Below are 144,179 nucleotides of genomic sequence, written 5' to 3' on the forward strand. Positions count from 1 at the left end.
CCTCACAGGCAGTTAGAAATACCCCATGATGCTCTCCAGGCTCGTACAGCAGGTCCTCAAATACGGTTAAGTTCAGAGCCGTTCTGCTACAATGCCGATGAGGTGCCCGAGGAACGTAGCTATCGTCTGTGCCAATTAGCCTATGGTGACCTGCTTTCCTTACGCATTCCGCTTAGGTTGTAGAACCTATTGATGGTGTTAAGTGAGAACCTACTGTATTTAGGGAGCTTATGTATAAAGAACAAAATTAATCCGCTATGCTTTTTAAACAAGTATTTTAAAGGTAGGAGCAAGAAAATCAGAAGTTAAATAAGTTGAATAAAATTTTGAATTTGCCCTTTTGTTGTAATGAACTGAATGAGAATTCTTACCTTGTGTGCCTAGACCCCGGGCCCTGGGTGGGCATCAGGGGTGCTGTGAACCCGCAGCGCTACTGTTTGGTATTGTTTGTATAAATGTCTATCCAGGGCAAGAGCCCCTTGCTTTCAGCTAATTCTATTACTTCACCTGGATTAGTAGACTTTTCCTGTACTTTAAATTCATATATTTTTGAAAACAAACAAAAAACACAAGTGCTGATGACCGCATATGGCCTCTAGCTTGGACGTTTGTTTGCAAAGATGTCTCTAGAGAAAGCCGCCAAGGCCTGTGTGTGAGGCCACAGCTGCCTAACCCTGGCACAGCCTGCGAGGTAAGCAGAGGCGCAGAGAAGCAAGACGGAGGCCCAGCCCTGGGACGGCGCGCACCGAAGTCCGAGGAAAAGGCAAACCCGGCTGCAGGCGAGGCAGCAACCCAGGCGATGCTCAGGGACCGAGGGGCATGTCGGGTCAGCGCTGGCCTCCTGGCGGCGCTTTCTCTGGAGGCAACGGGCTGAGCTGAGGGAGGGCGGCTGAAAGGACGAGGGGGCTGGGACTACCCATGTCACACGCCTCTCCCCACACCACCTGTGGCTCCGCCTCGCCGTCTCCTCCAGCAGTTTCGACTTCTTGGGCCAACACTGGGAACAGCTGTGTACTGAGGACTGGCTGATTCTGAAGCTCCACTAGGGCTGCACCCAAGCATCCACAGGACCCCGCAGAGTGGGGACACTGCCTCCGTTCAGGACAGAAAGCGGGGCTCAGTGAAGCCACGGCTTCCTGAGCACCTACCACGTGCCGTGCCGGGCCTCTCTCCAACCTCAGGGCCCTGAGGAGGGCAGGGTGCCCCCCGGCTGCGTCTGCCCCGTGGGCCCTCAGCTCTGTCACTGTCACACTCAGCCAACACTTCCCAGCAGGGCGTAACTGCCTTCTAATTGTTTTGTTTGTTGTATTTCTCTGTTGAGACTCTAAGCTTTAAGGTCAAAACTCTGACCTATTTTTTGTAACCCCCTTGTGCTGGACCCAAAGAGTTGTCAGTAAATATGTACAGCTGAGAGAAGAACCCAGACCGCAGCAGGTGGGCAGGCAGACCCCACCTTCTGACTTACCTGGACCCTGGGGTGAGGAATTGGCAGTGACCTCCAACTGTGTGGCAAGTATTTATCCCTGTGCTTTCTGTGTGCCTAGCACTGGGGCATCAAGAGGAGCAGGACCCTCTCCCTGCCTGATGGAGGAAAGACCACCAATAACCAACTCCTCTCGCTGAGCGCTGGAGCAGAGGCACGGGGCCAGCGCTGTGGGCACAGAGGAGGGAGGAGCTGGGGACGCGGGGCCAGGCCTCCGGGTGGGTCTGAGGTTCGTGGGCAGAGGGACAGTGAAGGAGCAGCGGAGCTGGAGGAGGTGCCTGGGTAACAGGTCGGCCACCTGGTTGCCATGGCAGCTGCTATACCTCCAGTCGGATCCCAGCTGTCCAGGGACAGTTCAAGACAGACAGGAGTGAATTCCTGGCATCTTTGGAAGAACCCTGAGAGGTGTGGGTTGTGAAGCGTGGGAGCCGATGGGGAGTTTCCTGGTGGGCAGAAGCCACAGGCCTGCGTACAGGGAAGGAGTAGAGGCTCCGGGTTCCGGGAGCATCTCCTCCATGATCCCCAGGCGCCGCTCGTTCCTGCAGGGCGGCTGTGCAGCCCTCCCCTCAGCAGGTCACACAGCCACCCCAGGAATCCCCTTTTCAGTTTGAAAACAGTCCAAGTCCTGGGCTTCTGCAACTGCAGCCAAGACAGCCCTCGTGCAATTTAATGCAGCCGCCGCCTGACATGCACATCCAGCTTCCTTTTTTTGAACAGCACCATGAAACATACCTCCCGCCACCTCCTCCCTCACTTTGAACAAGCAGTATTCTGCAATTAAGAAATTCAACCTCATAGTGGGGACGCTGGAAGAGCAGTTTGCTCCACAAAGCAGCAACGTGTCCGGGTGGGGAGGGCATGCGTGCGGCTGGTCATGGAGGGGCTGGTGTTAGCCTCGTTCTGCCGAAGCTGGGCCCCCGGACAGGCTCCAGTCTTGCCTAGTCGTGCAGCTAAGTCCTGGGAAATGGAAGGGGTACATCTGGAGTTCTCCCGAACAGCTTTCATAGACCATCCAAGAGTGGTCCTAACTTTTGTTAAAGCTTAAGCAGCAGTGAATGAATGAAAAGCAGCATGATTTTACCACTCTAATAAAAGGCTCTCCTCCCTTCCTTAAAAAAACCTCCCAGGCCCTGGCCAGGTGACTCAGTTGGTTGGAGCACCGTCCTGCACACCCAAGGTCTCCGGTTCCATCGCTGGTCAGGGCATGTGTGGGAGGCAACTGACCAATGTTTTTTCTCTCTCTCTAAAATCAATAAAAACATATCCTTGGGTAAGGATTAAAGAAAAATTCCTAGAAGCGAATCGTCTGGTTGTTTATAACCTTGGTAAAGGTTTGATGACTAAAAATCAAGTAACGAGAGGCACTAACCCAGCAGGGGCACGGCGATCTTCCTGCTCTGTGGCAGCCACAGTGCCTGTCCGGGAGACCGAGGCCTCGTTTAAACGCAGGCTTTGTTATTCAGGTCTGGTGAGGCCTAGGGATCAGTGAAAAGAGGTCCTCACAGTTGAGGGGCCCCCACACTATGCAGGGCCCCACGAGGCAGCACCAGGGAGGTCAGGAGGCAGAGGGAGCAAGTGGAACTCAGGCAAGGGCCTCTCCTGTGGTTCCAGGGACTGGGTGCACCAGGGAGGGCGAGCAGGCCCAGGACTGGCTGGTGTGTCATGTCAGTGGGCTCCGGGCTACAGAGGCTGTCCTAAGTTGTCTGGGATCCGGCCTGGAGGTGATTAGAGCAATTGTATGGTGGCCTGAGTGTGGGAGCCCGACGACAGGGGCAGTGTGGGGTGTGGAGAGTGCATTGGGGGTGTGTTTGTGGAGGCATGTTGGCAGGCCTCCATCCAGGAACCTACCAACCCTGGGCGGGGCACCCCCTCCAGTCAGAAGGCCCCAGCTGTTGAGGCAGAAAACCAGGGTCAACACAAGCCTTCACTCCAGGTTGTGACCTTTGTCTTCTAATTCTAGTAGGATACCTAATTCTACCTACGGTTCCTTTCTTTCTGATATAACAGTAACTTTATTATTTAGTTTAGAAAGCTAATGGCTTGTGTTGAAGGAAAAGTACTAGAGCTTGCACTTCGGTAGTAATTTATATTTTCTGCGAAATGCTAGAGAAAATCCTTTGATAAACTTTTGTTCGGTGCTGAAGTCAGTAGTTTTTACAGCATGGTGTTCAAAGATTACTTTCAATTTTTAGTAATGTGTTTGTTGTGTTTTAACCAAAGGCTTAGAATAGAAAACGTTCTGTAGCCCAGTTCCTCACCAGAGGTGGCAACTGAGACGACTGAGCAAGGACTTCTGTTTGCATGGTTCCTTGCCTGCTAGGTGTGTGGGATGTCTTACAGCCTGTTAGCGGCACTGTACCCCAGTACCTGTAACGGACGGCACACTGACCATTCTTTGTTGCGCCTGAGCTCCTCACTGGCTGTGCCTATCTGACGGCTTTGGGAGAGGTGGACACACTCAATGTGGGGCGTCCTGAACCGAGTCCAGCCTGCATATTCTAACAGACAGGGAAACACTTGGTCTATGGCGAATTTCTCCAACATTCACATCATGCTTTGTTTTTCTGCAGTCAAGTCAATGAACCTAGTGCTACGTGAAGAGGTGAAACATGGATTGACTGCCACTCATTTTCAAGAAAACCACCTCTTTACGCCACTGTTTATGCCTTCCCTCTTCCAAACTCCTGGATCACTGTCTACTTTTGTTTAACCAAATGAGATAGGTCAAGAAGAGATTTTTTGAGAATCAAAACCCATACTTACGGAACACTTCCTGTGGCTGTTGCTCACGTGGACTTTATGGAACACCAGTGTCCTGGGAGAGGCACTGCCCTTCACCCCACTTCACACGAGCAGTCACGATTATACGAGGTCAGCCTGCCCAAGGTCACATGACCTCCAGAGGCTGTGTTCTGAAACCTCCATGTGGTCCGAAGGATGGCCTTTTATCTAACAGCACATAATAAAAATCGTATGTACCACAGGTGGAAGGGATAATGAAGTGGACACTCAGATGAAGACCATTACCAATACCCTTGACCGCCTGCTCCCAGCAGCCCTCTCACTGTAGCATCCTACCAAGACCTGCTCTGTTCCACCTGCTGGATTCAGTGTTGAACACGAAGGCCAGGTTTATTTCCTTAAAAAAAGTAAAAAACTCTCCTATGCCAGTGGTTTTTAAAAAAATACATATATATATCTTTATTGATTTCAGAGAGAGGAAGTGAGAGAAATAGAAACATCAATGATAAGAGAATCATCATTGATCGGCTGCCTCCTGCACGCCCCCGACAAGGAATAGAGCCGGCAACCCGGGCATGTGCGCTGACAGGGAATAGAACCCCAATCTCCTGGATCCTAGGTCGATGCTCAACCACTGAGCCACACCTGGCTGGGCTATGCTAGTGGTTCTTACTATCATAGGGATGGACTCTTGTTGGCACCTGTGAAAGCAACGAATTGACAGATCCCAGAATAACACATATGGAAAACTTTGGAAAGCATTTCAACATTTCACAGATCTCCTAAAGCTACACATGGCCATAACTTACATTCAAACCAGGTCACTGTGGAGTAGCTACACTGAGGCTAGAGGTGGAGGCTGTGGCTAGTGGGTATGCAGGTGTTGTGGTCACCCTATGCTGACCTCATCACTGACCTCACACTGGGCTCTCTCAGCTGCTGACCTCATCACTGGGCTCTCACAGCTGCTGACCTCATCACTGGGCTCTCACAGCTGCTGACCTCATCACTGGGCTCTCACAGCTGCTGACCTCATCACAGGGCTCTCTCAGCTGCTGACCTCATCACTGGGCTCTCTCAGCTGCTGACCTCATCACAGGGCTCTCTCAGCTGCTGACCTCATCGATGACCTCATCACTGGGCTCTCATAACTGCTCCTGCCTCACCCAGAACCTGCTCCTCCAGTCACATGGCCCACAACTGTCTTCATAATGACCCTGTCTCAGTGGCATGGTTCAATGTCTTTTTTCCCAGCCTTACTGAAGGATAATTAACAAATAAAATGGTAATATATTTAAAGTGTACAGCGTGATAATTTGACACATGTATAAATTGTGAAGAGTCCCACCATCAAGTTAATCACACAGCCCTCATTTCATAGTTATCTTTATTTTTTATGAGAACTGTTAAAGATCTACCCTGTTAACAAATTTCAATGATATGATGTATTAACCACAGATCCTCAGAGTTAATTCACCTTACAACTGAAAGTTTGTACCCAACTTGGAGGGTATTATGCTAAGTGAAATAAGACAGAGAAAGACAAAACCTGCATGGTATCAATTATATGTAGAATGTAAAAAACCCCACAAAAAACAAAAAAAAAACCGAGAGGATGGCAGCAGCTGCCAGGGGTGGGGGTGGGGAAACCTGGCCGTGTCTGAATCAGCTTCTCCTCAGCTCAGCCTCTGCAGCTCCCCCGGAGTCCCTGACAAAGGCCCTCAACTTACCTCCTGCTCCTGAAGGAGCGCTCTCCTCTCTCTAGGTGAAAGTGGTGGTAACTGCCAGGTGTGCAAACAACAGAATCAGGAGGAATGAGTTCAGGTCCAGTTCCACCAGAAATTAGCAATGCAGCTTACACTTAGGCTTTGGGGGCTGGGCCTTCCTGTCTACAAAGTGAGGTTACTTGACAGGATTTTGCTCAATGTCCCCTCGGGTCCAGTTGCCAAGATTCTGTGCATTTATGCTTTTAAAACTATCTTATGAAAAAGTTAAAAAAATAAATCAGCAGACTGAAGCTAAACATCATTTTGTTTTATTTTTGTAAGGTAACCTTTGCAAAGTAGCCTTTAAACATAAATCGCCCACTACTCGCGGCTGACGCGGGTCTCAGCGCTTCTTCCAGGTGAACTTGCGGCGCGCTCCCTCCTGGCCCGGCTTCTTGCGCTCGCGGACGCGCGGATCGGCTGTCAGCAGCCCGGCTGCGGGGGAGACACACCTGAGACCAGGCCTCGCGGGCGGCCAGCGGGGGAGGCACCTGAGACCAGGCCTCGCGGGCGGCCAGCGGGGGAGGCACCTGAGACCAGGCCTCGCGGGCGGCCAGCGTTCACTGTCGGGAACGTGCCATCTCTGGGGCAGACGCCTGCGCAACTTATCAGCCGCTTTCCTTACCGCGAGGGCGGGTTCCGCTTTGGTTTCCAACTTAAGACAAAGCTGCTCACGCAAAAGAAGCCCCCTGCCCTCCTCGGGCGCGGGCTCCCTGAGCGCGGGGAAGGGAAGGCCCGCGGGGCCGGCGGCCCGCACGCATTGGTGCAGGTCACTGCGCGCTCGAAATACGCTCACTCAGCGCATCTGAGAAAATCTCACTCTAATTCATGTGATAATATTCTTGGTATTGTGTTTCAGAATCTAAAAAATACGTTTTCGGGCTGTCCCGTCCCCATAAGCGGTTTGTTCCAGGAGTCGTCAGTTCAGGCAGGAGCGCCGGCTCGCTCGGCCCACCGCCAGGGGCCGCTGTGACTGCTCCGCGGCCAGGTTACTCCGAGTGCACGGCCCAGAGAGGCGCCGGTCGTGGCCAGAGTCGGTCTATCAGTCCAGACCACAGGTGTCAAAACTACCAGCGATGAGAAAGCTAGCTCGCAAATCGCTTTTATAAATATGCAAACAGACCACAGTGTTTTTTTAAACTCTTCCAATACTAGCTCGTCCTTTCATTGTACACAGGCTTAAGTATTTTGCCAGGGGTCTTGTTATGGCCACAGAGCAAAGGAAAACAAGTGCTTATTATGTAGCCATAGCTTTCGCAATTTACTTGTACCTAATGGCACAGAATAAAACAATGTTTTGATCAAAATGCAGACACTGTCTAAATTCTACTTTAAGCGATAATAATGCTTTATTACTTTTCAATATGCATACTAGCTCAAACTAGCAGAACTGTTAAGATCTTATCAAATTATTTTAATGATGACATGAACCCCACAAAATGGTGAACTGTTTATAAACGAATGGATTTTTAAGAGTTTTAACAAATTGCCTAGCCTAAGCCATAGATGGCACTAATCTGCAGCACTGCATGGGGACCCAGTGGCTGGGGAAGGGCTGGGGAGTGAGGAGCTGCGCACACAGTGAGACTGGCCCAGGCCACGCAGCACCTGTGGCACTGACTTTTCTTCATAAATAGTGTAAAGAACATCTTTAGCCACACCGCTCTGGTTTATTATAGATGCTGATGCAGCGCCCTAACGAACAAGTCACGCATATTCCTTCTCACACATGTATCCACGACTAGGTCATGGGGTCACATGAAGTGAGAAAACAAAATTCAAACTAACATCACAATGGAAAGTTGGAAATCTCCAATGATTTTGGAAAGAAATACCTTAAGAGCTTCACCATTAAATCAAATAATTATTATAACTTTCCATGATAAAATAAAACCACCAATCTGTCTGTTACACACAACTGAGCAGCATTTGATAAACTGGTATGCCTTGAGATGAAAATAAATGTCCCCTGATGCTGGCAGTGCCTCCCTTTTCTTTTTCTAATTCAAGTTCACTTTGTAGAAACCAGAACTGAAAAACAATGTTACGGTCCTGGAGCATGACAAGAGTAGCCAGCAGGTCGCAATACTGTACAGTGAAAGGAGTGTTTTCTCTCTGAGCTAAGCAGCACAATAAAACACACACCTATCCACAGCATGGGGACAATCAGGCCCCTCCCACAGCCACACGTACCTTGTCTCATCCACTCGACCTCTTCCTCGGTGACAAAACTGCACAAAGCTCTGGCCACTGCCAAGCGCACGGCTCCAGCCTGAGCGGACCTCCCGCCCCCGGAGACTGTGCAGGTCGCGTCGTGTTTTCCCAGTCGGTCCAGGAAGTGAAAAGGGAACATCAACTGTTCTCTAAAGAACATCACCAGAAATGTGGTTATGTTTACTGTAACATACAGGATTTTATAAGCATTTATAAAAGCCATACTGTGCATGCAGTGTTCTTGGTTAATCCACTACGTGAAGAAACACTGATATTTCTTTCTTTTTTAAAAAAAAAAAAAAATTTTATTGATTTTTAGAAAGAGAGGAAAGGAGGGGGAGAGTTAGAGAAACATTGATTTTTTTTTTTATCCTCACCTGAGGATATTTTTTCCACTGATTTTTTTAGAGAGAGTGGAAGGGAGGGAGAAAAACAGTGATTGGTCGCCTCCTGTACGTGCCTTGACTGGGAATCAAATCCACCATCTTTCAGTGTATGGGACAAAAGCTCCAAACAACTGAGCCACCCAGCCAGGGCCACTGGTATTTCTGATATTTAGAATGCTTTGCTGAGAGCAAGGTTTATTTCTCTCTTTCTTGGTTATAGCAATATACGACCTCACTGCTGATTACTTTTATCTTCATAAGGCCTTTGTAAGGCTTGGAAATAGCCTCGTAAAGAAGTCTTAAAGTTGGGAAACTCCATTAATCAAATGAATCTAACTCGCTGGAGTCAATGCTCAGATATCATTAATAGGCTTTCCCACACAGTGTCCAATGCGTCTGGACTCACTAAAGTAAATTATAACGCATTTGTATAATGTATATACTATGCGCATCATGACATGGTTAAAGTTACTAAAACCACATTCAACTTTTTCCCCCCAGTGAAATACATATTGCTATTAATAGTTCTCTAAGCTGCAGGGTTCTGCTCCCTGCCTGATCCCAGGTGACACACTGTACAACCGCAGTCAGGCCTGTGTCCCTCAACAGCAAGTGCCCATGTGGTCCCAGGCAGCACCACAGGATCAGAGACTGGGACACAGATGAGATGTGGCCTGGACCTTCTCTTGCTCTGCGGAACGAGCACCTCTGAACACAGCTTACTTGCAGGTGCAATGTTTACTACCACCTTTGTCAAGTACTCTGACTATTTTGCCTTAATATCTCTGCTGAGTTTTTACTTAGAAAAGTAAATTTATATTGCATTTTGCTTGCTTTGTCTGACACTGTAGCTTTCTAAAGCCCAAACAGAGCTTATTACAACACAGTGCAGCTGAAAGATGGATACAGACAGAACATTCAAGTGTCACCCCTTGGCCTACATTATCAAGACAATCACATCAGGAAGATGTATCAGACAGGACCCTCCAGGGCCCAGTTCCCCGGAACCTGTAGCAATATTGCTTCAATAGGGAGGTTGTTTCAAAAGGGAGGCAACATAAATCTATACTGCTTTTTTGAACAAATGTTTCAAAGCAACCAAGTAAAAAAATAGGAATGTTGTAAAAATAGCAGTTATAAGAGCCATATTACCATAACTAAAGAGAATTTAGAGACTGATAACCTGTCTAATCCCACCATTTCATTTTTCCCAGCAAGGAAACAAGGCCAAGATAAAATCTGTGACCTGCCATATGCACACGTCACAGGGCTTCTGCATGCCTAGCACAGCCAAGTGAGCTCCTGGCACAGTGACTCTACAGAGCAGCTCTAGCCACCACTCGTTTGGGAGTTTAAACATTTACCTGTCCTAATTCCTAAAATTTTAAGATTCCCCAACACGTGCTTATTAAAAGAAATGTAAGACTAAAATTCAGGAAAAAATATTTTATAATTTACTTGAGATATATTACTAGAGCAGTCAAGGTAAGAAAGACCCATTAAGAAGAGTCTAGATGAGAAGGTAATGCACACTGAGGCACAATACTCAATTTATAAACAGATGAAAAAATGCCCCTAAGGTAATAATAAAAAATAATTATATAGCTATCGACTTTAATTAATCTGACTACAAACTGATTCATGCAAAAATAGTTACATGGCTTGAAAATATTTCACATTTCTTCTCTCTCTGCTTGGGGATCCCAGATGAAATCCTGAGTCAAAAGAATCAAATTTATTTTGTTCCTTGTTATATGATAAAAGTTATTTTGAAAAAAATAAACAATTTTCTCATTTCTATCTTCTCTGAACACTATTCCTAGGACACCAATTCTACCAGAATGTAACTTAAAATACATATAATTGCATAGTCTCTTTTATTTTCTATAATTGCTTAAAATGCTGACGCTATCTCCTCCACTATGTGGTTAGTGCCGTGTGAGGAATGAGCTCTCTCAGTGCAGGTGATCAATTAGAGTTGCTTTGTTGGTTGAATGATAGAGCCAAGGCCTTTCAAATTAGAAAGGTTATCAATCTTTTATTCCACAGTACCAGGCACATAGTAATAAATGGTTGTTGTGTAAGTGAATGAATGAACAAAAAATTCCTGAGGATGCTGGGAAGGCAGCAGAGTCAGCACTACCAATAATTTGCTACTGTTTGTTAAAGCAGCCTAAGAAAGGCCCCTGGAAAGCAAGCAGTTCAACTGACTTTAAGGCATCATCTTAGAGACCATCAAGTTTAACTCCCTCCTACCAATTAGAATTGACCTTTAAGACTCTCAGCTAAAGTCATGCAGCTAAAAAACAGAGCTAGAATCAAGATCACCCTCAGAAGTTTTCCTCCTGGTCAGTGCCCCTCACTGCTGAATGTGGAAGCCCCTGAGCTGCTCCTGCAGGAGGAAAGGCAGTCCACACTGGTATGGCCTCCCAAGGCGCCCACAGCTACTTAGAGATGCTGAGACGGTTTAGCCGCCCATTCCCACCTTAGGTTTTCCAATAAGAAAGTGTCTTAATGATAGAAATCAGATCTTAATAGCTGTGATATCTTCACAATATCCAGAAAAGACGCAACTCATAGACAATCCTTGTGAAATGTCTGTTGAATTAAAAATGAGAAGTTCTAAGAATATATTTAATTGTGAGATCAAGCCAAAAATGAATACTTTGTGTTAAATAATCAGTTATATCCGAGAACAAGTGAACAGGCAAGTCTGGGTCAAATGCCGTTCCTCCTAGTAGTCTCCGGGACTGAAGCAATGGGCCTCTCTGGCTTTCATAAGGGCAATAAAAACGTCCTCATCTGCTTCCCCATGAGGATGAGGGCAGAATTAGTTTAATTCACACTAAATGGAGTCAGAGTGGACACAAACACACACACAAATAAACATACGTTACCTGGAGTAATTATTCTGCCCAGGGGCTTACACTACACCAGCAGGCCCCGTCCCATCCCTCACATGGTACTGAGCTTAAAACCACTACACATTCAGGAAGCGGGAGGTGCGAAAGGAGGAACTAGTCATCAGAACTTCTGTTCCTTGTGGAAAAATATAACTGTCTCAAGAACAGACCTGTGCATGAGACTCACAAAGACCTAAGATGAGTGTATATAGAGGATCTGAACGTAACACCCACTAATGATCCATGGGATTCATGTCTGTTTCCCATGGGACACAAAGTTCAAAAATAAAACTGCCATACTCAGCCTGGGAACTAAGCACAGCCTGATGAACTCTTATTTTAAGGCATATGTGGAAGGTTTCTTTGGTTGCTCAATATATATAATTGATTTCCTCTGAACAGGAAAATATCTGAAGTGGAAGAGCAGACTTTTTCTAACATGTATGACGGCCAAGTCTGCTTTTTGTTTTTTTTTACGTTCAACCCTACACTAGGGAAACAGAAAGTGGAAATCTACTGTTCTTACATGTTGGCACAGTCTGCATTTCAGAATGTAAGAGATATCTGAAACACTCAAATTCTAGTAGGAGTTGATGGAAAGGGGAGGAAGATTCAATTAATGAGGAATTTTTAGAAATGCTTTTGAAAAATCTGGAAAACTACATAAAAAAGAGTGATAGCTTCCCTCTAGCTAGTCTGATAAATTGTATTGATAAAGAGAAATAATCATGGGCAAAGGCAAAGACAATCAGAAAGTCACAAGCCTTAATGAACTGATCACGATGTATAATGAAGTATATTTTCTTTAAAAACAAAAAGCAAAAGCAAAACCAGACTCTGACCTGTCCTGTGTCACGGGGAAGTACAGCAGGTAGTCGATTCCATTAACTTCTATCCTTCCACTTCCGTGTTCATAAAGGATGGCCTCTGCTTTCGCACTCTTTCTCTTACCTTTAAAAATACAAACTTTCTATTAGTAAAAATCTGAAAGGCAGGGCTTTGAGGCAATAAAGCTACATTAAAAGTTTCTTCTTCCGAACAACAATATATAGCACTATATACAGAAAGTTCTAGGACTACTACAAGTCAAACAAAAATAAAGCCAGGTAAACTTGCCATCATCAATGTAACAGTCACTGTGAGGTAACTTTGTCAGTTCCACTTGAAGAACATTGCGGTGATTTTAAATTAGTTTTCATAAGTAACAAAGTAATTCATATTTATTTATATTACTTAAAAAAAATCAACCAATTTACATAGTGTTCTTTTATATTCAATAAGACTATATCGAATCATATAATCTTTTAAATATGTGAAAAGTATGATAAAATATAATTGATAAAAATGGCTACATTTCTCTGAAAACATTAGTTAAAAATGACAAAGCAATCAATGATGGTAAATTTTTAAGAGTTGCAGATATATCACTTAATACATTAATTTTTAAAAGTTACACCATGTCAAATGTCTTTGCACAAGGACAAGGAAAACGTGAGGACCTAAAATTTTCACAGTTCATAGTTTTAGCATCTGATATGCAGATTCACGGAGCACTTTCATTTTAGGTAAGAAACCTTTATCATAAATGTTTTATTGTTTCCACTAGTTGAAAATAAAAAGATTTAACATAAGTATGTGAAAATAAAAAGGGTTAATATGATTGTGTAGGAATGTGTTCACATTTTTTCTTGGGACATTATAAGGTCCTGTTTTTTTAAAACTTCAATAGAATCTTTAAAAGGAGGAATTCCAATCGAATGAGTCCTAGAGAGCAAAAGCAAATACAAATAACTGAGGTTCCTGCATCGCCAGAGTTCATTTCTCTGCACGGAATGTCAGTACCTTCGCCTGCGCTGAAGGCCCGGCCCTGCTCGTCGCGCTGCACAGGCTCGATCAGCTGCTTTTCTGACTGGACAGCGACACTCCGGCGGAAGCGCTGCACAAAGTCGTCAGCAGCCCCGCCGCACGGCACCGCCAACAACCGTTCCAGCAGCCGGATGAACTGCGCATACTGCAGACAATAAAGGCTCATTAGCAGATGCAAGTGTAATTGCATTTGCTAAATTTTCTCTATTTTTATAGCCTTGATCTTCCAATGTTGCCTTCGTGATGAATTTTGACAGGATGACACTCGGCACCTCCATGCTGCTTTTAACGCAGCGTGCAGACACAGCACCTGCCTGGAGGTCTTCAGGGCTCAGTCTTTTCTTTCAAGAAACAAAGAGATTTGTCATTCAAAGTCAATTTCTCCATGTTTTGATGACATGAAATTGAGATTTAAATTCATTTTCAAAAAAATATTTAGATGATCTTCAAGAGTAATTTCTACTCTTTTATTAGAACAGTATTTAATGGAGCTTCATAAATAATTTTCAGTAAGTTATGTGTAGTAAAATGGGAAGAGTCTGATTTTGAGAAAATGTACCTCTTAAATTATATTTCATAATACACTTGGCAAATATATCTTTAGCTGTTCAAGCTGTGTTACATTAATGTTTATGATTTCCTTTAAAACCGAACAATCAAGCTATTTAAAAATTCAAGAGATACTTGACTTAAAGGGCAACCTCTTGAAATAAATTATCCTTGCTACTCTGTGCATTTTTTTAAATAGTTCTTAAACATGTGATTAGAAAGTAAACAACTTGGTATTAACCCCTTAAAATTAGAAGCCAGAATAATCATTCTAAAGTGTTTATGCAAAAGGAAACAACTAATACTTGAGATCCTCAGTTATATGAAGTATGAAACAAATTCTGATAATCCTATTTATATTTTGCCAACCCTAAAAGCTACACTCGTCTTTGTTACCATTGTCTTTAGTGTGAAACTCGCCATTAGTAACTTGAAATATATAAAAATCTCACCAGTAAGATTAAAAGAACTGCTTCAATGACTGCTTCCTGTGATGTTACAAGAAGAGAGAAGGCAATTTTCTGAGTAAGGGGAAGTACTCAGCCACCCACGGCACCAGCCTGATAAAGCTCCACTTTTCCCCTGCAGGCCTCGATCCTTTGTCCTCAGCTGTTCTCTCAATTCCACTGCACACAGTGTGACTACCGGTGAACCTACCAAGTCTACCAAGGGGTAACTACAGGTATGACATAGTCGTGCTCATGAACTAAGGAGTTGAAGTCACTGACCACCCTTGCCTCCCTCACCTTGACACCAGACTTCAGGACTTCTGATAGCCACTCCCCAGAAGGACAGAAGACATAGGTATGTACACATATATGCACACCTGCAATAAAGTCTTTGGGAGGTTTTCAAAATGAAAAAAACAAACAAAACCCTGCATTATAAAAATCAAAGCAGCCAGAAACAGAGGCAACATGAAGTGATGTGTTCAATGAGGAAGCAAAGGGAGTCTTTCCAGTTAGATTGAGAGCAGCAGCATCAACTTGGCAGTGAGGACGCCAGAAATTAACTCTAGACCTACCACTCACTCACCAAATGCCCGGCACCCTGGTTAAGCAATTTCCAAATCATTAATTTATCCAATATGTTCAATGAGAAAAAGGGCGATTTCAGTACATGACTTAAACCTATATGGTGGGAAGTTACTAACAATGTTAAGACACTGCCAGGGAAGAAAAACACTCTTGGAACAATTGTGAAGTTAAACTATACGGAAATCTTCCAAAAATAATCTACACTTAGAACATCAAAATATTTTAAACATCAAATTTCCTCTGATGATACTGGCATATATTAGGACATTTAGCAAAATAAGAATCTGATTGAGACCTAAAGCAAGGGGTCACAAACTAGAGGACATAACATTCACCTAGGAGCTTGTTAAAAATACTGATTCCCAAGTGACACCCCTAGAAATTCTCAGCTCTGGCTGAGTATTAGGACTGCAGTTTGTGACTAGCATTGCAAGTGATTCTGAACAGGTGCTTCTCCAGATCCAGGATAAAAACCATGGCCTTGGAGATACTGCACATGGGTAAGCAAAGAGCAGTGAGGTATGTGAAGGTAACCATGTGCTTCATTCCTTTCCTACTTAACCTGAAACAGCTCCTTACACTTACCATTAGCTTATAAAATCAGCTGCCGCTTTAGGCAGGAGATGAAAGCTGACCTCTACCATGCTCCTCTAGAGCGAGTAGCAGAGGACATGAGGGCACTTCCTTAAGTGGGTCTGGAGACAGGCATGTCACCTTCCTACCACAGGTAAGGTCCTCCCATGGCAGAAATCAACTATAAGTGTGTTTTAAAATGGGAAACTGTCTTAGGAACCTCTCAGGAACATCACTACTAGGATCCTAAATACAGCAATTGCCTGCATTGTTAGGGCACAGGTCCCCTTAAACTAAAAAGATCAATTACTCACATCTTGATCTGACAGTTTTTCCACCAACATTTCTTCCAGTTCCTCCTTAATCAGCCATCTGCTGCCAATCAGGTCTCTGTTAAAATATCACCTAGATTACTTTTAAATTAACCATGCAATTAGAGTCGTACCACAAAGGATCCCACATGTAGTAGCAATTCTTGACTGGGAAACAAATTTTGCACTATATAGCTGTAAAATTTCATCCAAGCAAACTATTTTTCAGATGTCATACTTCATCTCCCCAATCTACTCTAGAAAGATACCCAATCTAGCAAGTTTAGTCTGAAGAGTTAACGTGCCATTGTGGAATTCATTTGCTATTAAAAGCCACCAGATTTCTTAAAAATTTCACTTGTTTTTCACTGATTTACTTCAGAGGAGAGGCTATGGGTGCAACATTAATCTGTCAATGGGCTACAGTAGTAACGTCCAAATGAAGGGCTGAGGCAGCACTTACAACTTAAATAAGATGTGCTCAAAGATTTGTCTTTTGGGGGAGAAGAAATATGTGAAATAACCAGGCCGAAATTTAAAACTGGTGGCTCAGGATGAGGGATCTAATCTCTCACTGTTGCTAAACAAAAGCACAAACCTTGCAATACTAAAAAAAATTAAACCATGTAAAAGTTAAATGTGTAGCTATAGACACAAAAATTCTGAGGCCATCATACTCAAATATAGTTATTAAACTCCATTTAGTATATAAATATGGAATGAAGTAACATGAAAACAATAACCTTAGTATTTACTTCCAAACAAAAAAAAAAAATCACTTATTTTTACTTCTAACTTTAAGATTAATGCTGAAATACTGAACTGATTTTTAGGTTTAAGGTATGCTTTAAAAACACCAATGATAAGTTCCATGTTTTTAGTTCAAATTTTCATAGATTTTTGCCTGGCCGGTGTGGCTTAGCAGTTGAGCGTCAACCTATGATCCAGCGGATCACGGTTTGATTCCCGGTCAGGGCACATGCCCGGCTTGCAGGCTCGATCCCCCAGGAGGGGGCATGCAGGAGGCAGCCGATCAGTGACTCTCTCATCATTGATGTTTCCGCCTCTCTCCCTCTCCCTTCCTCTCTCTGAAATCAATAAAGACATATTTAAAAAAAATTTTTTTTCATAGATTTCAATGCAAGAAAAGAACTTACTTGGTTTTATCTTTTTCTGAAAACAGACCTTTGGCTTGCAACTGGTTTTTATGTTTTTCTATATCGAGCAGCTTTCCATATGCGTCCTGTGGCAAATAAAATACACATGCTAAAATAAGAGAGATGGTATGTTACTACTTCACTTTATATTTTCTCTGCGCACCCTTTACTTTAAAAGTGTCCTCCTCAAATAATCTAGCTGCATAGCAAATAATACTGAAAATGCTCTGTAATAATACTATTTCTCATTCAAACTCAAGAATGGGAGAATAATTTCAATGAGAATTTCGTATAATGCATACATGAACTGGTTTTTAAATAACTGATTTTTAAGCAACTCTATAAGAAACTCCAGTGAGGCTGGTAAAAACTAAACAAAGCTACAAACTATTTTCCTTAGAGTTCCACAAACAGGAACAAAAATTTTCCTTAGGGAAAAAAATCTTAATTTATATAGCAATATGCTCTTTAAACTTAAAGAATTAACCAGTAAAAGTTAAGGTATTTACAGCTGAACTACTTATCTAATGTATACTTACATAATATTTAAGCCCTCTCTATGTACTTTGTATCTTAAAACCAGTTTTCTATCCTATTTACTTTTCATTATCTGATTTCTTTTGTTAATTTACTTTCTAACAAAGTCTGCGAATGTATGGCACTTGTTAAAATGTAATGCAAGTAGGGGAAAATCTGCCATTTTGTTATAACTTGGCAATACAAGTTATCAACAAAATACATTTTCCAGGAAATGAGTTTACAACAAACAGGATAATGCAATTGTCTGCCAATATTTGTTTGAGCAAACTTAACCATCTGAAGACTCACACCCAATATGTGAGTCTTCATTTATAACTTACAATACCTAATGAACAAACAGGCATTTTCAAAGAATGAGTTAGACCTGATATAAATGACATTTTTTTCTCGCTAATCATGACACCTCCCAATGTCATTAGCTAATGTCGGAAGACATAACTTGCTACTGACAGGGATGTTCACCTGTATCCCTGACAGTCTTAATTAATCATTTCAAATTTGAGGGCAATTTCTTATGGGCTCTGATTAGACTGCCACATTCCATCACAATGTGGCTAATAAAGAGCTTGTGCTTAAAGAAGTGTCCCTTTGCACTGCCCTTGTATTCACCACTGCTTGCACTTTACTACTATCTTCACTTGGGAACCTCTTTTCAGAAATCCATTACTCTCATGGGGAAAAAAATGCTAAAAAAAAGAAAAGAATGTAAACATGGAGCCTTTGCAGGTGAGACAGCTGAGGCTAACTCCAGAGATCAGGATGTGAAAGTGCACGTCTTGTGACGGGGGGCTCAGGAGTGGGCCTCCGCTTTGTTTCTCAGTAGGGCCAGTGGATGGATAGCTGAGCAGAGACGAAGAAACGAAAAGCAGCAGGAAGCCACCAAACCGGGGCTGCGCTACAGATTCCAATGGTGGAGAGGAGCATTGCACACAAAGTGAAACTACCAGTCCAGGAACTGTAAAGGCATGTTCCCAGGGTGGTGGAGGTGGCAGTGGCGGCAGCAGCAGCACCCAAGCCTAAGACTGCTTGGAAATGTGACTTCGTGGGCCCCACACCAGACTTTTGGGTGGAAGCAGTCACAGCTGCATCTGCACACCAGACATGCGGAGAGCCGAGTTCAATGCGATAGCAAGAGGAAAAAGTAAGGACGCTTCTAGTGTCCTTATCAAGGGTAACTATCTCTACAACTACATCCAAAGTACAAATCCATCAGATGTAGCTGCAGCAGAACATATGTGACAATTTATTTTATTTTTTAAATATATCTTTATTGATTTCAGAGAGAGGAAGGGAGAGGGAGAGAGAGAGAACATCAATGACGAGAGTCCTCACTGACTGGCTACCTCCTGCACGCCCCCTGCTGGGGACCGAGCCCACAACCCAGGCATGTGTCCTGACTGGGAATCGAACCGCGATCTTCTGGATCCTAGGTCGATGCTCAACCACTGAGCCACGCCCAGTCGGGCCATATGTGACAATTTAAAACAAACAACTGTCCACCCTAAAGAAAGCAAAAACTAATGTGAACCATCCACAGATAAAACATGTACCTGCTATTCAACTTAAATAAAATTTTACAACTGTCTCCCTAGAACTGGCAAGCCTCATTTGACTATGGTTGACTCATTTCTAAAGGCTCAGATAGTGGGTTGTGACCCCAACTGAACAGTGTATCAGAAAAACTTCTATGCACCTGTTTTGAGAAAGCAATTCTCAAGTGCTCTGAACAGGTAAAACAAAGGGAAAGACCCTCCTCGACTTGTCTGAAGTGGACAGTGCACACTGCATCTCACTGGACCCCAGCCAGACTGCTACGTCTGGGGATGCTGGTAGAAGGAGGGCACAGTAAGATTCTGAGTGTGTAAGTCAGAAGCATTGTATCTTTCAGATCTAACGAAGGAAATATAAATCCAGAAGAACACCAGGAACAGTAATAGGGTACCCTCCCCTGCTTGCAAGGCTCCATTAAATTTTCGGGAATAACCAAGGCAACTAAAATAAAAATAACTGACCTGCTTCCCAGGTAAGTTTCAAGTCAAAGTCTAGGCTGCTAAATTCATCATTTTCCAGTGACTTCTGAGCAATTTTTAAGTCCATATTTTTCTTACTATTTTCTTTCACCTTGTTATTACCATCCAGTGTTATATTTAGTTCCATAATAATTTATAAATAGTGCAAGTAAAATAATCAGAAAAAAATGCAGAATATGAGAAAACAAACTCATGAAAAGTTCATGTCAAATTTCAAACATGGTAAATTTGTTTATGGCAAATGTTAATACTTTGTTGGTAGTAACCTGTCAAATTACATAATGCTCATTAAATCACTCCTTATACTTCTTTAAATAGGAAAATAATATATGTAAACTGCTCTGCATAGTGCCTGGCCTGTGCTAACGGTCAAGAAATGGCGGCTGGGTGACAGAGGGCACTCAGGAGTCTAATATCCAGAAACAACTGTACTGGTGCGCCGTTTCTATTTTTCTTCCTTTTCTATGTAACAAAACCACTCCTGAGAGTCTATCTTGGTTAGAAACAACAGCTCTCTGGAAAGTAGATCATTCTATAGCTTCAACTCCCTGAAGAGACGTCTACTAATTTACATAAAAGTTCCTTGAGGGTATAAAATATGCCAGGAACTGTCAACATCACAGATTATCACCGGTAGCTTCTGGTATCCTGTTAAATTTCCACTTAATTTTTAAGGGACACTAGAGAATTAGTATGACCCACCCACACTAAGTTTGTATACTGTATTTAATAGTATCATTTTCAAATATGACAGGAATAACCCAGATGTGAAATGCTGAATCATTAATCACAGCTATGATTAATATTTCATAAAATCAAAGCGAGCCTATCCACCCTCATGCCATCAGATTTCCATAATGCATGAGTCAAATTTAGAAGGTGCCTAATTTGAAAATACCAGATGCTCAGGTTGCAGGAAAGAAGTGCTTAAACGAAACCCTCCAAGAGCATGAGCAGTATGATTTTTGGTTTAAAAAACCTGATTTTAGTTTTCTGAAATATGTTTTGGTTGTATTATTAATCATCTAGAAATTCCAAATTTAGGAAGAGTAAACAAATAACATTTCTTGGGAGAGTGGTATAGGAAAATTCAACTGTATTTTGATATACAAATATACAATAACATAATAACAACTATCATCTTAGATACTAGACAAAAACAGAAAAGTAACACACTCAAAATTACATATTTGTGGGTTTTTTTTTATCACAGAAAATCAATTTCCTAAATAACATTTTCAATTTTAAGGCTACTGGCACGTACAAAGTCAAATTAAATAAATATAAATATAACTCATTTATCATAGTTTCTGCTACTGATCTACAGTTTCAAGAGACGTATTTCTAGTGCAGACCCTTGCTCTCACTGTATAAACAATATGCTAACAGTTCACACATCATATAATGCTAGTCACATAAAAAGGGAAGTAGACTCCTATACAGGTCATGCAGAAAAGTACTCTAGCAAAGCACACCCAGGCGTAATTACATAAAAAAAGCTTGTAACTCACATACCACATATTTTTACTATTCAAAGTAACACCACCATATATTATAACAATTATACCATTATACATATATGCATAAACTGATTAAAACCAGAGGAAGTAAGTTGAATCAGTTTTTAAAATTTAATTTTTTAATTGTTACATTTAGTACATGGCAAGATATACAATAGTAATGATTCCAATGTATATTACAGATACTCCTGGAACAGCAGTTTCTACTGCTGAGTTAATCCTGAATTAACTCCTGCTGTCAGGAAAGTCTTAAAGCAGCACGCGGACATGCCAGCGTTGTCTGTGGCTTTCTAAAACTAAGCCCTTTACATAATGTAGTTATTTCACAACACCTCACCCTGAGAAGGCTCACCATTTTCATTCCATTTTTACGGATAAAAGCACTACATCAAGAGTTTTAAATATTCACCACAAGGTTACAAAGATGTGCAGGAAGTGAGGATTCTGTGACTCCACATCGTAGGAGTGGGCTTTAAGAGTCTGGACTCTGCACCTGATGAGCCCCACGCTCCTCCTGGGCTGTGCTTTGGAAGGTTCTGGCACAACCATGGATGGCCCCTTAAGTCATTTAAAACAAACTGGAGAATTTCTAAATAAGCCAGGAGCTTCTTTCAAAAGGCAATGAATCCTGTTCAGTCATACATTATCAGAATTAGAATCACTTGGTTTTGTTTCTCATATATATGTGTGTGTGTGTATTTTTTAATTCAGCAAAGTAGTTTTAGTATATAATGATCTACTTATTCCCTAATTTTATACTTCTTTTGGGGGGTAAAAATTCCACCTGTGAACATGTAATTCCTTCAATTTATAAAAATACTCCACTGCTTACTATAAAACTTGTCCTAAATATCAATGAGATTTCTGTAAGGTGCTAAATTATTCCCACTGCAGTTTTTAGAGCTGACTAATCTTATCCTAAAGATTGGGGAGAAGAGATCATTCATGTAAAATTTCAATAAACGCTTAACGTATTTGACAACTTACAGTGTTTCCAATATGCTACACAGCCCTTCCCAGGTGCTGATTTTAAAAAAGTGCTCTGGGTAGAACGGGTTCCACGATCCAGCATGTGTGAACAGCAACGGGCTAATGCCACAGGTGTCTGTACTGAAGGACTTCACAGTTCTTCATGCTACTAAGAGTTTCCTAGGCCGCAGCCCTCCCTAAGAAACTTAACTTCAGAGGCCCATTCTTGAAGAGTATTTTATAACCTGTGTGCCTCAGAAAGCAGGTTGGGAAGACTGAATTACAGACATGGGGTCTTAATGAACCGTATTTTACAAAAGGGTTCCCACTTCAGAGTGAAACAATCACCCCCTATAATGAGTTTTAAATAATTTTCAATTCATTTTTCATGAGTGAATTTTTAAATTTTCAGAAACGTACGTACTAATAAAATGAGTCAATCTGAATTAACATTTTTCTAAAAATTAAAGGACCTGCACAAACTCAACCATGACTGCCCAGGTCGCCAACACCTTGTTCATGAATGCAGCCCACTCTCCCCTTCACCGCCAGCTGGTGCAACCAAAGACACACCTTCTGGCCTATCCCTTACTGTCCCTCACCTAGACGTAGGCCGCTCACAGCTCAGTTGCTCAGTGGCACAGCACTGTCTTCCTTGCAGACACTCCTCTTTAAAAAGACTTCCCCTTCCTTTATACTTCTGCTCAGCTGTTTCCGAAAACTTCTACTCTTTACTTCTTCATTCTGCTCCTGGAACCCTAAACTGAAATGTTAAATCGTGTCTGAAAAGCATACAAGTTCCACTGGTTAAGTGGCTGTTAAAGAAACGGCCATTTGAGTGGAAAAAGCGAGGCAGCCAGTGCCCTCCAGCACGGAGCTCCCTCTTCACACTCAACCACCATTAGAGAAGCTCAAGTCTGGTTTCGTCCCACTTAAACTACTTTTTATTGCTTAAGAAATCAGCTGTTGGAGCTGTTTTATCCTTTCTCCATCACAGATGGACATCACATTCGCTGTATTGTAAGGGGTCTGTCGTCAGCTTTTCCAGGACGTGAAGAAGTGTATTGCTGTCCAGAGCAACTCCCGCTCTAGCTCACCTCCCAGCAAACCCCAGAATGTCACATGTGTACAAGCCGGGCCCATGATCAGCAGCCCTCTCCCCTCACCACACCCTTTCCTGTCGCGCTTCATTTCTTTGCAGGAACAATAAATTGCTCCTTCCTCTCATCTTCACCATCCCTCAGAAACCTCCCTGCTTCTCCACAAAAATCAGCTGGGCCAATCACAGGCCATCTGGACAGTGCCCACTAAAGCATTTCTTTACCCTAACTGTAAGCTGCATCAGGACTATCATCTGTTAGTTGATTTAATGTAACACATCTGCTTAATACACAAACAGTGACCAAATACTAAAAGGAAGCTAGGCACAGAGGACAGAGGTTAACCGACACCAGAAAGGTCTCCTGGCAGAGCTGCACGTGTGGTCTAGATCTGTGTTTGTGTCAAAAATCTTGGTCGATGACTGCCAGGCCTCAATTCTAGTTGGTCAATGACACTGGGAAAATGGATCTGGCTCAGTGCCTTTTACCCAGTGACATGGGAAGAAATTATGTCAACAAAAAGAAATAGTAACAACAATCACTCAATTCCAAGTATTTAATGCCAGCCAATCTTTGGGGCCAATCCCCTTGCTGCAGTGGGAGGGCAGGAGTGGACTCGTGGTCACACAGAATGGAACAGCAGCCCCTGCCACCTAGAGAAGGCGGAACAAAGGCAAGAGCAAACACATGAAGCAGTTTCCACTTTTATCGTTTTATCTTATGTGCAATGCTTGACTCCACCACAAAACCACGTTATAAGCCCACCAGTGAGTACTGAGTCACATGCTACTTAAAGCAGCAACCAGATCTGGGAGGATATTGGTCTGCGTGGTCTCGGAACTGAGACGGTGTGACTATTCTGTAATTAATAAAGGTACCGCACCCGATGCTCAAGTGATGTGCATACTCTTAGGAAAACATCCTTCCCCATACATACAATTACTTTAAAATTCCATAGAACAGAGTTTTGAATATACAAGTTTTTACTAATTATCTGAATTAAAATTAAAATGCTCAAGTTAACCCCAAATATCTGTAATTCCTATATGTAAACTGTTCTGATGAGCAATAAAACAAACACTAAACCCATACAGTTTGGAGAGTACAAAACATCCAATGAAACAAACTGACCTAAATTACAGAATTTAACTGAAACATAAAAGCCAAAGAACTCTCCTATATGTAATAGGAACCGTATTATTTAAAAAGAAAGTATTTATTGATCAGATATAATCTGACTTTTCAGAGTATGCTAATAATTACCCACTAAGACCAGTTTCTTGAGCGATATCTTTTAAAAGACATAAGCAAACTAAAAATAAAGTTAGGCCTCTCCTACAAAGTGTAATTTCTTCATTATGATGGAATGCAACAAAACATCTTGCCCTTGGGTTTCTCAGTTTCAGCCAAAACAAATGCAAATGGCTTGTGGGATGACAGCTGGTTGATAAGGCGCCTCCACAAGACCTGCATGCTTTCCTTTCCCGTGAAACTTGGGATGAAAGGCAGAAGGCAGGAAGGGAATTAATGTAGCATACAGTCTAAAGGCAATGCTACAGCCGTGATTAAGTAGAAAAGTTAAAAGGCACAGATTTTCCACAGCCTCGCTGCGTGCAACCCATCCGTGTAACAAGTTGACAGGCCTAGCGCGTCAGCTCCATCATCCCCTCCGACAGCTAAAACGCAGCACTGCATCCCTTTTCAGAGGAAATTTGCGTCTGCACCATGAAGCGTTGTACATTATTTCTTAGCACTGCAGGGGGCTTAAGTCCATATGGAACCTTCACAAATATTACCACAGATCAAACCAGTGGCGTCTGCAGGCAGATTTGACATACCTATTTAAATGAACAGCAGGGGTCCCCGGGCAGCCTCGGGCGCTGCGAGACAACCTCAGCAGCGGAAAGCCTGCGCGCAGCTCCATTACTCAGCAAAGACACACTCGACATTTATCATTCATTTCATTTCTGCCAGGGCAAGAAGCTCATTTGCCCAAGGTCAACAAAAAACGAAAAGAAGGTTTTCTTTCCCCCCCCCCCAAGAAATAAATGTACCTGACAAGTGGGGATTTTTGTCCTTTTGGGTTTGTGGAGTGCCAACAAACATCAGTTCTAAGGAGCAGAGGAAATGTGTGCATGGGACTCAAGCAACCTGAAACTGGACTGTGGATGGGAAACCCAGTGAATATTCTAAAAAAATCATACAATGAATAAAGTAAAGCTTGACATGTTCTAAGAATGAAATGGGTTCTGCTGCTTAAACCTGGATATTGGCATCCAGGTTTCCCCATAGTTACTCTGGGGAACCCCCACTTTTGCTCACTACCACATGCAGGCTCTGAAACAGAAGCTTCCAGTCCACTCCAATGCAGGTGGCAAGTCAATGTAATGAAAGCACGTCTTAGGTCTTTTTCTAGACTCACCAGATTCACACACTGCATTAGTCTATGAAAAGCAACAACTGTGTCTGAATAACAAGTACAGTTAACTATCTGAGTCTCTCCCAAGGTGCTTCACAGCCCCTGATGCCAGTGATCCATACAGATTGGCGCCTGCCTGTTTCACGGTTTACCCGGACTGCACATATGCGCACTATGATTGAATTGAGCATCTATCTCCTAACATGATCTCAATCTGTAAGTAAAAGCATTTTAAGGACAAACCATTCTGTTATAAATTCTATAAATGTTTACCTTTAGAAAAATGAAATAAAATCTAAAGCCTTTTAACATACTGTCTTACCTCTAGAAGTCTTATTTTTCCCCATTATGAAACATACTAGGTAAATCATGAAGCTTAGCAAAATCTCTGGTATAATCAGTTACTTAGCTTACAGTCCATATTATTTATCATAAATGTAGTGTACTTACATGCATTAGTGAGTAATATGACTGTTTGCCAGTATAAAAGAGAAAATGAAATGGGCGGCCATCTTCTCCCCACTGGGTTGCTAATAAAAAGCCAGATGAAAACAAATGAGCAAAACTAAAAATATACAGAGAGAGACCAAATAGATGTATTTAATTGCAGTTATGAGACAGGTTAATAATTCTGATTAACTTTTAAAGAAACAAAAATCATTAATATTTGGAGTTTTACTATTTAATACCCATTGACATAAAACAATGTTTGTACTTCAGAACTTATTCCTAAATATCTCACCACAAGAATTTCTATAACTTGTTTTAAATAAACACACACAAATTGGCCAAAATCATCCTGTTAGGGCAAAATAAAAAATTAGGTCTGACTGTAAATACAATGCACTCCCATCTTCTTAAAAACGAAAACTGATATAGTCAATGTAATTCATTCAGAAAATTAGAAACAGGCATAGTACAACAAAGAAAAAAACTAAACGGATTTTTCCACGCCACCCTGTTTCAACTCTGTGATGACATACAGTAGAGTTTAATATGTCTAAAACAGAAGGGGCCCCCAAAAGGTGCTATGTGTAATTCCTTCTGAAGTACAGATGGCCGTTCAGTTCTAGTGAATGCAAGCAAACTGAGAGTAAATAAACCAAACACTAACTCCATGCCCTTTGCCCATGTTTCTATTGTTTCTGTTAATTTGTAGGAAGTCTAATATGTTAAAGATTACACTCCTGTCCATTTACGTAGGTTGTAAACTCTTTTCTCCCAATCTATCACTTGCCTTTTAATTGTGTTCATGGTGTCTTTCAAAATCAAGATGTTTAACATACATGTTTTTCTAGAATCTCACTTGTCCTCTAGTGCAGTGTTTCTCAAATGGTTTTTCATGATCAACCTTATTAAGGAGCCCTTTTAGACTTTTTTTCCTAATTGCCTCCCTCCCCATGTGTGGGGAGCCGGCTGGCTGCCCCTCATGAATAGTCTCCCTGGTAGGGTGCTGCCCTGGAGTCTCTCCAGGGGCTCGCCGACCCTAGCGCCGCCTTAGAGAGAAATCTCTGGCACGTTGACCCGCAGGGTGGGTCGGCAGAGCTAGCACCTCTGCCTCCTGTAGCTTAGTTAAGATTACATAGTATCCTTTGCTTTAGGGAGTAGAAACCCTGCACAAAGACCTTGACTTGGAGACAGAGTGTCTAGACAAACAAGAATGTTTGTGCAGAGCAGGAACTGGGTAAAAGGTCACTGTTTTGGGTATTGTGGTCTGGGTGCACTATAAAAAGCTTGTAATCAATAAACTCGGCGCGCAGCCCGGCTCAGCTCAGCTCAGCTCTGCCTTGGCTGTAGCCCTCCCGATCCCATCCTTTTCTATGAGTCTTTCTTTTCTAATCCTCACCCCCTCAATCAGGTCCTCGTTCGCCTGCCGGCTGGCCCCGGCACCCATGAAATTTTAATACCAGACACACTGCATATTGGTTGATGTATACTGTGGTGGCTCCCTGACTACCCTCTTACTGCCCATGGCATCTGTGGCAGGGTCCTGTCTTTCATTTCTGGTCTTGGTATTGTATCCTCTCTCTCCTTTTTTATTTTTTAGTTAGCCTGGCTAGGGGCTATAGATTTTACTGATCTTTTCAAAGAACCAGCTTCTAGTTTTGTTGATTTTCTCCACTGATTTCCTGTTTTCAATGTCATTGATTTCTGCTCTAATTTTTATTTCTTTTATTCTGCTTACTTTGAATTTAATTTGCTCCTCTTTTTCTAGTTTCCTAAGGTAGAAGCTTCAATGACTGATTTAGATCTCTCTTCTAATATATGCATTCAATGCTATACGTTTCCCTCTAAGGACTGCTTTTGCTCACTCCTCTTATAAAGGTCAAATATTAGAATTCCCTTGCCAGAGGCAAGGCTACAGTTTATTGTTCTAAACTCCTTTGGTGCTCTTACATATGTATATCTACTGAAATATAAAAGATTTTTTATGTTTTTTAAAAACACAAATGGTTTTAACCTGTGTTTACACTATATACTTGTTATAGACAGAATGTTTGTCTTCCCAAAAATTCATATATTGCGGCCTAATCCCCAATGTGTTGGTATTTGGATGTGGGGTCTTGGAGAGGAAATTGGGGCTCTGCCCTCATGAAGAGGATTAGTTTCTCATAAAAGGAATCCCAGAGAGGTCCCCGTTCCCTTCCACCATGTGAGAACACGGGAAGACAGCTATGAACCAGGAAGCAGGCACTCACAAGACACCTAATCCCCAAGTAAGTAGAAGGAAGAAAATAATAAACACTGGAGCGAAAATAAGTGAAACAGAGACAAAAGAAACAATTAAAAAGATCAATGAAACTAAAAGTCGATTCGCTGCAAAAATAAACAAAACCAACAAACCTCTAGCAATACTCATCAAGAAAAAAGAGAGCCCAAATAAATAATATCAGAAATGAAAGAGATTACAGTTGACTCCACAGAAATACAAAAGATCATTAACAAATATGCCAACAAATTGGACAATCTAGAAAAAATGGGTAAATTTCTAGAAACATACAATCTTTCAAGACTAAGCCAAGAAGAAAAAGATAATCTGTATTTCTAAATAGTCTGTAATCTCAATTTTGATTTCCTCTTTAACACAACAGTTTTATAGTTCTGTTGATTTTTATAGTCAGAAAAATCTAATCTATATAATACCTACTTTTTGGACTTTGTTAGTTTTCTCTATGAACTATTACATGGTATTGCTATTAATATTCCATTGACATCTGTATAGCAAATGTATTCTTTGCACTTATATCTGTAGTTATAAAATCATGCTGTGTTATTCAAATTCTTTAGAGACTTAGTTAACAGCTTTTGCTTTAAACATTTCAATGCTAAATGCTTGGTGCAAAAAGGTTCATGGTCGTCAAATCCACTTAATAGATACTAGGTTTTATCAACATAAATTACCATTCTTGTCTCATTGAGCCATTCCCCAATCTCCCTGAATTTGTCTAGTATTAGGTATACTATTCCTTGCTTCTGTATCAATTCGTATATGTCTTTGTTTTTCCCAATATTTTTATCCTTTGCTTTAAACAGTAAAGCAGGATTTTTATGTTAACTTAATTTGGAAAAGACTTCACCTTTTAATCAAGGAAGCAGTAGTACATTACAAGTGTCATAATCTATTCAAATGTCAAATTCACTCACATTTTTTAGCATAAAAAATCATTTTGTCCTATATTCACAAAGTAAAATTGGTACATAGGTAGGTGGCAAAAATATTTTGCTGATTCTAAGGGAGTACTGTTATTTTTTGAATTTCTTTTTCTTTTTTATTGCATTTATTGGGGTGACATTGGTAAATAAAGTTATATAGGTTTTAGGGGTATAATTCTTAATACGTCAACAAAGTAGGTATAGAAGGAACTTACTTCAAAATGACAAAGGCCATATACGACAAGCCCACAGCTAATATCATACTCAATACTAAAAAGGTGAATGCTTTTCCTCTAAGATCAGGAATAAGACAAAGATGCCCATTCTCACCAGTATTATTCGATACAGTACTGGAAATACTAGCCATAGCAACCAGACAAGAAAAAAAAGTAAAAGTCATCCAAATTGGAAAGGGAGAGGCAAAAGTATCACTGTTTGCAGATGACATGATACTACAGAGAGAACCCTAAAGATTCTACCAAAAACTGATTAGAATAAATGAGTTCAGTAAAATCCGGCCACTTTACTGAAATATACAGAAATCCATCATGTTTCTATACACTAATAATAAATGATCATGAGAAATTAAGAAAACAACCCCACTTACATGCATCAAAAAGAATAAAATACCTAGAAATAAATTTAACCAACGAGATAAAAGACTTGTACTCTGAAAACTATAAGACACTGAAGAAGAAACTGAAGACAACAAAAATAAATGGAAGGATATACCATGTTCTTAGACTGGAAGGATTATTTTCATTAAAATGACTATACTATACAGAGTAATCTACAGATTCAATACAATCCCTAGAAAAATACCAATGGCATTCTTCTTAAAAGTAGAAAAATCCTAAAATTTATATGGAATCACAAAGGACCACAAGTAGCCCAAGCAATCTCGAGAAGGAAGAACAAAGTTGAAGGTATCACACTCACTGATTTCAAACTATTCTACAAAACTATAATAATCATAACAGTATGGGATTGGCACAAAAACAGACACACTGATCAATGGAACAGGATAGAGAGTCCAGAAATAAACCCTTGCTTATATGGTCAATTAATGTAAGACAAAAAGGGAAGAATATACAATGGAGAAATGACAGTCTCTTCAGTGGTGTTGGAAAATCTGAACAGATCATGTAGAAAAAATGACACTGAACCACTATCTTACATCACATAAACTCAAAATGAATTAAAGACTTAAATGGAGGACCTGAAACCACAGAAGTCCTAGAAGAAAACATAGGTAATAAACTATTTGACATCAGTCTTAGTAATATCTTTTTGGACATATTTCTCCCATCATACGTAAGTGACTGCTGATATATAAATAATAATACAGAAAAAAGAACTGTTTACTTCATTCTTGAGTAAACTTACCTTTCTGTTTTGGGAAAATCTGTTCAGGATGCTGTAAAAGAAATTAAAAGTACATTAGATAATTATTGTAACAAATATCTAAGTGAAATTTTTAAAAATATTAAGATAATTACCTTCATTATTGGTCTAGCTCGCTTCTCAAACAAACCACTAGGGAAAAGATAAGCAATAGCTCTCTGAAATACACAGAAAGGTTAATTAACAATTGTTATAAAAACCAGTTAATGTTAGGATTAAGTTACTGAGTGCTTACTATGTGCCAGATATCACATTAAGAGTTTCACAGACATTATCTCATTTCAAAATATTTAAATGAAAGAATAAGTTACCACATACACATCCCCCAAAAGAAAAAGAAAAATTGTAACAAAGGCAGTCCCTAGTTCTATGACCCCCAGTGGATGCCTGAAACCGCTGAGTCCCCAACCCCATGTGTGCTGTTTTTTCCTATACATACATACCTATGGTGAAGTTTACAGCTTCTCTTTGGCATATCTGAACTGCCAGCATCACTACTCTTAGGATTTGGGACCACAGTTAAGTAAAACAAGGGTTACTTGAACACAAGCACTGTGATACATCAACAGTGGATTTGATACTAAGTGGATAACGGGCAGAGAGTGACTACAGCTTGGAAACAGAGGACAAAGGATGATTCACATCCTGGGTGAGATGGAGCAGGACAGCGATTTCTGGAATTTTCCATTTAATATTTTTGGACTGAGACAGTCCAAAGGTAACTGACACTGAGGAAAGCAAAATTGCAGATAAGGGGGAAATACCGTATTAAACTAGTTATTAACAATTTACACAAATCACCTCTCCCTTTTACAGGAACACTAGAGCTGTTGCTATACGACTTCTGTGGTCCTGTGCTCAAGAGTGGTCGTTCTAACGCCCAGCTGTTGTGCAAATATCAGACAAAACACTGAACAGAGAGGCCCTAAGTCTCTGCCCACAGTGACACCCACTGATTTTTTTGGCTGCTCTTTGAACTTTTCTTAGAAGTTGTGAGAGGTTTTAAACTACATTTTCCCAAACAAGCTCTCTCATAAATGCCTCTTTCTCTTTCTTTCTTTCTTCTTCCTTCCTCCCCTCCCCTCCCCTCCCCTCTCCTCCCCTCCTTCCTCTTTCTTTCTTTACTTCTTTCTTTCTTTTCTTTCTTTCTTTCTTTCTTTCTTTCTTTCTTTTTCTTTCTTTCTTTCTCTTTCCTTCCTTCCTTCCTTCCTTCCTTCCTTCCTTCCTTCCTTCCTTCCTTCCTTCCTTCCTTCCTTCCTTCCTTCCTTCTTCCCTTCTTTCTTTCCTTCTTTTCCTTCTTTCCTTTTCTATTCTTTCTTTCTTCTTTTCTTTCTCTCCCCTCCCTCCCTCCCTCCCTCCCTCCCTCCCTCCCTCCCTCCCTCCCTCCCTCCCTCCCTCCCTCCCTCCCTCCCTCCCTCCCTCCTTCTTTCTCTCTCTGTCTCTCCCCCCTTTCCACTCTCTCTGAAAAGCAACGGAAAAAAATATTCTCGGTGAGGATTAAAAAAAAGAAAATACATATTGGGATAGGAGAAAAATATACGTAGGTTTCTTTTTTGCAAACATAAACACAGGAAGAACAAAGTGGAAAATAATAAAAATCATTACCTACTCAGGGATGGGTGAGAGGAGCGAGAGAGACAGGGATGAGAGTAAGGCTTCTCTGAGTATACCTTTTCATATACTTAAACTTTGAAGCATCTAGATGTTTTATATATTAAAGACAAAAATTTTCAAAAAAACCTCTAAAACCTAATACAAGCAGAAACAAATAAACCTAATTTCTAAGGACAAAAGTAATTGCAAATAAATCTTCCACTTGGTGGGCTTACTATTTGTAGTAATATTAATATTATAACTGGAATATTTTGTATATATTACAGCATAAAGGAAATAACTATATTAATTTTATAATTACTAATATTTTATTGTAGAAGAGATACAAATATAAAAGAAATATAATGTTAAGTAATGTTAAGTTTGAATTAGACAAATCAATATAAACTCATGATCCTCAAAAAAATTTATTTCCTATATTATTTCTACAGTATTTAAAAGATATTAATTTTTCAGTTCTGTCCCCTGAACGAGCATAGAAGCAAATTCCTTCTTGGTCTCTTCCAAACACCTTTCTGCCCCCTAAAAGGGAGGAGGTGAGAGTGCCATCTATGAGCCACTTCCTTTCAAGCAAAGGTACATACGGAGAGCCTAAATCTATTTCTCTAGCTCCAAACAATGTCCAACTTGAACTGCCTTTAGGATTTTCCCAATTAAGTATTCTAACAGCACATCCAAAGCTATTCCTCAAATAACTTTTGTTGCTTTCTACCAATTCTTCTCTCTCTGATGCCCTGTATATAAATATTCCCACCCCCTGCTATGTAGACTACATTCAAATTAAATGTTATAATAATATTACGGTTTTATAAGAAAATATCCTACCTTTTTAGAGACATATACTCAAGTATTTGGGGGTAAAGCACCATGATGTTTGTAAATTACTTTATACAGTTGAAACAAATATGGCAAAATGTGAAAAGTTATTTAAACTAGGCAGTGGTCATATGGTACGTATTGTACAATTATTTTTCCTTTTTTGTATCATTGAAACTTTCATAAGAAAAAGTATACGAATTAATGTCTAGTGCTATTGTTACTGGCCTACAATATGTTTCTCTCTCAGTTCTGGTTCTTACATATACTATACATAACATTATGTACATATGTATATCATATGGTATTTTGGACTGTTTTGATGAAAGAAAATATAAAAATGAAATTGCAGAGTATTAGTTATACTTCCAAAATGTTCTCTTTCTTTTAAATAACACAGGGTAGCCCGGCCAGGTGTGGCTCAGCGGTTGAGTGTCAACCTAGGACCCAGGAGATCGGGGTTTGATTCCTGGTCAGGGCACATGCCCAGGCTGTGGGATCGATCCCCAGTCGGGGGCGTGCAGGAGGCAGCTGATCAATGACTCTCTCATCATTGATGTTTCTATCTCTCTGTCCCTCTATTTTCCTCTCTCTGAAATCAATAAAGATATATTTTAAAAATAAATAATAAATAAATAAACAAACAAATAACACAGGGCAAAAAATTCAAATTCAACACCGCCCAAAAGAACTTCCTCCAATGATGGAAACTGTCTATAATCTGCGCTGTCCAGTATGACAGCCAGGAAGTAGCCCACATGACTATTGTGCCCTTGACATATAGCTAGTGCAGCTGAGGAACTAAATGTTATCTAATATTAATTAACTTTAATTTAAATACTAACACATAGCTAGTGGCAACCATACAGCAGTAGACTAGTTTAACCAAAGCCTCCATGCAGTACAGCTAGCACCACTGTACTGATACTGCTGATGTGTATTTTGGCAAGGTTTTTAAATTTCATTAAACTGTTACAAAGTCTGTAATTTAATTTTACTGGTCTAAATTAACAAATATATACTGTCACAAGAGTATTAACAGCCAAATAGTCTTTGAGGAGAAGATTTCTACAATGAAGCTGGTCATGACGACCATTTCTAATTGTCTTCTGTGAGGTAAGAGGGTTGGACAGGAGCATTTTGATATTCCTGCTCATGACTGGGTTCCCCGGGGCTTGCATGGGTAACCATATCATGGAAACCATCTGGAACGGTGACTTTTTTGACACCTCTCCTGGCACTATTGAGGCCCTGTGCTACTGACCAGGAGGCCTGAATTTACTGTGTCTGAGGCAAGAGAGTTGGATTAACTATCCCATTTCAGCCTGAGTTTCAAAGCCCGGCAGGAATGGCAAACATTTATATACAGAAAGTGCTAAAAAACAGACAAGCCTACAAACATGCATCTGGGTTTAAGTGAGAGTAACACCACCAAAGTCTCCAGGTCCCCAATGAGGCTTCTTGTAGTTTTATTAACTCAAGGGTCCTTATTGACACAGCTCCTGTTGTCCTCCCCCGCCTTCTGTTCTTTTTGTAATCTTAACCTGCTACTGGAAAAAAAAAAGCTATTTTTCTTTGTGACAAATACTGAAAACTCCTTCTGCATGTTTTTGCAACTCCTTCCTCCTAGAAACAAAGCATTGGGGAAAAACCAACCAAGCACAACAATGACAAAAATGACAAGTGCCCACCTCCTCTTCTGTCCTAGGAAGGCTCACCTGAAGGCACAAGTGGTCCTCTAGCACCCAAGGATAAGGCTTTGTTTGTAATGTGCCCTCCAGGGAGCACCCTCCCCCTCTTCAGTGTGACTTTCCGTCTAGGTCCAGAGTAACTCTTTCCCACCACTATCTTCAAAGCAGGCATGGTAGGGGGAGGAGGCATATCACTTCTCTTTCCAAAGCCTGCTTCTGGTAGTGATGCAGCTACTGGAGAGTATACATGTCTGCACAGCATGAAAATGCATTTCAGCACCAATGTCACCAGCAGCACTTGTGGGTTACTGCAGCCTCTAGTTACTGGAAGCTCTGTATAAGCTATGAGGGCACTGACCCCAACTTACCTCACGATGGGAGGAAGACCCACTAAGGAAGTGCAACACCTTTCCTGCTTTCTTCCTATCAAATTGTCTCCCCACCCCACAAGTCTCAATGTTAAGATTTCATCGTACTTGACAAGGATTATCTGGCCCTAATTTAAGGTCGAGATAGGAGAAATTAGCCCAGTGGCAGGTACAGTCTATGCCCCTACGATTGTCTATTGGGGCACTGTGGCTTGACATTTATTTTAGTAGAAAGGCATTTATTCAAGCTCTTCCAAATATAATTTTAACTCTCCATCTCTACCCTTACCCCCACTAATTTGCCCCTTTGGCTTCCTCAAGCAGCTTCAAAAGCCACAGGCTCACCCAGCTAGTGTGGCTCAATGGCTGATATCAACCTATGAACCTGGAGGTCATGGTTCGATTCCCGGTGAGGGCACATGGCCAGAGTTGTGGGCTTGATCCCCAGTAGCTGGCATGAAGGAGGCAGCTGAGCAATGATTCTCTCTCGTCGATGTTTCTATAGCTCTCTCCCTCTCCCCTCCTCTCTCTGAAATCAATAAAAACATATTAAAAAAAAAAAAAAAAAAGCCACAGGATCAAGAGACGTCCTCAAGCTCTGCTTGCAGATGGCAGACAACTTCACCCTCACTCCTTACACCTGACAGCCTCTGCCCCACACTGGGAAACATTTCATGAAAGATAGAGTTTTCCACTGGCTGATTTCTTGAGTCCTTGGGGCTTCTCAAAATACGCCATAACTAAAATTACAATTTTCCAATTCAACATAAAGCTAAAGAGGGTATTTCAAATAGAATTACAAATAGAGTAAGTAACATGGTTTGGAATAAATGGGTTATTTCACATAAAATTTCAAATAATGTAAAAATTTGATTAGGAAAGATTCAGTACAGCTAGAAAAGAAAATGAGAAATAAAGGCAAAGACAGTGTTAAAATAGCTCAGTTTTTTGGCAGTTTTCTGATACATTATTAAAAAATATCGGTATTAGCACAAAAATGCAGAATTGAAATATTATGATAAGTGAAATTAACCAGAAAACCACTGGAGGAAATACTTAACTCTGAAGATGTTCACCTGTCTGTCAACTGCTATGTGCTGCCATGCCCTAGCTTGTGTGTGGCACCTACCAGGCACCAGGGAAAAAGCACCAGCAGAAAGCAGCGTAGACCTTCAAGTACCTTACTACTTGGCATACTGGCATTTCACATCCGACCTGGGGTTTGGCCCACTTGGACCAAGTTTATCAACCATGACAGAATTAACAGAAATTTCATAATTATCTGAAATAAATACTTTTTCACTTCTGCGCAATCTATCCAATCTATTATTTAAACTTAGAAACCCAATCCTTCCACAAAATCAAAAATAGGTCTATCAGTTGGAACTCAGTCATTTTTCAAGAAGCTTGCACACACTATTACTAGCATATTTTTATTTGTTTGAGTGTTATCATTTGCATTTCAAGAGACCTTTTCTCAGTGTAGGAACCAGGCTTTGGATGTGGCCTGTAGTTAACACACTGGTATTCAAACATCAACATCCATGAACATATACCTGGAATATATACAAAAGCAGTGCCTTACTCTGATTTAAGGTTGTTGATGCCCTAATCTTTCAGATTTAAATTCACTCAGAAGAAAATCTGAGCCACAGGAACAGAAAACAAAGGACATTTTCCTATAGGAAGTTCTACCTTAGTAATTCCTATATTAAGCACTGAATTTGTATGAAATTCAACTTGGCAAAGTTCTTTTAAGCGAATCTCACATTTGAAAAAACTGTTACATACATATATGGCTTTGGTTCAATGGTTGGTTATTACAAAAACAAAAACCGAAAACCCCTGCTTCTACTGGAAAAAAGTGGTATACTTAGATGGTCCCCAACTTAGGATGGTTAGACTTAACAATTTTTCGACTTTACAAAGGTGTAAAGCAATATGAATTCAGTAGAAACTATCCTCTGAATTTTGAATTTTGATCTTTTCCCAGGCTAGCGATATATGGTGGTATGGTACTCTCTCCCCTGATGCTGGGCAGCGGCAACACCCACAGTTCCCAGCCAGCCAAACGATCACAGGGGTAAAACGACCCAACACACTCTACACAGCGTGTCCACTGTGTTAGATAACTCTACCCAACTGTAGGCTAAGGCAAGTGTTCTGAGCACGGTTAAGGTAGGTAGGCTAATAAGCTATGATGTTCGGTAGGTTAGGTGCAGTCAATGTCTTTTTTTTAAAGATTCTATTTCTGACTTATGATATTTTCAGCTTAACAATAGGTTTATTAAGATGTAACACTGTTGTAAGTCGAAAAGCATCTATATACATTTAAGGATTATATAGATAGAATCCTTTAGAAATTTATTAGACTACAGCAAGGTTTACCTGAATCCAAAACAAAAAAAATACTGACAAAAATAAAGAATGCAAATTAAAAAAAAAAATTATCCAAATAAGTAAGGTAATTCTCATGGAGTAAGGTAATTCTCATTCGTAAACATGTTTCTTACTTTTTTAGATTTTAATTAGAATATCGGTAATTGAAGGGTTCCCTGAAATGAAGGCAAAGTATTTACCTATATTCTTAGGTTTATGTCAAAGTATAAAAGGGCTGCAGACTGAACCAAGAGAAGCTTTGGGTCAGGAATGCAATCTCAATTAATTAGGTATCCCAGCTGGGCAGTGGGTTTGCAGCTGTTAACTTGATCAATGACTTACCTAAATGTCATCTCTACTGATTCGCTTATAAATTACCAGCAAGTGAGACTAATGTACAGGTGCTAATTTATTTAAACTGTTCTCTACATTTCTACGCAGCTTTATAAACTGCATCTGGCACCTAATGTTAGCTGTCAGTTGTACTTAGACACGCCTGTCCTAACGACTCTGTTCATTAGAAGTGAGCACAAATTATGAGATATTGTGAAAAATGGTACATCAAATGGAATGGGCACAGCTAACCAATTAGAGAGACTCCATACAGCACGCTCACACTTAGGAGAGTAAAACGCTCTGCCTTCAGAATGAGGTCTGTAATACCAATTAAAAAGTAATTGGTAGACTTCAACAGTGTTATATATCAATTTGCTGGCTTTTTTCCTGAAATTCTGTAGTAATGTAGAACTTAACTTTTAATTCCCAAATAAAGACATTAGTAAGTACAAGTGCAATTCTGCATCCATATTATTTAATGTAACTAAAATGTCTCCAAAATGTTTATAACTGATATTGCCTAATTCAAAAAAGAAAATGCAAGTATCAGTGGCCCTCAACTTTTCGGTGTTTACAGCATGATTTCGAGAAAAATAATTTGTGTCTGTGTGTGTGTTAATCCTCACCTGAGGATATTGTCTCCATTGCTTTTCAGAGAGAGTGGGAGGGAGGGAGGGGGAAAGAGAAAGAGAGAGAAACATCGATGTGAGAGACACTGACTGGCTGCCTCCTGCACGCGCCCCAACTGGGGGCTGGGAGCGAATCTGCAACCCAGATACATGCCCTTGACTGGGAATCAAAACCGCAACACTTTGGTGCTTGGATTGATGCTCTAACCACTAAGCCACACCGGCCAGGGAGAGAAAAATAATTTTTGATGGTATATGTGAAAGGATTAAAAGACTCAATGATACTAAACATATTAGCAATCACTGTAATCCAGTATCTACTTTAGCATAACAAAAGTTATAATGTCTCTAAAATTCTATAGGCACTGACTGCATTATTCACTGACCAACCAGCCTTTAGCCCTGGGTCACTATTTGAGGACAATTGTTTTCTGCCGTGCCTGTTACAGACTATGGGGCTTATTTCTTTCTTTTTTTTTAAATATATCTTTATTGATTTCAAAGAGAGGAAAGGAGAGGGATAGAGAGATAGAAACATCAATGATGAAAGAGTCATTGATCGGCTGCCTCCTGCACTCCCCCGACTGGGGATCGAGCCCGCAACCCGGGCATGTGCCCTGACAGGGAATCGAACCCTGACTGCCTGGATCCTGGGTCGATGCTCAACCGCTGAGCCACGCCCGGCCGGGTGATGGGGCTTATTTCTTTATCTTATTTCTTTATCGTTTCCACACATAAGATCTTCCTTTGACCAAAGTGTAACTGTTTTACATTGAATTACAAAACCCACTCAGCTCAATGTTCAGTTGACAGACTCCCCCTCGCAGTAACATACGCTGTTACAGCCAAACTACTTCTTACATATGTAATGATCAGCATTTGGCAGTCACCAGTGAACGGTTTACGGAACAGGAGTCGAGAACCACCGCATTAAGACCTATTCTCAAAATATTTAGCATGTATTAAGTACTTTCAGCAAGACACCATACACACTACTGATTGCTAGAGGGACCTGTTTTTCCTCTTATTAGATCTTCTGAAGGTTATTGGTAACACCATAGTGGTTCACTGGGAAAGAGCGGTAGGTGGTTCCTTTCTTTCCAATATACTTAAAGCACATGCCCGGGTTGCAGGCTTGATCCCCAGTAGGGGGAGTGCAGGAGGCAACTGATTAATGACTCTCTTATCATTGATGTTTCTATCTCTCTGTCTCCCTCTCCCTTCCTCTAAAATCGATAAAGACATATTAAAAAAAAAAAAAAGTCAGGAAAAGTTAAACTTTTTAAAATGGAGGAAATCTATACCTGTCCATGACTAATGATTAATTTCTTTTTAGTTAATCTGGTATTTTACCAACTATAAATAATTCTTCCATATAAATTTAATATGAAGATTGAGCATTAAATATAGCAAAGGAATTCTAAAAAAAAAAATTCTAGCAGCCATACAATCTGTAGCTTTAATCATTTAAAACCTTCTAAATAATGTAACTTTAAAGTAAATATCAACAGTGACAAGCACAATTATTTTTATTCATAAAATTTTATCTGATTTTTAAAAATTTTATTAGCCCACATCTGAAATCTTTTTAAAGCCTTATTAAACTAAGGATACACTAGCATTTAAGATTAGCTAAGTATAATTTTCACACATAAGTTCTATATGCTGCATTCAGTGAGGACAGAAGCCAGAATTCCATTCAAGTTCAATCTTCTGGAATAAAGCTGTAAACCTAGAAATCAACAACAAAAAAGGCCCGAAGAGCCTTCTGAAGAGCAGAAATAGCTGACATAAATTCGTGATTTTACTTAGTAGGAAGGGCATATAGGTCCTTACGCTGAGTCCAATGGTCCTTAGTTTTAACTCACATGCCTAACAAGTTAGTTATGCCAGAAGGTTGGAAGTCATGAGAGAGAGGCTGGAGGCAGGCACATACACAGGGACACCTTGACAGGAAAGGAGATGGCAGGAATCAGAATAAAGCATAGCCAGGCCATTTAGTACAGGAGCAAACATTCACTATAAGCCACAGTCAGGGTATCACAGTTTAACAACCACACTAAAAAGGGAAATCCTGACACACTGGAAGGTTAAGTTATACTCACTTAACTCTATAACACATGTATAAGGTTGGGGAAACTACAACTTATTTTAGAAAATGTTAGCCAAAACAATAATCTTTGAAAGTGTAAAAAACCAGACTTTGGGTAGAGTAAAGACCTTGTACAGCCTTGGTTTCTTCAACAATAAATACTTACTACCCCATAAGGATTTTATAAACATTAAATGTGATACTCTGCATCAGCTCCGGACAGCATCTTGCACATGTGTAAGAGGTGTTTAGTAAGTAGGGGCATTTTTCATTAGATAGTTAAAAATAGATTTCCCTTATCTAGAAAATTCCCTTTTGTAGAATATCTAATTTCATGATCATATTACAAGGAAAATTATTGTACCCAGTTTTAATTTATATGTCAAAAGCCAAACACGTTATACAAAGCATTATAAATTCTATGTAACAGCAATCACAATGCCCTTCCAAACACTATCTTGAGGCTTAGAATATTTTCCTGATTTTGGATATCAAATCATTTATTTTTGTCTTTAAAATATTTAAGCATTTTGTCAGTATGGAAATGCTAAATAAGACTCATCAGCTAAAATGTCTCTCAAGTTATACACACAGCTGAAACCTCTTAAAAAAATAATAGTTTCAAAAACATAAATGAAAACAGGAACCATAATGGGTGTATAATTTTAACACCTTGATAACAGTTGTCACTGTACTCTTTGCTTATATATCTACTCAGATGCCAAAGGGAGTCCACTAAATTTAATAAAATGCCAAGAATTAATTGATATAATACGTGAGGCTTAGTGAAGCAGATCAATCACTTGAGGAAGGTCTAGCACAGCAGAATTAGGTCACTGGTGTCAGGAAAATGGCAACACTCCCTCCACACAGGCTTTCAGACAGTGAGCGAGGTGAGACAAAACACCAAATACAATGCAGCCTCCAGTTTAAATCACTCAGCGATAAATCAACATACTCAACAGTATTTCAGATTATTTTCCCCAACATTCAGTGTCAGGTAGCATGGAAGATCTGTGTGACAAAGGCAATTAGAAACTTGTAAGTGATTCAAGCTACGGTAGATTTCATTTATTACAGTTACTAGTAATCTCCTGTTCCTATATTCTTAGGTAAGCAAGCAGCTGGAGTTACTATAGAGACCAGAAAATCAAGTGACAGAGTGCTCTGACTTGCTCAACATTACAGTGTTAGTTAGTGACACTGCAAAAAACCTCCTCACAACAGGTTTTGCATCTTCCTACACCACCACTTCAACTACAATGATTAAAAAAAAAAATCCACTTAACCAAGTTCTACATGTTTTGCATCTATAATTCCTCAAAACAATAAATTCAGCTTCATTTTAGAGATTCTATATACTTTTAATAATTGGAGATTTTTTCATATTAATTCATGATTTCATTACTTCTTTTTGCTAAATCTATGGAAGATTTTTAAAAATTATACTCTATTGGCACAATGACACAAAATTACATCAACTTACTTTCACCACACACACATACACTCACAGTTTTAAAAGTACAGAATAGCTGTCACCTCTTACATTTACATAGTGATGTTAAACATATCTTCTCTGAAAAACAATTCTACACTTCAAAATCCAGAACTGGCCCTGGCCTTTATGGTTCAGTGGTTAGAACGTCGGCCTGTGAACTGAAGGGTCTCCGTTTCAATTCCAGTCAAGGGCACATACCTCGGATGCAGGCTCGGTCCCTGGTCCCAGTCGGGCCAGGGCTGTGAGGGAGGCAATCAGTCGATGTGTCTCTCTCACATCGACGTTTCTCTCTCTGTCTCTCGCTCTCCCTTCCACTGTCTCTGAAAAACAATGGAAAAAATATCCTCAGGTGAGGAATAAAAAAAAAACAAAAAACAAAAAACCCAGAATCAAACATACTGTTTCTGACTAGATAGGATCCTTTAAGAGTTCTCTAAATAATATAAAACGGATAATCTAAATGGAGACACCAATGTATGTCTGTTGTAAACACCTTAACAAAAATATTTAAAGATATTTTAATATATAAAAATCGATATTTGAAAAAAATTTATTTTTGTTAATCCTCAACCGAGGATATTTTTTCCATTGCTTTTCAGAGAGAGTGGGAGGCAGGAAGGGGGAGAGAAAAGGAGAGAGAGAAAGAGAAAGAGACAGAGAAACACTGATGTGAGAGAGACACATCGACTGATTACCTCCCACATGCACCCCGACCAGGCTGGGATCGAACCTGCAACCCACGTACGTGCTCTTGACTGGAATCAAACCCTCAACCCTTCAATGGACAGGCTGATGTTCTAACTGATAAGCCACACTGGCCAGGGCAGATATTTTAAATCTTTAGAATATTTACTTAAATGCATTTTCACAGATGGTTTTGGCTATCATTACTTTAGCAACTGGTTAATAAGCAATATAAAAGAAACAGTTTCTAATACATAAAATAATAGATGGTTTAATCTAAATACAATGGCACCTAATTTACCTATGTGAAAATTATACAGTGAGCCTAGAGTTTTAACGAGGTAATTGAATTAAATTATAGGTCATGCCTACTCTGTAGAAATTAAATTCTCATGAAAATAATTTTAACATCTTAAACTAACAGTCCGATTAAACATCCAAGCAATGAACTAACCATTCCAAACAACATAATTCATTTTTACACTTATCTTTTGAAAATGTTTATCCCTTCAGAGAGAATTACAAAACTGTTGACTGATTCTGTTTTCTCAGTGATCTAAATATGCCACAGGTACATCCCAAAAGGTTGTAAAGAGATGTTCAAAAAAGCCTTAGGGCTAAAGTCAGTTGGATAGTGGATCTTCTGGCAGAGAACTCAGGAACACACAGGTCACGGGAGAGGGGAGGACCATTTTAAAAAGCAAACAATAAGCCCCGCGCGTGTGGCTCAATTGACTGGAGCATTGTCCCGTGACCAGGAAGGGTAGAGAATGCAATTCAAGGTCAGTGCACATATCCAGGTTACAGGTTTGATCCACGTCAGGGTGCGTATGGAAGGCAACCGCTGTTTCTCTCTCTCTCCCCCCTCCCTTCATCTCTCTCTAAAAATCAATAAAAACATATCCTTCAGTGAGGATTAAAAAAAAAAAAAGCAAACAGTAATAAAAAAGGTACCTCCCCCAAAAATGACAGGCCCAGATAGTGTCACTGATTAATTCAACCAAATATTTAAAGAATAATTAACACCAATTCGTCACAAACTTCCAAAAATGAAGAGGTGAGATCGTTTCACAACTCATTCTATGAGATCAGTATTACCCTGATGTCAAAATCAGACAAAGACATTAAAAGAAACTACAGATCAGTATCAATTAGAAGCAAAACTCAGCAAAATACTAGCACGCCTAATCCAGAAACATATAAAAAAAAAAATTACCCACAATGACAAAGTGGGATTTATTCCAGGAACACAGTTAAACACACAAATCAATTAATGTAAAACATAAAAAAACAAATAACATGTATCCTTTAAAGCAGCGATTTTCAACTGTTTTCATCTCATGGCACATAAACTAATTACTGAAGTTCTGTGGCATACCAAAAAACACCATATTTTTTGCCAATCTGACCAAAAAATTGGAATAATTTTGATTCATTCACACTGGAAGGCAATTGTTGTGTTGGCTGCTGTCATTTTTTTATTTGACAATCTCGGAATAGAGGTCAGTGCCCCTGACTAATAGTCAGATATCACAAGCTTTAAGAATTCTTGCCACACATGGGTTAAAGGTTGCTGCTTTAAAGTGTTAAGTGTGATACAGGACAAAATCTGATTCTTGTGAATCTTAGTTGACATCCTACACATTGTGTTAGCTCAAGGTCCTATTAAAAGTTTTACTAAGTAACGTTTCATTGAACAATGTTAAAAAACAAAAATCTGCAATTGCTTCTATTATTCCCAGAACAAATCTATAGGTAAAATAAGGCTGTGTTTTATGACTGACTCTGTGATTTGTTATGTCATAAGCTTTTTTTCAGCTTGCTTGTCTCTTTAGTCCTAACAATAATATGAAAGTAGTTGTTATTATTTTAATTTAATAAAGATAAAGAAAATGAAAAAATCAATTAACATGATATACCATATCAATAAAAGAAATGATCACCTCAGTAAAAGCAAAAAAAGCATTGACAATATCCCACACGTCTTTATGATAACAATGTTTAACAAACTAGAGATGGAACTTCCTGTATCTGATAAAAGAGCATCTACAAATAAATCCATGGCTAACATCATTTTTAATGGTGAAAGACTGGAGCTCTCCCCTAAGATCAAGAACAAGATGAGGATGTCCACTCTTACCATGTCTAGTCAACGTTTTTGGAGGTGATAGCCACAGCAATTAGGCAAGAAAAAAAATAAATAAAAGGCAACCAGACTGAAAAGAAAAAAAACTGCAACTATTTCTATTGACAGTTTGAACACATCAAATCCTAAGGAACCCACTAAAAAACTGTAAGAATTAGTAAATGAGTTCAGCAAGGTTGAAGGATTCAACACTCAAAAATTAATTGTATTTCTATCACTTGCAATAAAGAATCCAAAAAGAAAACAATTCTACTTAAAATTTTAAGAAAGAAATTAATGCTTTTAATTTAAGCATCAGAAAAAAATACCAAACATGAATTCTGAAAACCATAAAATATCATTGAAAGAAATTAAAGAAAATCTAAATAAACAGAAAGACATTCCATGTTCACAGATCAGAAGATAATATTAGGATGGCAATACTCCCAAAACTGATCTAGAGATTCAACACAATCTCTATAAAAATACTAGCTGACTCTTTGCAGAAACTGACAAGCTGATTCTAAAATTTTTAAGGAAATTCAAGGGGCACAGAATTGCCAAAATGATCTTGAAACAAGATCAAACTAGGAGTACTTCCCAATTTCAAAATTTATTACAAAGCTATAGTAATCAAGACAGTGTAACACTGGCATAAGGATACATTAAAGATCAATGAAATATAATAGAGTGTCCACAAATAAACCCTCATATTTATAGCCAATTGATTTTCATTAAGGGTGACAAAACAATTCAATGGGGAAACAATAATCTTTTCAACAAATGCCACTGGGACAACTGGACATCCTCATGTAAAAGAATGAAGCTGGAACCCCTATCTCATACCACATATAAAAATTTCTGCAAATGAATCAGACTTAGGTAAGAACTAAAACTATAAACCGCTCAGAAGAAAACATAAGTGTAAATCTTCATGACTTTGGATTAGCAATGGTTTCTTAGGTACATACCCAAGAGAAGTGAAAATGTGACCGTACAAAAACTTTTACATGCATGTTTATAGCAGCACTGTTCCTAACAGCCAAAAATGGAAACAATCCAAATGCCCATCACCTGATGAATGGACTAAAAAGAAATGTAGTATATCCATGCAATGGAAAAGTATTTCGCCATAAAAAGGAATGAACAGCTGACATGATAAAACATAGATAAATGTTGAAAACAATATGCTAAGTGAAGAAGCCAGTCACAAAAGACCAAGTATTGTATGATTCTGTTTATGAATGTCCAGAGCAGGCAAATCTATAAAGACAGGGTAGCCCAGAGCTGAGGGGACGGGGGAGGCGAAGAGTGACAGCTGCTGGGGGTGCAAGGTTCTGTTGCGGAGTGATGAAAATGGTCTGTGGTAGACTGGTGACGGCTGGGCAACTCTGTGGGAAGACTGAAAACCAGGGTATGTGAAGTGTGTCTCAATAAAGCAGCCACCAAATGAAAAAAAGAAAAAAAAACACAGCAAAATAAGTTGTCTCAAGAGAAAAGCCTGAGGGGCACAGAGATACTGAGACTGCGGTTCTCCTTGAAAAACATAAATCTACAGTAGGACTGCTGTGCCTAGATGCTCACCATTCCCTGAGCTTTTTAAAGGGCATGTCACTAAATGTGGAAGAGAAGGTCTTACTTAGCGTGTGGTCCTTTTCTTCAATTCTTCTTTAAAAAAAATAACTTTTTGAGTATTACAAACACTAGTTACTTTTTGTCCTTTTCTTCTTGAAAATCATCATGTTTTGAGTCTGTAGCTAAACGTTATGTAATAATTCTGGATACTGTCAGACGTCCATTACCTACGAAATGAGGCCGATATGAAGAAAGAACACGAGGTTCAAAGTTTAAAGTTTTAGCTCTTTGCCCTCTACCCATACGTATATACTTAAACATGATGCTTATTCTTTTTGTGCCTCAGTTTCCTCTTCTAAAAATGGAGCAATACCTACATGACCTTTGATAAAATTACTGTTATAAAAATACAGGTTTCTTAATATCCCTAAATATTGTCCAGGTTACCAAAAGATTCAAAAACAGGACAGCAGCTATGAGGTCCATCACTCCAGGTCACCTGGACCTATGAGGACAATGGGAAATCCTTCCAGCTTAGCCAAACGTGTTGGTCTGGTGCCTTAGAGACATACTGAAGTACCACTTACAAATAATTAAGAAAGGTAGACAAAAAGATGGGAAGTAAACTAAAAATGCCTAAAAATACAAAATGATTAAAAGAATTATGTATTTGAAATAATATAAAATGTTAAATCTACACAAAGATGTTATTCTTCTGTTAAATATCAATCATCATGGGATGTCATATGTTACTTTTTTTAAAATTAGAACCACCTTCAAAATTGTTAAATTAAGTTCTTTTGCTAGCTATTCTGGCATGTCTAGCAAAAAAGTAATGTTGATATTACAACTTTTATTGGGATTATAATAATTCAAGAATGGTATATGAATAGAATTCTAACCTATCCTCAAATCACTTAGGACATGCCCTATGCCCTCACTTTGAAAATTCAAACATACAGTTAAGTTGATAAAAACACTGGGTTTAGATTTACTTATGGGATTTCCTATGAACTTGACTATATTTCCATTACCATTTGTTTTATCATTTTGTAAGAAAGCAAAATTTAAGACTACACTACAGAATAAATGTTTCCAAATTGTGTATAAGGATTCATAGTGGCTCCTATGCCCTTACATCAAGGAAAGTATTCATTTCCAGTTAAAATCTAAAACTCGCCATACATTATGATGCTTCAAATACAGAGCAGTTATCTTTCTTTGAAACCATCATTTCAACTTGCGAAGTTTTACAGTGCCATATTTCCTTATTCCAACAGTTTGACTAACATGTACACGGAGCTTAAGGGCTCAGGCTGAAGAACAGTGCTTTCAACGCCTAAAACTTCACAGCAATTACTTTTCAGCAGAGTATGCCTGTACTTACATCAATATCCTCTTGCGTAAAGGTTTCTGGATCTTCTCCCATCATGTTGGCTAAATGTCTCTTTCCTATGTTGAACTCCTCAATCTGCTTTTTAATAAAATCCACTGTGTAGGTTTCACGTCTTAAGGCTGCAACATTTTTCTTTGTTGTTACAACTGCGGTATGTCTTAGTCTTAATATCTAGCAGAAAATATAAATGGAAAGAAAAGAAAAAAATTTACATTAAACACTGATGTTGTAAGCCACTGTCTCTAAATAAAACAGGATTTTCAAACAGTTGTCTTTTCATAATAATAGTTGATATAATAATAATAATAGACTCAGTTGGCAGGAGTCTGCAGACAAGTTAAAAGGCCTGTTAAGAAAGCTGCTCAAAAGATTGCTTTTTAAGGCCTGTGCTTACAAAGTAGTTTAAACTACTAGCATTTCAACACATTAAAAACAAAATACTACAAACATACATTATTTGATTCTGATCTGTCAACTTCAGCTTCTTGTGATATTTGACACACATGAAATGAAGGACAACTGCGCCACTTCCTTAAAAAGAGGCAAAGGTACCAGCAGACAATCACTAGCAGGCAGAAGTGGGAGTAAAGGGACAAGTACTTGGAAACAGCACCCTTAGATTACAGGCACTCACCTTGTCTAGGGTACAAATGCAACCTATCTTTAAGTGCCTTAAAATAATAGATTTAGCTTAGTCTGAAACTTTATTCCATGGTCCTTATTTTAAGCTGACTCAGTGAAGAAACTGCTTCACTAAAAAGCAAGGCAATTTCTTTGTATTTGTTTGGTTCCATATTTTATGTAGAAATAAGGGCTTCCACATTTTAAACTATCAGTAATGATATCGCACTTGCTGCTGTGGACCCTTTATGCTGTGGCACTAGGGATTCCCCCCCAAGGCATGAATATTTCATCTGCAATAAAGGAAAAGAACCTGAAAAATGTTTTCAAATGACCATTCGGTCGCACTGAGTAGCTGGAGAGAACCAGAACAGATCTTTCTGGTCCTGGCTCTTCTCAAAATCTTCAGTCTGTGGTTCTCAGCCTGATCCCTGCCTCAACAATTTTAAACACTCTTAAGTAATATTCAGACTTAGTAACTCATTCATTTCCCTTTTCATAAACATAGACGTCTCACACACATAGCGCCACCAGCACCACCCCTCCCTTAGCCATTCCCACCCCTCTGAGAATCAGATTCCAATAAGTCTATGGTATTTTGGCACCACAGTTACACTAGAAAATGGAAGAAAATATACAGGACAAATATGAAAATATCCAATTAACAGTAAAAATTATGTTCTCAAACTCTCACAAATTAAAATAGTGATAAAACAGTTTCTTGCTTTTCTTTGATGAGTAAGAAAGGGCAATTTAAAATTTCATGAAACTTTATAGTTCACTTTTTCTCAGGAAAGCACAGAGGAGTTTCTCTTTGTATTATGAATTATGAATCAACAATTATATTTTCTTATAATGCTCTATAAAGATAGTGTTACTATCAATGAGTAAAAACATGACACAAACTGGCTGATGTATATAGTTAGCCTGCCCTTTTATAGATAGAGCCTGTTTTTACACCCTGTTACCTCTCCCCATAGCTAGGTGACATGGGCACCAATTCCCCACCTCAATAGTTTTTACCATCTTGTTTTCACTTTTTTTCCAGGCTTTTCTTTAGATTCCATGCCTTCTTTGAACAATGGAGAAAACTGCTTCCCATATTCAAAGTGAAAATGCTTTTCTGCCCCAAGAAACATGGTAAAAGTATGAATTTGGGGAATAAAAAGTAACAGTCATGTAGTAGAGGTAATTCTTCCAAATGTTTCATTGCCAAAGCCATGGTTACACTGCTGGCTTTGTAAGTAATATGACAAACATTTTTGTCCATAGCTAAAACAATCCATTCATAATACAGGTAAATCCACTACACTTCCCACCAATCACCAACCACAGCCCTCGAAAGGAGAAATGAGTCTTCCACTGAACATGGCTCCAATCACTGAAGTAATGAATTCTAGAGGAAAAGAAACATTAGGGAGGAAAGTGATGTGTTCCATTTTGGCATGATGCATGTTGAGGTGCCTTACAGGAGTATCAGGAGAGGGGTCTAGGGGGCAGATGGCTGTGTGTGTGTGTGTGTGTGTGTGTGTGTGTGTGTGTGTGTCTCTCTCTCTCTCTCTCTCTCTCTCTCTCTCTCGCACAGGAGAGATCTGAGCTAGAGGTATAGTCTGTTAATAATCACATAGGACACGAAGCAGGGGAAATGGCAGGCATTAGTGTTAGGATGAGAAACATCTCTTCCATGCAAAGAAGCAAAGTCGTTTGTGAGGGAGAGTAGGCAGAGAAGTACGGTTACTTATGTCTTCTGGCCACTATTTTCCTTGTGAAATAGGATATGAGATGGACTGCAGGGTAAGGAGTGACAGGTTTGATGGACTGCAAAGGGTAGATAGAATAATTAAAGGGAAAAAAAATTAGAAAAACATTTTAAAGTGGCTATTTATATTGGATGTGAGCCAAGGCAAAAATACCAAAGAAACACAAATCTACACATCTACACTATCTGTAAATTTTCTTTGTCAATTATCTTTTTGTTCCTACATATTTCCTTCATATGTTTCAGTGGTATACTCAATGCACTATTTGGCTCAGGAGAGTTTTATCTGAAGGCAGACTCTATGCTTCAGCATTATAAAGTATTCCACTGCCATGCAATACTTTTATCCTGAACTCAATGCTGTTGGATCACAATATTACAAACCTTTTAAACTCCCATTTGCACTACCCTGGAATATCATTGCCCATATTTTTTATTTAAATTAAGTCATTTTAGGTTTTGTTCTTTTGACCCAATCTGAATTTTTTTAAATACATGCAACTATTCCATTTAAATAGGCTTTAATAGATACTGTCTTATTTTTAATCTTATTTTATCTTTACATTTTTTATGCTTCCTTCCTATTTTCTTTCTTTCGCTATATGGTCTGTACTTTCAAAATTCATCTTTTGATCTGGCAATTTAGACAGTACACAGTGTTTTTATTTTATGAGTTTTTATCCATGTCTCTGATAAAATATATTTCTCCTACTAACTTCAGCAATACCCACTGACCACTCACCTTATTCTGTTCTCTTTTTCAATCACAGTAATTACCTGACATTCTATCCTCTGTATATATGGTCTCTCTTAGTCTTATTTCTTGTTGCTTTTTTCTGCTTTCTGTATGATTTTTAAGTCTTTACTCCATGGGTTATTTTCCTTTTTCTGCAGTGTCAATTCTGTAGTCACTCTAAGTTTTTAGCTTCTTGTATCATCAGTCCATCTTCAAAATTATATCCTTAACAGTTTCTTTTGATCATATCTATTTCACAGAACTCTCCCTCATCCAACCTTTTTAAAACGCTCTTGATAGCGTGAAGTGGCTAAAATAATTCTTCCATTTTGAGTAAATATTCCTTTGTATTTTCATCTCTCTCTCACACTGCTCCTTTTCTTTTGTTCCTACATTTTAGCATCATCTCTGATAAAAGAATTGATTATTGGCTTGAAAACTCATTTCTTCACTGGATTTAAATTACTTTTTATCTGTCTATATTCTCCAGGGTTTATGACATGAGGTGGCAGCTTTTGTACTTTTAACATAAATGATACTTTAAAAATATCTGTAAAATGTTTATTGTTGTTCATAAAGGGCTTTTTCTTTAACATGTTCCCAATTTGCTATTTTTCAGACAATCTCTTTAAGATATTTAGAATCTTTTCAAAGACATTTGTACATACTGCTGAAGAATATGATATTCTGGAAATTCATAATATTTATTAAAGTTACAAAGCCATCGCAGCATCAGTACCACACTATTGAATATACTTATTAAATGTGAATTATTCGTGCAACGAATTCACACAAAAATATTTACATTCAAGGGCGTCCATCATTCATTAGTACAAGCCATCAAGTAAGATGAGGCTGCAAGTGAAAAGACCAGACCTCAGCTGAGAATCCTGGAGAGAATGTGCTTTGCCACCAAGTACAATTCCCAACAAAATTTTCTACAGGTTCTATTTCAAACTGAGAAGCTACTAACGGAGAATTTCCCTCAGACTTTGTTTTCATGGAATTGTACTGACACAACTTGACAGATATGCTTCTTTTTAAAGATAATCAGGGGGTCAGACAACTGTAATTTCAATTCAGCAGGTTGCCAAAAACGCAGACACATCCTGACAAAGCAGTGATGTCCCAAATGTGGCCAAATGCCAGTGCTACACACTACTTTAATGGTATTAAGGAAGTACTAAGGAGTTTCCTTTTGTTCAATTGGATAAAAATGGAACAAAAAGAATCTGCTGCTAATATGAATAGAAAAGGCAAAAAAATACTTTGAGGAATAAAAGAAAAGGTAAAGACAGATGTCAGATTAGAGAAAATGAGGATAAATATAGGATATTACAACCTTCAGGAGCCCGTGAGATGAGAGATGAGAAAAACAGATACTTAAGACAAAGATAGCAATGTTTCTACAATAAAACCAAAATATGCAAGGGCTAAGACACCAGATATCATCGATCATTCTTTCCTGGTAGACAGTCCAATTCAACAAGAGCATTTTGGCTCAGTAAAAATGGAAAGTTTAAGCGCTGAGAAAGTGCTTAGTAGAAAATAAAAGAGGATATATTATCAAGATTTTGTAGTAATGTTTTTCAAAACAGAAACTGGTCTACTGCTTTTCCTTACTGTAAGTCATAAATATTATAGAAAGGTAAATTAGTATTCCTAATTTATACCGACACATGATTTAAGAATTCATGGGAACAGCATGACTGTAAACTGCTTGTAATATGTATGATAATCTAATGTGCGAGAGATTTAAAAAAAAAATTCAAGTTCCTTAGCATAAGCAAAACAGACGATAACCTGGACACTGCCAAACTTTCCAATTCTGTCTCTCACCATTCTATCAATTATAACTGCTGTAACAAATCATTTGTTGTTACCAGAATCCACTGTACCTATTACATCTTCCTAGAACAGAATACCTCTCTTTTTTCAGGTAATTCCTAATTGCTCCTGAAGACTATTCTCACCTCCTGAGAAGCTGCCCACCACTCCACCCTTTGCAACTCCTTTGAATTAGGCACTGCACTTCTGTATTTACTTCTGTAAATCTCACAGTACACTCTATGTAGATCCCTGGTAGTCATGGGTTTATAATCTGAAAAGTCTGGCCATTCATAAGCAAGATACCCTCCTACACCCAAAATCTGGGACAATGAGATATTTGCAATTATATTTTGGCATTAATATGAAACCAGTGTGCCACATGATTGGTATGCAAGAGGAAATCTGCTAGTAAGGATCCCAATTGAGCACCCAAAAGTCACTGCTTAACAAAACTTGTTTCTTTGTCCTTGTATCAGTGTTTCTCACTGTGACCCACAGTAATATTTATTGTTTATATCACCACCTACTACACACTTACACATATAAACAAAATGCAAAAAATACTTATCCTGTACAAGAAGCACTTTATTGTTGTTATTCTAGCCTCCCTGCTCCCTTCATTAAGTTGTTGGTAACCTCTGAAGGGATTTCATAAGTAATGTGTTACGACCACTCCCCCCTCTCAAAAAAAAAAAAAAAAAGGCATAGTGTTTTAGTCATTCATGAGATGATTAACATTTTTGTTTTATGAAACATGGCCCCTAAAAGGAATATAACTATTAAGGTTGGAGCTAAAAGTAAAGAAATATTAATATTCAAGACAGAGAAGCCATATGTATAAAATCATTAAGGGTCCGATGTGGTCAGTTAAGTCTTTCCATTATATCTGAGCTGTACCTCATGTGGTTAAACATGTGCTGTGGTGGTGTTCAGGAATCTGGGGACTGCTAAGGGTCCATACTGTCTGGAAATTATTTGTTTGACTATGATTTGTTTACTTTGCAGTGTCTGGCTCAAATAAAGTGCTCAGTAAACATTTGCCATGTGGATAAAAAAGGGCTTAATTTCAAGAATAATCAGGGAGATGAAAATCATTGTACCAAAGAGAAACTGTTTTTCACCCATCTTATTGAAAACATAGTAATAGATAATGCAGGTAGAAAAAGGGGCACACTCATACATCAGCGATGAAATGTGAATCACTACACCCTTCCTGGAAAGCTATGTAGGAATATCTATTAAAATTGAAGATGTACACATCCATTGCAGCAGTAACCTCAAAACAGGAACTCTCTCCCACAGAAATTAAAGCATCAGTACCTAAGAACTAGACCAGGATGTTCACTGAATACTTTATTAATGGGAAGAAAATGGAAACAAGCAAATGTCCACCAACTGTTAAATTAATGGTGTGGCCCAGCAGTTGAGCAGTGACCTAGGATCCAGGAGATCGAGGTTCGATTCCCGGTCAGGGAACATGCCCAGGTTGTGGGCTTGATCCCAGCAGGGGGCATGCAGGAGGTAGCTGATCAATGACTCATTATTGATGTTTCTCTCTCTCTCCCTTCCTCTCCCTGTAATCAATAAAGATATATATATTTTTTAAAAATTGTTAAATTAACGTTGATACACTCACACCACAAAATATCAGCAGCTAGATTCATAATAGGTGACTTGCAAGGATTTCTACTATATATGTAAGTTAGAGAAGCAAAAAATGCAGTGGGACCCATTTTTAAAAAAGTATGCATATGCATGTATGTTTGTGTATGACTAAAAGAACAAAGATACAGAAGATGCATAGGTTCAGGAATTCCAGGGAGGTAAAGTTAGCAACCCTCCGCACATGCACACACAGTGTCAACAAATAAAAATATTCTAATATTCTGTATGCTATAGTCCTTTTAATAGATAATTGTGTGTGGATACAGGAAAGACATACTCAAAAGAGAACCAAGAAAAACTAAGTTCCAGAATATTTTCCAATAATAAAAAAAATAAAAGTATAAGAGTGGTTGATTTAGGTTAAACTATTTTTAAAAAGAAAAATGACAAGTTTTAGATCACAGTATTTGACTTCACGGGACTTGGTAACGGTCCTTTCCCTCCGTGAAACATTCTCCTGTGTTCCACGACACCATGCTGTTTCCCCTTCTGCTCATTCTCATCTCCTGGGCGCTCTCCTGCCTCGACGGCCCTCCAGGGCCCTCCCCGCGGCCCTCGGCATTAATGGACAGTGCCCCCTCTGGGCTCCGTCTCCCCGCAGACAACGTTTTGGGGAAATTAAGAAAACAGAAACTGCACAGATTTTTAAAAAGTCACTATCTAGCACCTCCACAATGTGACTTTCTCCACCTAGTGTTCCAGGCCACCTCGCGCGGGAAGGCGGGACCCAGCCCCACGCCCACATGGGGACAGCCAGGCGGGACGGGGGTCGCTCTACTCCCGCCGGCAGATTGACTGCCCCCTCGCTGCACCCTGAGAAACTCAGAAGCGGCCTCCAGAGTGGCCGCTGAAAACCAATACCCACTTCTCCTCTCTCCACCTCAGAATTCTGCTGAGTACCTGAGACCCTAGGGTTCCCGTCTGCGGACACCAGAGACAGCCGGGGAAGGCGACGGCCCTGCACCATAGCCTCGCGCTCCAGGGACCAGCACTCCCATTCCTCCCAGGCCGTACCTGGGGTCCGGAAACTGTCTGCAACTCTGTGGCCGCGGCTTTCCAGGGGACTCGTCTCCGGGCCAGGCTAACCCTTCCCCCGAGAAAGAGCCGGTGGGAAAGGCCGGCGCCGCAGGACGCACAGGAGGCCGCCATCTTGCCTGTGGAAACCCCGGGCAGGAGGGTTGGAAGGGCGGGGCCTGGCGACTGCGCAGGCGCCGGCGGGCCGAGTTCGGAGGTGGGCGGGAGGAAGCTCGCGCGAGAGGCTGGACCAGGGGGCGTGTCCCGCGGCCCGAGGCAGCCGATAGGGTGCGTGAGCCCGAGGGGCGTGTCCGACTCCACCCCCGGCCCGCGCTGACTCGGGCTGGAGCGGTGGCGGCACGTTTGTCTCCGCCGCTTGTCTCCGCCGCTTTCCTTCTCCGCAGCTCTGGAGGTAGGTTGCTCTCGGTGTCTTCTGGGTACTTGACTGATTTGCACGTGACTCGGACCGGCCCGCCCTTCCCTGGCCCACAGCCGCACCTCCTCCGGCTCTGCCCGCGCCGCCCTCTCCGTCCTGCCTTCCGCACGCTGGGCAGCTCCTCTTCCTCACGCAGGCATGGACTCCCGGTCCCGCGCCCCCTCTGCCTTCCCTGCGCGAGTTTTCCCTCCTCCCTCCTCTCCGCAGTTTCCGGCGCCCAGGGTCTCCGCCGCCCTCCAGCAGCTGCCGGAGCGGGGCCTTCACTCCTGCCTCGCGCCCTGACTGCGGGAAGCTCACAGGCCAAACCGAAAGCCGGTGAGGAGACGCCGCCTCCGCTTGTCTTCGCGCGTCCCTCCGCGTGGGGTTAGTACCGAGCCTCCCCTGACACCCGGTCGGAACGAAATAAATAGGTGTTAGGTAGAGACGAGTGCGCTTCGCCTTCCGAGACCCGTGTCCTGCCGGTAGCTCCCCGCTTGCTTTGCCCGGAGCACGTGTTAAAGGCTGTCGCAGCCGGCTCGGAAAGGGCTCCCGAACATTCAGATGTGGAGGGTCGGCAACATTAAAACACAAACATGCGGAGACAACCTGAGGCCGTGCAAAGTGGCCAAGCAAACGAATGCCATCTCCTGTCACCATCATGTCTTCAAACACAACATTTGGACATTAAAAAGGTAGAACGGACATCATCTCGGAATAAAGAACGGTCCTTTAAATGGAATGTATTTCGTTGTGCAAAAAGCTCACTCTTGTTGTTCTTTCTTTTGTCGCCTTTTAGGCTAGTGAAACTTTAATAAGAAGTTGTCAGAGGTCCATTAGCTAGCATTTGGGAACCAGACTTTATAGGTTGTTAAAATATATGTATGTATGTTTTTAATTCAAACATCAGACTTCATGGTCTGAATTTTTAGCTAAAGATTGCTCTCTTTTTCTGGTATATATTTTTATGTTTTTATTGATTTTTAGAGAGAGAGGGATCGAGAGATAGAAACATCATGAATCAGGCTGCAGCCTCCTGCACGCCCCCTACCTGGGATCCTGCAACCCCCGGCTTGTGCCCTGACTGGGAATCCAACTGTGACCTCTTGGTTCCTCCATCCATGCTCAACCACTGAACCACACCGGCCGGGCTGATATATTTTATTTGAATTTATTGGGGTGACATTGGTTCATAAAACCATACACGTTTCAAGGGTACCCAGCTCATCTGCGTACTGCATCATGCACTCATCACCCAAAGTCAAGTCTCTTTCTGTCCCCATTTGTCCCCCTTTGCCCACTTCCACATATCCCCACCCTCTTTCCCTCTGGCTATCACTGTACTGTTCCCCGTGTCTGTATGATATATATGTATATATTTGCTTAATGTCATTACGTTTTTTTCATCAGCTCCCCCAAAATAGATGTTTTTAAACAACACTTCCTATACATTATAAAAGTTTTTAAACTTAATTGTGGAAATTTAACCAAGGAGAAAACAATCAAATAAGCATGTAGAAGCAGAATTTTTTAAATTGGCAACTGGGATTTATTTAAACGATAAGTCAACAGGAACAAGAAGTGGTTCGACAGCCCTAATAACAGATTTCTTGAGTGTGGGATGGATAGGTAGACAAGGCCAGGCCATCACTCAGGAAACTCAGTGTATCAACTCTGGGAAGGTCAGTGGCTGTAGCTTCTGGCTCAGCACGAGCCTTAAGCAGATTAGTACGTGATCTCCTTCAGACTTAGTGCGCTTCCTCCAGCACAGGCAGTATGCTGCATGAGCTGCTCTGGAAGCTGTTTCCTCCATGATTCAAGGGGCTTATTCTGCTGACTTCAGTCCGAGGTAATCTGCTGTACAATTACATCCTACTTGTGACTGATACTCTTTCCCGTCTATTCTACAGGAGCCATTCTTTCGGACACCTAAGGACTTGCAGGTTTCCACCCTCGCCAGGTCACATGGTCACCTCCACAGGTTTTGAGTCATGATCTGTCCAAACCAGTCATCCACGTTCACCCGTTCATAGTTTATGAACGTGGCAGTCCCAGAACTGTTGGCTGCCAGCCTGATTAGGTTTGCAGACTGCTCTGGAGACCAGCACACACTCAGTTACCAGGACTGTTGCAATTGTGTATTTGTGTAACTTTTATTTAGTTTCTCTTCCAGTTCAGGTCAGTCTTGAAGATCTGCTCCAATTATGGCATATCTCTTTGAATCTAACATGTGTCCACCGATTTGAAGTGTGTCCTCTGAATGCTAAAATGGGTTTTGATATTAGAGTCTTGAATTTGATGCTGTGCAGCTTTCTCATGACTATTATCGAAAAGTCAACTTAAATATATTTACTTGGGAGATCTTGATTCTTTAATATTCATAAGGCAATATCCATCCCAGCCCCAAGGTTTATCATTTGACAGTGTCATTCTGTCGTCTATAGAAATGCCTTTGTAAGCTGACCATTGCCAGAGACTCAAGCAAAATAACCTCTGTTAATTTCAGGGGCCTCCCTCTCTTTAGACAGTCTCACAAGATGCTGAATGGAAGGGTTACCCCAGTAGCCAGTGCTTACTGCAAGCCTCTTGCATGTAGACACATCTTCGCAAGGGCTGCACACCCCCTCTTTGTCTGTTTCCATTGAAGAGGAAGGTCAAGAGTTGAAGGTGGGCCGCCTTAGGCTAGTTGCCAAGGGTGTGGAGACTCCAGGGATGCTGTGCCCACCCAGAACATAGAAGCAGATTTGATGGCCACTGTGGGAAGGCTATACCATTTTTTAAATAAGTAAGTTGGAACATATAATAACTATGTAAGTACTGAAATTAGGTTAGGAATTGTGGAGGTTTTATTCTTTATTTTTTTCTCTAAAATTCCTGTTACAGCCTTTTACTGGATTACAGTAAAGCAAATGTAATAGTACATTTCCCACTTCTAGGGGCAACACTTGGACTGCTGCATTAAATTTCCTGTGTAGCCTTTGAATTTGGGAACAAATACACTGTTATAGGTTGACATTGGATACATAATTTGGAGACAGAAGGAACGATTCGAATCAGGATAATGCTGGTAAACATTTAAAATATGAAAAACCTGTAATTTTACCAAACACCTAAAACTTAGATTCATCTCATTTTTCTCTCATATACTGAGCACCTATTATTGGCGTAGGTATTAAGTAAGCATCCTGGGTACCATGATCATCAAGTCCTTAAAGTCCAATATGGTGGAGTCATGTCTAAGACTCCATAAAAGGATGGATAAGAACACCATAGAGAAATGACAATGAATGGACCAGAAATACACAGGAATATGGATGAGTTTCACCAGGAGGGAAAACCACAGTTACATATTCTTACAGAGCATGATCCCATTTACATGACTTTCAAAAACCAGCAAAACCAAGCAAGGTGTTGTTTAAGGGTTTATTGATATGTAGTAAAACAATAAAAAAAAAAAAAGCAAGAGAATGATAAATCCAAACTTCAGGACTGAATATCCAGGGAGGAGGGAGAGGGATGCCATGAGCAAGGCACAGGGGCGGGCGATGACGCTCCTGCCAGTGTTCCTTATTGTTAGATGACTGGTGAATGCACAGGTGTTTGTTTTATGATTATTATTGCGTTTCTAAACAAATGTTATAGATACGCATAACAGGAAGTTGATTTTCATCTCCCATCCTACCCTAACAGTGAAGATGCGGCAGGCTATGGCAGGAGTGGAAATTGGTACAACTGTTATTTCATTTTCCTATGTTTCTCATATCTTATTCTCTTACTGCTCTGTTCTTTATTATCTTTTATTCATCCCCTGCTCTCTCTTTTCATACCCAGTGTGATCACTTAAATATTGAATGATGTAGTCACCATAAGATACGCGCGCGCATGTGCGCACACACATACCCCCCCCCCACACACCCCTTTAAAGGATTCCTAGAAAACATCTATCTGCAGAGCTCTGTGGATCAATATGAAAAACCTTAGCCTAGAAAACACACAAAGGCTTAATGGATTTCACAGATAACAGAACTCCAGACAACTTTTGATCAAAGATGACCAAACACTGTGTGGTTCATGTAAAATGCATAAATGTGAGTTTAAAAAATCAGCATTCTTATCTGAGCCCTGCCACAAACTTACTCTTTGACACTTGCTGGTTCCTTTAGTTGATGGGAAACCTCTATTTCTCAGCAGTGTAATGGAGCTGGCGGGGGGCAGGTGGGGGGAGGTTAGACCAGTGATTCTCAACAGTGTGGACCTCGCAGCAGGGGCATCAGCATTACCTGACTGAACTGTGGGTTGAATTATATGTTAAAGTCCCAAATATGTTAAAGTCCTCCCAGTGTAACCTTATTTGGAAATAAGGTCTTTACAGAAGTAATTGGGTTTAAATGAGGTCATTAGGATGGGTCTCCTAATTCAACATGAGAAGTACATACTTATAAAATATAGATACAGAGACAGACATGTACAGAGGGAAACAATGTGAAGACAGAGAGAGAAGATGGGCATCTACAAGCCATGGACCACCTGAGGCTGCCAGAGCAAGGAAAGAGAGCTGGAATAAATTCTCCCTCAAAGGCCTCAGGAGAAACCAGCTCTACAGATACCTTGAGCTTGAACTTCCAGCCTCTAGAACTTGAGAAAATAAATTTCTGTTGTTGCAGCCATCTAGTTTGTGGGATTTTCTTAAGGAGTCCTAGAAATACACCCAGTATATTGGTTCTGAAATGTCCACAATTTTCTGCTGCTCCTTCCTTCAGTAAGTGGAGCCACTCCCCTTTAGTGTGAGCTGGATTTGATGACCTGCCTCTGAAGAACAGAAAAAATGGCAGTCATGGTGTACAGCTTTGGACACTAGTCACAAAAGGCACTGCGGCTTCCTGCTTGCTGTCTCCTGGAGTGCCCATTCTGGGGGAACTCAGATGTCATGTCAGGGGACAGCGCTCTGGAGAGGTGTGCCCCGGGAGGAACTAACGCCTCTTTCTACTAACCATGGACGTGAGCAGTCCTGGGAGGGGACTCCCAGTGAGTCTTTGTATGACTGCATCTTCCGTCAGCATCTTAACTGCCACCTTATTGGAGATTCTGAGCCAAACTGCTGACCTCAGACCCCTGGACCACAGGAATTAGGAGATAATATGTCGTTTAAGCCACTAAAATGTGGGGGCGTTTGTTACTCTGCAATAGACTAGTGCACCTGGAAATTTGTTAGAAATGCAAATTCTTGGGTCTCAGACTATTACATCTGCAGATGAGGCCCAGTGTAAAGTCCTTTAAATAATTAAGAATTCTCATTTTGTTTGGTTTTATTTGAGTTTACAATCTATTATTTCGTAATAGGTCAGGTTCCATTACATTTAATCCAGGGGCAATGCCCTTTCCCATCTTGACCGTCTGGCAGATTACTACACATCGTTTGTGGGCGAGCATGTGGTTAAAAATACATAATGTAAAATTTACTATAACCTTTTGTAAGTGTAGAGTTCAGCGGCATTAAGAACGTTCACAGTGCTGTGCAACTATCACCACCCTCCACGTCCAGAGCTTGTTCATCTCCCCCAACTAAAACTGAACACATTAAACGAGTCCCATTTTCCCTCCCCCCAGCCCCTGGTAACCACCATTCTACTTTCTGTCTCTGTGAATTTGACTATTATAGGAACCTCATATAAGTGGAATCAGACAGTATTTGTCCCTTTTGTGCTTGGCTTATTTCACTTAGCATAATGTTTTCAAGGTTCATGCACATTATAGCATGTATCAGAATTTCATTTCTTTCTAAAGCAAAATAAATATTTCATTGTATGGATATATCACGTTTTGTTTATCCATCTATCTGTCCATAGACACATGAGCTGTTGCCACCTTTGGGCTGCTGTGAGTAATGCTGCTATGGATGTGGGTGTACAAGTATCTGTTCAAGTCCCTGCATTCAGTTCTTTTGGCTCTATATCTACAAGTGGCATTGCAGAATTCTTGTTTTTAATGTGGCAAGATTTTGAACTTCATCTACACAGGTAGGTACCTACAAAAGGTAACTCAGTTGGAATTTAAATCTTCAACTTGTAAAGTCTTTAATTATCTAGACCACTCCCAGCTAAATAAGCAGTATACATGGTGTATGAAAAAGAATAGTGTAAATTTCACTGGAGTTTGAAAATATTTAGAAGTAATTTTAGTACATAATTGCTGTACATCAAGCTTCCATAACAGGAAAACCTCTCAACCTACAAACTAAATCTACTCTGCCAAGATGCACATATTTTACCATATTAATTGAATTTTAATAAATAACAAGTAGAACAAATATCTTCTTTGTTTTTCCCCCCACTGTGGACCCAATCCACTTTCATATGCTCTTTACCTACGAGCTGTCAGTTATGTTCACTTTGAAAGAGACAGCACTTAAGCTGTCAGTCAACATTGTTATGATGCTTCAAGAATAATTTCTCTGGGCTTCATTATAAAAAAAAAACTTGCATAGAACATAACGGTGGGCTAATCACACCATTCACTGTGTATTGAAAATCACTGCAAATGGGCAGTGTGCTGAGGGCCGATGACTTCCTCACCATGCTTATAACTACTTTGCATAGATTCTGCCATTTTTTAAAAATTGCATGTAGACAGTGAAAGTAATTTCAATAGGGTGGTTGGATTATGAGTGGTTCCCCTATGTGAAATAATAGTGCGTAGAAAATGGTCTGTGATATTTTGGCTATTTCACTCATGCCCTAAGCACGGATTTGGGGTCAATACAGGACCCCCTGTGATGGGAGCTGAGTGGAGATAAAGACCTAGAAAAGGAAACCAAATGGTCGAAATTACAGACTGGACGTAATCAATACACTAGGTCTTTCAGAATGAAAAAATATATATAATTGAAATAAAACTAGGCCCAAAGTGAACTTCTGGAGGCATAGAAGGGACTATTTTAGGACAAACAGAGGAGCTATGACCAACTAAAAAGTGCATTGCTCCTTAGAAGTGGATGCAGCCTGGACATGTAAATAAGAAAAGAAGACTGTGACCCAGACCTGAAAATGAGGGATGTTCTAAAATGTCATTTTCACTCTTACTCCTTTGTGGAAGGAAGTACCGGTAGGAGCAGCATATCTCCAGTGTCTCTGTTAGAGAAAGAGTATGGATTTAGATGGACCATGGGATAACGGTCTAAGAAATACAGAAGAGAATTATGTAAGTTCTACATGCATACTCACATAAATACACAATATAAAACATTAAAAATTGTAAAGGATTATATAGCACTACATGGCATTAATTGAGCACTGTTCTAAGTTTTATCTCATTTACTCATAACAAGACCCCTACGAGAAAAACACTATTATCCTCTTATTAGACAGAAGAAGCTGAGGCATGGAGATGTTAACTAACATATAAGGTCCCACAACTAGGGAGGGATGGAGCCAGGCAGCGGGACCCAGGATCACACACACTTAACACCACTACTTTCTGTCACACCTGGGGCCTACCCAGAACCGCACAGAATCCGAGTTAGTCCAGGGCGACTTAAGAGCCTTCACTTTCGCCTGTATCCATGGCATCTGCTCACTTACCATTCACTTCAGGGACCCAGTGCACTTGTCTTCTTCCTTCAGCACTCAGACCACTGCTCTCACTGTTCTCACCTACCCCATCTCCTGTGTAAGGACAGGAGATTACATCTGTCTAGGTAGCTTTTCAGAGGTCAAAAGCTGACTGTCCTTCGGATATGTTTTCCTTGGCCTGCACAGTGTGTGTGTGTGTGTGTGTGTGTAGTTTAAATCTGAATGCTACACCCTCATTTGTCACATCCCCACCACTCTGGTGCCCTACTTCAGGCTGTTCCCATGCTCATGTTACATCTCAACTCTTACTGGTGCCCCTATGAGAGCTACATATATGCACGTGACGAATGCTTTCTGATACAAACATGAACCCCCAAACCATTCAGAGTTTGCCTACTCAAAGATGGTTAGGGTTGCTGGGGCTCTAGGACCCAAAAGATTCTTCCAGAAAGGCCAAGCAGGAAACGGGGTATTTCATGACTCGGAGACATGGATAAACCTGCCCAGCATCTCTGCTGACTGCTGCCCAGCTAGGAAGTGGAATTTTGATACTTTAGGAATTAAATAAATTAATCTACACAAAAACTCCTTTATCACCCAATATTTATTGATACATACGTTACAAGGCTCTGTAGTAGGAACCACCCAGGTATAAAGATGGTACCTGTCTTTCAGCAGCTTATAAACTTATAGTGGGGAAAGATATTTGCACAAATATGATTATTCTAGAAAGACAGTGATAGAGTCATGAAAGGATTGTAAAGTAATTTGGGAGTTTGAAAAGAAAAACATTACTGCCTGCCAAATGGGCCAAGACTTCCTAAATGTTTTATAGAGCTGCAAATCAAAATAAGGAAACCATCCAACTCATTTCTTTACCATCTCGCAGAACCACTTCCAAACTTGCTCTGAAAGCAATGAACGTACCCCAGCTTATAATACCTACAAAGTAGAATTTTCCACCTTGCTTTATCAAATCATGTGATTGAAAATTATTCTTAAATATCCTTAAATGATTCAAGCATTTGCATTCCACCTTTCCTATTTTCACTGAGGAAACTTTCCTGGTCCATTTTCCAAGTGTTTTCCAAAATCAAGTATCACACCTGATAATTGTGTCCAATTCAACAAGCATATCAGTCTACTGTGTGGTTAAACTATCATCTCTTTATGAATAAAGTTTTGGTGTGATTAAAAGGAATATTTTATCCTGCAAAAACAGATTCCTGAAATAAAAATATCACTTTTCAAGCAAAGCTATAAGAGTTACATTTTTAAGACCTTTGAAGCTTAGATATATTTATGATTATATGGTAAATCCATGACTTCTTATCATTTTATTTATATATCCAGCACTCTTTAGATATAGGTTGCTGACCTCAGGCATACACTTGCCAAATATTCATATTCTTTATAACGTCTTATCTAACCAGAGCCAAGTGTTTCTTTATGTCAGAAGCGAGTGTTCAGTTTAAGAATTCAACAATTCATGCAGTTTATAACAGGGAAGAAAAATTGATAGTATGAGTTAGCATACCTTCCAGATTTTTAAAAATACATTTGGCCCATGTTGGGAAAAGGGAACACAAGGGGAAAAGTGGAAATTTAGTTTGCATCTTTTGTTTTTTGTTACGTAAGCAATCAGAATTGTAGGTTCACACCTTCCTATCAGCAGGCAGGGATTCCTGCTAAACAGTGGGCACAAACACTGGGTTAGTAACACTGTATTCATTTGTGCTCAATTACAGGGGGGATTTTTTATAAAAACCAGGTATTAATTTGCTTAAAAAATGATTGAAAGGGTAGGTGGGTCAAGCTGTAGCTGAACTTGGAGGAACAAGTGGATGCCTCATGCTCTGCCCATCTGTCCCCGCTTAATCCAGTTACAAATCTAAGTCTCACGCGGGTGCCTCTGATTGGCTGAAACAGTCCTAATGGAATTCTAGCTGCAAGGGAGTCTTTAACGTTCCCACTTTAGCAGTCAGGAGGGAAGTAATTTTTTAACCGTTTTGCTTGCTGCTCTAATCCTAACAGCTTTCTAAACACTACCCAGTACCTAGAAGTTAGACCATAAATGTTTATTGAAGGAAAGAAATTAGAAGGGATGTTGAACAAGCTAATCCAAAGTTTTTGCAACAATTTAATGAGGATATTGCTTTAAAGGGGCTCAAGTGTCTAGTAGAAGCTTAGATGAGATAAATTTAAAGTCCTTTTAAAATCCCCTGAGGTCAGGGTCCATGTCTGTACTGTTCATATTGTATCCCCAGCTCGACAGTGCCCTGCACATCCCAGGCAATCAATAATAAATGCTTGTTGGGCGAATGAATGATTACATAGATGTAACTTGTCTTTTCCTCCTGTCTCCAACTTTCCTCAGTGGCCAAGATCCATATACTGATTATTCTCCAGTTTTTTTTTATATCATGTAGCTCTTATATTTGATAATTTTGTCATTTGATTTCCTTTTCCTAAGTTGAGAATGTGTACAAATGAGGCTTTGTGAGTATGTTTGTGTGCACATTCTCTTTTTACTGACAGCTAAGTTTATTTGAATGCTTAGTTAACTCAGTGTAAAGCTGGTCATCACAAGAACAGTGTAGTTGTCTATGGGTCCATTTCGACTTTTCCTGCACAGAAAGTACCATTGAAGAGTTTTATCCCCGCAGAAGATGGCTTCCTTCTTATCACAGAAAATAGTAGCTTAGCTTTTAAATCAAGGCGAATGTAACATGGTTAATCAGAAAATAATGGTCATCATATCAGTTTTCTAAATAGCATGTTCCTGACGTGGCTTTATTTCTGTGATTTAGAACGAAGGACGATAAGGAGAACCGATGGTTGTTCAGCAAATGCCTCCTCTCGTTTCCATATTCAGAATAGGGGTTTTCCTTCTATTTTTGTATTCTTTATTTTTAAAAGCCTGATTTTTTCTTTCCTAAAAAAATTACTGGTGTTTCATTTTCTGTTCTGAATTTGTAGAAACCTCAATTTGATATGCAGACCCAGCTTCTGCATATTTCTATAAATGAATTATTGTAATGATTATTTAATTGAAGTACGGAAAGTTCAGCACCTTTAGGAATTAAAGTTAATTTATTACACATTATGCACAACTCCATATTTTTTTACAAATTTGCACTTTGTAAGACTTGTTTTTTCCAAAATTAGATTTATAAACACATCTAGAAAAAAAAGTATACCTTATATTTATTTAATAATTTATGTTTTCCTAAGCATTTTAAATGTTTTACTTATTTGATTCTCATAACAACCTAATTACATTTTAAACATACTGGAAACTATGTCAAGTTTGGATATACTGGCTTGCATATTTTAAATACTAAAAGCACATACTAACAATGGAACAATGTTATTTTATCTTTAGAAAGAAAAAACCTGTTAATACCATGAAAATAAAATACTTCAAGGGAAAAATAAAACATCTAGGTAGATTGGTTTTGAAAACAGAATAGCCTCTTAAATTTCTTAGCTGTTCCTAATTCCTTCACACACACATGCACACAGACATACACGCCATAAATAAAATTACCCTGAATAATATTTTTAAAAGTCCCTTAATGATTTTTGAAATAACCTCATCACCACAAACACTAATTTGCCCTAAATATTTATGTGCAAGTTTCATGAAATTCTCCTTTGCCTGGGAGCTCAGGGAGTGACTAAAAGAAAGATTTAGAAAAACAATTGGCTAAGATATTCCTTCTATAATTTTCTTTCCATTTCCCTTCATTGATTTTATACTCTCCACATAAACCTTCTCTCACTTAGCTTGATAGTGACGTTCCTTTTTATTCTTATTGCAGTAGAATACACATTGCATGACATTTGTCATCTTAAGTATTTTAAGTCTACAGCTCAGTGGCATTAAGTACATTCATACTGTTGTGTAACCATCACCACCACCTATATCCAGGACTCTTCCCAACTTGCGAAACTGAAACTCTGAAATCACAAAACAATAGCTCTCTATTCCTCTTTCCCCCAAATCCTGACACACACCATTCTATATTCTATATGAATTTGACTACTCAAGGAACCTCATATAAGCAGAATTATGTACTACGTGTCTTTTTTGTGACTGGCTTATTTCACATAGCATAATATCCTCCAGGTTCATTCATCTTGTAGCATATGTCAGAATTTCCTTACTTTTTAAGGCTAAATAATATTCCATTGTGTGAATATAGCACATTTTGCTTATCCACTCACCTGTCAATGGACACTTGGGTTGCTTTCACACTTTAACGATTGTGTATCATACTGGTATGCAGGTACTATTTACATGGGATATCTTTTTCTGTCTTTTTACTTTTAAGATATTTGTGTTTTTGATCTGAAGTGAGTCTCTCTCTTGTAGACAGCATATAGTTGGATCACTTTTAAAATGTTTTTTATTGATTTTAGAGAGAGAGGAAGGGAGAGGGAGAGAGAGAAACATCAATCGGCTGCCCCCTGAGCCTACAACCTGAGCCAACAACCTGGGCGTGTGCCCTGATAGGGAATCGAACCAGCAAGCTCTCAATGCATGGGACCACACTCAATCAACTGAGCTACCCTGGCCAGGGCAGATCATGTTTTTTAATCTATTCTGCCAATATCTGTCTTTTGAGTGGAGGGTTTAATCCATTTATGCTTAATTGCTGATAAATTGAACTTAACCTTTGTCATTTTGCTATTTGTTTTCTATATGCCTTATAGCTTTTTTGTCCCTCATTTCTCATATGACTGTGAGAAATATTTCTCATATTTCTTGTGTTTTGCTGATTTTTTTTTTTGCAGTAAATGTTTAATTGTCTTTACATTTCCTATCGGGTATATTATATAGATGTTTCCTTTGTGGTTACTGTGGGGATTACATTTAACATTCTAAAATTATAACACTCTAATTTGAAATTATAACAGCTTAAGTTCAATAACATAAAAAATCTCTACTCCTATACAGCTCCATCCCACTCCCTTTCAGTTATTGATGTCACAAAATTACATTTTTATACATTGGGTCCCAAAACACAAACTAATAATTTTTATGCATTAGTCTCTTAAATTATGTAGAAAACAAAACGTGAAGTTACAAACCAAAGTTAAGTTCTCAATACTGGCTTTTAGACTAATGATTTTTTTAAAAAAATATCTTTATTGATTTCAGAGAGAGGAAGGGAGAGGGAAAGGGAGAGGGAGAGAGAGAGATAGAAACATCAATGATGAGAGAGTTGCCATTGATTGGCTGCCTCCTGCTCACCTCTGACTGGGAATCAAACTGGGATCTCCTGGATCCTAGGTCGATGCTCAACTGCTGAGCCACGCCTGGCTGGGCTAGACTAATAATTTTTAAGGTATTAGTCTCTTAAATCATGTAGAAAACAAAAAGTAGAGTTACAAACTGAAGTTACAATAGTACTAGCTTTTATAATTGCCCATGTATTTAACTTCACTGAGCTCTATTTCTTCCTATGGCTTTGAGTTACTGTCTACTGTCCTTCATTTAAACTTGTAGGACTCCTTTTAGCATTTCTTGCAGGACAGGTCTAACAACATGACAAACTCCTTCAGCTTTTGTTTATCTAGGAATGTCTTACTTTTCCCCTCACTTTTGAAGGACAGTCCTGCTGAACATAGGATTCTTGATGGGCAGTTTTTTCTTTAAACATTTTTAATATGTCAGCCCACTGCCTTCTGGCTTCAAAATTTCTTTTGTTTTTGAAATATTTTTATTGATTTCAGAGAGAGAGGAAGGGGAAGGGAGAGAGAGAGATAGAAACATCAATGATGAGAGTCATTGATCTGCTGCCGCCTGCACGTCCCCTGCTGGGGATCAAACCCAAAACCCAGGTTTTTGCCCTGACCAGGAATCGAACTGGGATCTCCTGGATCATAGGTCCATGCTCAACCGCTGAGCCACGCCCAGCAGGGCTGACTTCAAAGTTTCTGATGAGAAATCTGCTGGTTATTTTATAGAGAATCATTTTGAAGAGTCATTTCTCTCTTCCTGCTTTCAAGATTGTCTCTTTGTCTTAATTATGTGCCTTGGTGCAAGTTTCTTTGAGATTATTCTGCTTGGAGTTTATTGAACTTCTTGGATATTTATAATTATGTTTTTTATCAAATTTGGGGAATTTTTGACATTATTTTCTCAAGCTGTCTCTCTGTCTCTCTTCTCTTCTCTTTCCAGGACTCCCACAATGCATATGTTGATCTACTTTATGGTGTCCTCTTGTCCCTCAGACTGTCCACTTTTCTTCAATCTGTTTTTCTTTCCTCAGACTTGATATTTTCAACTGCCCCATCTTAAGTTTGTGGATTCTTTCTTCTGTTTGCTCAAACCTGCCTTTAAATCCCTCTAAGTGAAATTTTAATTTTAGTTATTGTACTTTTCAGTTCCAGAATTTTTCTTCCTTTTCTGTTTTTCTATTTCTTCTTTGTTACTTTCATTTTGCTTATATGTCATTTTTTTTATTCTCTACATCTTCCTTCAATTCTTTGAGCATCTTTAAAACAGGCATTTAAAAGTATTTGTTTAGGAGTTCCTCCAAGTGGTCTTTCTCAGGGATAGCTTTGTTGGGTTTATTTTTCCCCCTTTGAATGGGCCATACTTTTCTGTTTCATTGTACACTTGACAAAATTTTTTGTTGTTGAAAACTGGACATTTGAAACTAATAATGGCAACTTTGGAAATCAGATTCTTCCTCTTCCCCAGTTTGCTGATTTTTGTGTTTCTTATTGTTTTTTTTTATTTTTGATTGTTGTAGACTGTCTCTGAGCTGTGGATCAGCCAAAGGTGTAAACTTAAGGTCTTCTCAGGTCTTTTCTGAGCCTGTGCCTTTTCCCAGGCATGCATGATGACTTTCTAAATATGTGTTTGCTTTTGAATGTCCTAGACCTTAAATGCCTGGCTTCTAAAGAGAAAAAAAAGGAAACTGAGAGGAGAAAGAAAACAAAAGAAATTTAAAAAGACACTGGGCCTTTAAACCCTCTGAAAGACATTTCAGTCTGAAGAGGAGAGGCTTATAACAGTGGGGGGAGTGCAGCAATGACTGTGTCACACTCCGTGTCTATGCCTCTATGGTCAGAAGTAGCAATCAGAGGTCAGAGCACAGGTCCCTGATATTTGTAGGCAGGGTACTCATTATCTGCCCTGGCTCACTCAAGCTGTGTGCAACTGCTCCTGAAACGTGCACAGCTGCTTGCTGTGGGGCTAGGGGTGGGAGATGGATAGTTGTAACCATGAAATTGATGGAAATTATGTGCAATTTACCATCCAAGCCTTCCCCTGGAAGTTGCTAGCCTTCAATTGACTCCAAAGTTACAAAATTGTTTTATCAGACAGATTCTGCCAGTGCAATTGCTGTCTAGGTTGGGGAGATAGATTCCTACTGCTTCCAATTTTGGCATCTTTCAAGAATCTCCCTCTTTTTAAAAGATAAAAGGTAGCTTATTATTTCTTGAAATAATCCTCATTGTTTTGTATTCCAAAACAGCACAAAAATTTCCTGTAGATTTCTACAAATCTCTTAATAGCTTGTCTCTACACCAGTTAAACAATTTTTATATAAATGCTAAACAGTATATTAATGGGGAAAAAAGCTGATGTTTTTGTGAAAAGCAAGATATTTTCCCATTAAGATGTTAGTATATTGAGGAGCAGGATGTTTTGTTTACAAACAACATTTTAAGAAAGGCAACCACAACCTTTTGGAGATGCCATCAATATTGGGTTTGTAGTCTATGCCAAAGGTGTGTGTGTGTGTGCGTGTGAATTACTTTTTTTGTCAGTTATTAAAATGATTTTTTTAAAAATTGTTGACAGTATTACAGATGGCCCTCATTTCCTCCCATTTGCCTCCCTCCACCCAGCTCCCACATCACCCCAGGCTGTCACCACACTATTATCTGTGTCCATGGGGTATGCATTTATGCATATATGTTATTTGGTCAATCTCTTCCAATTTACCCCACCCTTCTCCCCTCTGAGCTCTGTCAATCTGTTCCATGCATCCATGTCTCTGGACCTATTTTATTTGTCAGTTTATTTTGTTCATTAGATTTGACATATAAGTGAAATCATGTGATATTTGTCTTTCTCTGACTGGCTCATTTTGCTTAGTATAATAATCTCCAGGTCTCACCATGCTGTCCCAAAGAGTAAGAGAGTCTTCTTTATTTTACAGCCACATATTATTCTATTGTGTAAATGTATCACAGCTTTTTTATCCACTCATTTACCGATGGGCAGTTGTGTTCTTTCCAGAACTTAGCTATTGTAAGTAATGCTGCTATGAACATAGAGGTGCACATATTCATTCTGATTGCTGTTTAGGGATTCTTAGGATATGTTCCCAGAAGTGGAATGGCTGGGTGAAAAAGCAGTTCCATTTTTAATTTTTTGAGGAAACTCCATAGTGTTTTCCACAGTGGCTGCACCAGTCTGCATTCCCACCAGCAGTGTACTATGGTTCCCCTTTCTCCACATCCTCGCCAGCATTTGCTATTTGTTGATTTATGGATGGTAGCCACTCTGGCAGGTGTGAGGTGATACCTCATGGTAGTGTTAATTTGCATTTCTCTGATGATTAGTAACTTTGAGCATTTTCTCATGTCTATTGGCCATCTGTATGTCCTCTTTGGAGAATTGTCTATTCAGGTCCTTTGCCCATTTTTAAATTGGATTGTTTGTCTTCCTGGTGTTGTTTTATATGTTCTTTATATATTTTGAATATTAACCCCTTATCAGATGTATCTTTGGTGAATATGTTCTCCCATACATGGGTTCCCTTTTCATTTTGTTGATGGTTTCTTTTGCTGTGCAGAAGCTTTTTAGTTTGATATAGTCCCATTTGTTTATTTGTTCCTTTGTTTCTCTTGCCCTAGGAGATGTATTGGTGAAAATACTGCTACCTGAGATGTCTGAGATTTTACTTCCTATGTTTTCCTCTAGAACTTTTATGGTTTCATGACTTACATTTAAATCTTTTATCCATTTTGAGTTTAATCTTGTATATGGTGTAAGTTGGTGATCTAGTTTCATTTTTTGCATGTACCTGTCCAATTTTCCTAACATCATTTATTGAAGAGACTGTCTTTACTCCATTGTATGTTCTTGCATCCTTTGTCAAATATCAATTGACTATATTGTCATGGGTTGACTTCTGGGATCTCTTTTCTGTTCCATTGACCTATATGCCTGTTCTTGTGCCAGTACGAGCCTTATGCCAAAGGTTTTTAGCATTGGCTATGGATGTAAAAAGCATGGATGAAAAAGCATGGATGTCTGGTCCCATCCCCCAAAATTCTGGTTGAATGGTAAGAGGTACTGAATGACTTGGGCTTTGGCATTTCTAAATACTCCCCAGGTGATTCCAACGATCACGGGAATCTCTGCTCTATGCCTTCTTTCATGGCAATGAATATGCTATTCAAAATATGACTGCTCAGATATGTTTATACTCTTCTAAGACAGAGCTCATGATTTCTGAACGAGCATTTATCCTAACTTTACAATTCTAGGCATATTGTCTAACATTCCTACATGTGTTGGACTTTGTTGGGGCTTGGCCAGATTCAGGGAGGTTACTTTTATTCTTACACACCCTTCCCTGGCTTCTGTATGCCTCTGCACCACACCTGTGTCTTTCTTTGGAGGTCTGCCCAAGGTCTGCTGAAGCCTCTCTGGGCACAGTACGAAAAGCAGGAAATGCCTAGGAGTTAGGTCTCCTCAGGGAAGCCCTTAGCTAGTGGCTGCATGAAAGCCCAGTTCTCTTGCCTCCAGTTGGGATAAACTGAGGCAAAACTAAATAATCAAATCCCTATGCGAGCTCAGGCTAGTTGTTCTCCCCAGTGGACTTTGCTTGATATCATACTTTGGCCTACCTGTCCCCGTCCCTGTCTTGCTTCCCCTGTTCCTTATTATTTTGCCTTGAGCACTTCTGAATAAGTCCTTTGCACACATATATTTGTCTCAGGATCTATTTCTGGGGAACCCAAACTGGTGCATGACTTCATGGTGGACCCACTGAGTAAGTAACACTAGACGTCAGTAAGTTAAGGGAGGAAAGAGGAAATAAAGAGTGAAACTTTAACTTGAAACAAACAATTTTTAAAAAATTATCTTTAATGTTGAAAGTATTACAGATGTCCCACTTTTTTCCAAATGATCCCCTCCACCGTACATCCTCCCACCCAGGCCTTCCCCACACTATTGTCTGTGTCCATGGGTTATGCATATATGCATGTAAGTTCTTTGGTTACATCTCTCTCCACCCACTCCCCACCCCCACCTTCCCTCTGGGATCCCTCAGTCTGTTCCATGCTTCTATGTCTGTGGATCTATTTTGTTCATCAGTTTATTTTGTTCGTTAGATTCCACATATGAGTGAGATCATGTAAAACTGAATCAAGAAGAATCAGAAAACCTGAATAAGCCAACAAATGATGAAATCAAAGTAACAATAAAAAAAATCCCAGCAAACAAAAGCCCTGGTCCAGATGGCTTCACAGGGGAGCCCTACCAAGCATTCTATTTATGATTACAGCAGGCCCTTTAACATTTCCTGCAGTGCTGGTTTGGTGATGATAAACTCCTTTAGCTTTTTTTGTCTTGGAAGCTCTTTATTTCACCACCTATTTTGAATGATAGCCTTGCTGGAAAGAGTAGTCTTGGCTTCAGATGCTTGCTTTTCATTTCCTTAAATACTTCATGCCATTCTCTTCTGGCCCGTAGTTTCTGATGAGAAATCAGCTGACAGCCTTACGGGAGCTCCTTCGTAAGTAACAAATTGCTTTTCTCTTACTGTCTTTAAGATTCTCCCTTTGTCTTAAATTTTTGGCATTTTAATTATGACGTGTCTGGGTATGGGCCTCTTTGGATTCTTCTTGCTTGGGACTCTGTGCCTCCTGAACTTGTGTGACTATTTCCTTCACCAGGTTAGAAAATTTTCTGCCATTATTTCTTCAAACAAATTCTCTATCCCTTGGTTACTTTCTTCATCTTTTGGTACTCCTATGATGCGAATATTGTTATATTTCATGTTGTCCCACAGCTCCCTTAGACTGTCCTGTTTTTTAATTGGTTTTTCTTTTCGGATCTCTGATTGAGTGATTTTTTCCTACCATCATCTAATTTGCTGATATGATCCTCAGCTTCCACTAATCTGCTGTTTATCCCTTCAAATATATTCTTTACTTCTGCTATGTCATTCTTCATTTTCTTCATACTTTCCACATATTTTCTCATGCTGTTGAGAATTCTTACAATCAGTATTCGGAACTCTACATCTGATAGATTGCTTACCTCCATTTCATTTATTTCTTCTGGAGAATTCTCCTGTTCTTTTATTTGGGGCTTTTTATTTGTCCCCCCATTTTGACTGCCTGTTCAGGCTTGCTTTTATGTATTAGGTAGATCTGCTAAGACTCCCAGTCTTTTGGAGGGCCTCTGGTGCAAGCCAATGTCAGATGCTATTTGTGACTAGCCTTGAGTATCCTGTTTGGAGCTATCAGCGATCCACAGCTTGTGGCTCACTCTGCTGGGGCAGGGTGCATTTGGATAGGACCAAGATGAACACCAAGGTCCAATCCTTGTATCCAGAAGGAGGTTAGGCAAAGACTCAAAGCACCCAGAGATCCACCTCTGCCTGCAGGCTGATTGTTATTCTCAGTCTTTTAATGAGGCTCAGGCTGTAGTCCACAGCAAGGCATAAACTCCACAGGGTGGAGTGAGAGGTTTTCCAATGGGTGGGGCATTTGCTCCCCCACCCCAGGCAAAAGTTGTCCAGATGGTAAAGGTCTGCCTGAGAAAAATGTCCTCTGCAGTATGGGGGAATGACTCAGAACAGGAATCTAGATGTCTACCCTCCAAGCTCTATCCCCAGAGCCAGCATCCCTAGATTTTCCTCACACAGCTCTAGTCCACACTGCCCTCCCTCTGCTGGAAACCAAGGTGAGTGGCTATACACAAAATTATGTGCATTGACCCTTTAAGAGAGTGCCAGCATTACCAGCCATCTCTCTGTAACAGACAGGAACCCTGCTGCTTTTCACAGCCAGTTGTTATATGGGCACCTTTCTTAGTTCTGGTGCTCTGGGCTAGGGGGCCTATCTTGGGGGCTTAGACCCCATAGCTCTCAGTGGGACACCCTCCCTCCCTGACTGAGATATCCCTCTGGAACTTCAGCTGCTGCCTGTGGAATCCCTGCTAACCCTCTCTTGCCTCCACACTTTCTATCAGTATCTATGCAGTTTTCACATTACGTCCTTGGTTATAAGGGTTCTCTCCACCTAGTCTTCAGTTGATTATTCAGGATGGTTTTTCTATATTTTAGTCATAATTCCAGTTTGGCCCTGGGAAAGTGTCAGTGTAGCTTCCACTTAAACTGCTGCCATCTTGGAATCCAACAAACTTTTTAAATCATTTTTTATTTTTCAATTATAGTTGACATACAATATATTATTTTCAGGTGTCCACCCTAGTGATTAGACATTATAAAATGTACTAGGTGATCATCTTGAAAAATCTCGTATCCATCTGACATCATACATAGTTATTAGAATATGTATTTCCTATGCTGTACTATATACTCCCATGACTTTACTATAACTATTAATTTATACTTCTAAATACCTTCACCTTTTTCACCTATCTCCCCAACCAACCTCCCATCTGACAACCATCTAAATTTTCTCTATATCTTAAGTCTCTTTCTGTTCTACTTGTTTGTTTATTTTGATTTTTAGATTCAATTGTTGATAGATATGTATCTTTTGCCATTTTATTATTCATATTTTGATCTTTTTTTCTTCTTATTCCTCTTAAAGAAGACCTTTTAACATTTAATTTAATACTGGTTTGGTGGTAATGAACTCCTTTAGCTTTTTTTTTTTTTTTGTCTGGGAGCTCTTTATATGTCCTTTAATTCTAAATGATAGCTTTGCTGGGTGGAATAATCTTGGTTGTAGGTTCTTGCTTTTCATCACTTTGAATATTTATTGCCACTCCCTTCTGGCCTGCAAAGTTTCTGTTGAGAAATCAGGTGACAGTCTTATAGGAGCTCCCTCGTAGGTAGCTAACTGATTTTCTCTTGCTGCTTTTAAGATTTCTATTTGTCTTTAACCTTTTGCATTTTAATTATAATGTGTCTTGGTGTGGGCCTCTTTGGATTCATTTAGTTTGGGACTCTCTGCTCTTTGTGGACTTGAATGTCTATTTATTTCACCAGGTAAGGGACGTTTTCTGTCATTATTTTTTCAAATAGGTTTTCAATTTCCTGCTCCCCCTCTTATCCTTCTGGCACCCTTATGATGCAAATGTTTGTCCCAGAGGCTCCTAACACTATCTTTGTATTTTTGGATTCTTTCTTCTTTTTGTCATTCTGATTGGGTGTTTTTTGCTTCTTCATATTCCAAATCTCTGATTTGATTCTCAGCGTCTTCTACTCTACTGTTGATTCCCTATAATTAGCCTTCATTTCAGTTAGTGTAGCCTTCATTTCTGACTGGTTCTTTTTTATGGTTACTATATTCTTTTTCATGCTGTTGAAGTTCCCACTAAGTTCCTTGAAGTTCTCATCAAGTTCCTTAAGCATCCTTGTAACCATTGTTTTGAACTCTGTGTCCAGCAGTTTTCTTGTTTCCGTTTCCTTTAATTCTTTTTCTAGAGATTTCTCCTGTTTATCCTTTGTGATGTTTTTTTCGTCTCTGCATTTTGTCTGCTTTCCTGTGTTTGTCTCTCTGTATTATGTAGAGCTGCTATGTCTCCTGGACTTTATAGAGTGGCCATGTGTAGTAGGTGTCCTGTAGGGCCCAGTGGTACAGGCTCCCCAGAGTCCTGAGCTCGGCACTTCAGGTGCACGCTGTGTGGGCTGTGTGGACTGTCCTGTTGCACTTGAGCCTTGACTGCTGTTGGCATCACTGGGAGTGATTGACCCCAAGGCCAGTCAGCTGTGGGGGCCAACTGTGACTATAGGAGTGGAACTGCTGAGCAGGAGTTTACCCTACAGAGCAGGATTTGCTTCAGTGGGGCTTTGGTACTCATTGAATCTGCCCCTTGAGTGTGTAGCTTGAGGAGGTTGTAGGGTTCTAATCTGGCATGGTCTGAAGCTGTCCACCAGGTGCCCTGACTCTGGGGCCTCCCAGGAGATGTAGAGTCAGCCACTGCCTGTACCCTGCATGGGACCACCTGGCATTAGGTACAGAGTGATCTGAAGATGGCTGATTTTTGTGTTGGGCTTGGAGGTGCCCACAAGAAGCCAAACTCTGAACCAAGGTGTGCTGTTGCTAGTGCTGGGTCTGCAGCCACTTAGCTAGAGGGACGGGGCACGCTGAGGCCAGCTTATTTGAGAGATTTCAGGAGAGTCTGAAGCACGAGTCAAGAAAGGCCAGTTGTATGAAAAAGCCACTGGAAATGGCTTGGATGAGGCGGGAGTCTCAGGGAATCACCAGGGTGGGGTGAACAGTGTGAGGCAGGTTGATAGAGACTCCGATATGGTGCTTGCCTGCCAGCTCTGTGGTGGGGGAGGGCTCAGCAACAGAACAATGGCCTCTGCCTACACTTCTGTCTGAAAGAAAGCTGCCCCTCTTAGCTGTTGCCCTGATGCCAATTTAGTTCCTCCCCAAATGTCCCTGGTTCCCTTCAAGCTGCTTCTCCAGTGCTGGAGCTCACAGGGAGTGGGTCCAAATATGTCTGTGTGTAGGTCTTTTTATAGAAACTGCCTGGGACTCCAGCAGCCTCTGTGTCACTCAGTCACAATCTCCACTGGTTTTTACAACCCAGAGTTATGGGGACTTCTCTTACTGGTACTGGAATCTTGGGCTGAAGAGTCTGGTATGGAGCTGGGACCCCTTGCTCCTCAGGGAGGCCCTCCACAGCCAAGATATCCCTCCTGATTAAAAATCAGCCCACTCCATTGCACTGCCCCACCTACCAGTCTCAATGTGGCTGCTTCTTTAATTCCCTAATTGTGGGACTTCCATTCTGCTAAATTTCTGGTGGTTCTGAATGATAACTGTTCTGAGGATTAGTGATATTTTTGAATTGGTTGTGGGAAGATTTGAGTACCATGTTTACCTATGGCAGAATCTTGACTGGAAGCCCAAAACAAACTTATTCAGAAGTCAACAAAGAAAACTTTGTATTTTTAATCTTCATTTGAAAGTTAAAAGATTATTTTTGTGTGCTTTATTTTTTAAAAAAACTTCACTAGAGATAGCATGCCATAGCTACAGATGTTATTAGGGAACAGCTCAGACATCAAAATGTTTTCATATATTTGATTATCAGTATAAAATTTTCAGAGATGAGTACACATATTCTGACAGCACCACTTAACCAGGCAGACTTTCCCAAACTACACACCCTAATTATGTTCTTTGGTTATTGGTGTGGACCCTGAGAAAGAAGGTACCTACTAAGAAGTGCTCCTGATGGCTTAATGGGCTCAAATTTTAAAAAAAGAAAAAAGAAAGAAAAAACCCAGACCCTAGCTGCCATTTCTACACAGAGGCCTCTCATGCAAATGGCACTTTAAGAGGAAGCATGCACAGAACTGCCTGCCTGCACTGTGTTCCTGCCATCTGAGCCAGCCCCTATATCAACATCTTTAGGGACTAATCAGAACAGCTTATTTCTGACCAATCAGGACAGTGCCTTTTGGACCAATCAGATTGTTAGGATTTGGAGTTCTCATTTGCATGAGGATGTACCAATCAGGGACCAGGGATGGGGATTTCTGCCTATATAAGCCAGCTCTACTCTGGCTTCAGGAGTGCACTTTTTCTCAGGACTGAGGAGTGCCTGTCCCAGGACTGAAACACAGGTGATGTCTTGTGGACGACTGGTGTCAGAAGAGAGAGGCCAGCCAGCACAGAGCAGGGCAGTGCTGCCTAGCTGAAGAAGGGCCTCACCCCAGGTAGCCTCATAGCCATACTGTATCACAACTGAGTTGTTCCACAGCCATGCTGTATCACAGTTGATTGAGCTGTTGTGTACTGAATACAGTTTCCTTCTCCAGTGTACCCCAAACTGAAGATTTCTGTTGGCGTCGAATTGGTGCCAACAATCATTGGTTGTCACTGGCATGAGACAAATTATGAGTTGCCCACTCAGGGACAAGGTTTTCCTCTATTCTCACAAAGAAAATATTGGATAATTTTTAAGTAGATCATGGTAGTTCAAGCATCATTTTTGGGCCACTTGCAGATGAAAAGACATAGTGGGTTCAATCTAATATCTGACGGATTAGGATCCTGAAAGCGCTACTATAAGTGTTGCACATTTTACACTTAAGGCTGCAATCTTAGCAAAGAAGCAAATGCTAGATTAAGGTTAGGAGTGACCTGAGCCCTGACTGGTGTGGCTCAGTTGGTTGAGCATGATTCTGTGCATTGAAAGGTTGCCTGTTCGATTCCTGGTCAGGGCACACACTCAAGGTTGTGGGTTTGATCCTCAGTCAGGGCTTGTATGGAAGGCAACCCATAGATGTTTCTCTCTCACATCAATGCTTCTCTCTTTCTCTCTCCCTTTCCCTTCTTCTTTCTCTAAAAATTCAATAAAAACATATTTTAAAAAAGTAACCTGAGCCTTCCCTTAAGAAGTTATCTCTCTAGTGTGGAATTGAGGCTAATAGTAGCATGAAGGCAATTTTTTCCTGAACACACGAATTATAGGCTGAATAAAAGTCTTCATTTTCCAGAACTGTCAGTTTGATGCTTTCTCAACAATTAGGTTTACTAAAGAATTTTATAGAGGAAAAAAAGGAGAGAAATTAAGCAAAATGTCCAGATGTCATCTGTTAAAAATGTTTTATTGAGACAATAAAAAAATAACATCAAGTACTAAAATTTTAATTAAAATATGATTTACAATGTCGCTATTCAGCACTAGAAGCATTCTTATTGATGGGAAATAAGATTTCACTGCTTGTATCCTTAGGACACTTGATCGTCCCATTTGACTTTGTGGCCTTCCCCACCAGTAGTGTGCTCTGATAATGTCTTTTCCATGCCCACGAGCATGAAAATTTTCAACACTTTAAAACACAATGGCAATCTGAAGCATTGCCTTTCATTGCTGGCTACATCACTAAATAGATGTATATTATGCTCTTTTGCCTTCTGCTCAGAAAAATCTCAGTATTGCATTTCTGTCAATTCATTGATTGAAGAGCTTCCCCCTCAGAATGTTGACAGCTGTTTCTGAGGCTTATAAAATAACTTTGATAACAGCTGAAACGGATTGGCTAAAGAAGGTTTGGAACCATGTAATTAGCATTCATCAAATGCACACATTTCCTTTGAAAACCATCTTCAATCCAAAAGTTAACTATCAGGAAGCTGATAATTCTTGTTAAGTCTCAAAACAGACCTTGCTAATGCTTAATTCCCCATTAGCTGATTTAAAATGGAGCATATTATTATAGTTACTATTGAATAAGTTGTTAGTGAATGCTATCTGTAACAAATACTGTTTTAATTTTTTTCTTTATCCATCAGATAGCCATGTGAGAATGGTGGGCCATCTCTTAATGGTACAATGTACTGATAAATCCCTTGTACTTGATGAGATGTAATTCTCAGATATAAAATGGAAATAAACCCACTAACCTAATTAGTTCTCTTTATGGACAAAAAAATATTCTTTGCAAGAAACTACAATATATATGTATTGTAGTCACCACTGTGTTAAGAAGAGCGTTAAAATCCTTGAAGTAAACACCAGAATGTTAACAGTGCTGCTTAGTGTGGTGTGACTGTGGGAGATTTTCCTCCTTCCTGTATATTGTAAACGTTCTAGTTGAACATTTAATTCTTATATAATTGAAACATATAACTTTATATTAAAATGCTTTGAGTACTTAAAGTAAGCTATAAGTACCTTCAGAGCCAACCGGGATCACTAGTCTTCCCTATCTCGAACCCTTCCGTTTACAAAGAACTTCCCTGCCCACATCCTGAGCTTGTTAGACTTCCCTACTCCAGAATTTTGAGAAAATAAATTTCTGTGAACTGACCCAGTCTGCGCTACTTTGTTATGGTGACCCTGGTGAACTGATATGTTCCCCAAAATATGGTGTGAATAGTTTAGTAAGGGCATAAATCTGTGAATAGTTTATATGCATATATCAAGGCAGGCCAGGTGCAAAACAGAGGCAAGCCCTGCAAAAGTAGAAGTCTAGAGCTAAAATCCGCCTTGAGAAATCTTGGAACCGGTGAACACCGGGGAGGAGTTGGACATGCACAGGAAGACCAGGTAATGCTACCCAGACCCTGCCATTCGTAGGCCTTCACTATATTTCATATCCCAGGGGATTGGTCATTGTTTTGCAGGTGCTTGTTTAGGGCAAACTCAGGTTTGTGGTCCAGATCCTTCTCACTGCCTGTTTTTGTAAATAAAATGTTACTGGAACACAGCCACAACTCTTTGTTTACACATTGCTATGGTGCTTTCACACGAAATGCAGAACTGAAGAGTTGCGACAGAGGCCATATGGCCTGTAAGACCTAAAATAGTTGCTAAACTTTACAGAAAAGTTTGAAATGAAGTAATAGTATAATGAAGTGCCCCCCTTTCCAAGCACATGATGGATTTGCAGGCATCTGGTCCCCCGAGTTCAGGGTAATTCATGCATTCTTAAAATGAAACTCTGTGAGTAGTGGTCTCTTAGGTGACCTCCCGAACCAGTGAGCCGGGAAAATGAGAAGAACTGTGCTTGGGGAACTTCAGGAAAATGCTGACTTTTGACAAAAGGAAGGGAATGAAGGCGTGCTAATAAAGATGGAAGGCTGGGACATGGAGGTTAGCTAGGGAAGGCCTGAGGACCCAGAACTGGAGGGAAGGTTTGTCAGGGGATTTCTACAGAGAGACCCCAAGGCACAGGAGCCACCGGGGACGGAGTTCTGTTCTGGGAGTGGAGTACTGCATAGACCAGATTTCAGCTAAAAGGAAGCCTCCCAGGCCCTGCTCATCCAGACAGGCTTGGCTCAACTCTGCCCAAGACCTACCCTCTTTCCCTTCAAGATTTCTAAAAATTCCCGGGACTTACATCTTACATTCTTTCAGTCACCTCTGACCCCAAGCTCCTCATTTAAGTGAGGCTGCCTTATCCATTGCGTATCAATCCAGATATTACCTTCAATCTCTTCCATGAGTTAGTTAGACACACACACACACACACACACACTCACACTCATGGAAAGCATTCAGGAGAGGAATATATTTTAGTATAAGTTTCTGAAGTGAGGGGGTGGGCATTGGAGAGTAGTTTCCGTAGAACAGTGTAAATCACCCTAAGTTGAATCTTGAAAATTGTCGTCTTCAAATACTCTTTGGCTACTCCAGCAATCAGAAAATTTCTTGTGGCTGCATCTCAGGGCATCCCCTGCAGCCTCAGGCTGTCTCGCTTTCCACCACCACCTTCTCTCTCTCCAACTTTCCTCTCTTCTGTTCCTGTCCTTCAGAAGCAAAAAGAAATTCCTTCCTATGTTTTATGCAGACCCACCCAGCTAGGCTCTTTGGATCTCTTTAAAGTCTCACCGCTGTCCTCTTGATGCCAATGATACTGTCGAGAAGTCTGATATATTTCTGTTCTCTGTATGTGATTTGCTTTTTCTATGTAAGTTTTAAGAATTCTCAGTCATTATCAACATTTTCCCATGTGTCTTCCTTCCGTTTGCTCTTCCCTATCCTGGCACTCCCGTTATCCGCATGCTGACCCTTTATTACTTCCTAATGTCTTCTGGGAGGATTTCTTGACCTAATCTGCTCACGAAGCCTTTTTTTTCCAGTGGAATCCACTCTGAGATTCATACCACCCACAGCGTTTTTTATGTCAGCAATTATAGTTTTCAATCATTATTTCCACTTGGTTTCTTATTTTAAATGACTGCCTGTTATTAAATAGAATTTAATATTCCATTTTTTAGAATGAAAGAAATATGAAAGACATCATAGAACGAGAGAGTTGAAAGAGTTCACAGGATGGGTAATAAAATCCTACATCTAAGCACAAGACAGTAAAATTAAAGAATCTCAAAGACAAAGAGAAAATTTATGTACTGTTTCAGCTATACTTATTTTAAGTTCTCATGTTCTATAAATTAATTTGGTAGAGTTGTTTAGTGTATTTTCTTATTTTACTCTGAAATGAGAGTGAGTAATCTGTAGATAGCAATCACCTTTATTCTTTGATGATGATGATATTGGCCGGCTGTTGTTTTAAGTTAGATGTTCTTTATCAAACCTAGGAGATAGCATTCTGTTTTTGGTTTTCTAAGAGTTTTAATTTTTTTCATTATAATTAGATATTAATTTTCAGTCATCTACTTTCTAAAACACGTAAGACCTGCATATAATAGATTATTTGTAAGTACTGCTGGTACCGATTGCTTACCACAAGCGGCTTCTAATTCACACGCTTCAGTTTACTAGGAAATAACGGTCTTGAATTCTCTTGTAGGAAACAGCCAACACTGACCTTTTTCTTTAAGCCTAATTGAGATGTGATAGCTCTCACATTCATTTCTTAAAAGCAATGCAAAGATAAGATTTCTCCGACCCTACTAACCTTAGTCTGACCTGATGTTATGAGCTTTCACATCTTTTAAGCTGGCTTCATGCTTTCCCCTCCCATCTCCCTGTTCTTCCTTCTGTGCATTTCTTCCAGGCAACTCACTCTGTTTTCAGCTCTGTCCATCTGGTCTGCGGCTAAAGGGATCGATTGGATTTTAAATTCCAGGTATTGTATTTTTCACTCCTGAAAAGTTATGCTTGGTTTTATTCAAGATTGTGCTTTTGTCATGTTTTCACACCTCCCTCGAGAAACATCAAACCTATTTACACTACATATTGGGTGTTTTAATTTAATATTTAAAGCAATGGTTTCTGAACTTGGGTGCGCATCAGAATTACCTGAGAACTTGTTAAAACACAGATTGCTGGGCCTCACCTCTGCCGTTTCGGTGGGTCTGGGGTGGACGCCGGGAATTTATGTTTCCCCAAGTTCCCAGGTGACCCTGATGCTCTTACCTTAGGGACTACATTTTGGGGAAAACTGATCTCAAGTATTGGCCGGTGGAATTTTTCTAGCCATTGTTGTCTGTCTCTCTTTCTCTGCTTGTGTTTTGACTGAGTGTTGCTTATTTTACTTGATTTTTTTTTGGGGGGGGGGAGGAAGGAAGGGAAATACTTGGGACCTGGGATAAAGGTGCATTTCTGAAGAAAAGATATGAGTTTGCTTTTGTGGGATTTCTGGGGACTCTACCAGTCCAGGACCATTCTAAATTAAATTCTTGGCTCGAGGCTTTTTGAAACCCCAGCTGAGATGAGTTCAGGCTGTACGGTCACGTTAAGAATGGGTTTAGTTATGCTACTTGACAAACCACTTTCAAGACTGGCAATGTCTTTACAGTTTTATGTGGTAGGGCCAGTGTTAATTTTAGTCTAACTACAGTGAAGGTGTAGCCCTTTGATGTCTCATAGGGTGGGGAGCAGTGTCCTCCTCAGCCCCCGCCTTGGGCCCTTTCTTCTGTGCCTGCTCTGCTGAGCTGTTGGACCCGGGGGCAGCTTCCCCAGTGCATGGCACGCCCCTGCTGAAAGCAGGTCGCGGCGCCCCGCCGCACGCTCTGCGTTCTGGGGGTTGTAACATTCTCTCCTAATCTGTCATTTACTTTGCACTTTGTCCATGGATTTTTCAACATAGAGAAGATTCAATTCTAGTAGTAAAACCTAGGAATTTTGTTCAATTTTCTTTGGCTTCTGGACTTCATGTAGAAACCCATTCTTCAATAAAGATTTTTTTGAAAATTCCGTAAAATTTTCCCTAATAGTTTTGTAAACCAGGACTGTTTCACCTGTATGCATCTCACAGGACACGGCTCTAACTTTAATTTACTCAAAATGGATATTCAGTTGTCCATACCCATATATTGAATAGTCCATTCTCTGCTTACTGATTTGAATGTCACATTTGCCGTATATTAAATGCATATATATTTCTGGATTATACTCTGGTGTAATTAACTATTTGTCTTTCCTGATATAACATACTGCTTTAACTGTAATAGTTTTTAAGGACATTTTAATGAAAAGATACATTATTCCTTCATTATTCTGTTTTCAAACCTTTCTTGACAATTCTTAATTATTGTTCCAGATGAAATTTAGACTCAATTAAGTTCTTCGAAAGTACTTGATATTCTGACTGGAAAAGTGTGATGTTTATATGTTGCTTTTGGGAGAGAGATATTTTTAAGCGCCGCGTCTTCCTACTCAGGGGTCGGTATGTTTCCCACGCAACGCTGACCTCATTTTGTGTTTCTCAGTAAATTTGCTTTGTTTCCTCTATATTTTTATATAGTTTTTCTTTCTTGTTGAATTTTTGGTTAGTTGTCATTTTTGTGAATGAGATTTTATTATTTCATTTCATTTCTAACTAGTTATGGCTAATTGGAAGCAAAGATATTAACTTGTAAATACTTTTTTTTTTAATTGAGATATAATTGACGTACATTATATTAGTTTCAGGTAGCTTTTAAAAGTTATGTCTCTTGGATTTTTCTATGAAAGAATCATATTTTATGTAAATATTGCCTCTTTTTCCACTTCCCCCCACTTTGTTTTCTAGATTTATGCCATTAATAGACTGTCCGAAGTAAGACTGACTGATCAGAGGGTGAGCGCTTGCCTCCCTGCTGCCCTTAGTCAGCATGCCTTTACATTTTCAGAACTGCTTATTAGTGATTTCTGATAAATGCTGTTTAGAATAATCAAGGACATTTTTAAATTTTATTAAACATTTTTAATACATGGATACAGAATGTTATTAACTATTTTGTATCGATTGAAAAAATAAAATCACCACCTGTTATTTAGCTTCTACTTTTGGTTTAGTAATGTAACAGTTTTAGTTTTTAACATGGACGCACCTACCAATTCAAAAATAAACCTGGAGTGGAGGCTCTGTTATGAATGCGGAGCCTGCCGGCCCTGAGGCTGGGGACAGGTCCGGAGGCTGGGGACAGGTCCTGAGGCTGGGGACAGGTCCTGAGGCTGGGGACAGGTCCGGAGGCCGGGGACAGGTCCGGAGGCTGGGGGGAGGTCCGGAGGCTGGGGGGAGGTCCAGAGGCTCCGGGACCCAGGGACGCCGGCTCTTCCTGGCAGAGGCGGCCTTTTCCTGGCCCTGCCTCCCGGGGGACGCCGGCTGGGTTCGCTACAGTGTCACCGGCTGGAAGAGGAGCCCTCCGGGCTCAGCAGGGGGAGCAGGGCCGGCGCGGGCCCAGAGCGGTCCCCGGGCCTGGAGCCCGGGCTGGGGGCGCGCGGGCGCGGGTGGGGTTGGTGCCGTCAGCCTCCCGCCGCCGGGGGTGGGTTGGGGGGGGGAGCTTTAGGAGTTCACAGTACGACAGGCCTTCGAAGTAAAACGCGATCAATATTTGCAGCGATTCCCAAGCACTTCGCACCTGCTGTCGAGTGGGCGGGAGCACCGACATCCACGTGAGAGAGCAGGGCGGGTGGTTCCAGGGCCATGGTCACAGCCGGGGCGGCTCTGGAGGCGCCAGCAGCGCAGGGGCGCGCGGACTTGCCCTGCGGAGGGCGCGCACGGCGGGGTCGCAACCCGCGGGAAGGACGCGGACACGGACGCGGACACGGACACGGACACGTCGGTGCGCTCGCAGGCCTGCGCTGCGCTGTAAAATCCACGCGGGCGGGCGTGCGCGCGCGTATGGGGGGTGGGTGGGAATAAAGGTTTCCCAAATTTAGGAAGACGGGTTAGAAACAATGGCCTGCATACCTTCTCCACAAGGAGAAGATCCCCGGGAATGCCTCTAGGTATGACTATAGCAGTTGAAACCAAGGTCTGCACCGGAAAAATAACTTATAATAATAGCCTGTGATGGGAAGCCTTGGTGACAGACACCTAACCGCAGCAGCACCGCGACGCGCCCAATTGCACGAGTCTCAGCAGCCTCTCCCCTCGGTCTGTGGCCGGCGGGGCCTGGGGGCGGCTCCCGCCCCGCGGACTCCAGGGCTGGGGAAGGCCTGGGCCTGGGCAGGCTGGGGCCCTGGCTGCCAGCGCCTCTGTTGGCACCTGCTCATGGCTTACCTGGTAACCAGCCCCGCCTCTCGTCCTGTGAATTCTGACACTGAGCCAGTTAACCTTTGATAACTTGAAAATGTACAGCTGTGCTAAGAATGACATCATGGGTATAAAGTGTATTATTTTGACATTATCTGACAGTTTGTAGCTCTGTCTCAGTTGTCAAAGTAAAAAATACCTAGTTATCACCTACCTTAACAAGCGTTTTTAACCAGAAAGTTACCTGAGTCTCAAGTCTCAATATTAATTATTTAGTTCCACCTTGCTGATGAAACTGGTAAATTCTTATATACACACCCACCCCCTTTCTGTCCCCCATGAGCTCTTACAGAAAACAGAATGATGGCTGATTGCAATTATTTTTACTAGAGATTTAAAAATTTTAAAGAAAAATAGTATGTCAACATGTCCAAAAGAATAACCTCTGGTTGACTATCAGTTGTGCAATTTTGTTATCACTGCTTAGGTTCTAATCAGCGATCAGGTTTAATAAAGCATATTTGAAATTAAAAAAAAATCTTATTTAGTTATTTTTATATCATAACAAAATTTATTGCTTAACTCCACTTGCTAATATTTTTCTTAGACTTTTGGTTATTTATTTCTATGCTATCGCTTTCTCGTGTGGAACCTGGCACGTATCTGCATAGAACTCACGTCAGCTTCGTTTGGGATTGCTGCTCGCGGTTCAGTGAAATGCGCTCCTCCTGGACCAGTTATCTAGAAAGGTGTCGAGAGCAGGTGGGGTCCTGCTCCAGCCCTGCAAGTGTTCCTGTGACAGAACCTGTGTGACTTCTGCCTGGACCAGGGACATCAACGCTGCAGTCAGTTCATAAGGCCCTTCTTCCCCTCCCACTCACCAATCCTGATCTATGTGATGGTGTGTCCAGCACCACCCTTCCTGCTTCTGGAAGCTTCCCTGCCAACTAAGGCCAAGGCCCTTCCACCAACCAGCCCCCAGGAGTTATTACCTTTGCCGTTCACAGTGTATTACTGGGGTCCAGTGGGCAAACAGAATTCCACCACTTATTTTAACAATGTGAATTTAACATAAGAACTTGATTAAACAGATACTGGAGCATAGAAAATGGAACAAAGGACCATGACTTAACCTAGAGACAGTAACTGCAGGAGGCAGCGGCCACTCCTCGTCCTGGAGGAAGAAAGGGACAGCTTGAGGTTATTTCGATCTGGAAGCTTGGCGGGGTGGGAGACAGACCTTTGAGAAGTGTCAGCCAGCGGCTACTGATGCTTCAGAGGGGATGGGATGAGATGAGGCTGATGTTCTGGGAATGCAGAAGAAACTGGAAACTGGAATCAACTGTTTCTGGAACCAACTGCCACCCCTGGAGGAACTGCGGGCCATGAACTTGTCTTCCTCCTCTTGCGGCTGGTTTCTTCCAGCGCCCCCTCCTGGCAGAATCGCGCCGGAGCATGCGATTTGCAGGGTCCCAGCAGCACGGAGCCTGAGCAGAGCAGCTGCCTTGAGGCTGAGAGGGGCTTGGTAAGCGGCTTGTGCCGCCTGAGTTCTCCCTCTGGGGCCTCCCTTCTGAGCAGGTCTGCGCTTCTGTCTCCCTTCTGAGCAGGTCTGCGCTTCTGTCTCCCTTCTGAGCAGGTCTGCGCTTCTGTCTGACCCCTTTCATTTTTGCCAGCCCTTCCTTGCATGTGGTGGTTCAAGGTTACAGATGTCTTCTCGTTTCATTGAAAGTGGATTTGGCTTCTGTTTCTTGTTCTTTTAATACCCATACCTACCTATTTTCTGAGTACCGGGAGATGATTTTTGAGGAGGGGAAAGTCAGCCGTCCCCCTTTACTCCATCATTTTAAAACTCAAAGTTATAGATGTGCTATTGGCTGTGTAATTTCCTTTAACGCTTTCTTGTCCCTCCCAGCTTTCTTTTTATCTTGGTGTAGCATTTTATTATAATTTTCTTTTTCTGGCGTCATTGAGAACATGGTTGTTTTCACCCTAATAAAGACGCCCAATTGCTACTTAAGCTTTCTTCTGATTTCTGTAGTTAGTCTTTTTTAGAAATAGATTCTAAGTTTTCAGAATGATGTTCTATGTCTCCTGATGAGCTATTGCTAGTATGTCTAGACATATATACACTTCCTCCTGGAATGAGAAAGAACCCATCCAAGAGTTGGCTTCTGCCCATTAACAAGGTGTTTAGATTTCCCTAGGCCCCAGGCACTGATCATTTTTATTTTGCTAGACTTTCATTCTCATATATATTCCAGAGTTTAGATTGAAAGTCATTGCACAGACCAATTCCAAATGTTTGGCAGCTATTAGTTAATGTCACTGGTTGGGAAGGGTAACCTGCTAGTTGGGTGGCCTTTTCTCTAGCTTCCTGCAGGGGCGCCAGAGGTTTTGACCCTTGATTGAACACCCTTTCCAGTACTAACATGGGGGCCTGTTAGAAGAGATCTATAAGAAATCTGAGATATATGAGAGTTGAGCCTAGGTCTGTGTACCAGGACTAGCTCCCATCCTCACTGTTGAGATTACTGAGTAGGGAGTCACCAGTACTGATGAAATGAAGCTGCACTGGAGAGTGACAGCCACACGTCCAACCAGCGGAAGGTTCCCATGAGTTTACACCCATGCAGCCTGACCTCCTGTGACCCATCCTGACAGGCATATGGGAACACGTGCCTGGGGTCATGAGACCTCATCTTTGCTGTTCCTGTGTGTGCTGTATTGCCCATCCTGGATCCTTTTTTGTTTGTTTAATTTAATTTTTTAAAAATTGATTTCTTAGAAAGAGAGGAAAGGAGAGGGAGAGAGAAAGAGAGAAACATTGACATGTGAGTGAAACATCGATGGGCCGCTTCCTGCACATGCCCCAACCGGGGTTCAAATCCGAAACCCGGGCATGTGCCCTGACTGGGAATCAAACCGGTGAGCTTTTGGTGCACGGGATGATGCCCAACCAACTGAGCCACGCTGACCAGGGCTGTTTAAAATTTTTACTTGGAAATAATTTTAGATTCACAGAAAGTTTCAAAAATATGTAGTTGGAGTTCTTGTGTACCCTTTACCCAGTTTCTCTCAATGGAAGCATCTTGGATAACTATAGTACAGTGTCATGCCAGGAACTTGACAGTTTGCAGGGTTTATTGGGATTTACCAGGTCTCCGTGCACTTGTGCGCTTGCGTGTGTGCACGCGCCTGTGTGTGTCTGTGTTAATATCCCAGTTGATGTCCTGTGTCGATTCATGGAACCACTGCCGCAGGCAAGATAAAGACAGTTCCAGAATGGCAAAGCTGTCTCATGCCATCTCCTCAGAGCCTCCCCTCACAATACCGCCCCCAAACCCCCGGCAACCACTAATCAATTCTCTCTCTCTCTGAGTTATTTTAAGGATGTTGTATAAATGAAATGATGTAATATGTAACATTTAAAGATTTTCTTTCTTTATTTAAAAATATATTTTTATTGACTTCAGAGAAGGGAGAGGGAGAGACAGAAACATCAATGATGAGAGAGAATCATGGATCAGTTGCCTCCTGCACGCCCCCTACTGGGGATCCAGCCCAAACCCTGACTGGGAATTGAACTGTGATCCCCTGGTTCATGGGTTACTGCTCAACCACTGAGCCACACTGGCCAGGCTTAAGATTTGATTTTATTTATTTATTTATTTATTTATTTTTATATTTTTTATATATCTTTACTGATTTCAGAGAGAGGAAAGGAGAGGGTGAGAGAGAGAGAGAAATATCAATGATGAGAGAGTCATTGATCGGCTGCCTCCTGCACGCCCCCGACTGGGGATCGAGCCCACAACCCGGGCATGTGCCCTGACCGGGAATCAAACCCCGATCGCCTGGATCCTAGGTGGATGCTCAACCACTAAGCCACGCCTGGCCGGGCAAGATTTTATTTTTACTCAGCATAATTCTCTAGACATTTATTCAAGTCGTCATGGGGATGAAATATTTATTCCTTAGTATTACTGAGTAGCACTCCATGAGGTGGACATACTGCAGGCTGGTTAGCGTCTACCCATGTAAGGCCGTCTGGGTTGTTACCAGTTGTCAGCTATCTTGAATAAAACTGCTAGAACATTTGTGTATAGGTTTTCGTGCAGACATAAATTTTTATTTCTCAGGGATAAATGCTCAGGAGTGTGATTACTTGTTGTATGGTAGTTGCAGGTTTAGTTGTATATGCAACTGACTAACTGTTTTGCAGAGCAGCTGTACCACTTTTCATTCCCACCAACAATGTATGAGTGACCCAGTTTCCCAGGTTCCTCACTGGCACTTGGTGTTAACACAATTTAAAAAAAAATTTAGCCATTCCAATAGATGTGTAATGGAATTTCATTGTAATTGTAATTTGCTTACCCCTGATGACTAATGAAATTGAACGGTTAAAATAAATTTTTTTCATGCTTTTAAAATTGCTTTGAGAGAGAGAAACACTGATGTGAGAGTGAAACATTATTCAGCCGCCTCCCATATATGCCCTGACTGGAGATCAAACCCACAACCCACAAACGTGCTTTGACTGGGAATCGAACCCCCAATCTTTCCTTGTAGGGGACCACGCTCCACCAGCTGAGCCACACCTGCCAGGGCTGAGCAGTTTTTTATGTGCTCATTTGCGGTCTGTATATCCACTTCAGTAAAATGTTTGTTCCTTATATTTCACCCATTTTCTAAAAGGACTTTTTAACGATGAGTTTCGAGACTCCTTTATAAGGAGTCCTTTAGGGGACATAAGTCTTGTCTTCTCTTGCATGTGTGGTTTTCAAATGTTTTCTCCCACAGTGTAGCTCATCTTTTCACCCTCTCCCACGGGGCAAATGTTTTTAATTTTGTTGAGGCCTAATATATTACATTTTTCTTTTGCAGATCACACTTTTGGTGTCAAGTATAAAAAGTTGACTATTTCGTCCTGTTATTTTTTTTCCTCACAGTTTTATAGTTTCACATTTTATATTTAAGTCTGTGATCCATTTGTATCTGTTTTTTAAGGTAAGCGAATTTGGCACTAAGCGAAGTCTATTGTATCTCGTAAGTTACATTATCAGTGCCGGGCCAGGACTATTACTGGAGGTGAAGCGTATTGGGTGTCACTCATATAACTAGCGCCTAGTTCTCTGACACACAGGGCTGGTGTGTGTGAACACATAGACTCCTGGGGACATTTTAGAGATTACGAAATTCAGAAATAACTTGCCATCTCTGAGCCAGCAGATTCTGTGATTCTTTTTAAATTGCAGTTTGAGTGCACCAAAAGCAAAAGTGAGTCAAAGAAAAACACCAGTGTTTCCCTTTGAATGCAATTCCAAAACAGTTTCTTGTTATGGCCCCCACTAACTCTGGCCCATCATATATATATATATATATATATATATATATATATATATGATGGAATGCTACTCAGCCATAAAAAAGGATAACATATTGCCATTTGCAACAACATGGATGGATCCTGAGAGTATCATACTAAGTGAAATAAGACAGAAGACGCTTATAATTTCACTCATATGTGGGATATATGAAAGCAATAACCTAACAAATCAAACTCATAAGCACTACAACAGCATGGTGGTTACCAGAAGGGAAGAAAACTAGACTTTGAGGGGTGAGCACACATGCAATATAAAGATGACGTATTATAGAATTATACACCTGAAACTTATATAATGTTATTAACCAGTGTTACCCCCAATACATTTAATTTAAAAAAAGAAACAACCTCCCTTCAATGGAAAGGAGAGACGAGATGGAACCATAAGAGGGCTGTATGGGGCATATCTGTCTTCCAGAAAGCACTTGTAACAGTTATCTGCTGCTGTGTAACAAACTACCCCAAACTTAGGCAATTTGACCGAGCTCACTGTGGTGCCTTTCTTGTCTGTTCCCAGCTTGGGTTTTCTAGGCTAGGCTCACTCACCTGTCTGGCGCCCCCCTGGGAAGGCTGGGACAGCTGCGATGCTAGGGCCTCTCTCCACGTCATGTTTCAGCAGGCCAGTGTAGGCTTGTCTACGTGGTGGCACAGAGGTTCCCAGCAGCAATACGAGCAGCAGCAGGGCCTCCTGACACCCGGGCTTGGAATGCACACAACCTCACCTTCACTGCATTTTATTGTTCAAAGCAGGTCACAAGCATCCTAAATTTAAGAGGTGGAGAATAGACTCCACTTCTTGACAAGTGAGGCTACAAATAATTTGTGGCTACATTTAGTAATCTACCCCAATGCCTTAATGGAGAATATGACAAGGAACAGTAAATAGGGGACCAGCAGTAGCCGAGCCAGTGATTAGGAGAAGTGACATCACTTCTTTGACCACCTACAGCCATCCTGAGTAAGTGCCCAGCTAAAGGGACAATGCAACTTTGGACCAAGGGAGTAAGAATGGAAAGATGATGCCACTTATATCAATGCCACTCACATCTTTTATTTTTGGTTCATGATATCAAATCAATAAGCCTTTTATTTCCTCGTTAGTACTGTATTCTAAGACTATTTAATTTGGGCTCAGGAGAGTTGAAATAGGCTTTATGTAAATAGCCCAAGCTGTCACCAAGGCCATTTTGCAGTGAAGTTCAGGTTCAGCTCTGATACTGTGTGCAGATGCCGTGAATCCTTCCCATGTGCCTGGCACTCGGCGTGGGCGGAGAAGGTGTACATAGCATGACTACCATCTCCCGGCTGTGTTTTTAAAATTCTTTTGTTGCCATAAATTCACTGCACTTGAGTTTAAGAAAATACTTGAGATTTTCCTGACCTTGCATTTATAGCAAGTGATTTTTTTGAAGGCAAGTTCCAAATGTGCTAAAATGGTCTTAATCCAGTTTTCATGTATACACGCGAAGGTTCAATGCAAAACAAAAGTATTGCAAACATTTCAGCCTGTTAGCCCAACTATGTAGGGCTGTTTACTTTGAAATGTTTTCAAGGTTTCAATAATATAAACATATCTGCTGAAAATGGCACATTTCTACCCATTTCCATCCACCCACTCAGAAAAGCCAGCATAGTTTTATAACTTAAAAAAGTCAGTTAACTTCCCAGACACACGCAGGGTGGAATTTTCAAGGCATTTTCCAACGTTACACCTGCACACTAGAGAACAAAATAAGCTACTTTGTGTCTCAGGAAAACAGAAAACACCAACCACTGAATACCTCTTGGCTCTCGCGCAGGGTCACTATTTAGCATGATATGTATTTAAATTACAGATGCGGACCAGCATTTAGGCACATAGCCAATCAATCCATAATCGCTGACATTAGCACTGAATAGCAGTGTAATGTGGTGTAACACGACTGTGGAAGCTCGACTCGTTCCATCGAGGCCTTGCTACTCTACAGGATATTATCTATGTTTGTTTCTCTGTAGATGACAAAATTGTGCAAATTGTTTTTTAAAAAAAAAAAAAGAAATGGCATGCTTAATTTTTTTGGGTACAACATAGTAACACCTCATAGTTATCTCAGAAGGGGGCTGTTCCAGTACCTACAGGCTTCCCCGCTGAGTTCATCGGGCATTTGAACACGTCCCTTTGTCCGTCACGGTTTCTGGGGCCTTCTGAGCTGTCATACGCTGGAGAAAGGGCAGAACGCACTCAGGGCTGCAGGCCCGTGAGCCACCTGTATTCGTTTTCCTTTCAGCAGCATTATGTTCTCTAGATGCTCAGTTCTTGCGAGTAATGAACAGAGAGCTCCTTATTGCTGTGTGTGGTTTGTAAGGTGCTGAGGTGCGAAGGGGAAAGCGCGGGCTCTGCTGTCAGGCACCGACAGTTTGGCTCGGGATTCACCCCGGCCGCTGTCCAGCTGTTTTGTACAAGCCTCCTTGGACCTCAGTGTCCGCTTCCGTGTGATCAGGACAGTCATCCCGACTGTGCAAGTGGCTGGCGAAAATCAGCAGCAAGGCATCGACATTTCTTGGTGGCGAGGAGTGTGTCAGAGGCGGCGGGCACTATTGTCACTGTGTTGCGTGGGGCTAGCACCTGCCTGCGCTGGTGTTTGCGCTTCATCTCTTGGTTACGTACTTTGAAATTTTCTTTCACAGTAGGAGACCTTTAGCTTATACATTGAAGTAGCTCCCAGTCTGTTGGGGACATTGCTCCTGACACCTGCGCGGACACCTGGGTAGCCCGGGGGCACCGAGCCCTCCTCCCGGCGGGTGTCCGGGGAGCGCTGCCTCCGAGGCAGGACATGCCTACTTTTGTGTTTCATATTAGCTCTAGCTGATGATTTTTACCCTGACTCTCCCACAGAACAGTATATGATAAAATATGACACTTTTCAAAATATTACTTTAAATGTGCTCTTAAATTGTTTTTAAGTTATTTTTAAAATCTTACTTCAAATGGTGCTCTTTGAGCTACCTCACCGAAGTGGGACCATGCAGTATTTGTCTTTCCGTGAGTGGCTTTTTTCCCACTCGCACTGTCCTCAGGTTCGTCGATATTGTCGCGTATGGCAGGGCCTCCTTCCTTTGGGGGCCGAGGAGCTCTGTGTACAGACCCCACTGTCTCGCTCACCAGCTGCTGATGGGCCTTCGGGCTGTTTCCACATCTTGCTTTTGTGAGTAGTGTTGCAGTGACGATGGGATGCTGACATCTCTCTGAGATCCCCGATTTCAACTCTTCGGGACACATACCCAGAAGTCGGATTGCAGGAACATAGAATAATTCTGTTTAATTTTTTTAGAAACCTCCATACTGTTTTCCTTGGTGGCTGCGCCAGTTTGCGTTCTCAGCAACAGTGCACCAGGGTCCCAGTTTCTTCATACCCTCACCAACACTTGTTAGCTTTTGGTTTTTCGATAAGCAGAGTAGAATGGTGGTTGCCAGGGACAGAGGGAGGGGATGGGACGCGGGATGGCGGAGTTAAAGCTTCAGTTACAGGAGATGACCAAGGTGCAGAGCCCCACTGCCCAGCACCGTGCCTGGAGCTAACAACACCCTGCTGCGCTTTTAAACATTTGTTGAGAGGATAGATCTTGTGCTAAGTGTTCTTACACCATAAAAAAGCCATGACGACATTCATTTATTTTAAATTATTTAAAATGTTAGTACATTTGTCAAAAACCCATAGAATGTACGACACCAAGAGCGGACCCTGCTGTAAGCTGTGGCCTTTGGGTGGTGATGAAGTCAGTGTGGGCTCGCCGGCTGTCACAAAGGTGCCACGTGGCCTGAGATGGTAAGAGTGGAGAGGGTGGGCATGCGTGGCCGCAAGGGGTGTGCGGGAAACCCTGTATTTTCTACTCAATTTTGTTGTGTACTTAAAACTGCTCTAAAAAATAAAGTCTATACTTTAAAAATGTTATCAGTACATCAATTCCTCGGTTCCCCCTGTGTGAGAGCACCCTGTTGGACGCTGAGTCCTCAAGGAGACCGAAGGTAGGCGACGCTGTATGTACAACCCCTCCTTGGTACCACCCCCTCTGAGCGACTGTGCCACTTTTCTGTTCTCTTTCATGGTCTGATTTGCCAAGTGCTCTCCTCCTGTCCTGTCTTAAACCCATTCTACCGGCCAGGCCAACAGTGATTTCCACTTGGCTAACTGCAATATTGATTTTTAGTGGCTGTCTTCTGGGCTGCAAGCAGTAGCATCTGTCACGGCTGCTTTGCCCACCCTCGAAACCCCTTCGCTCACTGGCTTCCAGCTCAGCACCGGTGCCTGGATTCCCCCCTTGTCTTGCCAGCTCCCCCTGGTTTCTGTGCTTCTTTACATCTGGGTGCTCAGAGCGCTCGGAGCATAGTCCTGGGGCCCCTGATGATCACCTCCCTTGATAACCTCATGCGGTTTTATGGCTTCACATCTCAAATTTAAATCTCCAGTTCTGAACTCCCCTCTGAAGTAGACTGCTAAACCCACTGCCCACTTGGCTTCTCCACTTGGGCGTCCAGGAGGCATCCCTAACGCCCTACACCTCCAAGTGAGCGATGACCTCTGCCCCTCCCCAGCCCTCTGCCGACCCCACTCTTCCCTGCCTTGCCAGCGTTCAGACCAGAAACCTGGACTCATCCTTGGCTTCTTTACTCATACCCCACACCCAACCTGCCAGGAAATCCTGCTGAAGCTCCCTTAAAATTACAGCCAGAATCCACTCATTTCTTGCCTCTTCCACGGCTCCCAACCCGGTCCAAGCCACTGTCTCATCTGCTTGTGGCAATATCCTCTACGTGACCTTACTTCCACCCCTGCTGTCTTGAAAGGTCAGCAGGATCCTGTCATCTCTTTACTCAGAAACTTCCAATGGCTCCCATCTCACCCGGAGTCAAAGGCAGTCCTCACAGTGACCCACAGGGGCTCTGCAGGCCCTGCTGGGTCCCCCACCCCACCCAGCGCATCGCCCCCCTAACCTCATCTCCCGCTGGGCCCTCCTCGCTCACACTGCTCTAGCCACACTCACTCTGTTTTTGCTATTTCTCAACCGTGCTAAATACGCTCCCAGTAGGGCCTTTCGCCTTGTGTCTCACGCTTGCCCTAGATATTCACGCCTTGTCCCACATTTCCACGTTCTTTCCTCAAGAATGTTCTCAGATGCCTTCCTCTTAACGAGACTCCCTGCCTACATGATCTAAAGTGCGGCCCCCAGCTCTTGGCCCTCTGCTCCACTTCATTGCTTCCAATCACTCGTCTCCTTATTTTACACGTATTCTGGCCCCAGCTAGAATGTGTGGCATGAGGCGTGTAGGTGCACAGCCTCCCTCAGTGTGAAGACCTTAGCGCCTAGACCACACAGTAGGCACTCAGCTGGCATCTGAGTGAGTGCATCGGCGATGAAAGCACACAGCTCCTTTGGCTGAAGCGACCCCCTTCCTTGGCAAATGAGTGGCAAGTCTGTACGTAACTGTGTGCTTGCAAATGTTTCCAACGCTAAAAAATTTTAAGTCAAAAGTTCTAGAATGATCATTGCTGTAAATATAACCAATATATCATGCTACGGCTTGAAATGTAAAGTGAACGTTATTTTCATAAAAAAGAAAGGTAGTTACTTGCATCAAGCTCTTGCTCACCTAGGGCTGAGGGATCATTAAAAGGGCACATGCAACGCGCCTAGGACACGGGAAGGCAAGTCTTACTGAGCCTATGGCTTGATTTTATCAATTTGTCATCTTACTTTTATTACTCACTGGCTAAAAAATGAGCTGAAACATTATTTACAAGAATTTCTTGCATTTAGGAAGTTGTTAAATTTAGTAAGAAACGTGTCTTAATTTTTCAAAGCTCTCCATAAGTGTAGAATGCTTGAATTTCAGTGATGCTGTTAGGGCTGGGGCCACGTGTTCGGTGCGAGGGAACTTTTATTTATGTCGTTCGGTTTTCCTCCCCCTTCTGCCTTTGCCAATAATTTGTTCTGAGATTTCAAGGAACTCCCATCACTTTTCTGTTTTCAGGCTGCAAAACATGAAGAAAAATTACTGCTCTTTTATAAGAATGTTGTCAAGTTTTATAAACTAATGCTGGGAAAGGTAAAAATACTTTAAAATCTAAGGAAGAAATTTACAAGCGCTTGTAAAGTGCTCTCTGCATCCCACATGCGAAGGGAGAGGCATTCGGCAGGGCTAGCAGTGTGAGCACAGCGAGTAAAGGCCTCCGCGGGGAACAGCACCGCAGGGAACAGCACCGCAACCCACCATCTGCGTCCTCACTGAAGCCCATATTTGTTCACTCTGCAAACTTTGTTATGCACATGCGAGGTCTTATGTTATTTTAAAATTAAATTATTCTCTTTACTTTAGAAGAACTCCTTTCATGTACCTGAAGCTTTACGAAGCACTTTCTAATACATTAACCTGTGGTTTGAGAGGAACAAGGGTTTTAATGAATCTAGTGTTCTAAATTTTGTGACAGCACATTGAATTGGGAAATTTACAGATGTGCAAGGTGTTAGTATAAGGCAATGGCACTTTACTCCCATGTTTTATACACAGATCCAGAAGACTGGAATTTGCCCACGGTCACCCAGCGTGTGAGTGAAAGGCCAGCGGTTGCAAGTTGGATCTCTGGCCTCCTTTCCCACTGTATTGCTGTTACTCACGGGGGTGTTTGAGGTGCTGGCAGAGCACATGTTTACATACTACTCATGCTAATACATATTATGCCATTTTTTTTTTCCTATCAGAAATGAAATATTTCAAGAAAATAAACCAAACTGAATTAATATTCACTCGTGGGTGTTCTTGAAAAACCGCCTCTTTAAACCCTTCAAGAGAAATGATCATAGCTCTTATACAAATTGTGCAAATTCCAACTAAAATATTTGAAAATCCCCTCGTGATTGTGAGTGTTAACAGAAAGCATATTTTGCCTACAAGGTCCCTGGGCATCTTCCCATCCAACCGTTGCCTGAGAGGTAAGCGCACTCCATACCGATTTTGAATGGACAGATGAAGAACCGCAGGTATTCCCGCATCCACACCGTATAGACGTACTTGCCACTGTGTTAGCCCACACTGTTAGTTATCCTGCCTTCCTTTCTCTCTGGCAGGGCCACTGTTTCCGATTCCGTCCTGCCATGCAACACCTCCTTCAGTGTCCCCAAACCTTCAGCACGGAATATTACATAAAATAGTTTGGGGTAGTTCAGGAGGAAGGGGGCCCTGTCTGTGAGGAAAGAGGTCCTGGGGGAGCTGCTGAGCCATAGACGGGAGCTAGCGAGAAGCTTGAGGACTGAAACGGGAGTGGGAATTTGGGGTCCTTCCCCCTTCTCCAGAATCCTTGGATGTAGGGGAGGGCACTGGGTGTCCCATAATATATGTGATGGGGCCCCAGTCATTTTATCTACATGCCAGAGGAGAGGGGGCCCTAGGGGCTGGAAGACTCGACACCATCCAGGTTACATGCGGATTACCGCTGATTTCGGCTGATAACCCTTCACAGCAGCCTTACCTGCGCAGCTAGTTCTGTAAACCCTCTGACCGTCACCACGTAGGTGGCGTCCCCCGTCACCTGTCTTCTGAGACATTCTGCTCATTTTCAGAGGAGACAAACCTAAACAACATTTTAGCCAAGGCAAAGGAAACCTAGGTTTGCTCTCATTCCGGCGTGAACGGGAGCGCGGCCGGCGTGGAGCGCTTCTCAAGGCCTCCCGGCTCGCCGGGCGGTCGACTCATCCCGAAAGGCCCGCTTTCAGCCAACGACTGCGGCCGGGAGAGCAAGCACTTTGGCCCTCAAAGTTTCGACCTGTTTTAGAAATAGAAAATGAAATCATCAGTGAAGGAAGCTTACTGACAAGTGTTTCGAAATGACTTTTTAAAAAGTGAGTAGTAAAATGGCTAGTTAACCTGGAGGTTTCTGAGTAATAAAGACATGTTTTATGTTTCACACCAGTGGGCTGCTGTTGTTTTACATCCATTGCCCCCCCGCCTTGATGTACTCTCCTTTTGTTTTCTTTCTGATTTACAGGCTAACCAGAAATAAACTGATGTGAATAAAATTTGCCTCATCTCTTTCCTTGGCCGGTCTGTGTTCTCTCCTGATCAGTGAGTCCTGTGGGTTTGGAGCTGCGAAGCCCCTTGCCGTCGGCATGTCCTAAAATGCTCCACTCTCCTGTGCTTAGGCCAACATGTGGGTATTATTTAAGTTTATATCGGCTGAGGAATAGCTATTATTTCAATTTGAAGGTAAAACAGTTGATTACTTCCTGAAGTACCTCTTTAAATCAAGAAGCCTGCTAATAAAAAAAAATCTTTTAAAAACTCTCTAAAATTACAGAACATGGCGCTAACCAGCTCCACCGCCCAGTCAGGACGCTCCTGGGCTCAGTTTTGAGAGGCCCCTTTCTGCTCCCCAAGGCCCTGGAGCCGGGGAGGGCAGGCACAGTGAAGAATGGTCAGCGTGTTTGCTGAACGGTAAGAGGCCGTGTGGTCCTGCCTCCAACTCGGCTGGTAGCCAGGTGGCCTGGGGAGAACCCTGGTTTTCTCTCTGCCCACATTTCCTACACACTCAACACAACACAAAGAGAGAAAACGCTTGGAGAGGAAGGTGCTGTGGAAGTTCCAAGTATGATTGTCCCATTGGGATTTTATTTTTCTGTTTTAAGCATTTGAGCTAAAAAAAAAAAAAGTCATTACTTACAGTGATCATAGTGAAACTCCCAGGCCCCCCCCTTTTTTTTTCTTTCACCTGAGGATATTTTTTCCATTACTTTTCAGAGAGAGTGAGAGGGAGGGAGAGAGAGAGAGAGAGAGAGAGAGAAAACATCGATGTGAGAGAGACAGATTTATTGGTTACCTCCTGCATGAATCCCCACTGGGGATCGACCTGCAACTCAGGTATGTGCCCTTGAGTAGGACTCAAACCAGAGACACTCTGGTGCTCAGACCGACGTTCTAACCACTGAGCAACACCAGCCAGGGCTCCCAGGCCTTTTTGATAATGCACCAAACATTTCCATTTTACAGGGCTTTAAAGAGAATGGCACATTCCCTCTTTGCTTCAGGCCTGATGAGTTCTGTCATTGTCCTTGCTGCATTTAGGATCCAGGACACAGTGATTCCACCCGCGGGTCTCTCACGGAGGGGCCTGCTCGTGCCACTGTGAGTTCGGAATCGCATCAGACGTTGCAATCGGACTGTAGGCAGCGGAGGAAAGCACGCCTGATTCCCGATGAAGGGGCTATTACCACTTTAGTGTTAGTCACTAGAGAAGCATTCGCTCTGCCTTGGCCATCGTATAGAGTCATCCTGCCAGCTACCCATAGACTAGAGAAATCATTACTGTGGCTGAGGCAACAAGGACTCCTTTGAATATATTTGGTATTTTTCTTTATGCAGATGCACGTGTATCTAATTCTTCATCATCTAGGGTGGTTATTTTCCACAGCACCTATGTTAACTAGAATATTTAAAAAAGAAGTAAAATATTTATGACATGAAGCATAAGGTCCTTAGTTTAAAAATATTTGGGCATATTTTAGGGAATTTCAACAGTGAGGTCCATTCCTTGCAGAAAATTCCAGTTTCCATTTTCACCCAGCACCTGGGAAAAGGAGGCCTCTCCTGATTCCATCATCCACTGGGAGGCGCCCCAGAGGGGCGGCCAGGTCTGTCCCGTTCGCACCAGGACCGGGCCTGGCATTTTGAAGGGTGAACCCCAATTCCACCTCCGCTTGGCTGAGCTCCTCTCAGTTCTGGGATGAAGTCCCTGTCCGTGACCAGCATCCAGCTGACAGAGTCCGGCACCACTCACGGACCATGCATCTTATGGGAAGTAAAATTTTTCATGACTCCGTGAGGTTGCTCTGGAGAGTAAAAAAGAAAAACAGCTTAATAATAATTTTTTAAAATCACTAATTTCCTCTTTACTTACAGAAACGAGTGTTGAGGAGCCCCAGCTAACAGACTCCCCCTGAGTTTAGGGGCTCTCCCAGCGGTGTTAAAAGGCGAAGACCCTTTGAATGAGGACCGCAGGTCTGATGCTTAGTTAGGGTCCTAAGTGCGAGGCTTATCTGGGGCAGAGAATAAATCAGCGCGACTTTGGACATTAGGAGCCAGCGTAGTGAGGAGGGGACAGGAAGCAGGGATGCCCCAGAGGGAAAGGTAGATTGAAAAGCTACCCACAAGTTAGGCCCAAAGGGATACATGTGGCCTTCTCCCTGTCAGGGCTGACAATAGCTTTTGCAGGAACATGTGACTGTACCATTAATTCATTCAGCAATATATACTGCTTACATGTTAGGTACCAGGAATAAAACAATTATTATTATTATTATTATTTTTAAAAAGACCAAATCCTTACCATCCTGGGGCTTAACTTTTAGTAGAGAGCAGGATATCAACACATGCCCTTGGATTATGAGTTACCATCAGGCTCAGGAAGGAAAGGGACGGTGGGGAAAGGGTGGGACAAAGGGACGTTTTTCTGAGGAAGTGACTTCGGGAGCTCAGGATAAAGGCTGACGAAGGACTGAACATGCAAGACGCTGAGGAAAGAGCGTTTCGGAGATGGGAGCACTAGGCACACGGCTGGAGCAGAGAGAAGGAAGGAGAATGGCTCCAAACAGTCACCGGGTGACCAGGGCTGAGACCACGCAGGGCCTTGCAAGTTCCGCGAAAATTTTTTGTATTTTTTAGTCTGAGCAAAATGGACATTTCCGAAAGCTTCAGTAAAGGGAGGGGCGTGGTCCCAGGTGGGTTTCTGAGCGCTCACCCCGGCTGCTTTTACGGTGGAGAATGGAAGGGGCAGGAAGAGGTGATGGGCAGAGATGCGGGCCGGGCTGTGCGATGAGACAGAAGGGGTTCGAGGTACACATACGGGTGCATGGCCGACTGGACGCAGGTGGGAGTAGTCGCCCACGGTCTCCAGCTTCCCGCAGCATCTCCGCTGAGAGCCCGAGGAGCTATGTGGCACACCCGCCACCACCTGCGGATCAGAGGAGGGGCAGCCGCCATCAGGCCGGGCACCTGGCCGGAGAGGAAGCCAACACGGTTTTCTTCCTTCCCGAGGAACCACGCACGGCCCACGGGGTCCCTGCCCTCGCGCCCACGTTGATTTTAGAACAGAGCTTGCCTTCTCTTTGGTTGGCGTTTCCATTCCACCGGGAGCTGTTTGAGCTGCTCCCTGGTCCGCACCTTTTCACGCAACACCTTTTCAGGAGCCGCCCACCTTTTACTACCCTTTTCCAGGCCAGCAGGGGCTGCCTGGTTTCCCCGCAGCGCAGGGCTTGGCCCCCTCCCTCCCCATCACGCAGCAGTGTTTCCTTATCGTGTGGATCCAGAAAAGTTCCCCAAATTCCATGGTAGGAACGTGGAGTTGAAGGCAGGGAGAGAACGGAGAGAGGCCATGAAAATACCGTGCGAGTGGCAGGAGAAATGTAAATGGGAAACACTCACCGAGGGATGCCTTTTATAGCATCTACATGATTATACTAACAGAAGTAAATTGTATTTTGATTGTGGCCAGTTGAAACCACATCCTACATGTATGAGGCATATAATCAGCTTAATCAGTTGCTGATCCCAGGACAATTTCATCCCAGTGTATTGAGAGAGTGCAAATAACATAGAGTTTATTCCATTCTTCTTAGTAATTTAAATGTCACTTTGTTAAATGAACTTGAAGACAGATTTGCATTACTTGAATGCAGGCTTTCCAATAATAACGTAACACTTTCTCCCTTTCAGTACCAAGGCAATGGCTTACTATAAAAAGCAAGTGGGTTCATTCAAAACATGTTCCCAAATGAGTGTCTTTTAATGGTATGATTTTGGCGGCGGGGAGTTCTGATGTGAACTTTATTTTCGAAGTCTTGTTAAATGTGACGATTATTATGCTATTATCTCTTCTCAAGCCCATGTGCGTATTATTTATGGCACCAGGGCTGGGACTCTGCAAAGCATGCGTTGGCTTTGCCAGCTGCTTCCCTGGTCGACTCTGCCAGTAGTGGGTGCTAGAGGGAGGTGAGGTGCTTTGGAGCTGGAAGGGCTGCTGGTTCCTCCCTGTTTGCTTTCTGCTCCTGCAGCGTCCTCCAGCCTCGCCTCTCACTCTCGCAGCAGCAGTTTATTGAAGTAGCAGCAGGTGAGTCTAACTTGCCATTTTCCCAGCGGTTATCTCCCCCGGCAGAGGTGGCAGCCCTATGGAAAGGCCCTGTGCCTGCATGGAGGAGGGGAGGGCCGGGGCCCCAGTGAGCCAGTAAAGCCTTTAGGGGACTCCAACCCTGGCGAGGAACTGATGCAGCTGCGGGAGAAACCCCACTGGGCACAGCAGCTCTGCCCGGCAGAGCCCCGGAGGAGGCTGGAACAACAGGGGCCGTGGGAGTCTGAGGGCCCCGTGTGCTCTCTGGGCGGGCGGCCTACTCTGCGCTTCCTCCAGGCACACAGTCAGCTTCCCAGAGCAAGCAACCTAAGGACAAGAAGTAGAAGCTTCGAGTTCCTTAAGGCTCGGAAACTGGCACAGTGTCACTTCCACCGATTTCTATATCAGTCAAGCAGTCACAGAGCCCAGGTTCGAGGGCAGGGGACGCAGATCTCTCTCGATAGGAGGACCCTTAAAGGACTCTGGGCCACACTTACAAACTGCTGTAAAAAATAATATAAACGAAACCACTTTAAAATGGAGTTGGAGTTGCCATGCTAGAGGAACTGCCTCCAACATCTAAGGCCTCAAACCTTTGAAATGCTAAACAGGGGAAACTCACCTTTGCATGGGGCCTAAATCTATTTTGTGTCCCAAAGAACTGGCTGCAAAGACGACAAGAATGCAGTTAGTATGACTACTGGGCTGATGACTTTTGAGCTGAAAATTAAAGACATTGTTTAGAATTATATCACTCTGTGTTACCTGCACCAACAGAAGCGGTTTCCTTCTGCCGATTGCCATTGTTCCCCTTCCCTTTCTCCTAAATACCCACTGCCTTTGTCATTCCTGGGCTTCCGCCTGAATCAAAGCTTCCCAAATAGCCACTCTTCTTGATCTCAAATAAACGCTTACTGCCTCACTTTGAAAGGTCTTTCATTTTTAGGTTAACGTTGCCACAGTCAGATTCTGGCCACAGATTATTTACGTTTTTCTCATGTGCACTCCCTGCTCCCTTTCTCGCTGTCACTGCCACGGTTGCAGGCACCACACTGTTTTAATTAATTGTTTACAGGCTTGCCTGCCCTCTGAACTTCCTTCAGGACAGATACGGCGTCTAATTCATCTTCGGATCCCTCGTGGCTGCTATTCTTATTACCCAGCATATAATGTATATCCAGTAAATGTTGACCCACCATAAATTACTCTGTGCACAATACAGTAAACAGGTTCTAATCAGCATAAATGGAGAAAGGAGAATATCAGCTAATGGTTAGATTAAATACTGAGTTTCATTACATATTTTCCAAACAGATATCTCCCTCTTTTCAATTCACTATGATTATCTTGAAAATAAAAAATTAATTTGAAAAAATTTGGAAGTAGAAATGGAACCAGCAGAAGTCTGCTCTTAATTCTTGTTACGGGAACAAATAATTATGCTAATATTCACTACCCTGTCTTACCTGCTCATGTTCACCTTATTTTTGCGCTTCTTTTCTGCTGAGCTGGAGTCAGAAAGGTCCAAGCCCCTGGCGTGACGTTGCTCAGCAGGAGGTAACTCACCAGCTCCTTGGGCCCTCTTCATCTCTCATCGACAGCACTTCTATCTAACCTGCAGGAAATGTAACCAAGGCAGTAGGTCAGCCCTGGCCCTGAGCTACCATGAAAGAGGGAGGAATATGTGGAACAGAAAGAAAGGGGACAGCTTTGACTTAGATTAAAAATTAAACAACAAAACAAAACTCAGGAGGCATTCCTATTGGCACTGGGGCTTTTCTAAGTTGGCAGCAAAGACGAGATGTTTTGAACTTGGACTGTTGTGATGCCAGCCTGGGAGGGAACCCGTTTCTGCCTCCCTCAGTCCATGCAGGACCTGGTGCAGGATCCAATTTCCAGGAGGATACTCCGGAAGGGGTAAGGGCTCAGTGATGAAGGACCTAGGGAGAGTCCAGAGAAAGAAAGCCACATTCATTCATCCGGTCTCTCATGAACAAGTGCTTACATATGGCTTATTCTGTGCGTGGCACGCAACCAGACCCTAGGAATTGCATGGAGCACAAGATAGCCAGGGTTTCCACCGCCAGGGACCTGGGTTCCAGTGAGGGAGACACATGGTAAGTGTTAACTTAAAAATCCAGACACTGCTTGCTCTAGAGTTCTGTAAAGGAGATCAACAAGGGATAGCGTGAGAAGTCGGTGGAGGGGCAGTATTTTAGGCAAGGGGGTCAAGAAAACCCTTGTGAGAAGGAAACATTTTAGTGAACATATGAAGGGTGAGGAGCAGTCAGCCACGTAAAGCTCTCAGAGAAGACACAGCCCAGAGGCCCTGAAGCCAGAAGGAGCCCCCTAAGTTCCAGGAGCTGCCAGAGGTGGGCAGGGCAGATTCTGCAGCCCTCATAAGCCAAGTTGGAGAGTGTGGGTTTTATTTTAAGGGCAGTGGGAAATCATTAAAGCATTTTAAGCCAGGCAGTAAAATAATTATGTTTTAAAAACATCAGCCTGGATGCCATATGGAGACTAGAACAGGATTGGGGAGGCCAGTTTTCAGGTTATTCCAATGGTTCAGACAAGCTATGAAGGCAGCTTAGACACGAGGAGTGACAACAGAGATGGGGGGAAATGGGTGGGTTTAAGGAGTATTTTGGCAGTTGAACCGATAGTTCCCATGATAGATTGGATGCGGAGAGGGGGTGAGAGAGGAGCGAAAGACTCAGGTTTCTTCAGAGCGGTGTGGCCTTGATTGAGACCCAGTTTGAGTGGGGTAGTCTCAGGGTGCCTACAGGCACCCCAATGGAAATGTCAAGTCAACAGTTGGGCACATGAACCTAGAGCACAGAGGAGAGTTCTGGAGAAACCACAGGGCTAGATGCACAGATCAGATATGCTCACTAATGAGGATGCGGGCTAGAGGAAGGGAGAAGACAGCTCAGGCCTGAGCCACGGGCTTCTAGTGTCTGAAGTCTGCGTGGAAGAGAGGGCTTTTCCCTTGGTCTGGAACGTCCCCCTCTTCTCTCTTTGCCTGGTGAAAGCCCACTTAGCTTTCAAGACCCAGACGAAATGTCGCCACTTCTGAGAGCCTCTTCCCATCGCTGCAGAATCAGGGGCTCCCTCTCCTGCTCTTCCATTGCTCTTGGTTCACAGGCTCCCTGGGTCCAGAAAACGCTGTGTTCCAGGCAGCTGCTCACTTTTCCGTTTCCTGGACAGAGTTGGAGCTCTTTCAGGCAAGTACCATCGCTTTATTTATTCCTATAACCGAGTATACTTTCAGTACCTGGCAAACCATAAATATTTGTCGAGCGAGCGAATGAATGGGAGAATGGGCTACACAGCATAAATATAATACCTGTAATCACCTGGTGGGTTTGGGCTACTGGAAGAGATGAACTAATTCAGGTAAGAAAGAGCTGACTGCACTCTTTAGACCTGACCTTTGAGAACTAAGTTGCCTGAAGAACCATCTGGAATGTTGTTTATAAGAACAGCTATGGAGGGTTTGTTGATGAGTGTTCACCACTGGTCATGGGTCTCCTCTAAGAACACTGAGGTTTCCTGTGGAAGTCACTGAAGAAGCACCGGAGAGTCTTATTGAATGTCAGGGAGTCAGAGTGGCCGGCCTCTGGCAGAAATCCAGATTCTAGATGTCAAGATGAAGGTGTCGAGAGGAGGGGGTCCTTTCTTGCCCTCAGTTCCTTCTCAGTGAGCTGACTCTGGGCACTGCCGATTGCTGGCAGCAGGGTCCCTCCCTTCCAGGAAGAGAGAGAAGAGCTTTACCAAAGAGCAGCTCAGATAGGTCAGGCAAGTTGTGTAAAAGGAGCAGCAGATTACGTCTCTGTCCACTCTCAGATTGTAGCTGCTCCACCCATACTTCTTGCAAAACTGGGCTCCAATAACCTGGCTCTAGCCCTCCCACTGAGCCAAGCATTAGGGCAGAAATGGACCTGCCTGGCCACCAGAGTAGAACTGGAGGTGGCAACCTTGTCTCCAGGCTGATTTTTCTTGTTATCACTTTGGCATGGGGTGGAGGCAGGGGGCCTGGCTCTGCTCAGCCTTCAGTCACTACCACCACTGACTCCCACAAGGGGGTCATCTATCCCTTTCCTTATCACAAGGACTGAGATTGCTTTACCGACTCTCTTAAAAGCCCATCCTGCAAGAAAAGAAACAAGCAGAGAAACAACTTTATTGACAGTGGGGCCCAGTGATGGAGTCTACACAGGCCCACCTCCCTGACCGCTGAGCAGGCTGAGAAGGCTGAGGAGTGGGTCTGGATGGGCGAATGGAAGATTTCCCAGCCCAGGCCTAGCTGGACACTTTGTCACATTTGCCAGGATGTTCACAGGCCCATACCATGCATGTTCTTTGCCACAAGGATTTGGGGGTCAAAAACACTATCTGCTCTTCCCAATGCCCAGGACTTCAAGGCTGAGAGAAAGGCACTTGTAGGGGTGAGGTCCCCATCTTCAAAGGAGGTCCTCTGGCAAACAGGCCTCCAGAGCAGTTCCTGGTTCGACCAAGTAGAAATACGGGCCGTAGCCCTCTTTCTTGTTAGTGCCCGAAGACCTTGACTTTAGCTTTTCCCTGGGCTTGTCCTAAGATTATCCTGGGAAACATTTTGCTCCCTACAGTTGGCCGAGTCCTTGACCCTACCTGCATCTTTTCTGTCCCTGAACCTTGATTTGATACTTTGCTCTCCTGGTGTTTGACCCCAGCACTCTCATCACCCATAAAAGGTTTGATTCCACTGAACTGTGAGATAAGACTTTTCTATTCATAGACTGTGTGCTCCTGGAGACTTGCCTCACCTAGGCTGCACCCATCCTTCACTCATCACCTTTTCTAATTCATCCTGGGCCCGGGCCCTAGAAGTAAGGCCATTTCCTTTGGTATCCAGGATCACCACACTGGTTTAAAGTAAAATCTATACCAGTCTTAAAGTCACTTCTTCATCTTAGCTGGGGCTCCCTATTTGCTTTTCTAGGTAACTCTGTTAAACCCATTAGCTTCTGTCTTCCAGGACCAAACACAAGCTCTTTTGTCTCTCTCAAGACATCTTGGATACTGTCTTCTGCATTTAGTCTTTGATTTGTTATAGGGACTCTAGTGTCTGTTTTTATGCTTCACTTATGTTTCTCAGTCCTGAAATGGGGCATTCTCTGGACCCAAGTCTGGTTCCTACCTCCACCGCCCACCCCATTTTTTTTTTTTTTTTTACATTTAGGTCTATTCCTCTTTCCTGCTTTGACCCTTTCTCTTTACTTGGGCTAAGTCTCTAGTATTTCCCTCCTTAGATAAGGAGATGAATTTTAATATTTTCTATTAGGGACAAGTCCTCCCCACCCCCATCCAGTAAGATCTCTTAACAGCACTTTGTCTTAACAAAATTCTATGATGAATTTTCAGTTTCATTCTCTTACATTTTCCAAAACACAGAATTTTAGCTTGCAACCTAGGATGAGGAGATGTTTCATATAAGTTAGATGCAAGGTTGTGGGCATACAGAATATTTCAAGGATTTAAAAATATCTTTTAGGAAGAATTATATTACCCTGTGTTCTGAAAATAAACTTTTTCAAGTGAGAAAGACATTGTACACTTTAAAGTGCTTTTGACAGTGTCTTACAAGCCATGGGCAGCAAGTCACAATTCAGGGAAGTGCAGCTGAATTCGGTGCTACCTCCACTCATAAATGTTATTACCTTTCAAAGAGATTTCAAGATGGTTCCACCTTAAAGAGAAAACCAAGTTCAAAAAAGACCATGAAGTCATGGGCTGGCACCATTTCCCAGCACAGAAATTAGAGCTGACATCTCTTAACTAGAAATCATGTGTAGACCATTCCTGGGAGACTCTCTGTATAAAATTTCATTGGTAGTTTATACAATGCTTTATACGAAGTATATACACATGAAGTGTTGACTAATAATGAATATTTACATGTTCAAAGTCTATTCGACACCTCTGACCCTGACTTATGTCTTGGCACTTTTTAAGAAAGCTGTGTTCATCACTATCGCCACCGTGATCATGCCTTACCTTCTATACTAGTTGGGATGGTTTCCACTGCAACCAGAAACCCCAACTCAAACTAGCTATAAATTATAAATATTTTATGTTCCAAAGCAGGAGACTCATAAGAAAAATGGGCTCCAGAGTTGGTTGATTCAGCAGGTTGATAGTGTCATCAAGGATCCAACCTCTTTGTTAGCAAATAACATCACCCATTCCTGGTGATACTCCAGGTATGGCATTGTTCAGAGGAAAGAAGGGTTACTGTTGCTTCCTATGGCTCTATCTGAGGAGAAGGAACCATTCCCCAGAAGCTTTTCAAGAGGATTCCCTCCTCCAGTGACTCATCCATGAGGGTTGGGTCGAAAGCCTACTCCCAAGTCTGTTACTAGCAAGATCCGGTTCTGTGCTTCCTCTGAAGTTGATGTGATGGATCAACCATGGTGTCTGCCATACATCTGCATGGTGACTTCAGCTCCCAGAAACTTTTTGTATCTACCCAACAACACTTCTGTGATGTAGGTAAGGCAGTTATTATTATTATTCCTATTTTATATCTGAGAAAAGGGAGGCTCATAGAATAGCACCTTGTTTTTAAGAAATGTGCTTTTGTGAAAAATAGTAGAAATAGATTATCACTATTTTAAAACCCCAAATAAAAGAATGAATCTAGTCAATGATCATTAATGGCTTTACTCCCAGATCGAGTAGGTAATACAGATTGTTTTCTAGACTAGAGACTAGTTTTTTGTTGTTGTTTTTTCTTGAATACACAGTTTCTGTCTGCTTTTTCTCCCCATATGGCCACCTGTGTCTCTCCATATGGAGTCATCTGTCAGAAAGTTTTGGTAGGAAACCCTTGTTAATTTGGGGGATAGGATGCTCAGATACAGGAGCCACAGGAGAGAAGGTCAAAGGTGATGAAGCTGAAGGGAGGCCATCAACACCAAGAGGCTCAACATTCAGCCTGTTCTTCTTCCCTTCCACTTTCCTCCCTTCCCTGTCCTCAAATGTCCAAACCTCCTGGTCCCTGCTCCTGGGCCTTTCGGAAACCTGAGGTCTGACATGTATGTGCAAGGGTCCCAGGTGGGTTTAATAGATAAAATAACTCGGGATAGTTCCCTGTTTGTAGCGCACGAGCCCTCTGCCAAGCAGAGAGCAAGCACGTGGGGATAACTTCAGATTGCATGGGCGCTTTGCCACCCACTGAGCACCTCCCACTCCATACTGGCTCTCACCACTGAGCAGGGCCACTGACTTTTATTCTTAGCTAAAGATTGCATAGTTTAAACTTACATTTGGTTATTTGGCTAGAAAAGAAGCATAAGTAACATTGGTGTTGCCAAAGGGCGATTAATAAGAACCATGAAATAGCGAGTCTGCAAATTCCTCTTAAGATTATCTGCTTGATCTGCAGAATGTCCTGTATTGTACACAACCATGTCTCTAGCACTTCAAAATTCAATGTTCAAAAGATAAACCCACATGCAACTTGGTTTTTAATGGACTGAGAGTGAAAAATCTGAAACTATTAATAACTCAATGTGTTATTTGCAACCCTTTTACCACTATTAGTGTAAAAGGTTCTCCCTCATCTTATCACTGATAAAAAAGCAAAAATTATAAAAATAAGCCAGTTAATTTTTAAAGGGCAATATGCAAGATTTGTAAATGTCAGGCCACAAAATGGATTTTTGATACATTCGATACAGTGATGTGTGGTTAAATCTCCACCTACATCTTAATATACATTCAGTTTCCAAGGACAAGACAATATATCATTTTAAAATTAATTCATCAACAAAATACGCTTTTTCTTAAATTGTTAATTTAAAGTAATAAACACCCCATGTCATTAATATCTTGATAAAATTAAGATGTCATATATTATAGATAATAATATTTAAAGATTATAATATATGAATCTTAAGATCTGATTTTAATAACATTGATATATAATATTTTAAACTTGAAAATCACAAAACAGTGAAATTATATGGGAAAACTACCAAGAGGATATACGGGATCACTACAAAAGTGCTATTATATTATCACGGAAGAAATCCTCAATAAACGAAAAGGGCGGGAGCTGCTGCTGGGTGAGATCTGCACCGGGCCCTGTGTGAATGTCCTTCTACCTTCAGGCCTTTCCTCTGGTCTAAGGGCTCCGCCTGCCGATGGATCACAGCTGCTTCTCAGAGCTGGCTCCCCAGAGTCTCAGTGCTGAGCGGGAAACCTGTCCTGAGTTTCAGGGAAGATCTAGAAGCACCTGGCCCCAGCGCTCTGCCTGGCTTTGTGGGGAGCGTGCTTTGCACCCTGACCAGCCCACACGTCTGGCAGGACCCTCAGGTGCAAAACGGAACCAAGAATGACTTTCTCTGTTGATTAGCAGTAACTACCCCCATGAGTCTCGGTGAGATTTTTCTTTCAAAATGAATAAAGTGGCATTAGTGGAAAAACGGGGGGGATCTGAATGAAATTTGTAGTTTAACTAATAGGACTGTGCTTTAGTTTTGACAAATGTGCTGAAGTGATGTAAGATGCAAACATTAGGGGGTGGTAGGTGAAGGGGATATGGGGGCTCTCTGTAGTACCTTTCTAGAAATTTAAAATTATTTTAAAATAAAAGCTTAAAACATAAATCAAGTGCTGAAAACGCTCCTTTTACAAGGAGTGCTAGAGGAGTTAGGCTGAGAGAGTTTGATGCCACATGGAGGGTGTCTTCCCAGCTCAAATATGGGGCCTTGACTGAGAAAATACTTTGTAAGACAGGCCTTGAGAATGCCTGTCAGATGCGGAGCGCGCAGCTGATGCCCCTGAGATGGCCTGCGAGGCCTATTATCGGCTGCTTGCGCCTGCAGTTGGAGGCACAGCCCTGCTCTGTCTCCTTTATGTCCTAATAATGCTCCCTTTTTGGCCACCCATTGAATTGGGTCCCTACTGCATTTCACACTTGGATTAACTCAATCATGCAAATTATGTCAAGCCTAAAAGAAATCAGGCTGTGGGCAAATAAGAAATGCTAATAAAAACTGAAAATACAGCCCATGGTCCTTAGCTCCCTGTGCTCGGGCTGGGTGAGGAAGGGAGGGGGAAACTGGCTTGAGTCAGAAACGTAAATAAAAACCGCAGGGCTAATCAGAATCCCAAATCTCGATCCTTCTCTTTCAGTGGAAGGAACTGCAACAAGACCAGCAGGATGAAGTTTCCCATGCACCGCATTCCCTGAAACAGTTTTGTTTGTCTTTACCAAGCGGAGCTTTCCAGCAGACACACAGTAGTTTTCTTAATCTCCTTCCTGTGTAAACACCATGACCCCTTGTCCCCAGGCCTCTGCCCTGATGTCCCTGTACCTGGAGGGCCCTCTCGTAGACGCCTCTGTCACACTTGTCCAGATCCTAACGGTCGCCGTTCAAGGCCCTGTTAAAGCAAAATCTCTTCATTCAGGAGCTCTCTGGTGACTTCCAGGCTCTACCGCAGGTCACCAACGTGCTATCTGACCTCATGCTCTCTTGTGTCCCTGCAGCTTCTTTCAGCTGGAATGTAGGGTGCCTGGGGGAGAAGCCATGCCCTCGGGGTCTCTCTGCCAGTCTGCATCACAGTTTAACTCTCCACCCTGGGCATTCAATAGCTATTTTTAGAAGGCTTTACTTGGGGTTTAAGTGGAGTTTAAGATGGAAAAAAGACCAAAATGGTTGAGGTTGTCAGAGCTTCTAACTTCTCCAATAGTCTCCCCGCTTATCCGTGGTCTCTCTCGCTGAGGTTTCAGTTACCTGCGGTCCACCGCAGTCCTGAAACAGTAAATAGAAAATTTCAGAAATGAACAATTCGTACGTTTTAAACTGGGTGCCATTCTCGGTAGTGCGATGAAGTCCTGAGTGGTCCCTCTCTGTCCTGCTTGGGCTCGAATCACCCTTCACCCCAGTGTCTCCATGAGGTGAGTACTCCCTGCCCATGAGTCCCTTAAGCGACCAACTAGGTTATCAGATCAACTGCCAGGATATCGCAGTGCTTGTGTCCAAGTCACCCTTGTTTTACTTAATTATGGCCCCAGGTGCAAATTAGCGATGCTGGCGATTCTGGTGCCACAAAGAAGTGTTAAGTGCTCCTTTTACGTGAAAAGGCACGCCCGTGTAGGAAAACAGTGTGTATAAGGTTTGCTATAATCCGTGGATTCAGGCGTCCCCACCCACTGAAGATCTTGGAACATAACTTGCGTGGATCAGGGGCACTAGTGTATCTCAGACTTGCTTCATGATCAGACAATTTGGTTTCCATTATCTGTGGGCAGAGAAGATTTAGGCAAAGGAAGGAGGCCACCTCGTATGTGTTAAATGAAAACCAAATTCAAAAAGAGCCAGGAATGCCCAGGAGGTGCTGTGTCCTATGAAATGCTCGAGGCTGTGCCTCCAGCAGCTCCCCACCCCCTAGCTGTGAACCCCGATGTGCAGCAGGGCCGCATGGGTCCCACTCCCTCCTGAACCCTCACTCTGCACCCTTTTGCTCTAAGCTACTGACTCGAGATTGCCGACACCGAGGACTTCCTGCGCCCGCAAACACGGACCGGGTTTAAGTTTATTGGGCTGGGGGGCTTCAGTTGAAAGTTCTCTGTTTCACTCGCAGCACCTGCCCCGGAATAGTTAAAACAATTAGTTTAATGATCGCCCTGGCCGGAGGGGTCAGTTGGCTCAGCAGGACGTTTCTCGGACCTCGCCCACCTGCCCCTGCCCGCTGCCTGGCGCGTGTGCGGAGGGAGCCCAGCTGAGAGGAGGCAGCGCTGCCCACGATGCTGGTGACAGTCACCGATGGGCATGTCCAGAAGCACTCTCACCGCGGTGCTCCAGCGACTCAGGCGCGTTATCTCATCTAATCCTGCCCAAATCCTCAGGGGTGGATGCTAAATTACCGTCATTCGCCTTTTACGCACAAGGAATCTCGAGCTTCGGGAGATTCAGAAATGGGACTCCGGAGTGCAAGCCCCAAGTCAGCAGGACACCGCGTCGGTCCTGGTCCTGTGGCCTTTCTCCCTGGGAGGCGCAGCGGGCACCGAGCGACAGCTTTGAAAGGCGTCGGCTCACGGGCCACGGCTGTTTCCAGCACCGGGACCTCAGTGTCGCTGGCCCTTTCCTCTGGGCTCCTGCACGCGGTCTGGACTGAGCAGAGCCTCAGCTCGGGCCGGAGGAGGCCGATGCTGCACCTCACCCGCCTCGTGCAGGATCTAGATCCACCGGCTGCACTTTCCACAAAGAGCAGCGCCCGGGGCCTAGCTCACGTCCATCCTCATCTTTCCGCCTCTTCTAAAGGAAGCTCCCCCACAACCATCGGCAATACAACCCTTCACCAAGATCATTTGTATCTTGAACGGGCTCGCTCACACTTAATGTGCTCCACGTAGGTGGGCTAAAAATAACCCCCTCGCTCTGCACTTCGCCTTGACTGGCGTCTCTTTTCCACTGGAAACGAGGGAAAAGCCGGAGCTCAGCAGTGCTCTTCCTCCTGGAGGCTGCGGGGAGGCTGGCTGGCTCCGCACACAGGCCCCGACAGATGCAACCGGGCTTAATGAGCCGTGACCAGAAGTTTGATTTTTCTGTCAAGTGCTCCCATCCGTTTTTAATAAACAGAACAACATAAACTCGGCCGCCCGCGCTCCCAGCCTCGCCCGGACGGTTGCTCCCGGTACCTCCGCTCTGAGCCGGGTTATGATTCTAAATGGCAAACGCCTTCGGGGGCCCCTTTCCTCGGCCGCTCTGGCCACTGACTTGGCTCCCCCAGTCCCATTTCTTTTCCTCTGTCCCATGTGGGCCACTCGGTGCTTTGCCAAGGGGAAACCGTCAAGCGTAATATCACATTTACAACTAAATGGCTCCAATTTATGGTCACTGGTGTAAAAATGCCAACACCCACTGCTTTCCCTTCAAGCCACGCTGCGTGCTCTTTGCAGAAGGGTGTCCTGCGAAGGCTCCACCTTGGGCCAGGGCACAGGGAACACAGCAGCAGATGGTGAGAACCAGGTATGGCCACGAGTGGCGCCCCACGGAGCTCATCCTCGGTGTGGACGACACCGTCCTGTTTCCGTGAATCGTCTCCTCTCAACCCCAGTCCTCACCAGAGCTCGGTTTGTCCTCAGAAACCGCGTGGCTCAGGAAGGCAGATGGGCGCACCGTGAGAGTGATTAGGATGAGGGATGTTTTTCTTTCTTTCCCCTTTGGTTTTGCAAAACACACTAGGATTTACCTGGGACGTTTCTTTATATCCTGAGATAGTTGCTGGAAAAGGCTGGCTGCCTAAACCCAACTGACCACAGGGTGTCACCAGTGTTCCATGACAATTCCATGCAGAGGGCATTTTCCTGGTAATGCAAAACCCGTTTCTTAAAGCAGGGTCAGAGCACGCATATGGTCACACCTACGCTTTCTAATAAACCCTGGTTTTGCCGAGGCAGCCTTGGCTCCACCGCATATGATCGCAGCAGCTCTGAACTGAGCTTATCCGTGAAAAGGTGCCACGTGCCAGGGAGCCACTGAACGTAGCAGCCCAGAGCTGCTATTTAATTGCCCCTGAAGAGAAGTCACCCTGAGCTGAGCTTAATAACCAATACCAGGTCTTACTTTTTTACTTTAATTTTCTGAAAACGTCATGCTCAAGCGTGAAGTGTGGTGACCAATACATAACAGAATTATATGGTGCTCAAATACCTTCCTTGGACTTGGGTGTTCAGTAAATCCTAAAAATAAGAGTCTACAAGAGCCCAGAAGAGCAAAATTTGAAAGGGACTTGAATAGACATTTAAACCTATTAAGTGAAGAAATTTAAAAATAGAACTCAGTTCAATACTGAGCCTGATCTTCTCTTGCACTCAAGTAGGGGTGACAGGACATGGGTCAGAAAGGCAGTCACAGGTAAGGTGTGTAGGGACAGACCCCAGAGGGGAGCACCATGGGAAGCCCAGGGCCCACCAGCCACTGAACACCATGGAGGCAGCGGGTGAGACTGGGTGAACCATCACCTCTGTCTCTTCGTGAGCTCGTAGGTCACAAAATCCTCTATGAATGACGTAGTGACTGGGGGTGCTGGGTCGAGCCAGCCAAAGACTAAGGCCGCTTGTCAGCCTCCTTTCTGGCCTGGATGCACCTGCTTTGAGAGGATTCCTGTTGGTTTATGTTATTGAAGTTCTGCAAGTTGAGTGAGCAAGTAGATAGCTACCCAGATCAGTGCCACTGGTCTTGTGATCGTCCTTCCCTTGCTCGATTGTGACGCGTCTCCAGACTGGGAGTGTATTCTTCTCAAGGAAACAGAGCCCGCAGGGCTTCGTCTTAGGGATGGTGTATCACTAGTGTGCATGGAGACTCTTCCATTCTTTCACTTGTACACCCGTGTGTACAAATCTGAACTTCTGTTATTTTTAAAATGTAATGTAAGCAATGCTTTTATTGGTATGGAGGCGGTTACATCCTGAATTGTGCCAACACCCCCACTCCCCTGCCAAAAAATTCTCTGTGCTGAATTTCTAGCCCTCAGTACCTCAGCATGTGACTGTATTTAGAGTTAAGGTCTTTCGAGAGGCAACTAAATTAGTATGAGGTCAAATGGGTGGGCACTCATCCAATATGACTGGTGTCCTTACAAGAGGAGATCAGCACCAGGACACACACACGGCTGTCGGATGAAAACACAGGGGGAAGACGGCCACCTACAAGCTGAGAACAGTGGCCTTGGAAGAAACCAACCAGCTGAGAGCTTGATCCCAGGCTTCCAGCCCCCAGATTTGAGAGGAAATACATTTTAATTGTTTAATACCCTCAGTCTGTGTAATTTGTTATAACAGCCCTAGCAAACTGATATACTGGAAGCAAAATATCTCAGGGTGGCAATCCTGGGTATGTAGCACTAATCACAGGCTCTTCGGTTAAATGCGGCTCCTTTCTTGGCAATAACGCCGGCAGAATAGGAGAGAACAGGCAGAGTCAGTATTCGGTGAGTGGGGTCAGTGACTGGAGCACCAGCCTGGCTGCTGGTGAACCCACGAGTCACATGAAATCAGAATTGTGGGGCTGGATGGGCCTTATAGACCTGTTGTTCCATTTAATTTATCGCTCTCTGAAGAGTGCTTATTTCAATCTGGACCAATTCTGTGCACTGTGGCTGTGGGTGCAAGCCTGCTCCCTGGAAACAGGGCTCCCCTCGGGGCTCCCTCTACATAGCAAATACTAGTGTCCCCGAGAAGAGAAGCTGAGTGTGGTGCCCCCTCCTCAGGCTGTGGTGGAAACTGATGCCCCGGGGCTGTGCCCCTGAGTTTGAAACTTGCCTGGGTTTGGACAGTTAGTGGTGGACCAGCCTTGTCTCAGAGCCAGTGTTCTTTCCACTACAACACACTGCCTCATACAGACACCTGGAATGAGCATTAAAAAGGTGAGCTGAGAGAGAATTCTTCTGACTGCAAAGGGTGTTGCCACTCTAAGAACGGATTTACTACCGTGGTGGCTCCTTTAAATAGGAAGCCGCCTGTGAGTTGGAAATACGATTGGCTTTATAGAAATTCAATTTACAAATCTTTACGACTCTCGGGTCTTGTAAAGGGAAAGGGAGCACACAGGATTCGGAACTCACCAAGTGGGTTATAGCCGCACGCCAGGGGCTGGGAGGAGCCCCCCTCGGCCCTACTCTGGGTGGGAGGGGCTGTGTGTGCACCCAGCACCACCCCCTGCCCACCTGCCTCCACCTATTGCAGTCTGGCCAGGGAGGCGAGGGCAGTGATTACCCCATTGCGCAGGTCAAGACACCAAGGCACAGCAGGGCCAGGGAGCTCAGTCGAGGTCAGGTCCCTCCTGACCCAGACCACTGTGAGCTACACAGAAAACAGGACATTAGCGTGAATCTGAACTTGAAATTAAAAGCTAAAAAACCAGCAGCTAGATATTCACTGGCGCACAAATAGAGAAAACATACGGGCCTTTGAAATTGTTCAGTAACTGGAAACTATTTCAGACGAATTTGGCACAGTTTTGAGGGGTCAGTCAATAGGAACACAAGGCTTATTCTTAAGTCAGCTGCTGCATGTTTGAGACAAAGCCATCGGTCGGACGTGAGAGGAAACAGATATAAAGGAGTGCCGTTTAAATGCTTTATAACTAATTTATGTATAAAGTAAAACGTAAAGAAATCCATACAGTGTTGATAATTATGGGGTACTAAAAACATCCCATTTTAGGGATTAGAAAAATATTCAGGTCATTATTTGTTCAATTCAACCATTTAATTACATAAATGTCTTTCTCAAAATACTTTCCTACAGTCTCAGAGGAAATGAGTGTTTCATGCAGGGTCTTCTTTATAATAATAATAGCAAAAAGTAAATGAGATTTGGTGTTTAAGTAAGTTTTCCTCTTTCCTTGGGCCACCTGGGCCTGCATTTTGTTTAATGGCTCTGTTCACTGCCAGTGCGCGTCGCCTCTGTGCGATGCTGGGGGATTCTCGGGTCTCCCGGTGAAAGAGAGCGCGGCCGTGGGGTCTGACACTGGACTGTGGTTGGAGGGGTCCGATGCAGTCATTCTGCGAACATTCCCCCTCCTACCTGTGCGTGATAAGAGCTGATGGGCCGTGGGGGCGTCTGTCTGTCGTAAGCGTCCGCAGTGTGTTACCTTCTGTGCCGGGTTCACCAGCACACGATTTATAAAAATCACATAGGACACGTTGCATGTGCGGCTCCTTTTTGCAGTGGCCTGGGCTGGGCTGGGTTTAACTTCTGTAGTGGAATATTTAAGCCTAGCAACTCGCTTAGTTTTCCATATTCTGCTTAATGCACAGAGCAGCTGCCGCTCAGTCAGTCCTTCCTCTCTTCCTTCAGCGGTGCATGTGTGTGTGCGTGTGTGTGTGCGTGCGTGTGTGTGCGTGCGTGTGTGTGCGTGTGCGTGTGTGTGTGCCCACCTCCCTCCATAGCTGCCATCCCCTGGCAGGAGGAGGCTGGGGCCCGGGTGGGTTGGAGGGTGAGGGGTGAAGGCAAGGAAGCCTGCCTACCTTTGATGCCTGTTCCAGCGAGATGCTCTCACTAATGAGCAGAGGCCACTAATGAAGAGCCAGGCTGGGCCTCTCCTTTTCCAGAGACTGAGCCCATTACCCTCTTGGTTCTCCCTAGCCTGCGGGCACCCAGCCTGCTTCCCAAATGGATGACTTCCGGCCCACTGTGCCGCTCCCAGCCCTGGTGCCAGTGGCCGCGAATAACCTTGCTTTTGTGTGTATTTATTTTATTTTGAATTTCTCCACCCTGGTTCTTTCCACCTCCAAACCCCACCCTCCGCTCCCCGCCCCATGCGGTGATATTTCTTGAAATGTTAGATTCTTTCTTCCTGTGTCCCCCCTCCAGCCCTGGAAGCATTTTGTTTCTGTGCTGCTTTGTGAAGCTGGTGCTGAGTCCAGATCCTTGGGGCTTTAAAGCCGAATTAATTATTAAACAGGAAGGGAGCAGTGCTTTCAGCGGGCGCCAAGCAACTGTACTTAAACTGCGACCTGGCACTGCCTTCCCACCCTGTGCTGTGGTTTGCTGAAGGCAACTGGAGGTTTTTATTCTAGTTTTAATCAAGCATTTCTGTGCATTTTCGGGCCGTTCAGATTTGGCAGCAAAGGGCTGGGCAGTCAGTCTTCATCACCTCCTGACCATTGGGGCCAAAAATATATATATTTTTAAATCAGAAGTACTTTCCCAGCTCATAAATCAGTGTGAGAGTGCCCGTTCCTAAGTGTCACCTTTCCTGAGAGCGGCATGGGCCTTTCTCTAAAGTATGTGTATATGTGATATATTTATATCAATGAGTTCCCGTTTGTAGAGAACCGTGCTTTTCAAATAAAATCATAAGAACATTGTCCTTGCTGCCTTATGATTGTTATAACCGTTGCCTTGATTTGGGGGCTAAGTTGAAGATATCGAACCTTGTGTTGAAAAATACTAATTAGGACACAGCGCAGAATTTCTTAGTGTCCCGAAGGCTGGGTGTGAATACTTTCCAGACAGTCGCAACTCACTGGCACTGCTGGGCCGCTGGGCGCAGACGCCGGGCCTGGACGTCCTCGAAGAGCTGCGTAAGGAGCCGGTGGCAGTTTTCTAGAGAAACCCAAGCCCACGTCAAAGGCATGGGAGTGGCCTGGAAGGGCCGGGCTCCCCGCGTGGTCCCACCGGGCCTGTCCCAGTCTCGGCTCACTGGGTCCCCACAGGAAGCCCCCAGGACGCGCTCAGCTCCACTGAGCCTCCCCTGCGGCTGCACAGCCCTGCGGGCCTGGGTGCGGCTGGGTGCGTGGGCAGGAGCGTGAAGCCGCCTCCAGAGGAAAGAGAACACGGATTCCGTTAAAAATTTAGATCCATGCATATCGATTCGGAACAGGCCAAAAACAGAGCCCGACACGCACAGGCCCCGCCGTCCTCCCAGCGGGCCTGTGGGGCACGTGCGTGTGAGAAGCTTGGGGACAGGCGTGGCGATGTGCTGGGGACTCCCCCCTACACATCCTGCCTGTTCTCAGAACTTCGGAAAAACAGGGATGTTGGGCGAGCCTTGCTATTCAAATGTTATTCTAATTCTTATTTTCCCTTTAGAGATGAGAAAATGTATTCAAGCTCGCAGTTCTTATTTTTAAAAATGTATGAAGTTTTTACGTCGTGTGTATTACCCACATCTTGACTGTATATTTCATTCAGCCAATACATTTAATTACAAAAAGAAAAAGTGAGGTCCATTGGCTTATTTTAAAAGATGGGGTAGAGGAAGCCAGATAAATAAATGTATGCATCTAAGAATTAACTAGACGCATGATTTCAACAGCCTCTCCCACGTTTCCCCTGAACCGCCCACCCTGTCAGTGGCTCGCCTTTTCTCACAGGGTCGCCCTCTGACCTCCGTGCGGGTGTCCCATCCTCGGGGTGTCACGCTTGGTCATATCACTTAGGAGTTGATAACGGCCACTGTAACCATAATGCTTCTCACTATGATAAATAACTTAAACCGAGATTAAAAACGACATGTTCGTCATCACCCATACGTGGAAAATGTTATTACATGGACAACTTGTGTACCATTTTGGTCCGTTCTTCGTGTCCCGTTCTCTTTCCAGAAAAATATATTATGAACTGGTTTTAAAATTAAGTGATAAGATTTCTGGGTTTTGACAAAGCAAAGCAGCTGGTTCTCTTTGTTCGAAAACGGATTGGTTCTCTCATTCCTTCCCCGTGGAAAGTTGGTAATTCAAAGTCCACAAAAATACTTCATTGAAAACAAGCTCCCAGAAGTTGGCCTAAGCCTAATGTCTAGATATTAGGGCCACTTGAAAAGCGTTTTCACTGACTTGGCAAGTACACCTCGCCAGCCACAACGGGCTACACACAGACCCTGGAAAGGATACGGGCCCGCCGGACCTACGTGCCCTGCTTTTTCCCCTCTAAATACGACCCCGAAAAATACTGTGCATATCAGCTTACAGCTGCCCGAAGGCTTTCTCCCCTTGGCCGCCAAAAGGGAAGTTAGGAGACGCGTGCTTTTGTCCGATTTGTGTCAAATATGAGGAATGTTTACTTAATACGTTGTCGCCCGAGTAGGTAGTTGTCACCTTTTCTTTCTCGATATCCCGACTGCCAGGGCGGCCCCTCGGCCAAGGGAAAGGCCCCGCTTCTCGGGCGCCCGGCCGGCCGCCAGGAGCCGGTGCCCGCGCAGGTGGACCGGCCGCAGCCCCGGGCAGGGCCGCCCCGCCGTCCACAGAGGCCCCCGGGCCCGCGCGGCCAGATGGCTCCAATTTGAGGTCTCCGCTCAGCGCTGGAGCTGTATTGAGTTTCTTCCCTGAAACCAACAAAACCTGCTGCAGCATTTTGCTTGGATTAAAATATTTGTCCCTTTTTTTCACAGGGCAGAGGGAGGACTCCTGAAGCCTCCGAAGGAAGGAAATCATTACAGGGCCCTACAGAAGTAGGTCGTGAGCTACAGCTGCTCATAGTTTAAGAGGAAGAAACATGGGACCTCAAACCTGGAACACAACTCTTTCAAAATGCTCGCGAGCAGACCCCCAAAAAAAACATCCTCCAGAGGCTTATCTAATAACCATGATCTCTAATCGGCTCAATGTGTGCTCACGTTTCCCTCCCCGTTTGCACCTACGTCGCCGGGCTAACGAGATGCTGAAACAGAACACAGAAAAATTTAATGAAGGGGATTTAATAGTTTGTGTTAAAGCTAATATGGTCCATTAGGGGCTGTCATTTTTATAAACAACGGAGATCTGTTACCCTCTTTGGTGTAGAGCCATTCCATGCAGGACCTGTGAACACTCAGCAATGATCTGTGGAACATGCATGGAAGACAATTAAGGCGCCACTTAAAGTCTGTTTTCCTCACATATTCGGTTTCCTGCTAAATAAACTCATAAGGCTCATACATGTGTAAGCATACACTTATATTATAATAAAAATAACACGTGTGCGTTTTATTAAAAAATAAAAAAACAGACATCTTATGAGTGTTTTGGGTTTTCATAAGTTTGGGGAATATCAGGAGTGATTAGTTAAATTAGGACCACACTTTCTGTTCTTTAATTCATACTATAATGATAGAAAACCCACTATTTTGTGGTAGTTTAGAGAACATAAAATTAATAGCTCACAGTGCCATTAAAGGCACACTGAAAACCTCTAAAAGCTGTAAATAAAAGTTTCTATAAAATCTATGTATTGCAAAAATAGCATGCTCTGCTCTGATTCGGATATTTTTGGGGATTTATTTTTCAATGGCAGCAGGCGCTAGGCAGACAAAGCTTGAGGAGCTGCATACTTTTGAGACTAACTGAATGTATTTGAGAAAATGAAATCTAGTTCACTCTACTTTGTAAATAGAATTTACTCCTCTGTTCTCCCTTCTAAAGACAAATGACCCCTTTTATAAGTTTTAGGTTTGGCAGAACTTGAAGAAAAAGTCTCACTGAGGAAAAGGGGTGGGGAGAGGTGCAGATGAAAATTACTCTGGTTTTTCCCATGGACTCAGAGCTGCCGTGAGAGTGTGAGGAGAGCCCCGGGCAGAACTTTGCTGTCAATGAAGGCCAGGAACAAAAACATTTAAAAGCAGATTACAAATCCCTCCTAACAAAGCAAAGTCAAATCACAGATCGATAGGTGCAGCTGGGTTTAAACTGTTGCTTTAAAAAGACTTTGAAAACTTTTTAAAATGATGGGCTGGAGGCTGAACCTTCTTGTGCTTTGGAGCAGGCTCCTTCTGGGAAAGTCTCGTCTCATTGGGGGCTGGGGGAGGCTATCTTGGGACAAACCAGCGCGCTCTCTTCTTGCCCAACACCGGCTCCGTGGCTGGAAAGGGCTGGCAACGTGATTTCCCAGAAGGGAACGGTGCTCTTTGGTGTATGGCAAGTGCTCTAAGGTACTTTAGCTGCTAGTCCCGACAGCACGGCCGAGTTCCCCGGGGTCATCTGTGAGCTCTTTGTGAAATGCCCAACTGGGGTGGGTGCTGTTGCTCTAAAATCCACCCGGAAACTAAAGAAAATCCTCAACGAAGGAAGGCCCCAGACACTAAGTCACCTAAGCCACAAAAATGTGTGGCTTAACTGCGGCTTGCCATCTAGATGAAGGCCATGTGGAGGGCGGGAGGCTTGCCTCCCAGCACCATCCTTAACTCAGATGCCTCGCTCTGTGGTGACTGAATTCAAACACGGTTTTCAAAAACAAGGGGAGAGAGGGGAAGAGAAAACCAATGAGCCAGTGGTGTTCAATTTATTCACATATGCTCCAAATGGCACAGAGATAAGCAAAAAGGGTTCTGGTACATTTTTTAATGATTTCATTATCACCAGACATGAACTGAAAGATAGTCCAGATGTTATTGGAAAGATAGAAAATTAAGATTAATTAAAAAAATAATACCACGAACGATTCCCTCCCCTGTATACAGCCCAGGTGGACCCGGGGTGATCTTTGAAGTTAGGCTAATTTGTAAACCAGTTTATAAAAGGGAAGGTTGGGGTTAGGTAGAGACATTCGATCTGGGCCTGGCTCTCTGCTTCTCTCTGTGAACATCAGTTGAGTGGGGTGCATTGTAATCTTAGCAGCAGAAGAAGTGGGAGGAAGGTCAAGGCTGCCTGGGTGGACGACTGCCTGGCCAGGGCCCCCCAGACAGCCCTTGTGGCACACAAGCAAGTGTGGACAATGGGGATGGCCCCAAGCAAGAGCCAGCGCGCTTGGGTCCCAGACCTGCCCTTCCCTCCTCCCCGCAGCATTCACGTTGAGGCAACCGTCCTGTCCCGCACGACTGCAGAGTGCCCGGGACCCTCTGAAGAAAGCTCCCGTGTTCCTGAGCCCAATCCCTTTTACTGCTCAGGTCCAGGATGTTCCCACTGCTCAGTAAAAGGCACTCTATTATGGGACGGTTAGTGAGGACACTGAAAACAGATGGCCGTTAGCATGCCCAGAAACGGCCCAGGACGGTGAGCTCTTACCCAAGGACTCGGCCTGCTTCGCCGTAAGACTTCTGCAAGCACCACCCAAAGCAGCCTCTCCCTATGGAATGACAGAAGCAAAAAAGCCTTTCCAGAAAAGCCAACATCTGTTTCACAGCCCGGCAGCTCCCACACGACTTTTTCCCGAAAGAAATCCGGGGCAGTGCGCACCTCAACTCCTCCCTCCGGGGAAGGCTCGCTGCCCCCCTGCCTCCCCTTTCCCATCTCGCTGAGACCTTCTGCTGTTTGGCACAAGCAGTAACGCTCTTGCTTCCCTGGAAGCGTTCGAGGTATATGTGCAGGATGGATGGTTTTCATCGGCTTCTGGTAGGACAGTTGCTTTCAGCATCTACTCCTTTATTTGTTCTGCATGACGAACGTTAAAGGACACATTTGCTTCTACAAAGTATGATCTGACCTACCTTGTAACCCCAAGGAAAATCTTTTCAGCAACAGCATTGTTTTCTAACATCGCGTATAATCTCCACAAAATTTTACATGCGCCCCGGCCTGGTGGCCCAGTTGGTTGAGCAGTGTCCTGTGCACTGAAAGGCGGCCAGTTTGATCCCCAGGCAGGTTGTGTGCAGAGGGAGCCCATCAACGTTTCTCCCGCACATCTGTGTTTCCCCCTCCCCTTCTCCCTTCCTCTCTCTCTAATGAAAAAAATGTACGTGTACACAGTAAAAGTCAATGTGGATATCTGCCTTTTATAGTTCAAAATTTGTAATGGATTTTTGTAAATTAGGTTCTCAAAATTCTAACAATGTTCATTTGTCTTTTGGCTTACAATTCTTTCATTTGTACCAACGCGACCTATTTCCTATTTCTGGGAATGGAAAAAACCCCAACATATAGAGGTGTGTTTATTCTGCTAAGTGTTGATCACTGAGACTCAAAACTTTAGCCTTTGGTCTTGGTATGAAGGAAGTGTGAGTCTCATCCACTAAGTATCTGGTTTACTGATGTGTCACTGAAGTTCTTTTTGTAGGCAGCGTAAAGAGGACAATTAAGCTCTTTAGCGCAAAAACCATTTACTGAGCACCTGATACGTGCAAATAGAGTGACCGAGAAGCTCTACGTAGAGCACATTAGTGGGAGTGTAGTTGTGCTCAGCTTTTCTTGCCGACGTCAGTGACAGGAAACAGGCTCAGCACGTCCCATGTGCGCACTGGGGTGCTGCTCCCCTTCACGTTCCTTCCCTGCTTAAAGGCAGGACCATCCCCAGATCACTGCCATCTTAGGCAATGCACTCACATTCACTAATAGGTGAATAGAAATTTAAAATGTAAACTAGTACTTGGGTTTTTTTTCCTCTGTATGTCAGATAAATGCTTATTTCGCACTAAATTGGCATCTTTGAGATCCCGTAGGCAGAGGCTGAGCACATATGATTATAGTATGTCTCACTCTTTCTCATCTTTGGTGGGTGACCGGCTGAAATGACTTAAGTGAGAACATATATACGGTGAGAGTAATCAGGACGTGAAAATGCCAGTGAGATCTAGAACGTTCTGTGGTCCGTTGGAGCAATTTTACCTGATTTAAAAAGCCCCTCCTTCCCCCATAGCTTACCTTCGTGGGATTATCTGCTTTGTTCTTCACCAGTTCTGTACACACAGATGCGGGTTTTCACCAACCTCAGCGGCCTCTGGCTCGCGACTCGCTCACACTGGCCTAGAAACGTCCTCTGCATCTCTCAGCGCCCTGGAATCTCCCCCACGGGTAACCTTCTACCTCTTCCAAAAACAACTTTTTAAAGTTTCATTTAAGTAATCAACTATAGTGAAGTACTGGTACGCATTGGTTAAATCATCTTTGTGAAACAAAAATTGTTTCATGAAACTCAGGGCTCCTCTACCCGATGACCAGCCCTGTCGCTCCCTTGGCCGTTTCTGGAAGCTCCGCGAATAAACTTCAGTGCGAAGCTGGCCGCTCCCCTTCCAGGGGTCCTCTTGGTTCTTCCTATTTATTTCCTCAGTTTTTCCATAATCATCTACTTGTCTGGAACAAGAGCTGTGTGTGTGTGTGTGTGTGTGTGTGTGTGTGTGTGTGTGCGCCCATGATACACGGGTACACAATTTAACCTGTGACTGTGAACTCCCCCAGGGGGACAAGAATATGTCCTGCATCGTCATCATCTTTGCTACTATCGTTTTATCCTGTGTCCTGTTCTCACTAAATATCATGATCACAGAAGTCCTTCAATAAATATTGTCAGGTTACCAATAATTCTTTATTTAGGTGAAATTCTCATGACCGCAATAAAAACTTTACCTGGGAGATAAAGACAGAACAGAGGGTGTCCGCAAAGTGGTCTAGTCCTGGCCAGTTCAGCTCTACAGTGTGCACACGTAGTAAGAAAGCCCAAGGAAAAACAATGAAGAAAGTGAGTAGTTTTAAATGCTAATTTTGTTCAATGTTTCTAATTTTAAAAGGGTTTGAAATGTATAACGGTAGAGTGTGTCATCAGGAGATATTGGCTCAAGTTTGAGACGTTTTTTGTGCATGATGTATGAGGGTTTTTCAACCAATGTTTACCAAAGATAGCACTTGAGTGTTTTGTTTTTTGCAAGCATAGACGGAATTTTTAACTTTATTATTTTTTAATTTAAATTCTCTAGTCTAGGAATTGGACTAACACACACACACACACACTCAAAGTTGGAAAAATCAAAGGGCATCACCATTTGTCTTTCATTCGAGGAAACTGACTTTCTTCAGGAAATGCAGAATTTCTGCATGCATGCACAAGAAAATGCAATCTCCCACGGGGACGAGGGGGAGTTAATATCTCCCATCTGATGTCTGAGGAAGGCCTTCGATTTTGATTTTGGGAATTCATTCATTCAGATATATACAAAGGCCCAGTAAATAGTGTACTAGGTTTCAGTGATCCAGGCAACAGTCCCAATGTCTAATTCGGAAGGAAAGGAAGGTACAAATTCTGGATGAAGTCAGGAAGGGGCTCCAATTAATCTACTAAAATATTTTTGGAGGGGAATTTCTGTAAGCTTCAGCTCACTTCAGTGAGGTAGTAAACGCAGTTCTATGGGGACACCTAGTAAAATTCTCAATTAACTAGTAACAAACACAGTTCCTAGTGCATCTGATGCCACTGTATTTACCTACGAGTCATCAGAAGGAAAAAACAACATACTATTATTTTCCTAAGTAAAAGGAATGAAGGAAAGTTAGAATCACCCAAATTGTGCCTTAAAAAGGCATACTTTGATAGAAAGTAACAGTGGAAACTACCTAGTTGTTGTCAGAATGAAAAACAAATTTACAAACCAAATGACTAAAATAATGAAAGTGATAGATTAGTGTATTGATACATAATCACTGTCTAGGATGCAGAACTTAACGAGCAGCCTGATTTTGAGAACAATTACTTGTAATTAAAGCTGTGCTGGTTACCGCCCCCCCTAAATACAGAAGTCCTTTGTGTATTACACCAATTAATTACTTTTTTTTTGCAGTGGGAATAGCTCTTAAATATCTGTGCTGCTATTTATATCTGACCACATTCAGGAATGAAATGAAATGTGTATGCTTAGCAGCATTCCTAGAATGTGATTTGTGACTCACACTTTTCAGTAAGTTTTCCTTAAACACATAAAGAAACTAAAACATCTATAAGACTCTATTGTAACAAGGCTATTCAGATTCCTGTTTTCTTCATAATTAATAAAAACAAATACCTAGACCCAGCTAGACAGTTTGTAAACTAATTTCCTTAGCTATTTCCCCTGCCTGTATAATGATTGAATTAGAAATAGTGACTCTCAAAGGAAGCAAGATGGCTGTGGTCTAGGGAAGTTCCTAGCACTGGACAGGACTCCTGGCTAAATTGCAGAACATTCAACTTGAAAAAACAACTGAAAAATAGCTGACCTGAAATACTGTGAGCAGGGAGTGTGGCGAGGGGAAAGGAAAGACGAGGACTGGGTGAGACAACTCGAGCAGCTGCACAGGGTGGCTGAGAAGCTTGAGGGAAGGCGGGGCAGCACAGCCCCTACCCACTAGGGGTGTGGGGTCTCCATGCAATACATGGATCCCCATTCTAGAGCAACAGGGAAGGGGAGGGGAGGGGAGGGGAGGGGAGGGGAGGGGAGGGGAGGGGAGGGGAGGGGAGGGGAGGGGAGCCCACGTAGCATTGGGCAGTGGGAATCTGGTAGTTTGGTCCACCTGAGAGACTCAGACCACATTATCCCAGGAAAAAGCAGATGCTTGGTTACACCAGCCTGGCAAGTTCACCCTGATCTGTGTCTGCCCGAGGGGCCACCAGAACTCCTGACTCCCGGAGGGGTCTGACTGGTTCACTCAGCAGTGAATCTGAGGGTCTGATTATTCTGTGGAAGAACTTTTGGCAGAGAGCAGGATGAGCTAGTCAGAGTGCCCTGGAAAAGAGGAGCGATCCTCCTCACCTGGAAGGAAGAGGAGACACCCCTTCCCCCACCTGTGGAATGGCTCTGGGCTGGAAATATACACCTGTGTAGCTGGGCCTGGTGGTGCAGGGGACTCGGACATCTGGCTTGGTGGGAGCCTGGGCAGAAGCCTTGCCCAGAAAGGGCTGGCTGTGCTGAGAGATTAGAGAGCCAAGTGGGGCTGGTTTTTTTTTGTAATATCCCATCCTACTTGGGATAGTGAAAAGGTGGTGCCAGTGACACAGGTAGAGCTGAGGCATTGGAAGGAGAGGGGGTGCCCACACACCCCTCCTGTAAGCTATGGGCACCCCCCCCCCAATGTGAGTCTGTTTAAACCATCCTGACAAAAACCCAGGTACCCCCACAGAGCCCAGTTACATGGGAGAAAGGGCAGCTCAGAACAAAGACATTCAAGGTGCAAGACTCAAGGAGGGCTCAGCCTCTGAGCTACAGAGGCCCTGCCAGCCAGACTACTTGGGGATTTGCCCTGCTGGACTTCAGTCAGGTTGCCCAGGGCCAGGCAGGGGCAGCAACTCACATTGCTCTGCACCAGAGAACTTCCTGGAAGGTCCAGGGCTGACACACAAAGGGACCAGATTCAACAGTATCAGAGCAAAATCCAGCAGCTCCACAAATAGCAGATCCAAAGCACCTGCATAACAGTTGGCATGATGTGGTTGGGGCTGAAATTCAGTAAACAAGCCTGAGGGCTGAGCCCACCCACGAATGGGACAACAGCAATAAAGACCCAAATTCAATAGGAGGGCCCACATAACCCACACAAGAGACATTCCTAGAGCACCCAGCTCAGAAGAAAAAGGCTACTACACCACTGGGCCCCTCAAGAAGGCAATACCAAGACTGGGAGGCATAGCAGTCTTATCCAATACACAGATACAAACACAAAGACACGGCAAAAATGGGGAAACAAAGAAACAGGCCCCAAATGAAAGAACAGAATGAATCTCCAGAAATAGAAATGAAATGGAGGCAAGCGATTGATCAGATATAAAGTTCAAAGTAATGGTTATAATCATGCTCAAACAACTTAGTGAGAGCTATAAGGACCTTAATTAGAACTACAAGAAACTTATTGGGAACTGCATCAGCATGAAAAAGGACATAGAGACCATGAATAAGAAACAGTTGAAAATGAAGAATTGCATAGCTGAAATAAAGAATACCCTAAAAAGAATCAACAGTAGATTAGAAGAAGCTGAGGATCTAATCAGAGAATTGGAACACAAGGTAGAAAAAAAAAATCACTCAACTAGAGCAGCAAAAAAGAAAAAATGCTTAAAAAGCATGAGGACAGTTTAAAGGAACTGTGGGACAACATGGAACAGAGCAACATCTACATCATAGGGGTGCTAGAGGGAGAAGAAAGTGAGTAAGGAATAGAGAACCTGTTTGAAGAAATACTGACAGAAAACTTCCATAACAAACAGATTCCAGAAGCACAGAGAATCGCAATCAGAATGAACATAAAGAGACCCACAGCAAGACACATCATAATTAAAATGGTAAACGTTAAAGACAAAGAAAGAACTTAAGGGCAGCAAGAGAAAGACAATCAGTTACCTACAAAGGAGCTCCCATAAGGCTGTCAGCTGAGTTCTCAACAGAAACACGATAGGCCAGAAGGGAATGGCAGGAAGTATTCAAAGTAATGAAAAAAAAGGAACTTAAACCAAGACTACTCTATCCAGCAAGGCTATCATTCAAAATATATTTTGAAATAAAGAGCTTCACAGACAAAAAAAGACTAAAGGAATTTATTACCACCAAACCAGCATTGCAAGAAATGTATAAGGAAATGATGTAAGAAAAAGGAGAATAGAGAGAGAGGGGAAGATAGGCAGAAAGAATAAAAATGGCAATAAATAAGTATTTATAATAATAATCTTAGATGTAAATGGATTAAGTGCTCCAATCAAAAGACACAGGGTAGCTGAATGGATAAGAAAACATGACCCATATATATGCTGCCTACAAGAGACTCACCTCAGAACAAAAGACTCACAAAGGATGAAAGTGAAGGGATGGAAAAATTTTTTCCATGCAAATGGAAATGAAAATAATACTGGGGTAGCAATTCTCATATTTAACAAAATAGACTTCAAAACAAAGGCTGTAAAATAGACAAAGAAGGTCACTACATAATGCTAAAGGGATTGATCTAACAAGAGAATAACACCCTAGTAAACATATATACACCCAATATAAGAGCACTGAAATATATTAATAAACTCCTGGAGAACTTTAAGGGAGAGATCAACAGCAACACGATCATAGTAGGGGACTTTAACACCCCATTGACATCACTGGCTAGTTCTTCCAGACAAAAAACCAACAAGGAAAAGCAACCTTACATGACACAATAAATCAGATGGATTTAATTGATATTTACAGAACATTTCATTTAAAAGCTGCAGAATATACATTCTTCTCAAGTGCACATGGAATATTCCCAAAGATAAACCCCATGTTGGGAAACAAAATAAGTCTTCACAAGTTCAAAAAGATTGAAATCATATCAAGCATCTTTTCAGGACACAATGGCATGAAATTAGAAATCAACTACAATAAAAACACTCAAAAATGTTCTAACACATGGAGGCTAAATAGCATGTTATTAAACAATGAATGGGTTACCAATGAGATCAAGGAAGAAATAAAAAACTACCAGGAAACAAATGAAAATGAACACAAACAACCCCAAGTCTATGGGACACAGCAAAAACAGTCCTGAGAGGGAAATTCATAACATTACAGGCCTACCTCAAGAAACAAGAAAAAGCTCAAATAAACATTCTAACCCTTCAACTAAAAGAATTAGAAAGAGAACAACAAGAAAAGCTCAGAGTAAGTAGAAGGAAGGAAATAATAAAGATCAGAGCAGAGATAAATGATACAGAGACTAAAAAAACAAAACAAAATATCAATAAAACCAAGAGTTGGTTGTTTGAAAAGATAAACAAGATTGATGAACTAGGACTCAAATAAATACAATCAGACATGAAAGAGGTGAAGTAACACCTGACACCACAGAAATACAGAGGACTATAAGAAAATACTATTAACAACTCCATGCCAACAAAATGACAACCTTTCAAAATGGACAAATTCCTGGAAACATACAATCTTCCAAAACACAATCAAGAAGAATCAAAAAAACAGAATAGGCCAAGAGCAACTAATGAAATTGAAGCAGTAATAGAAAAAGTTCCAGCAAACAAAAGTCCTTGCTTCACAGACCAGTTTCAAAGAACTAACACCTATCCTTTTCAAACTATTCTAAAATATTCAAGAGGAGGGAAGACTTCCAAGCTCTTTTTATGAGACCAGCATTATCCTAATTCCAAAACCAGATAAAGACACTACAAAGAAAGAAAATTACAGGCCAATATCCCTGATGAACATAGATGCTAAAATCCTCAACAAAATATTGGCAAATAGGATTCAGCAATACATTAAAACAGTCATACACCATGACCAAGTGGGATTTATTCTGGGGATGCAAGGTTTGTACAATATTCACAAATCAATAAATGTGATACACCACATAAACAAAATGAAGAATACAAATCACATGATCTTATCAGTAGATGCAGAAAAAGCATTTGACAAAATCCAGAACCCATTTTCTAAAAAGTATGTTTTTATTGATTTTTTAGAGAGAGAGGAAGGAAGAGGGATAGAGAGATAGAAACACTGATGAGAGAGAAACATCAGGGACCGCTGCCTCCTGCACGCCCCCTACTGGGGATGGAGCCAGAAACCTAGGCATGTGCCCTGACTGGGAATCAAACCATGATTTCTTGGTTCCTGGGTTGACACTCATCCACCGAGGCCCGCCACTTGGGCCAGCATCTATTTTTGATAAAAATTCAGTAAAGTGAGAATAGGATCATACCTCAACATAATAAAGGCCATATATGACACACCTACAGCCAACATCATACTCAATGGGCAAAAACTAAAACCATTTCCTCTAAGAAAAGGAACAAGACAGGGATGTCCACTTTTAGCACTCTTATTCAACATAGTACTGGAAGTCCTAGCTACAGCAATCAGACAAGAGGGAAAAATAAAAGGCGTCCATGGTGAAAGCCTGGGGAGAGGAGTGGGTGTGGGCTAGAAGGGGTCAATGGGGAAAAAAAGGGACATCTCTAATATTTTGAACAATAAAAAAAGAAAAAGAAAAGGCATCCAAATTGGAAAGGAGGAGGTAAAATTGTTATTATTCACAGATGACAAGATGTTATACATAGAAAACCCTGAAGACTCCACCATAAGTACTAGATTTAATAAATGAATTCAGCAAAGTAGCAAGATGTAAAATTAATGCCCAGAAATTGATAGTATTTTTATACACCAATAATGAACTCTCAGAAAGAGAAACTAAAAAAATAATCCCATTTACCATTGCAACTAAAAAAATAAGATACCTGGGAATAAACTTAACCAAGGAGGTAAAAGACCTGTACTTGGAAAACTATAGGACATTGAAGAAAGAAATAGAAGAAGGTACAAACAAGTGGAAGCATATACCATGCTCATGGATTGGAAGAATTAACATCATAAAAATGTCCATACTACCCAAAGTAATCTATAGATTCAGTGAAATCCCTATTAAAATACCAATGGCACACTTCACAGATCCAAAACAAATATTCCAAAAAATTATATAGAACCAAAAAAGACCCTGAATAGCTGCAGCACTCTTGAGAAAGAAGACTAAAGTTGGAGGGATCACAGTACCAGGTATCAGGTTATACTACAAAGCCATTGTAATCAGGACAGCCTGGTACTAGCACAAAAATAGGCATATAGATCAATGGAACAGAACAGAGACCCCAGAAGTCAACCAACATGGTTATGGTCAATTAATATTCAATAAAGGAGGCAAGAGCATGCAATGGAGTAAAGAGAGAGAGTCTCTTCAATAAATGGTGCTGGGAAAATTTGTCAGATACATGCAAAAAACTGAAACTAGACCACCAACTTACACTATACACAGAAAAAACTCAAAATGGATAAAAGACTTAAATGTAAGTCACAAGCCATAAAAATCCTAGAAGAAAACATAGGCAGTAAAATCTCAGACATCTTAAGTAAGAGAATGTTTGCTGATACACCTCCTAGGAAAAATAAACAAAGGGAAAATAAACAAAAGGGGCTATATCCAACTAAAAAGCTTCTGCACAGCAAAAGCAACCATCACCAAAATGAAAATGGAGCCCACTCTATGGGAGAACATATTTGCCAATGACACATCTGATATGGGGTTAATTTCCAAAATATATAAAGAACTCATCCAACTCAACAAAAGGATGACAAATCCAATTAAAAGAATGGGCAAAGGACCCGAACAGACACTTCTCCAAAGAGGACATACAGATGGCCAATAGACTTATGAAAAAATGCTCAAAGTCACTAATCATCAGAGAGATGCAAATTAAACTATCATGAGGTATTACCTTACACCTGCCAGAGTGTCTACCGTTAATAAATCAACAAACAAGCGTTGGCTAAGATGTGGAGAAAAGGAAACCCTAGTACACTGCTGGTGGGAATGCAAACTGGTGCAGCCACTATGGAAAACTGTATGAAGTTTCCTCAAAAAATTAAAAATGTAACTGCCCTTTGACCCAGTCATCCCACTTCTGGGAATATATCCTAAGAAGCCAGAAACACCAATCGGAAACTATATATGCACCTCTATGTTCACAGCAGCGCTATTTACAATAACTAAGATCTGAAAAAAGCCCATCTGCCCATCAGTAGATGAGGGGATAAAAAAGTTGTGGTACATTTACACCATGGAATACTATGCAGCTGTAAAAAAGAAGGATCTCTTACCCTTTGTAACAGCATGGATGGACCTGGAGAGTATTGTGCTAAGTGAAATAAGCCAGTCAGAGAAAGACAAGTAGCACATGATCTCACTCATCTGTGGAATCTAATGAAAAAAATAAACTGATGAACAAAATAGGTCCAGAGGCATGGATGCATGGAACAGATTGACAGATCTCAGAGTGGAGGATGGTGGGGAGATGGGAAGTGTTTAACCAAAGAACTTGCATATATGCACAGCCCATGAACACAGACAATAGTGTAGGGAAGACCTGGGGTGGGGTGGGAATTCGTTGGAAGGTGGAAGTGGGGGGAGGGGGGAAGAAGAGGACATCTGTAATACTGTCAATAACAAAAAATAAACTTAAAAAAAGAAAGAAATAGTGACCCTCATCAGTAGCAATCATCCCTTTCCTCATTGGGACCCAAAATATAGCTGCATTTTATTTTGCCTCACAGCAGCCCTGTGGTTATGTGTCAATTTAAAATAAAAGATAATGGTGGTTGGTATCTGTGTCACCCAGGCCCTCCTCCTGGCCTTTTGAGGTGCAGGAGAGGTTCTGTCTCTGGCATTCAGCTGCTTTCCAGGCTGCCCAGACACCACCCCCACCACCCCGACACCTGCTCATCCACTCTCACTACTTTGGAATCCCTTCTAGGCCCACCCTTGTGGGAAGACCAAGTGCCATCATGTCACTCATTTCCCTCCTCTACCTTAGTTACAGAGCAACTTCTATATTTTCCAGAATAGTCCTGCTTTCAGATGAGCTCATGACTTGTATAACCACCAATTGAATGTCTTCCCTCTTGGAGAACTTTCTATGTAAGTACACTCACAAATCAGGCAGTTACATCAGTCGTGAGGTTTCATGTCTAGATTTGGAGTTAAGAAAAAAGTCACAATAGGAAACAGATCAAAATAAATAACCTATGGATTTTATTTGGACAGTGGTGTTTTTCTTATGTTCTCTGCTTTTCCAAAGTGTCTCTGCCATTGCTGAGTGAATGATGATCTGTTGTGCTCAAAAACTCAAGGTGGGAGGTCTCACTGCCCAGGTGCACTTCCCAGCTTCCTCCCTCAGTGCTGCAAGGGTTTGAGAGAGCATTTCTCTAAGGCCTTAAGGATCCTTCTGTAAAACTATAATATGCCTCCAGAAGGTGATTGTGAAGATTAAGTGATACACATAAAACAATGTCAGGCCCAAAAGAGCTAGTGAGCCTTAGCTAGTGCCATCCATTAGCTGTATTTTATAAAACAACAATGAACACAAAACCAGATTATTGTCCCATGATTACTGTACTGCAGATTCTCATAACATTGCTCACTCATTGGCTTAAGACATGGCAGATGGTCCTTACTAAGTACAGACCTGGTTATACCCTTGGGCATTTTTCTGGAAGGACACAGATAAAACTGTTAAAGTGATTTTCTTCTGTGGAAGGGCTGTCAGGAGAAGGAAGGAAAACTTTTAAAATCTTTTATGTTTCTCTGTAGCATTTGAATTTTTACTGTGCACAGGTATATATTTTGCTTCACCATAGAAAACACTAAAGCATAAGTGGATGTGCACTTTTCAAATTAACGAGCAGGACACAGGATTCTGAGAGATAAGAATGGGGTAAATGAGAGGGCACATTGGGAACATTGAGGAGACTGTGGCTCACCCAACGGCGTCCTGGGGACACGCTGGGACGCTGGAGCAGTTCCGGGCCCCGGCCCCATTGCTCACCCTTGTATGCCCTAAATCAGCGGTTACAGCACATTGGGGATTGGGCTCAGTCAGGTGAATCTGCACACTGGTGAGATGTGGCCCCGGGGAAGTTACTTAACTCTCTGTACAGTAGTTTCCTCACCAGATATATTTTTTTTTTGAAAGGAGGGTCATAGCGACTACTGCTCCATATGTCCCCTTCCACTGGTGTGGGCTGGGGAGAAGTCAGGAAATCTTGGCTCCCTTCTCTCCCAATTCCCTGTCCAGTCAACTCATAAAACTTCTTTTAAAAATTTACAAACATGCTCTATTTGCCAGGGTTCAATTCTTATTCCTCCTCTCTCCCTGCTCTTTCATCTCTGTGTCTGTGTATGTTTCTAAAAAGCTCCCAGAAGGAAGAATTTCCAACCTAGTCCAAAATGCTTTTTTAAGCAAACAAACAAAAGAACTCCCTCAGTGTCGAAACCCTGTGCGGCGGGGCTGATTTTCCCTGATGCGGCGGAGTGAGCTTGGGACTGCTTCCAGAAGCTGCTCTCTCTGACTGTGGACAACAGTCCTTTCTCTTTACCCTTAATTCTAGGTTAAGTCATCACTCATCGCTTAGCTTTTCTTTGTGGCCTTACTTTTTGTACTTTTAGAATTATCCTGGGCTTGAGAACTTCTCTCCTAGGCTTTCTCTGGGGTCTGCAGGGCTCATGCTTTAGCCCCCAAGTCTAAGGAGGGCCTGTTGGTTGGTGCAGTGGCCTCCTCCCTGCCCCCTTTGCTTCTATTTTGTGGTTTAGAGTAAGGGGCTTGAGTCCAGGGGAGCCAGAGGGAACCTTGGCTGTTTCACAACCACCCCTTCCCTTCCGCCTTTATTTCCAGTCTCTCCAGCATCCTTCCAACACCCAGATCAATTCTCTGTCTACTCCCATTGAACACTCCTCTCACCATTTCATCACACAGTGACCCGATAGGCAGATCACCAATGGTGTTCTCAGATAAAGACATAAAGATTTACCTCTTCCCACACAAGCGATACCCAAAACTACCCAACAAACAGAAAGGATGGATTGGCTGGTGGAAAAGTCAGTTTCCCAATTCTTCCAATCACATGTAGGCGTGAGAACGAACCCCCAAAAGCAGGAAACCTCGGTTTGTTTCGAAGTAGATCAGGAGTGCTCAGGGTCTCCTGGTTGAACCTACGTAGAAAGTTCCCTCCATGCACTCCAAGTTGCTGGAATAAAGTACCCTTGCTGTGCAAAAGCTGCCAAATCCATACTTTGTAAAACATGCTGCACTCAGCAGACACACAGGGCTATGTGTGCAATGCCTTAGATTTATGGAAGAAAGTGCATACGACTAATCTCCTTTTACAAGCTGCACAATTTGGATGTGGCTTACAGACTAGGAGCAGTGTGGGCAGCAGGGGCTGCATTTCATCATCAAACAAGCAGAGTAATGTGCAGCTCAAAACTGGGACCGACAGATGCAAGATTGTAGGAGGAGAGTGGAAAGAAATTAAAAAAGGAGATCAAAAGATGGAGCGATGGGGTTATGAAGAACTGGAAGTGAGAAATGACTGGAAAACGGTTTTGGTTAAAGACTGTAAAGGAGAATCATCAATAATTATTTCATAGTGTTGAAAATCCTGTTAATACAAGTCCAGACAACAGTGTGAAATGTGGCACTTCTTAAAGACCAATCTTACTCCCAACCTAAAGCGATGAAAATGCAGTGGAGTGGGCTGAAGGGAGGGCTAGTTGGAGCCAAATGAGCCTTTCTGTGTCCCCGAAATAACCAACTGTGTTTGGAGAAAAAAGAAATCTTCTTTCTCTTAGTAGCCGATCCCCCAATTGTCAGCTGGGCCCATGATCTCATAGAGTGAAGGCCGTTTCTCTTCCCAGCAACTAGGTGTGGCCATGTGGTTTAGTGCTCAGCAGAAGGATGTCTGCAAGAGTGGTCCATGCAAGTTCCAGGTAAAGTCTTTGAAAGGAGGTGGTGCACCCATCTTCCTCCCTCTTCCTGTCCTGTGGCTTGAGACGTGGATGGGAAGCGAGCCTTCGTGGACTGCAGAGCCAAGAGATGTCAAGACAACGGCTAATGCCAAATGAAGCCGCCTCACAGCAGTCCTGGGCCACCTGCCCACGGACAGTTATATTAGTGAGGACAAATGTCTATTTGACCTACGTTTCTTTTATTTTGGATCCCTTTTACATGTAGTGATACATACAGCATACCCAAATAAATTAGAATTTGGTATAAAAATGTCTAAATTATATGGCATAGACTTTACGGTGGATACTGGTTTCAGGGACCCAGAAATTGTAGCCCCTGGAGGCCAGCGAGCCTTTTCGTGGCTGGCAGACGCTTGGTGAAAACATTTTCTGCAATAACCTGGGAGTCACATCTCATGCGGATCAGGTCTTAGCTCCAGGGAAAAACGGTTGGGGAAAGTGAGAATTCCGATGGGTGTCGGCTGGCTCTTGCTGCAGCAGAGGCCAGGGAGAGGCGGACTCCAGCTAGAGGCAGTCAGTCGGCAAGCAGCGGTGGGAGGAGGTTCTGTTCTGCGAGGGGCAGGGCTCAGAATCCGCAGCCTAAAACCTGGGTTGATGGATTCAGAGACTGAGTTAAAAAGCCAGCCATTTCTGTGCCCCCAAGTGAAGCCACAGGCTTAGGAGGAAACAAGATTGTGACCCAAAGTGATTTTCTGGAACATCTGGTCAAATTTTTTTTGTCAGAAAATGAGAGGGGGAGAGAGAGAAAGGAGGTGGCGGAGGGGGAGGAAAGGGAGGGGGCTGAGGAGGAAGGAGGAGGGGGAGGGAGATGGGGAGGGGAGGAGGGGGAGGGGAGGAGGGGGAGGGAGATGGGGAGGGGAGGAGGGGGAGGGAGATGGGGAGGGGAGGAGGGGGAGGGAGATGGGGAGGGGAGGAGGGGGAGGGAGATGGGGAGGGGGAGGGGAAGAGGGGGAGGAATAGGGGCAGGAAGAGGAGGGAGGGGAAGAGGGGGAGGAAAAGGGGGAGGGGGAGAGGGAGGAGGAGGGGAGGGGGGAGGAAAAAGAAGAGAAGTGGGGAGAGGACAGGAGAGGAGAGAGAGCAAATGCCAGTCTAGTGTCAAACACCAGGTGGCAGGTGTACGTCCCCCCTCAAGCGTGTTCTTTCAGAGGGTCTCCCGTTGCTGTCTTAGGTTGAGAGGAGAAGTGGAGAGAACACAGACCTAGTAAGGAAAAAAACCAAAGGCTTGGGGCTGAGAAACTGTTGGTATTTGGCTGAGGTTACTTGTACCTGGTACTGACCAGAAGCAAATAGACCAGGAAATGGGTGAGTTTCTGAGGTAATTATATTGCCAAAGAATCAGGTGTTTGACTTGCCAAAATCTGTGCCCACTCAACCCCTAAAACCACTAGCCAGAGTGGCTGTGGAAGCTGAGCAGCTGCCAAGCGGAACATAGTGGCCACGATCATCTCAGATGTTGCCATGGAGGAGAGGGCAGAACCCAGGGCCCCAGGAGCCACTGCACAGGGGGTTCCTTCCAGGCATCAGATGGGGGCCAGATGGACTGACACCACACACACACACACACACACACACACACACACACACACACACCCCACCCCCCCCACCCCCCGGGCAGGGGAGGCTGTTTTTAAACTTCTTATGAATGAGTGACTAGTGTAAATTTCCTGTCTTTCCCTTTTCCAATTTGCAGGAAAGGTGGCGTTACTGTACTTTTTCTGTGTATTAGTTTGCTAGGGTTGCCTAAGAAGTAGCTCAACTTTAGCGATTTATCGTGTCGCAGTTTTGAAGGCGAGGAGTCTGAGATCAGGATGTTGGCAGGATTGGTTCCTTCTGATACTCTGAGGGAAGGATCTGTTCCAGGCCCCTCTCCTTCCTTCTGGGGGTTTTGCTGGTGATCTTTGGCTTCCTTGGCTTGTAGACTCATCAACTTGTCTCTGCTTTCACTTTTTTTTTTTTTTGCAAGATGTTCTCCGTGTGTGTGTGTGTGTGTGTCCAAACTTCCCTTTTTAATAAGGACACCGGTCATATTGGATTAGTCATGTAATTAGTATGACTGCATCTTAACTAATCACACTTGTCATCACCCTGTTTCCATATAAGGTCACATTCCGAGGTACTATTAGGGCTTCAATATATGAATTTTGAGGGAGACGCAATTTGCTCTATTAAGACTCTGCTCCTTCTTTCTTATCATACAATGGATGTATCAGGACAGATCATTGTGTTTTAGTTCCTGGGTCACCAGAAATGGGAGTTCCACATCTGTACCTGCTGGAGGGAACTTAGCATCACTGAGAGACACTTAAATTCAAACTGTCTGCAGCCTCCAGGTGAGGCTTTGGAATTTTATCACTTGGGGTGAGCGGTGAATAAATTCCAAGGGGAAAAAGGGTATGCACAGATCTTTGGGTGGTCCAAGGAACAGACTAAAGCAGAGATTATTATTATGTTCTCATAAGAATAAAATCTCCGTATTTTACCAGACATATGATTACTCAGAATAAGGACCATATTTCCAGCCTCCCTTGCAGCTAGGTGTGGCTATGTAACTAAATTACAGCCAGTGTGAAACTTCTAGGGCATACCCTGAAAAGGAGAGTGTGCGTCTTTCTTCCTTCTCTCATCCCCTTCCCCATTCCTGCTGCTGGGGACACCAATGTGGGTTTAGCCATCATGGACTCTGAGAACAAGGCAACACTTCCTCACAAGCAAGGAACAAGCCAGAAAAAGCTGAGCTCCTGGGACATGGGCACAACAATCACATGAGTCTTGGACTTCTTTGTCAAGAAGTTTTCCAAGAGAAAAAGGTAACTTCCATGCTACCCAGAGCCATGGAGCCTTTGCACAGACAATACCCTTTCCTCTTCTTTTGTGACACCCCCTTTCCCTAAATCCCACTCATTCTCAAATTTTATTCAAATATAACTTCTTTAAAGAAACCTTCCTGTTACTCTTGTTTTGGCTCCTATGCCTCTCCTTTATATCAAATAAATCACTTCTAACTAAATATAATTTTAAGTGGATAATTTGAGTAATAGTTGTTCTGAATCATAGTTGTCTCTGTGACCATATTGTAAGCTCCAGAATGAAGAGTGATGTATGACTTGCTCTGCTGGGCAGCCTCTGGGATGGCCCTGATGACCCCCGCTACCTGGAACTCATGTTCTTGTGGAATCCTCTCCCCTTGCATGTGGGCTGAACTTATGGGCTAGCTCTAATAGAAAATGATAGAAAGAACCAGGGGTCATCTCTGAGATTATGTAATAGGAAGGCTGAGTCTCAGATCATTTTTTCTGGGGAAGCCAACCACCATGTTGAGAGGCAGCCCTGTGGAGAGAAGTCTTTGGGAATGAGCTTAAGAGTGGGCCCTTCAGTTCCATTTGTGATCTGAGATATTCATCTTAAATTAAGGATTAAACAGTTTTATGCATGAGTGTTTTATAAACTGCAAGCAAGGGCACACATATTGGATTTACTTAATTACTTGTGTTTTCTGCATGTTCTAGAAATGGTCTGGGGGACTAATTTCATGTGAAAAGCCACCTTTGCCATAGGCGCTCACTTTATCACATGGCATATCACATTGCCTACGTGGTAATTCAAATACTTCACTATTGGCCATGTGAGGTATGGTACATGAGTAGATTTGCTTTAAATAAAATCCCGGTGAATGGCTACT

The 144,179-nt window shown here is 42.5% G+C and overlaps 1 protein-coding gene and 1 pseudogene across 3 annotated transcripts; both read right to left on the bottom strand.

Moving 5' to 3' along the window:
- Positions 1 to 6,238: 6,238 nt before the first annotated feature.
- Positions 6,239 to 56,371, bottom strand: MRPS9 (mitochondrial ribosomal protein S9). Of its 2 annotated transcripts, none has more exons than XR_014000186.1 (11): positions 55,452 to 55,629; positions 47,818 to 47,997; positions 30,719 to 30,781; positions 30,606 to 30,636; positions 26,016 to 26,095; positions 16,988 to 17,073; positions 15,834 to 15,909; positions 13,337 to 13,505; positions 12,337 to 12,445; positions 6,483 to 8,354; positions 6,239 to 6,443 (listed from the first exon to the last, which is right to left on the bottom strand). XR_014000186.1 is itself a non-coding variant. In XM_081156998.1 (11 exons), exons 1-11 carry the CDS (start codon positions 55,584 to 55,586, stop codon positions 6,335 to 6,337), a joined length of 1,191 nt encoding a protein of 396 aa, XP_081013124.1. In that variant the 5' UTR covers positions 55,587 to 56,371; the 3' UTR covers positions 6,239 to 6,334. The 2 variants fall into 2 exon arrangements, 1 of the variants encoding a protein (XP_081013124.1); XM_081156998.1 differs by having other exon boundaries at positions 6,239 to 6,426; positions 8,185 to 8,354; positions 55,452 to 56,371.
- A 1,404-nt stretch (positions 56,372 to 57,775) lies between these two features.
- LOC308566289 (leucine carboxyl methyltransferase 1 pseudogene) lies at positions 57,776 to 95,386 on the bottom strand (annotated as a pseudogene). The gene is made up of 2 exons: positions 95,292 to 95,386; positions 57,776 to 58,578 (listed from the first exon to the last, which is right to left on the bottom strand). The product of its transcript is annotated as a leucine carboxyl methyltransferase 1 pseudogene (transcript).
- Between the last annotated feature and the right edge of the window lie 48,793 nt (positions 95,387 to 144,179).

This window comes from Miniopterus schreibersii (assembly GCF_964146895.1).
Source record: "Miniopterus schreibersii genome assembly, chromosome: 13".
In the NCBI taxonomy this organism is placed as follows: Eukaryota; Metazoa; Chordata; class Mammalia; order Chiroptera; family Miniopteridae; genus Miniopterus; species Miniopterus schreibersii.

What these genes read in the sequence shown, in the direction of transcription:
- MRPS9 (XM_081156998.1), bottom strand. Translation starts at nt 55,586, where the DNA reads ATGGCGGCCTCCTGTGCGTCCTGCGGCGCCGGCCTTTCCCACCGGCTC. An exon ending in TCAGAAAAAGATAAAACCAA is followed by an intron (nt 15,910 to 16,987) that starts GTAAGTTCTTTT and finishes ATATTTTAACAG; the next exon opens with AGACCTGATTGGCAGCAGAT. An exon ending in GGTCGAGTGGATGAGACAAG is followed by an intron (nt 6,427 to 8,184) that starts GTACGTGTGGCT and finishes TCTCCCCCGCAG; the next exon opens with CCGGGCTGCTGACAGCCGAT.